Source organism: Pithys albifrons, chromosome 10 (assembly GCF_047495875.1).
Source record: "Pithys albifrons albifrons isolate INPA30051 chromosome 10, PitAlb_v1, whole genome shotgun sequence".
Taxonomy (NCBI): domain Eukaryota; kingdom Metazoa; phylum Chordata; class Aves; order Passeriformes; family Thamnophilidae; genus Pithys; species Pithys albifrons.
The window spans coordinates 17,699,612-17,836,294 of record NC_092467.1 but is presented as its reverse complement, the minus strand read 5'-3'; the positions used below and the strand labels follow the sequence as shown (position 1 = coordinate 17,836,294).

Sequence of the window (136,683 nt, the reverse complement as noted above, 5' to 3'; positions counted from 1 at the left end):
TACTGTTTTTTTGCCGAAATGCTTCACTTTAACTGCAGTAACTGCTTTTCAGCATACACCCACCCCTTCAAGCATATTTCTAGTTCTGCTTCTTTGAGCTGCACAGTTACTGCCATCTCCACACCATGGGAGATACAGGAACTGCTTGCAGAACTGCAGGGTCAAGCCAGGATAGCAATCCCACCTCCATCTGCTGCACTTCAGAGCCTTGCACAGATGTATTTAAACTCCTGACCAGGCAGCTTTTGCTGTGTGCAACAATTTCAACTGCTAGCACTAAACCCTCACATGTCAAGTGCTCTTGCATAATGCCTGAAAGGATTTAAAATACAAGCATTAGGGGGAATGTAAGTTTCAATCACTTTGAACCTTCACATAGTAGATTTAACCACTGATCTGTGGGGGCAAGCAACAGTCAAAGTCACAAGCACTTTCCACCTTTGCATTTCCCAGCTGTAACAGTACACTGAAGGTAGGGCCCTGCCCCTTCAAAGCATCCTGCCATCTCCCACGGAGAAGGCAGATGGAGGAGCTCAGAGCAAGATAGGTAACAGAAAATGTTGCAACGAAGTCAAGGCAATACATCAGACACTCAACACATGCCCTCCAAACTACCGAGCATCCCACCTCCAACACCTGCACCCAAACCTGTAATGACTGCAACCAACATCTTCAGTGGTGTAACAGGACTGTACCACCTTTGCTAATTGTTTACAGAAAAAAACCTTAAGCTGCCACATTTCAATAGTCTCTACTGGCACAAGAGGAGTAAAATGAAACCAGCAAGAAAACAGTGACAGCTCTTGACAATTGGTGCTATTAATACTGGACACACAGCCTTCCCTCTGGACAGCCTTTGGACCAGATGTGCAGCAAGCTGACCCTCAGCTGTTCATCGGGGTGGTTAAACCAAATTTGCACCTGTGACTGACACACCATGAACTCAGGAACCAGAAGACTCCCAGTTAAGTGCATTTGTTGTTTTGCACACAAAGAGACACTGTCAGGAGGCATCTAGTGTTCAAAGCTCTTAGTCTGCGGAGGGCTCAACAACTTCAGGCTTTCACTCAGCACCTGGCACATCATTTCAATGCTCACTTAGAACAAAACCACAGGCCAACCAGACTGGAGGGTGGACTGGCAGGTCAGAACATTCAACAGAAGCTTATTCTAGAAATGCTTGGTATTGTACAGAAGCAGGTAAAAAGCATCATGAAGTTACCAGGAATTCATCTAAAGTCAGTCCTCATGCTTCTCTTTAGCTGCTTTGTCATTACATCAAATTCACAGAAGAAAAGCAGAGGCATCAGGGAGACTGGGCCAAGGATGTGACTAATCCTTTTGTGACCAATGTGGAAATCCCCTGCAGCAGTTGTGCAAACCTTTGAACAGCTTTTCAGCAACTGCCTGCATTCTGGGTGCAATCATCCATACTCTGCAGCTGCCTACAAGAACACACTACAGATTAGAAGTTGTCCAGACAGTGAGCATTTTAGGAGCCTTGTGACCAAGCCTGGAAGTATGAAGCTCACTCCACCATTCCATGGACTGCATTCCAGTTCTCAGCACGTACAACAGTATGTGCATGCCAGCATTGCAGTCATACCCACAAGATGGTGTTTTTAGAAAACAGTTTATTTGGGAATTACACAGTATTTTAAATTTTCCAAAATACATCTTACTAGATCCCTACAAAAGAAATCTTAATAAGTACAACAATATGAAATTAAATTTGTTGCAACAGTCATTAAATATTTACTTCCACTAATATATACATACAAAATGCCACACAATGAGCTTGTTTACCCTTGGAATGTGTGCTGCGTTCCAGTAGTTATGCTCCATCTCCATATCCTCCAGTTCCACAACATGAAGACTCAGTATTAACACTTTGTACATCCTTTATTATAGGCAAAAATAAAGAGTTTGTTTTTGTTGGTTTGGGGTTTTTTTTAATAGAAATTAACCCTCTGCAATTTCACAGCTGGGGTAGTTTGTCTACTGGGGTATCAAACTTGAAGTCTGCTGGGAAGAGATCTGGAGCTCGAGGATAGATCAGCCTGTATGACTGTCTAATTGTAACATCAGCCACACCAGCAATATCACCAATTTCTACAAGAAAAAGAGAAGTGATTAGTTACTACATTTGCCATTTATACTGAAGAAACCAAAAAGCATAATTTATCAAGAAGCTCTGGACACTTGCTTCATTTGTAACCCTCCCAAAAGCCTGGCAGAAAAGGTTTGAACTTTGGTGATTAATACTTCACATACATAAGTCTGTCTGCTCACATACCAGAGTTCAACTTATCCTATCCATCTCAGAATAACACCAGTTTGAAAATGGCAGAGCACCAAAAGTGCAAACTCAGAAACACACTGCAAACTCTACATATGATCAGCAATATTTTAATAAATCATCATCAACATCAGGATCTTCACTTTTGTGCTTTGATTCAATATAATCAAAACAAGCAAAACACAGTCACAGACAGAAACTAATACCTGCAGCTAAACATGAAATACATTTACCTTAAAATGCATTGAGAAATAAGGCAGAGGCACAGAGCACTGTCTAACAAGCTGAGAGAACACTTGTTTGATATGCACAGAAACTTAAATTTATTTAAGATTTAATCTAATTAGAAGTGTAAACCTTGAACTGCATGAAATCCTTCTGCACTGTCTGAGGACACTGGAGGAGTATGGAGCCAGGTGTCCATGGCAGCTGTATTTTAACAATCACTGTTAAGAGATACAGTCCAATAGCTCAGGATGAGCAAGAACGAAGGCACTGCACTGCCTGGGCTCTACATCACTCATGCCCAGGAAACTGCCAGCATGATGAAAGCTCTGGGGACATAAGCAGTTACGAATGCAGAACAAAACACCACAACCTGACACATCAAGGCTATTTTTTACCTAAAAGCAACTCTCCACTATGAAATTGCTACATTTTTAACATTTCTGATCTGAACTGGACTAGACAGTTCAAAGGAGCTTCCCCAGCCAGCTGCCAGCACTTGGGGATCTATTCCTTCCATCACTTTCTAACCACTGCAGACTTAGCTCCCTTCCTTCCCTTGGCACTGCCCCCCATGTTGGTCTCATTCCCTTGAACCCCGAGGGCTGATCCATGCTGCTCAGAAGCTCAGGAACAGCCCTGAACTCCTTACTGGCTCCCCAAGGGCTCCCATACCAGCAGGGAGTCATGCCCAAGGTGACCTACAGCAAACCCTGCCATCCCATCACTTCCAGTCTTTCCCACAAGGCCACAAGAAGTCAAGCACATGTACTAACGTGGGTGATTCCCTGGCTGCTGGAATGATGAGACTCAGTGTAATCCAATGCCACAGTGCTACCTGCAACTGTCCACAAGTTTGTGTCTGGAGTATTTATTGCAGCAGGGTGTACACATGCACATATTTGCATGGGTAAACTTAAATGATGCTCATTTGAATGCACTGGTCCATAGCATGAAAGAATGCAACTCAGTGCCAGAAGAAAATCACTGAGCCAGTTACCCTATTGTGGGGACTGGAAGATGCTGGTTTGGTCCTTGCTGTGTGCAGTCAGAACGGCAGCTGATCACCACTTGCACAGACCTCATCCCTGTTTTACAGTAACACTGGATGTTCTTTCAAGCAAGAAGACATAGCAAACTAAAAGCAAAAAAACTTAAGTTTTACCTTTTTGTGTCTTTTTCTCTGAAGAAGCTTGTGATGCCATGTAAATAGCTGCAGCTGCTACAGAGATAGGGCTTCTCCCAGGAACCAAATCTAATTCCACAGCTTTACGGGCAATATGTGTTGCCGCCATTTGTACTTGTTTGGGAAGCCCCAGATTGGAACAGAATCGTGACATGAAGTCTCCAGTTGTAATCAAATCAACACTGGTTTCCAGAGCTTTCAAAATAAGTTTAAAACACCGGCCTATTTCCTTCTTTGAAATCCTGGACACTGCACATATTTCTAAAGAAAGAGGAAAAATTAAACTTGAGGCTTGACATCATTTGCTCCCCCAAAATAATCAAATTTGATTCTTAATATGTTAAGATCCACTAAGAAGGCCAATGTCACCAAGGCCACCATCACTAAATAAGCTTTGAACACTTGTCAAACAAATGTTCAAACTAATGTCAACCACATTTATCATAAGGAGCTAATTAATATAGTTCACTTAGTAAGGGAAATTTGGTACTCAGTGCTAGAGAGCTGCATCCCTGCCAGGGAAAAGTTGCCCAAATTTACTGCAGACCTGCTGGTTCGACTTCAGTTACAACAGTCCCCACCGTCCTCTGAGCAAAGTAATGCCTTGTAAGTTTCACCAACACTCAGAGTAACTTTCAAACGCTAAATTCTTTTTAATGCAGTATGACCAAAAATCCCATGCCTAAGAGCCCACTCCACAAACACAACAAATTTCCAGAGACTCTTCTACCCTCCTCCTCAAAGGTGAGCTGTAGCTGAGAACAACCAATTTGACAAAGTCCAGGAAAGGGAAAACAAACCTTCTAGAGAGACAGTAACTAGACCTTTACTTCATAACAAAATTGAATCTGTGTCACTGAAAACTTACCTTTAAATGTTCTTGGAACCCCCTCTTGCCTACAGGCTATGTAGAGACAAGCAGAAGCAATGGCATCATTACTCCTTCCCTTCAGGCTCTTTTGCTCATACACTTGCTTGAATAAATTATTTGTTCGATCCTTCAACGCAAGAAGACGAAATTTAATTAACTCTAGGCCATTTAATTAGCAGCAATATCAAAAATTCATGTGCTCATTATATTATGCTAACTAAGTCAATGCCAGACCAATTTAAGGAAAGGAGACATGAACTTACAACTATATTTCTAGGGAGGTTGATTCTGTCTGCCATGTTTGTAATTTCTTTAAAAGCGTTCATCATCGCACGATCAGAGCTGCTCATAGTCCTGCGGTTTTGGTACTTCGAATTCCCAAATTCATCAAAACTTGCTGCACCTGTGCCCTGAAAAGAAAAATTTGCATTGGCAGCAACATATGCCACTTCCTCCTCACTTGGAGAGCAAACATCTTCCTACTTTATACATTTCAATTCAAGGCATCAGTTCAAACTTAGACATCACTGAAAGTAAATCATACACTCAAGCACTGTTCACACAGCAAGTTCTACACCTGGCACTAGTCTCAAATTGTGAGTTGCTTTCTAAAGACCACAGATTATACAGGGGTTTTCCTTCCTAATGTAGCAACAGTTTAAAGAATAAAATAGTATGTAGCCAATGCATGCATCTCAGTATTCCCATCCCCAATGCTGAGGTCCAAGACGAGATTCCTTAAATCTCATGTGCCCTTTGAGCTGCATCTGCACTGAGGTGAGTCAGAGAAACAATTCCACGGCCAGCTGGAGACCAGTCTGTACAGTGATAACTATCACAGTGAAGGCATGGGCAAAGAGAACATCTCAACCAACGAGCTGTTCAAACCCAACTTGATACCAGGCCTGATGGCAGCTGCAAACCTTAATCAGAAAATGGAAACATCCACATATTCTAACTTCACTGGAAAACCATGGACCTCTCAAAAGAAAAGCTTGAGGTCTTAGAAGTAAGAGCCACAAACTCAAGCTGGCCACTTCAAAACAAGCTTCCAACATGTGTTTCATTTGTATCTTACAGCTGACAGTGCAAATTGCACACTCCTATTAAATAGGCAAATTTTCCCAACTACAGGGGGCCTAAAATGTCTGATGTTTTCAATTAGCCAGCAGTCTGAAACACATCTTTAACAAATAATCCCTTGTCAGATTAGTGATAGCTGATGACAACAACACAACCTGTGTGTTCAGAAGACCAATGTCTGTAATTTATATTGTCTTCTTACGTGTTTGCTGCCACAGTGCACAGGGGGCCATGAGTTCTCTAGAGTGGAAAATGCTTCTTTCACAACAATTCTGTCATGACTAGAAATGTGGATCCCCTGAATCTGCAAGCATTTATTCCTTGCTGACACCTTCAACCAATTTATCTGGGCAGGGACACCCAACTGTCACTGCAGACAGACTTAGTCATTTAAACAAGCCACTGCAGACACCAACTACGACACTGTCTCTTGTGCCAAGAACAGCAGGCACAAAGCAGGTTTTGATCTGTGACTGACTGATACTCTGGCTAAGCACTTGCACACAGCTCTCATGGTGAAGACTCAGCAAAGCATCAGGATGTCCAGGCTGTACAAAGAAGTGTGAGGACAAAATGAACAAGGGACACAACATGCCCTGGCATCACCTTTTTCTTCCTGACCCATTTCTTGGTAATTACCCTTCTATTTAACACAGCCTCTAATTCTATCATCTCTCTGTGGTGCACTTCTGCATCTAATACATATTCTTTGGCTGAGAGTAGAAACACTCACCCTTGACCATTTGCTTACACTGGTTCCACTTCCACTGCCCCAGGCCTCCAATCACCCCCTATTTCCAACGGCCTCAGGGGATCCCTCCACTGCTGAGACACAAATCTGTGGTGCACACACATTTTGACACTGCTGTCGCAACTGAGGACTCTGGCACAGAACCCACCCTCCTTCCCTGCCAAGTTTCCCCAGCTCCTTGAACAGACTTCTACAGCAGATTCCAAGACTCTTCTTGGTTTCCTACTCCTTCAAACATCCTTTCATATGAACCAAGCACCCAGAACTGATTCTGGCACCAACACAGCTACAAAGCAATCTTACTTCCTTGACTGGGTGAACATCTCCAATCATTCAAAGGTTGCCAGTAAGATACAAAGGTAAACAAAAAGGAAGAATCAAGCACAACAAACTTCAGGCCACAAAGAGCAACACTAGATCTTCCTTTCAAAAATTATGCCAGAACTTCCCTTGGTCCAAAAATACATAGAAGTCTTGGGTCACAAGGCTCATTCCTGGCTGTCACTCACATCCCTGTTCCCTGCACTCCTTTGCAACATCTGTGTGTATCATGGACCCCCAGACCAGCACTCTGCACAAATCCTTACAGACACTGCATGTGCTCAAACTCTTGTAGCTGCCAGAACAGTGACCACAAACAACACCAAGTCCTCAGTCCTTGTCTATTAAGCCTCATGCTAGACAATATTTTACCAGGAAATACTGCTCTGTCCTGGAGCCAGCAAGCATTCCCCTTCACCACAGTGAATTTCCCTGGTCCACTGGTTAAGGAAAACCAAAAAGCCAAAACAACAAAAACAAAACCACATCTTTTAAGTGCCGTACACTGGAACTAGACAAGGATTTCACCCTGTTGATAGGAGCACCCTCCAAGAGCCATACCCAATATACTGTTCACAACTATAAAAGGGGTGGAAAACACTCCATCTCAACTGCTTACATAAGCCACAGCAATTCTTCCTGCATTTGCTATTTAAATGCACCATCTACTTTCCTTTTGGAGCTTTAAACTCAGGGACAATGCTTTGTTGACTTCAGCCCTTGACAACCATGTCAGGAGTCCCTTTCTCTCCACGCGATAAAAACAGAAGCCACCCAGTTTTAACTGAAGTAAAACATACTTCAAGAATTGTGTTTTACTGTTGCAGACCTTGAGACATCTACTTCTGTCTTTCCCATCTCACCAAGAAAGATATCTGTCCAAGTCAGGGGTTCTACCTGTTAGGCTTTCAAACAGAACAGAAACCTCATGGATACAATCCTGGAAACAGCCTTCAAGACAGCTAAAGTGAGAAAACATACTCAAGTAAACAGTGTTAATCTCTGAAGGGGATCAGTGGTGGTTAGGCTTACAGCACTGGCAGCCAACAGCTCTGTACCCCAGCTTACCCCCCATTTTAGCAGAAAGTAAAAGTACCACCAGCATCACCCACATCACTGACGTGTGGTTAACCACAACATCAACACATGCCCCCAGATCCAACAGTCCTCTTGCCCAGTACAACCAGCTCATTATAGAGTCTGATCGATCCTTTCTTCTTTCTCAATCATCAGTCCCCGATATCTTGCCATTGCTTCTCAATATAGCACTTCTAGATTCAGGACATGCAGTTTGACAACAGCCCAGCTTCCTTTCAGCAATATCTGATCAAAGGATAGGAATTCTATGCCAAGGGATTGCATTAGTTCTTTGTTCAAACAACCTAAATTCTCTTGGAGTTGCAGTCACTACAAAAAGGAATCAATTAACTACCAAGGGTCACAAAAGACAATGTTTTCCACAAGACAGGAAATAAAACTAACAGTTTTCTTTTAGGCTCACAGGAAAGAGTTCTTTTAGAAATAACTATGACATTCTGGCAATCAAGTCACAATTAACATGAGACTTCACCATGCCTCCAATTGATCTGCATTGTAATCAGATCAACTGCAGCACACAGTATCTCATTTCAGGGTTACAGTTCTGTGCCAAAATCCTGAAGACCCGTCTGTAGAATTCAAGCCATTTCCACCACAGCCAACTACACTATTCACCCTGCTCTTCATAGACAAATTAATCTTTCTTCCAATAGAGGCTCCTGGTGCCTCAGACAGATGGTTTCCTTAAGCACTAAAACCAATTAGGAATTAATCCCTTTGCATGGGCAAAGCAGCCTGTCCTTTCCTGTGAGCAGTACAGACCACACCCTCAGCAGGAAGCAGCCTTGAGCAGCACCTTGTGGCTTCCCAGAGCAAAGAGTGACAAGCCATTCTGTGAGGCAGAACTGGTCCCCTTCCTTTACCATCTCAAGACAATAGGCAGTCACCAGAACTTTACTGTTTTAACTGGTTTAGACTCCACTTCCATTTACAGTCCCATGAGTTTCCAATCATCTCTAACATGATGTGCCACAAGAATTACTGATGTCCTTCTCTTTTGGATTTTCCACAGCAGTTTAAGGGGTTTTTTCCATTTGTTTGGGGTTTTTTTTGTTTTGTGGGGGGTGAGGAGGTGTTTCAGGGAGAGCAGGACAAGTCTGCTGTGAAGATTGTATCATCTGCAGTCCCGCCTGGCAGAAAGGAATACCGTTTCCTGTGCCATGTGAAAGGCTAAAGCAGTCTCTGACACACAAATTTGGGGCCTGCCCTGGGCCATTCTAAGAACTGTTGTTGACTGGGAAAATAACAATCTTACTTTGCTTCATTCTCTGGAATTCATGAAGGTTGTTCTGTACTCTGTCAGATACTACTTACCCTCTCATGACTACACCAATTTCACCCTTGTTCAACCACTGTGCATATCTAGGTCAATCCTCATTCCAGCCTACTGCTGGCAGGGACTTCAGAAGACTGCTTGAGAAATGTACTACTTCCTTGGGTTAGTTATTTTTGCTGCAAAATTCATGCCCTTTCTGCACTGATAGGAGATTTCTTCAGCATCTTCTGATATAAACCATGCTCCTCCTTTCAAATGACTGAAAAAAAAGCAGCCCCGATACAGAGTTCACATCCATGTGCCCCTGGTAACTGGCAGTACAAACACAGGAACTCTTGTACAGAAAACACCCTGGTTTGTCAAAGACTCCCAGTTTCCCCCAGACAATAATGCATCTCTTCTGCAATTCCTCCCCGTGCAAATAAAGTACCCACAGGTGGATTGATTGCCCCCTCTACATTCCCTGGCAGTTCCACTACTTGGCCATTTTCATTCAGTTCTCATGGGTTAAATCACAACACACCAACATTCCCACATCTTGTCTTCATTGACTGGCACTCTTGGCTACAGCAAGTTTGTTCATGAGATGTCCTGGTGAACAGCAAAACTGCCTCATCAGTTGAATGTCCATCTACAAAAATTCTTAGTTTTCATAAGACAAACTTTTCGTAGAGGTTTCTTTATGTCTTCTCTCACTAAGGCTGCCATCCCTCTTACTCTAAACTAGGATCTGAACCTCCACAGAGAAGAGTGTTAACAGCACACGTCACTATTCACCTGGATACAGAACCTAAAGAGCTCAGGCCATTATATCTACTGAATCAAACTGAGCTCTCAGAAACAAACCCTGTACACAGTCACAAAATGAGACACCATGTGAACCTGGAGCAAACACTGCATTTCTCCATCTGTCTATAAAGGTCTATTTCTGACCTTTATTAGAGCTGACCAAATCAGCAACAGAAGTCCAAGACCTCTGAACTACAATCTTTCTGATCTTATACAGGTGACATTAAAATCCCAGTGACTTCCACAGCACTGCTTCACAGAGCCACTTAGCAATGCCAGTATTTTTAATGGAGCAGTGCAGAAATTTGTTGCCTGAATGGATTCCAAAAGCCATCTAAAATCCTAAAATCTTACAAGAAACAATGCTTGGAGCTGTCCAAAACACAAGCATGTGCTCAGACAACAGCTTGAACAGAAGGTTTCTTTTTCATTAATTGTCAAAGATTAGCTGTCCATCACTACTCACTAGTCAACTTCATCTGTTTGAAAAATTCTTGGTTGAAAAGTATGTTGCACACTGCCCTATAGACAGCCACACATATTTAGGTATGTCTGCCTCTTCATCCTAGCAACATCACTGTAACAAAAACGTCTGAGAACTCTTGCTGTGCATGGACTGCAACACACAAAGCAGTAACACATTTTTCATAGTTATTTATCAGCAACTGCACCACCTTTCACAAAACATTCAAGAAATCCACAAAAATTAACTTGGATCTTCCTTAACAGAAAGTACAACAACAAAAACTTACCTGGGTCACTGCTTCATTAAAGGGAGGGCATTTGTGTGATAATCCTGCTTGTTCTCTCATGAGAAACAGCAGGATATGATTGTACTGCTAAATTTTGACCCAAATATAGACAGAATACTTTTCTCTGGGGCATTCACAACACGAAACAATTTTACATTTAGTGTTTTAACATTAACTGGAAAAACATGTACAACAAGCACATAGATCTGCAGGTCTCCAATACAAATCTGATACAGATTCTGCTACAAAAAAAATTTCAGTTCAAGCTGGCAACACTACCGAGATCTCAGAATTAAGTATCTTGTTTCAGAATCAGCTCAAATGTACTTGCTAAGATAAAGTGCTTCTTTAAAAATTGCAATATTAGCTTTCCTATTTATAGCAGCATACCAAAGGGTGGCAAGTAACCACACAGCACTGCAAACTTCTTTTGGTTTTGCAAAGGTTGGCCCTTTCCTGCTACCCCCAGGAAAGAGCCACATTTTACACACTGTTGATAAGCATGAGTTCAGTTCAGGCAAAATCTCTTTGTAAACACATATGCTGAATATTTTCCCTATGGACATACAATCATGTTCTTGATATAAAAACACTCAAACTTAGTAAAGTGTAGTTTTTTTCAGTTACCTTGCCAATCATTGTACTCAAGTCACCATCACTCAGCAAAGGATTCTGGGTGTCCCCAACTCGAGATGGATCTTTTGTTGCTTTGTCATTGCTGAAAGTTCTCCACTCTGACCCGACATCTATGACCCGGTCACCTGAGATCACAGAACAACAGTCTGCATTAACAATGTTTCATGAAATATTTCAAAACATGACATTACACATCTGAGCTCTCCATTGCAAGAAGGAATTCTGTTGACATTCCCAAACAGACCAGTAACTTGCAGGACAATGTACCAAAATGTTTAGGATTTACAGGTTAAGGCAATGGGAAAAAAAAAAAAAAAAACAAACAAAAACAACAACAAAAGCAACAAGAGCTGCACAGAAGACATAACTAACTAGAGAAAGGCATCCCAAACACAAAGAGGTACAGTTATCCAAAGAGAGATTTTCAATATGCAAAAGAAATCAAGACCTTGATTTCAAGCTGAAGGCAGGATGTTCCCAGTGCTTGGACAAATGAGTCAGTTGTTGTTAGTCAGCAAGTTCACTCACATTTGAGGTGTGTTCAAGGTGCACATGTGAATTATCTATCATACACAATCCCACTAAGCTGTAGGAAATCACTTGCATGAGTTTCATGTCCTTTGTACTCTCAACTTTGCACCTTCTATCCTACCATAATGACACTTTGCAGCTCAATTCTTGACAGTTCTGATCCTGCCCAACTGCCCTCATGTACAATGCTGGACAGTATCAACATACAATCTACATACACCTGGAAGTGTCTGTACAGATTCAGAGTAAGCAGAAAGAGCATTAAACCCACATTCTCTGAATGAAACAACTTTCCTTGCAGTCCTCTGTTCATCTCACATTCACCCAAATCTTTCCTACAGCAACTTGGCAGTTTGAGAAATAACTCTAACCAACATTCTGATGCAGGCAAAAGCCCTACAGTAATCACAACACTAGAAACTTAGGGAGGAAAAGAGGCCCAAACACAGAGGAAAACACACAAACCTCAGTCCCTAACCCACTACTGGCAGTGCAGTTCATTCTATTCAGAGATCTGATAAAAGCTGCATCTCAAGGCTGTTTCCTCTAGCACAGTACTACATAATTTTTAAGAATATGTGTACAGAAAAACACCAAAATAACACTTTTCTTAGTGTTATGCAGTACAGCAGATTACAGCTCTTCAGAATAATCATCACCCTTCTTTGCCAAACCTGAGGAAAAATTTACCACCTTTATGGGTCTTTAAGTGTGTCATGAAAAATGATTGCAAAAAAGTGTCACTGACTGCAGCAGAAATTTCCGGTATGGCAGCCTTAGCATGAAACCACAGAGGCTGATTTAACCTGGTGAAAACAAACGGGTAGAAGAAAGCACTCTGCAAACAATGGCAATTCAAGATACAAAGCTGGATAAAATACAGGAGGTATGGACAGTGCTGCAACTGCCCATTTATCTGGGGGATATAAAGGGGACCTGTTCTGACAGAGTAACTCCATTTTCAAGGTAACATTATGCAAGAAGAATGCTTCAAATTGAAAGCTGTGAATGAACCAAAAGAAACTGCCACAACCCAAAAGGCTAACTTTACGTTAGAGACATTCTCCTCAGTATCTGTAAGACATGCTCCCAGCTATGGCTCCACCTTCATTTACTGCTCTAATGAAGACTAACAGGGGTAGGAAAAAAAATCAAAAGCTATAGAGTTAAGAAATAGCAGAGTAAAAGCACTGATCCATTCTCTCTGCTACAAAGGCCTCCCCCTGGCCCTTGCAAGCTCGAATTTGCAGACAGCATGCTCCTCTGGTTCCTGCACTCTGTAAATATTTGATTCAGTAATGCTCCTTCTAAGGCCTAGCAGTAACTTTAGTTTTAGACAACCCCCCAATACTGTTTACAGCATCTAAAAAAAGCAAAATGTACTTAAAATTCTGGCATGGTATAAATAGACCCCTGAGTACAGGGCAATGATGTAATATTTTTCCACACAAGTGGGAATGACCTAAATGACTCACTCAGGGATCTGCCTCTTGTGAGTTATGAACCATTCCTCCTCTAACAACAAAGTGTTATATCACTGCCTGCTTTGGCAAGTGTATTACAAACAGAGGATTGAGACTATTTCAGAATGTGAAAAGATTAAGTAGAACAAATCACTGAATATAAAGCATTTGTGTAATTCAGAAAGAGCAGGCGAGTATCATTACTTAGCCAAGAAATCTGCTACTGCAGAAAAGAAGTTTTTCTGTATACTGTTGGTGTCACTGCAAATATACAGAGGTCCTGGGCAGCACATTCCACCTTTCAAAAGGCTTCCTTAAAAGTGTGGCACAAGCTATAGAAGGATTAACACAAATGGAACAAATAGGCCCAAAGGTTCCCATAGATGGAAAATGTATGAGGCCACAAGCATAATTAACTGAATTATCCCATTTGACAACAAACAAAAACAAAACACAGAATGTGGTATTTATTATTTTTTTAACTCTTCAAAACATTAAAAAAACCAACTTTGTAGCTGTGATATTAGTACAGATGCAATTAGCCCCACCCTAAGTTATCAAAACAAAATCTTAAAATACTAAATTCAGCCTCACAAAAAGCAGTGTAAGAAACCAGCCTCAAAAACTGATCCTGAGTTAAAATTTCAAGTCCTAAACTCAGTTTGCTGAGTCCTACACTACTGACTGGCTTTCCTGGAATATGAGCCCAACAGTCAAACACCAGAGTAAGAAAAGCTCCTAGTAAGTACATTATAACATTGTCTCTGCTTTCTCACATTATATTGGTTTTGGCAACTCTATCAAGCTGCAGGGAGGATAGGAGTGGCTGCATATTCCCTTTGCTACTTCCTTTTGATGCAGTTCTTTTGAACAAAAATAAGCTTTGCTAGATACAGTTACATTAGACACTCTTTAATGTTCCTCAAACCCATGAGTTCATCTTCTCAGCTTCCTCCCCTGAAGTACAAAAAAGTCCAACAGTTTACAGGGCCAAATCTTTGGGAAACCCATCTCCAGGCTGACATCATAAAGCATTTTTCTGAACAGATGAACTTTTCTCCATTGCTCCATTTCTTTTTGTAAACCATTCTCCCAGTATTCAGTTCCTCTTTAAAGTACAGCCTAGCAGATTAACACGCAGGCTGCAGTGCAAACACGCCCTGCAAACCTCCCTGACTCAGGCTGCCCCTCATCTGAAAGCTCCTTTAGGAAAATGCAGAACTGCTGGTCAAAACAGAAAACCACAGACCAAGGTTACTTTGCCTCCCAACTGACAAATGCAGAGAGCGTGCACTGCAGAAATGCAAGAGCAAACTCAGGTCAGACTCAAAGATTAAAATATCATTTTGAACAGTTCTTAAAAATTAGCTTAAAATATCTATACATCAAAATCTACGTATGTTTACTCCTTCCCTAAAACCAAAGTGACTTCTCAAGGGAAAATATTTTTATTCAACAAGTTCTGAATTTTCAGTTACATATTTATAAAGAAATAATACAAGCTATTTTAATGTTGCATTCACTTGCAATAACACCTAAAACGTGTATTTTCTTCTCTTTCTGCATTTTGTATTATCTGCTACACGAAGAGAACATAGCTACAAATGGAAGATATTTAACAAAAACAAGACATATGATGACATTCAAGCCTCAAGTAACGTAACCATCCATATCCAGTCTTGAAACACTTCAGAGAGGGTGTTAGGATGTTTTTTCAGAGGAGCTCTAATGTTAGCTGCACACTGCATCAAGTTCTACATATTATTAACTAATGTTTTAATCTTAACATAAATACAGTATTAGAAGTTTATTTGCACTGTGAATTCCCAAAATAGCTATTGTTAGCAGAGAATGTTTCATTCTTACAGTTAGTTAAGGAATCTGCTGCCATCTAGTGAGCACATACATTATACTTTTAATTAAAAGCAATTTACAATGCCCAATTTTAAGTGTAATCCTGTATATGTAGCTTTATTTCAGTCAACTCCTTATTAAACAGAGTGATGAAGTCCTGAGACAAACTCCAATGAAAGAGCTAAGCAGCAGACTCCAAGCTGAGGAGAATCATGAAGACATGACTGCACTGAGCCAAGCTGACTGGTCTGAGGTGAACAGGCTCAGTAGTTCTCAGCCTCTCTGAATTCCCAAATCACTTTTGCAACCTTTGCTAGACTTGCTTCAGGAAGTCTATCTCCTGGTACTGAGAAGCCCAGAGTTAGACACAGTACTCCAAGTATCTACTCCTAAACATTCTATTTATCAGCTTCCCCATGTACAGTAGTACTCAACCTTATTTTTCCCCTCTACTTTTCAGCTTTAGAGTTTCTATTTAAGACCAGATGTATTAAATGTTACTAAAGAATAAATTCATGTGAAAAAAAATTTAGTCACAACTTTTTCTACAGCATTTCCAGCCTTTTGTAAGATGGTAGTATTCCTTACAAAAGTTACCTTGTTTTCAATAAATTGTCAACACCACAAATGCATCATCACCACCAGCAACACCAGTCCATTCAAAAGACAGCAAAAATAACTACAGCAGGCTTTCAGATGCTGAGCAAAACATAAAAACTCACAGACCATTTCAACTAGTTGCCAGACATCTACAGCATCATACAAGTACCAAAAGGCAACCATGGATTGGAACAGACAGTACAGCACCACAAGAACAAAGGCTTGGTAGCTCCTGCATATCAAAACGATGATAAATCTAAAAGGATTTCCAGGCTTCCTAAGCCATTAGCTCATACAATAATTTTGCAAGAAGCAAATGAGAGTAGAAATGTTAAACAATCTGGTGGACAAGTCTAGTCAGCTGAAGTTGCACCTCTCCAGCACTTGAGGCCTTTAGAAGATTAACAGCTCAGGTAATTGTGAAGGACGCTCCAAACTACAGAAACTCAGCTGAAAATGCTGTGCCTGATCTACACTACATCACAAAAATTAGAGGCTATGGACTCTTTTCATCAGAGTTGTTCAGATAGTTTCTAGCTCTTATTTGCCCTAAATCACTCTGTCCATCTGTAAAAATCAAGCATAAAAACATTCCCTAAACAGGATGATTCAAAATGTCAGTGTTGTTCCACCAGACAACTCTAGTACTTCACCTAATGGAAGCATCAGCAGCTCAAACACCTTCGGTCTCCAGCCAAGAACCCACTAACTAGAAAGTCTTCTACACCCTCCAAGAAATTTCATGCTGAGAGGTGCTTATTACAAAGCCTGACAAGATGCCAACTTTTATCATCTAAAGTCTGTTTCCACTGTTATAAGCATTATTGCTGAACAGCCAGAACCATCACCCTTGTCTTTAAAGCTGAAAGGGGTTAGAATTAAAACAGACTATTTGAAATGCTGGCTAAAAAAGGCTAGCAAATTGCTTTCTTATTATTACAAATTTCCTGTATACAACCAAGCATCCATGAATGCTCACACAAGAGTCAACTATTCAGGATGTCTTGAAGCATCAGTACCCTTTATAATTAGCTTTCTTCTGAATGCAAAGAGTCTTTTTGCAAGGACCAACTTCTGTCAGACACTTTTTAGTGCTCTGGACACCAAGTGTGAAAACAGCAACCAGATATAAGTTGCTAACACGCATCAGTATCTAAAGATTTTTGCCTATTTTTTCAAGAAATACTTTGAATTAAGAATTCCTATTTCAGTTTTAAAAATTGATAATACTTGCAGAAAGTAGTAAACCTGAACATGCACCCAAATATTGAAGTCTTTTTCCCTATGGACACAACTGCCCTCTACTGGATCCCAGCCAGAAGCACTTAAGCACCTTTCCCACTTACAGGGCACCATCAGCAGCTGAAAAAAATGTTTGGTTTTCAGAAAACAAATCTCTGCATAGAAGCAATCTTATCCCTAATGACAGGCATCCAGAGTAATGAACTGGCCAACTGAGAGGCAATTGTGAAGCCCCTCCCTACCCGTTTATTATATTGCAGACAAAAAATAACACCTGTGGTATAGTTAAGTCTTGCCTATTCTTCATACACCACAGCTGGATTTACGATGCGACATTTAGATCACAAACCTTCCAGAACTATTAGCCAAATACACAGACAGAATTTTACAACAGCCTCAGTGCTGACCACAAGCTACTGAATATTTTCCCCCAAAATTCTGCAACTGAACACTCAGGTATACATAGAACATGGAATAAATATCTGACTATTGGTCATGACCTGATTCCAAGCTTTAACAAGTTGGCACAGGTCCAAGGACCCTCATCAGCTAAAGACAGACTTCTGCTTTTTTATTGAAAAAGGCTGCCCAAAAAAGACTCTGTACAAGAGCACTGTCCTCCTCTAAGCCCTTCCTGCCTAATGAAGCAGACAGCTAATCAGTTACAGAAAATCACTTACTACATATGCTGAAAAGAAACTCTTCACTGCTCCAACCCCTACACACTAACACTTAAAATTAATCCATACGGAAGTTTTAAGCAAAGTCTTAGATCAGAAAGGTATTTCATTAGCTGAGATGCTACACAGCAGTACATGCCACCAGAATTGTTTTCACCCTTCTCTGCAATTCTGGTCACCACCTTGCTACACCAAGAAAATACAGTGCTTTGTCTTCCACTCTGATTCTGCTTTCTTCAGCCCCTTCTGGCACATCGGCTGACTGCCAGCTTTTCTTAATGCCTAAAAGGCAGTAAGCAAAATATTTACCTGTCAAGAAACAAGATTTACTAGCATTGTTATTGAACAACATGCTTTTCCCCCACCAAGTCTGTCTGAAGAACGAGATACAGTGAACATTCTAAATCAACACAGAACTAAGTACTTCTCCAAGCCCCAAGAACGCTGTAAGCTCACACCAGCCCAATGCAGTACTTGCAATATACAGCTCTGCCTAAAATACAGAATTCAACTGAGGGAGATCAGCTCCTCTTTCTCCCAGCCTCCAGCTCCCCCAAACTTTTCCAGTGCTTTACCCCTTCAGCTGCAGACCAGTTAAAAGCAAGATCAGTCATACTAGCAATACTGATTTAATCTCATATTCCCACAAAATTGGTAACAAAACCTCAAGGTCATCTGTGCACCAGCTATTTTATCCTATGATACAGTTCTACATTTAATAAACTCACAAGAGTTTATTAGCAAGCAAGAGAAACATCAATTGCAAATTCACTTGGTTTAGTCAAAGACTCTTGGCTGTCTACAGCCACACTGCACACATACAAAGAAAAAAAATCAGCAGTCACACCACTATGTACTTTATGTACTTCACAACAGTAAAATAGAGACACTAATTCGGCATTAACCATTCTGTCCCACGTGCACCAACAGCACTCTGCAGATACTAAAATCAGAATATTTTTAAGTAAACCTGTAGCACTTCTTTGGCTACCCAGTATATTGCATTTTGTGGAGGGTTTAACTGTTCTAATTGACCCTCTTCAGTGATAAAGACCTCACTAACTTTCAGTCCATCCCAAAATATATTTTCAGTGGGTTCTCAGGGCCTATGTAAGTCTTGAAATACAAAACTTTTCTACGTAAGAACAGGAAATGAAAACACTACTCTCTTAAGGGAAACATCTGTCATGGAATCTGAAACAAATACATAAAAGTTGCATTTGGAACACAGAAAAAAAAACATCCCTACTTCACATGCATCTCCAGAAAACAGGCATAAAGAACTGGATCTGGTTTACAGCTCCTCCAGATTTCCTACAGACCAGAGGAGAAAATCCTGAATGCTCATCTTTCTCTTTGGTCATACTGATGCCTAAGAACGTGATTTAATGTAATTTTAGAAGGTTTTAGAATCACATAGTCTCTGCTAAGTTGCCCTGATCTTAAGCCTGAATACTAAGGTGCCTTTCTCACGAGCTGGCAGGCCTTGTCAAGGCCGAGCTGTTTTGAGCAGACACCTGCAAGATAACAGAAGACAACAGGAGAAGGCCTAACTGCCCCACCATGACGAAGGGGGCAGATTGGCAGGACTTTTGGGTGGGCATTAGAGAGAAATGGGAACTTCTGATTGGATGTCTGTGAGGGGTATAAAACCCTGTGACTTCCTGACCATAGGGTCAGACCTGGGGTCAAACCCCCTGGGTTTGGTCGTGGAAGGTCCTTCTAATAAAACCCTGTATCTCTCTCCACTAACTTGCCTGCAGTGTGTCTCTGTTCACAGGGGTACGCAATCTACAGGCATCAATACATTTATCAGCTATCTCCATCCTACTTAACTGGTTTTCCAAACTACCTGCTAGATACCCCAGCTAATGAACTGGACACATGCAGGTAAACTAAACAGCTGAAGGGAGAAAGAATGAGAACAATCATTTTAACACTTGTTAAAGCGTTCTGGTTACAAATCCATAGAAAGGCCTACAAAAAAACCCACTTTTTACCCTACCAGTAATGTTGGATGTAAATTGCACTAAAACCATTTCAAACACATTTCAAAAACTCATCAACGGTTTCTATTAATGTTCTAATGATTCTGCTCATTGAAAGTGCTAACAACTTGAATGAAAGAAATCACCAACGCTTTTAATTCTGACAAGCCAGAGAATAACCCTCTAAGGCAAGAATACCTTGTGACCAAGTAACAGAAAGCACATGAAGTGAGACTTCAGACAAATTCCAAGTTCCTAAAAATTACATTTATCAAGAAGAACCTCTCCCTTTTCTCCAAAAGCCGGGATTATCATAAAAGTTACAAACTGATGAATAAGGGCTATTCTAAACTTTTGTTCGACTATGGCAGCCACGGAAAGAGCTGAGCATGAACCAAACCACATTCATGCAGTAACTTAGAAGTCTATTACCATATTTCAATAGGAAATATTGCTATGGATATTTGAATTTTTAGCCAGCAAATTTATTCTGATTCATTGACCTTTACCAGAATTTATGCAATTTCAACCTGTCCTTCTTTTAACAAAGCAGTAACAACCCTTCCTCCAGCTTTTTAAAATGGTTTCATATTCTAAAGGAAACCAGCAGTCACATTGAGATATTTTAAGATTTACTTATTTAACAAGCTATGTAGAAGTTTGCTTGCGCATAAATGAAGCCCATCTGTTCTAGTCACCCAGCTAAATCAGTACTCCCTTTGCCACAAATAAACTTTCAGATTTTTATGAAAAAACTTTTATTTGATGAGCCAAAATAAAGCCACCACAGTCTGAGAGAGGGATATAAACCATTTGAAATATTTAGCACCACTGAATGAATCACCCAAACATGCACTCTTAACAAGAGTTTTCATAATGGCATGCCTAAAAAAGCTAACAGAAATCAATGCAGTTCAAAGAATTAACAAAACAAGTGTGCAAAGTTTCCCAAGCAAAAGGAATAAACACATTAAGGTGCACATAAGAGGCTCATCCTAGAAAAGCTAACCAAAAATTGCATATGCAGCAGGTTCTATGACAACTCCCTCTCTCTCACTGAAACAAAGACAATACCTAAAAGGACTTGTATTTTGAATATTCCATTATACTTAGAAATACGGTTTAGTCTGTGTCAGTTGCTGCTACACAAACCAAGTAAAAGGGCTCAGCAACACTCCAGTGGGAAAAAATGGATACTCACTTTGGATCGTCTTAACAGCTTAAGGAGAAGTAATTAACACAGATGCTGGCAATGATATAAAGATAAATCCTTCAGGGCAGAAAATAACCTCTAGCTAAGAGGAAACAGGTTAGTTGGGGTTTGGCTTTGTGTTTTGGCTGTTTTTTTGTTTTGGGTTTGTTTTTTTCTTGTAAGCAAGTAATTTCACAAGGAGCTCTAATAACACTTCTTATACTTTCCTGACTGACAACAGTCATGACTAAAGACAGAATAGCAGACTAGACACAATATTCTGAATCATATTATAATACACATTATATTTTCAGTCTTTAAAGACAGTTTGATTCTTTCCAAAGTGCAAGAAGTTACCAGAAGACAGACTATTCAGAACATTAAGCTTTCAGCAACAGATAATCACAAAAAAAAACCACCAAAAAAACCAAATCCACCACACACAGCTGGGCATCAAGGGAGAGCCTTTTAATACTTGACTTATCAAACACCACTTTTGTGGGAAAGCAAAGCTACACACAACATTTAAGTTGTATTCTAACTTTTGTATGGTAATTCAAAAAATATCAATAGCTACTTACCTACTACCAGCCCACACTCAGAACAAATCATATCACCAGCTCTGTAATCCTCCACTAAAATGGAATCTGGATGGTTTGGGCAAGTCACCCTCGGAAGTACATCCAAACTACAAAAAAAAATGGTAAGTATTATTTACTTTCAAACAAGCAGACTGCATAACTAAAAGCAGAAGAAGTCCTTGCTGACAAGAAAACTTTAATAATACTGAACTTAGAGTGATTTGACTATTTACCTGAACATCTGAGCTGCATCTTTTATTTAAATGTTGCAACGCTGTATTTAACAATCAAGGTTTCGGATCTTAAATTCCATATTTTTGTAATGTATCTTGTACCAAAACCACCTCAAATTAAAGTATCAAAATTCTAAATAACAGACTTGATCAAACGTATTTCAGCTTAACCTACACATCCCGTCTTAATTTGGATTTTTTAGATATTTATGACGAGTCAAAAATACAAAGAGACTTTAATCCACTGACTGTTCAGAAAAATACCCAAGATTGGAAACCAAAGCTGAAAAACAACTCTAGAAAGCACATGTACACACAAGATCTTCAGATGTAAATTATGTTCAAAATACTACATTAAAACTCTTTAAACTACTTTCCTTCTCACTATTCCCAGCCAGTAGTTTCATATGACAAAACTGTTGACAAAGCAGTCACGATCATCTGACATTTGGCATTACACAAAAGGCTACTGACACACTAAGCAAACGAGGAAAAAAAAATCAGAAGCCTCAAAGAATATCGACAGTGTTTTATTTAAGTCTTTACCTTCACAAAACACTGTAAAAATTAGTCTTCCTATCCCAATTTGAACTCGTATATCTAGACATATATACACTGTACTCCTTGCAACATACGGGTTCGATTTACTAAGCTGAGGGAAAATGCATGGCACGTGTGTAAAGGCCGATCTCAGCAAAGGAAGCACTTCCTAGATCCTAGGACAGGTTTAGCAGGAGTTACAGTCATTCCAGTCTGCTCCGTGAGCCACCCTTCATTCCTGACTGGAAAGAAAAACTCGATACGTCTCCAGGGGAAAAGAATTCCGAGCCTGACCTCGTTCGGTCACCGACCGGAGCCGGCAGAGATTTCGGGTGGGAGCCCCAGAGCAGCGTCCGGGCCGCGATTCGGCGAGGCCGGGCCAGGGCGGAGCCGAGCGGGGCCGGACCGGGGTGTCCGGGGGGCGCTCGGGGCCCAGCCCAGGCCTCGGGGCCCGGTCTCAGCCTCGACGCTGCCGCGAGACGCGGGCGGCCCCACAGGGGACCGGCCGGGCCGCCGCTCGCACCAAGCCGTCGCTAGCGGGAGGCCCCGCACTCAAGTCACAAATCGCCACGAAATCCCGCAAAGCGCTGGCGGCTCCTGGGAGCGCTACCCAGCACGAGCGACACGGAGACGCAAAACCGGAGAGCTCGAACCCTCCGAGGGCGCTCCGCCCGGCCCGGCCGAACAGGCGCGGGCGCCCGGAGGCCCTCCCCGGCCTCCCGCGGGCCCGGGAGCCGCGCACAGGGGACACCCGAGCCCCGAGAGAACCGCGCCGAGCCGGCGGCACCGGGGCCGGGCAGGGACGGCGATGGCCGCGGTCCGTCCCCGAGCGCTGCGGTGGCGGCGCGGCCATTTCCGTCCGTGCCAGGTACGGCAGCGCTGGCGGAGCCGCCGCCCCTCCCTCGCTCCCCGGCCCCGTACCGGCTGGTGGACGCCATCCCGCCGGTATCGCGGCGCTGCCGGAGGCTGCCCTGGCTGACTCCTGGTTATTAAATACCGGGAGCGGCGGGCGGGGCCGCCCAGCGCTCCGACGGATGCCGCGAAGGGGCGGGCGGAGGGACGGCCGGGCAGCTCCGCCCCTCGGCGGGCCGGGACAACAGGGCAGGGTCTGCACGGAGCCTGCCCGCGGCCTGCGCGCCGTGGCACTGAGGGCGGCTCCGGGAACAGTCTCGTTCAAATAAATCAAAGGATGCGGAGTGCGCTGGGGGGAACTCGCCCCTTGCGCCAGGCAGCGGCAGCAGCAGGGCCCGGGCTGCCCCCCCGGGCTGCCCCCCCGGGCCCCAGTCCGGCTCAGCTGGCCCTGTGCAAACTCCAGCACTTTAGTGAAACGCCACGGAAAACCAGTGTAACCAAAACTGCCCCAAGTCTGCATGCAAGTACCGGGGGCGCAACGCGTTCTTGGCCCTGAGAGACCAATTCCCAGAAAGGGGAGGACAAGAAAAGTTTAGTTCTTCGTCACCGGCATCGGCTGCTACAGCTGTTCTGGTTTGCCACTGGGCTGATTTTCAGAAATGTTGCAAAATTACAATAGATGATATATCATCCATTCTTTATTCCCTGTCTGCAGCAATTTTTCAAGCACTTTGTCCACAGGCAGCAGACTGAAAGTGGTTGACGTGGCAAATGGAAATACCACTTTTAACAGTCTCTGTCAACAACAGATCATTTTAATAGCTCACAGAGTTTACCTTGCTGTCCCCAGCTCTATCCATTCTTTCCCATCACTGCAGTTACAACAACAATCCTATTTTAAAACTTGCTTAATTGGTCATTCTGGAGTTTCTTAAAATTTCACACCAAGTATCTCATGCTGGCTACTGTCAGTAATAAAAATGTGTAATTGAACTGCAATTCTTACCCTGCTAATATTACCAGGGTCATTTCAACAATAATGCAATGAGATTATTTAGATGCCTTTGCAAACACAGTGAACAGTACATTAATGAAAACAAGTCACTGGTTCTTACTTGTGTCTCTAAAGGTCCTTTGTAATGGTTTGTTGATTTGCATGCAGTTCAATAGCCTGGTACAATTTCTTAGTTCCTGCAACACCAAGGCTCCCTAGTGCTATTTACATAAACAAATTTTAAATTCCTTTAAAGTAAGAGTATAGATTTCACAGAAATTTAGTGTCTAAAAAAATAGTTTCTCCTGGAATTTAATGTAGAAATTTCCAAATGAAATTCATGCTGAAATTTCAATTAAGTAATTTTAATTGCTGATTGATTTTTCTACAGAAAGATACCAGGCAACCATCTTCTGGTGAGATTTGGAGAATGGCAGTGGAAGACTATGGGAAGTCCCAGCTACTGGACTCCCAAAAGCCCAAGACCAAGAAGTATTAGTGAAAAAAAACTAGCAGCTGCTCTCACAGTCCAGTTTCTATACCTGTTTTTAGGTTCCGGCCATGGTCACGGTCTGATGGAATTCAGTTAAGATTCCAGCTGTGTAATCACAGAACGAGTGAAATATTTGCAAAAGGAGTTCCTGCACTTATTCAGGCTTTGCACCATAAGGCCTGTGTCTGGTTTAAACCCAGCTGGCAACTAAGCCCCACACAGCCTCCGAGCCTGGTGAATGGGGAGAAGAATCAAAAGTAAAACCTGTAGACTGAGATAAGAACAATTTAACAATTGACAAAAAGTAAAAAAGAAAAATAATAGTAAATAGTAGCACTGATAATAAAAAGAATAAAAGAACAAGTGATGCACAATGCAGTTGCTCACCATGCACTGAGGCCAGACCTCACCCCTAAACCCTGATCAACCTCCCCTTCCAGGTAACTGCCCAGTTTATACACTGGGCATAACATTCCATGTGTGGAATATTCCTTTGGCCAGTTTGGGTCACTTGTCCCAGCTATGCTCTCTCCCAGCTTTTTTTCCTTTTTCATACCTCCTCACTGGCAGAGCAGAAGACACAAAAAAGTGCTTGATTTAGGACAAACACAACTTAGCAACAATCAAACCATCAGTGTGTTATCAACACTATTTTCATACTGAATCCAGAACACAGCTCTGTACCAGATACTGAGAACAAAATTAACTCTATCCCAACTAAAGTCAGGTCTGCCTGGAAGAACATAGAAAAAACATGGAGAACAAAGCACACAGCCTTAAGAGGTTACCTACCTGGATTGCTTCTGCTAGTGGGAAACCATCCACAGATTAGAAGACTGCAGAGAGAACTAAAAAGGAAGCAACTAGAAAGGAATTCTCTATATTGATCTCTTTTGAAACAATCCTTTATCTACTGTGCTTGAAACAAAACCAGTTTTGCTCCATAGCACAGCATTAGGCCCACAACCATGGGCTCTCTAGATCTAGAGCTTGAAGTAAGTTTGGTGTGAAATTACCGATGTTGTGAAATGGTAAGAAAAAGAAATACAGGATTGATTATGTCACTGTGCATCTGATTGTGAAGAAGCAAAGTCTTCCATATTTTGCTTTGTAGATTCATCCACGTAATAAATACATAGGTAGACAAAAGTAAATAGAATTTCTATTCTAGATGCCACTCCTACTTTTTTTGAGGACTGAATATGTTCAAAACACCACAAATGACTACTGTGAAAAATAAAATAGCAATTATGCAACTTAGCACCTTTCACTTTATTTAAACTGATGCAATTTGTGCATAGACAAGGTAGGCAGGCAGGTATGTAGAAAGTCACTGCAATTATCTCATATGAGGCATGTCTTAATCTTCCTCTGCTGCAGGTTATTTGATTTCACAAACCATGATGTTTCTAAGACTCTCTGTTTAGTTCCTGTACTATCTCATAAAAAATATGTCCCACTTTATTCTTATAAGCTTTAAAATATCTCTATTATCTATTTATTTTACACAGAGCTCTACAATTTTTTTCTTTCAGCAAAAGAAGTGAATTCCATATATATTTTTTATTTTTAGGAAAAAAGTTAATTATTTTGAAAAGACTGAAAATGACCTCTAGTTGCATTACACATATTTCAGGTAAATCATTGTTTTAACTTCTCAGCAGGTGGCAGCAAAAAGTTTTTTCAAATGTCATATTAATTCTGAACTGTATTAAGTAATTTGTTCTTAAATTTCCAGTAAAAAAACCCTATTATTAGATAATTATACCACGTGGAAGAGTTAATAAAGAAAAATCAGCCTGTCTGTTTATTCCAGTTCTTCAGAATTGCTTCAGCTGCATCTAGTGTGCTGTCTCTCTGCAAAACAAGGAACAGTTGCACTATTACTGCAAGTATGAGTTCTTGAAGAGAGACAGTCATCATTATGTCATCCCAAAGCAGTATTTGGCAGTTTCTCTTGCATCCTGTAAATATCGTGTCAGCCAGTTTGTCATTAAGAGTTATTAGCTATAAATCTGGACTGCACAAAGAATTCAATGCTGATTCCTTGAAAATATTTATTATATATATTTAAAGGATACCATTTTCTCGGAAATCATACTATCACATTTAATGAAAGCAATACTTACATAAAGGCCTGGCATTAATGCAGTGATGTAACTTGGCAGCTCTGTTTTGGAGTCATGCTAACTTGTCTCTGTACTCCCCTAATCCCTCTGTGTGCAGTTGAGATTTTTTAATTGCCATGCAACCATGGTATGCTGTGAACTCAAACATAATCCCTCCAAACATGGGCAATCTATCCAATGGCCAGTAGGGTAGCTTGGCTACAACCTGAGTCGTACAGGTAGTCCAACTTGGAATTATTAGTGCTGCTCATTACAGGCAAGACACATTTACAACCAGCGAGTTTCATCCTGGTTTTTAGTGTCTCAGTTTATACCACAGACTTTACACCTCATCAAAAGAACTAAGCAACACAAGGGGAAACTCCCCTTCATTACTGGTTCAGGCTAAAGCTCTGATCTTTACACAGAACAGTTAAGGATTTGCACATGTTCTATTATGCTGACTGTTACAGAACAATTGGGAAACATCTTAGGGCTTTGGACTTGCCAAAGCTTACCTACCTATCCCAAAGTCCTTCAGTCTTTTCAAGAAAAGACTCAAGAAGGCAAAGAAAATGTGTAAAGCAGGTGATCACAAAATGGCAAAAATCGGCTAATTCACAAAAAAGTTTTCTTTTGCAATTTGGAGCTGGTGTGAAATCCTGTGTATTTTCAGGCAAGTGAGCTAAACTTGAAGGTGATCTCTTTACTGTTTTTGCTGTTGGACACTGAACTCATGCTGTTGGGCATGAGTCACACCACTCTGCTATACAATTATTCTCTGCTCTGAATTATAGAAATCACATTGATAGTTTACCTCTCATTAATTTTCACTGTCACTACCGGTCAGGAATGTTTTTAAAAATCAATATAGTAAGATAAAAAAGTGCTACCCATTCAGTTGTTTTCTGCCAGGTGTCCTTACTTAGCCATGCCACCCACATTCATGTTGGTTCCTCAGCAAAAGGACAGTTGAAGCTACTTTGTGCTGAATTTTACACCAAGCTAACTTGCTATTCCTAAAAACATTCAACTCAAGAGATCCTCGGAGAAATATAACAGTCAGTCTTGCAGATTTCTGTACTGCATTGATTTTCAGGACACAAATTTACCTTAATGAAGCAAAAACGTATATATTTTTCAAACTGTTTCTTTGTTTCAGGACCACAGAATGCTGAAAGAGGAATTGCTGACAGCTTCTGAAACATAAAACAGGAATATATTTGCTTATTTATATGTGTATAAAAAATCTGTTTTAAGCATGATGGTTTTCCTATTCCATTTCTGGAACTCTCCCTCCCAACACATGATGGAAAGACAAGGTTTGATTTTGTATGCACGAGCTAGACTTTTCTAAATCAAATTACTTTTCTTAGGCAAAACATTTCAAAGGTACTTTTGTACAACTATCATTTAAGCATTCTGAAAGAAAAGTGCTGGGATGTAACACAAACCTATAGCCTACATTTTCAGCATATTTTGCAATATTTTAGTCACATCTTTATCAACGTCAAATGATATTTTGAATTGAACATCTCTACTACATTATTAAATAACTAAGTTGCACTGCTCTTGTTTTCAATAGCAAAGCATTTCTAAAACAAAAGTATGACTAAGACATCTTACCTTAGATGCGATCATCCATCTGACAAATTTATAATCATAAGGTTGTTTCTCATCTACATCAGAGAGATCCACATCTGAAAAAATTAAATTATAAACAAATATATTGTAAGATTTCCTAGACTCCATTGGAAAAGCATCATTAACAGCATTCTATTATAGTTAATATGTAAGAATAAAGATGTATGCTTTTATTTTTGTACATAATTTTTAAATTATAACAATTAAAATAGGCCAATGGATTGAACCATTCTGTCCTGACCTGAGCACTTGCTTTCCATCCAAAGCAAATTCAGACATGTAGCTTGGAAGAAAGCCATACAGTACTCCAAGAAGTCCTGAAGTCTGGGTTATTGGGGGATCATGGCTGTGGAGGGTACTGAAGAGTGCATTTATTGCATGGACCACATTAATCCCTGCAACTGCAGTTTTCTCATCTGCGACACTGGAGTACCTAAAACTTTCTAACACATGGTAAAGCTGTGAGGTCCAGCTGTGTTTAAACATTTCTGTCTGAATAAAAAGTGCCATGAAGACCAGTTAGCGAAAAATTTGGAACTGAAAGATGTTTCCCTGTGAGAATTCTTCCTCCAAAGTTATCAGAACCTGAATTTCCAAAACGTTTTGTAAATCTTGATAGCATTTTACACTTCAGAGATCAGAATGCCTCAAAGAGCCTTCAGGGTATGACTTTAGACTAAAAAAAACAAATAAATAAACAAAAAAAGACCAGAAAGGGAAAAGTACAAATGGTATGAATTCAGTTCATACCATGAACTGAGGATATTAAGCCATGTGCTTGGCTCTCGAACATTTTCATAATCATAGACCTTTTGAAAATAGAAATGTTTATCCACCTCCTTTATCCTCTCTAAAAACTTGTCAAAGCCTTGCAAAACACAGACAGTAGTTACTATCACAAAGGCTTTGCTGAAGGTCATAAAATCTACCCTACAGGCTAAGGTCAAACAGAAAATTTCAGTCCCAGTTAGTACTTCTGACAATGTTATGCAAACACAAAAAGAGATACAGCTTAAAATGAGAGTTGCATTTTCAGATTAACTATATTTATTTTTTAATAAATTTTATACTAACTTAATGTAGAAACATCAACAATCATAAAATATCCTCCATCTGGAACAACAGGTTTTAGTCCAGCTCCTTTAAGTAGCTGAGCCATCCGATCCCGCTTGCCTTCCAGCTCTCGAGACAGGGAGTAAAAATAGCAGTCTGGGTCATCCATGCGGTTGTAGTCTATCCCAAATGCTTGTGCCAAAGCCTCCTGGAAACACAGTCATGTTCAAAGTACTCATGAACACTCAGTAAACTCACAGACACACACTTCCTACTGAAATCACCTGGATTTTTATTCAATCCTGGCCCTTACTAAGCAAATCAGCACACAAATTACACAAGCTACATCCAAGTCTGTAATTTGTTTGTTACCTTGTGCTGTGGCAACACCCAGAGCACCCAGTCTTTTACTAGGCACTAATCATGTACAGAAGTCACAGGGTTTACAATCCGAATTGAGGCTAAATTTAAATTATTTATAATTAAGCATCATAGAAATTAGAAACTAATACTGAGTTAATGCTCAGTGAGACAAGACCTTTTTGTAATAACTATTATTTGTATTTGCCAGGAAACCACTAAGATTGTCAGGTTTATGCAAGGAGTAGTTCATAGGTGAAAGAAGAAAAAATCTGCCAGGCTGATTTTTTTTTAAATGTCTGGTGAGCTGATCCAATTCATTTATTCTTCTTACACCCCAGAAGATATAGTTTGACAACTAAAGATTTATTGTTGTGATTATTTTTTATTACAGTGAGGCCAACAGCTTTCTTACACCAGAAAACAATCTCCTCTGCCCCATCTATACCTACCTGTAATGGAGTTGGGCAAGTGTACAGTGTATTTTGGTGAACAACTTGCAAATGTTTAATCAGGTTTTCAGGGCCAATGGACCAACCAAGCTAAGAGAGGAAAGCATGCATAATAAAATTAACAAATAATGCAAATCAGAAAACGTCTCAAGTTTTTCCATTTTAAGAATTTGTAATGAATCCATTTTGATAAGATAAAGACTAAAGAAAAGAGCTGGTATACACAAAGTTTGGTGAATGATGCCTTTAAAAAATTGTAGATTTGAGGCAACCGTTACAGTTTCTCTTATCCCTGTCTCTCATACAGTACTCAACAAGCTTTTAACTCTTTATACAACAAGGGTTAGAAATCAAACTGAGCATTTGTTAGGAATGTTATTTCTAATTGTTGAAGAATCTTTCTGTCTCTTAAGCTCCAGTGTTAAAGGCAGTTTGAGCACAAAACAAAAGCTCCCTACTGAATCATATATGCCATGGTTCAGTTTGAACACAGGTGATGAAGAATTTAGCTGCCAAAGAGGTAAACATTTTTGTTTACTTTCTGATTTCAAAGTCAAGGAAAATATTTTATAGAAATATAATCCATTCCAAAACATGCCATTGTGACAATTTGAAAGTATTACCACAAAACTGGGAAGTTAAAATATCATAATATCCAAGAATCTTGACTGGATTTGAAGAAATGATACCATAGTCGGGTTTTTTTAGGTTTTTTTCTTTGTATGAGAGCTTATCAACCGAGAGACAAGAAGATAATTAAAAGATGGGTGTTAAAGATAAGTAATTGCTCCAACTGCATTACGGTATTGTCATGTCTTGGAGACACAGAGTTTTGCCAGAAGCTTCCAAAACACAGGTCATAAAAACAGAGGCTTTTTAGTGTAATAAATGCATTCTGTTGTTTATATAACTGAAGTCTTTTATATTGAATCTTCTTACCTTCCAGCCAGTTACACTGTATGTTTTCCCAGCACTTCCTATAGTTACTGTTCTTTCCCACATACCTGGCAACGTAGCTGTATATAAAATAAAATCTTTTGGTACAGGTGCATTCACATATTCCACGTAATTTGAAGAACTGTACTGCCCCTAGCTCAGAGCTGTGTGTTCATACATCGCTGCAGCATCTCAAGCAACCAATCACAATATTCTATAATTACAGCAAGTGTAATGGGTCAATGTTTTCTAGCATGAAAGGGGAGTAGGGATTAATGAAAGTAGAAAGAAGAGGCAGAAAATAAGAGGCACAATTTTAAAACTACATGTTAGTTATCCTCAGCAAAAATGCATAATTATCCATGAGAAAGAGATGATCTAAGATTGACCTGAGGACAGCATTACTTCGGATGCCTGACAATAGCATTACACACAACATTAACTCAGGCACTGCAAACTACTTTAATGGAATTGTCCAGTTCAGTGTCACTGGCTGTCTCAGACATCAGAAAAAGAAAATAATTACTAAGACTTCTAACCCATTACCAAACAGCAGAACATCAGAAAACTAGCAGAGTGAGTAAATAAATGATGCTGTGTTCTATAATTTGAACAGGCCTGGGACTGACTGACAGTAGTAGTTAGCTAAAGACGTCTGCAAGGATTAAGGGATGGAGGCCTGTCTCTGTTTCTGCAGTTGTATCTGATGGGAGATCAAAATCCTTTGGTTCCTTTCTAAGGAGATGACAGAGGAAAGGTCTCTTCCTGTAGTTTGCATTTTTTTTCTGTATACTGCTTCTGGGAAGCTCTATTTGGACTCTAACTGAATTAATTTTCAACAGAAACAGATAAATCCAGACACAAAAGTCTGAGACACAAAGTTAGACAAGGTTGCAATTGCAGTGGTCACTAACATCCACCTTCACCTCATTTGTATACTAGAACCATTACCAATGAATCTGTAAATGGTTAAATCCCCCCTTTAGGGAGACCAACAAAGAAATATTTTCCAAATTAAACCACTGAATTTCACACTGAAGTTTTTGCAGCTGTTAGCTGAATTGGACATGGTATAAATCTTTGCAGTTGCTTGAAAACATGTGTTGCAATTTTTGAGCAAACTTGCCAAGAAGAGCAACATGAAAGAAACTGATATTCCTATTAGCCCACCCAATTCACTCAACTGCTCTGTGACCTTGAAAACAAAAAGGCAGTTTGAACAGATGCATCTTCTACCTAGCTAGACCAAGAGTACAGATCACGTCCTAAAGGCACACAAACTAGCTCTCACAGGCTGCAAAAAGAATTGGCTTTCAAAACTATTGGCCGCTGGCAAGACTGTTTTGCCACATAGGAATTCGGCCTTGGAGACAGAAAGTAACAGCATTTCAAACAGCAGCAGCACAAGGGCACAGGGGAAGATGCTTTTACAAGTTTTAAATAGAGAGAGAAGTTTCTCTGTGCCATATGGCAACCATATAGGGCATCATATGACACTATGACCAAGTCTGACTACAAATTAAAAACTAATGAAGTGCAAACTAACACATATAATAAGCCTGTTACCTGGGATGGCACTCGGCTTGTTCAGAGCTTGTTCAGAATCCTCAGTTATGAGATGCAATCTCTAAATCTGCCAGTGCAACCCTAATCATTATTCAGAGTCAGATGATGAGAAACATGATGAATGTTCTACACTACAGAAAACTGCTTCAGTTACAACACAAAGACTGTATAAATTTTATGATCTGTGGCTAGCAAGCCCTGTTAAATTGTGTTAAGGAACCACCATCAGACCCCATAAATTGATGTAACATCCATTTTGTATCTCCCACAAAAAATGCCACTGCATTGGATAGAATATGTAGAGGTTAATATGGAAACACAGGAGAGTATAAACAGTGAAATAACATACTCGGTTTTATTGTATTATTTTTTGTAGACTTAATAAGAAATTAAGCAACTCAAGTTAAAAAAGAGCAGATCTTATTCCTTTTACTGAAATAATGTTATTGTTTACAGTGTTACCTTGAAAGTTTTATAGTACTTTTAACACTAAAGATGGTATCATGGGATGTGTTAGAGAATATGTACCTAAGCCTAGTTGACTAACTTCTCAGGCTTTAACTTGCATTTTCCTTACACATTATTTTTACATTTCATGCTAATCGACAGAATGCCCTCTATTCAACTGAAAATGTTTTAGTGTGAAGCATTAAATGACAATGACTGAAGCCAATGACAATGGAGTTACAGTGTCTTAAGAATTTGCTACCTGTCCACTAAGACAAAATGTGACTGACAACATCAGTGTTTGGACCTGCAGCTGTTGCAAAGAAAAATTAATTACTTTACACTACCCACAGAGATTTTGGTTCTGAGCATGGCTATTTGCATGAAATACCTGCTAAGACCATGAAGAATTAATTTAACTGGTTTTACCTTGCAATTGGGACACACGATCAGTTACTGTGTGAACGTGTTAGGATGCAGTAACTCAGATTACTATCAAATGAATTAACCCAAAATGTTCCCCTTCTTCCATGTCTGAAGGTTTTCAAGAAGGTATCACTATTAAGGCAACCACCACAGCCATGGAATTAGGTCACTCTCAAAACAGACTAATAGCCTGTGCATGGCCAATACAATCAATGTACTGCAGCTGGATGGTCAGCAACTGTGTAGCTGAGCTAATAAGTATTGCAAGGTCATTTAGATATAATTTCCTCTTTTTATTTATAAGATTCAGTTTTTACAATTATTTAGCCCCCACTAATTGAAAGTTTCTTTTATTGCCACTCCACAAATACGGAATTGAAGCATAGAAGCAAAGTTATTCAGCATTCAAGCAGTGGCAAAGCCAGGAAAAAAACTAAACTTTTTCTTGTCTAATTTATCTTTATGTGTTTAGATTTCATTGTTTATTCCCAACTCCATGCTTCTACTGCACACAGCTGAAATGTGCCCTCATACAACAATAACTCCATCATAACAGACAGCTCATGCAAGATGCCACCATCAGAAGCAAAGCATCTGTACACGTAAGAAGGAAGTTTTGGACATCAGCCAGCTCAAATACATTAGCAGAGTCAAACCAATACCACCACACTAGAAACCTTTGCATAAATGTTTAGCTGCAGCATTATGGAAATGGAGAATGAGTTCAGTAACCTGCACTAGATTAAATTTTTCTGGGGCAGTGGGAGTGATTCCACCAGCTTCAGTAAAACTGGGATCAAGAAGTAAAACAAGAGGGACAGGGACATTACATCATATTTGGTTTTCTGGTTTGTTCTTGCAATGGTATTTACCCCTGTAGCAATACTGGTTGAAAATTTTAACATGCTTTCACACTGCACTTGCAGCAACTTACTTCACTGATTCTGATCTCCATTGTTTAACACTGTCTCTGAACTTTGGAGGGACAGTGCTCATGCACTATCTCCACATTGACCTTTATACTTTTTTTTTATTTGTATAATTACTGGAGCAAAATTTATCGTGTTCCTCACTATCCATTTCCCTCACTGATTATCCCTACAATGCTTTGAGAAGGAAGTTCTAATTCCTGTTCCTTCTTCTAGTTGTTTAGCAAAGCACAGTCCAATACACTTACAGGAACAGCAGTTATATTTGTCATGGCCCATAAAGTAACTGAATAAGGACAGGTTATTCATATGATCATAACAGACTTATGAGCTTCAGTCCCACTGGTTTTTATGCATACCTGCTCCAAAGCCACTTAAGAGCTTTGGAAATTCTATTGGGAAATTATACTTTAAAATACTTTTCAGAAAAGGGAGAAGCTCTCCTTAGACAAAGCTTGAAGTTTGAGCTCCTTCCAGCAAGCATTACCTCTGAGAGGCAAGTTTACAGGATCATTCCAAAAGCACTTCTAAGATGCCACAAAAAAATCAGTACCTATTTTAACGTGTTTATTTCCTCTATACACCAGCCACTCATACACCTCATCGCTGATGCACAGGGTATCATGTTTAATGCAGAGATCGGCTATTACTTGGAGCTCTTCTCGGGTAAACACCTGCGGTACAAAAAGTAAGGATTAACTGTAGTATTTGAGGCATTCTCTGAAGTTACAGTAGTGTTAAAGCAGGACTCTTACCTTGCCTATAGGGTTGTGTGGGGTATTCAGAATAATTGCTTTTGTTTTGGAATTAAATTTATTTGCAAGTTCAGCAGGATCTAAGACCCAATCAGCACTAGATGCAGAGTTTCCACTGTTTTTCTAAAAAAAACCAATACAAGCAATAAATTTATTTATTATTGAATACAACAGTCTGAAGAGAGATGCCCAACTTATCACACTCAGACACTTTCATAACCACACTTGACAACCTATCCACACCGTTCTGCTCTCCAATAAAGCAGTTCTAGGAACAGGGAGGGAGGCCTAAGAGCAAGGTAAATTATGATAGTGGCTGTCCTCTCCTGCTCACTGTCTGTCTTAAATCCTCTGCAGGAATTGGTTTCCAGGATCTTGTTGCACACATGCTGATTACTACAGTGGGTAATGCAAAAAGCCCAGTCACATGGCAGGAGCATTTACTGCCCTGCCAAATATAGAGCAAGTGTGTGCATGCTTGACTGGAAACACTGATCACCAATGAAGAGATTCAAGGTCTCTTCCTCCTCCTTGAACATATGAAAGTGGCCAAAGAGTTAAAAATCTGCAGCACTGAGGCTTTGGAGTTATACACTATGCAATACAAGTGTCTCTGTGGTATTACACATGGATAACAGAAGTTTGAGCCAGTTGGTATGGAAAACATGGAACACGGCCACACTAACTTCCTGATACCTACACATGACTGAGAGACAGCCAGACCAAAAACAAGGGTGTGAAACAGAAAAAACTTGAGGAACCCCATAATTCAAAACACCCCCCAGAAGGAGGGCACCCAGAGGAACAGTCTCACCTAATCCTATTGCAGCCCTAGAGGTTTTGTTACTCTGTGTTGTTCTGATCTCAGGAAGTTCATGCAACAATCCTGCCTAAATAGCCCCTTGGCCCTTCCCATGCAAAGCTGCCAGTTCCACAAGGAAATGGTAACAGGATCAACACTTGGCATCCAGAACAATCCTTGCAAGCTGCCAGGATAATGCCAGCAGTACCAACTTGACAATTAACCCCTAGCAAAAGCAGTCCTTTTGAACAATAAAGGAAACAGTAGTTCTTGTATGCATAGCAAATGTACTGTATGATCAGTCCTTATTTGACAAGCAGATTTTGGAAAAGAAATCTGCTTTGGATTATCATTGTCTCAGAATTACACTACAGCAATCGATCTCATTTTTATGTAACTGGATGCTACAGAAAACTATACAGAAAAGCATCATCTAGAAAGTGTTCATCAAACTGCATTGAGCACAGATTAGAAACTTCATATAATAAATAATTTTTTAAAAGCTACTCACACATCTCAGTGGGATAAAAACAGGCTTTGCACCCGCCATCTTTACCATTGGCTCATAACAGTCATAAAATGGCTCTATTATTATTACCTGAAATGACAATCATCAGTTATCAGAAACAGAGAGCTTAACATGCATGATACTATCATATTTCCAGATTTACTTTTGTAATATAACTTGATAATGTTTCTGGTGCTCCAGATACAATGATACAACATTGCAGAATATTCCTCCCTTTAGAGCATCACACAACAGTGCCCTCAGGCTAAGTATGATATGCACTACTCCTTTTTGGCAACACACACAGGCTGTTGGTCTGTAGGTACACATTACAGGTATTAAGGTATAATAGTAGGAATGTTTGAGTTCTACACACAGATTTGAAGGTGCAAGGCAAACATGCAAATATGGGAGATAGCAACACCAAAATGTTGAACCACTGCACAGCTGCACTAATTCTGTCCATGAAATTCCAGGATTTCCAAGTACCTAGAAATCTCAGAACAGCTTAAGTCCTCAGACTTTATCAGAAGAAAATTTGCAGGTAGAAAAAGAGGACAAATTCAAGAAAAACTGCATAGAGGCTAGATAATAGGAAAACAAAACAAACAAAAAACACTTCACCAAAAGCAAAGGCTAATAGATCTACTCCAAACAAAAGAGAAGTGACTATCAGAGCAACAGAAAAGGAAGATACAGACGACAATACAATATACAAGCAAAACACTGAAAGCAAAATACATGACAACACAAAAAGGTATTGTCCACTATGGATAGAAATATTCCCATAAAATGACTTTTAATATCTTTGTCAAAAAGATGGGCATCAGTAATGAAGGGATGAGTCATCACAGCTAGTACAGTAAAGTAACAATCCTTTCTTTGAAGGACTTCTCTGCTTTTCTGCTACCATGCAATGGTCCAAAACAGAACACCACACACAACCATTATTCAAACATCAACAATTCTTTCAACTGATCCATGGTCATCTGCTGCAGACAACAGCCCACACACTTTCTCAAGTAAGCAATCAGTGTTTATTGTGTCACCCAACAGTAACACTGATAAAGAAACTGCTGCAGGGACATAAGTATGAAAGAAAGGTGTTGGTAAGTTGGTGAATGATAGGAAGACATCCAAAGGATAGTCTCCTAATCACAGCTTCTGGAACCATAAGGCAGATGTACAACTGTAACAAATCAAACTAATGGAAACAGAAAGAAGCCCCAACATTAACTTATATTTAAAAGTGGACATACAAGAAAACAGGAGAATTCTCATTTCTGCAAGAACGTGTGAATATTTCCAACAAAAACTTACTTCATCTCCCTCTTCAATTAATGCCTGTATTGTACTAAAGAGAGATCCATAAGCCCCCACGGTTACCAGGATATCTGTGAGAGGATCAATCTTTCTTCCACAAACTCTCTCATACACTTGAGACAAGGCTTTCACCAGCGATGGATGTCCCTGTTCAAAGCAAACAAAGGCAACTGATTGGTGTGTTCCTGACAATGTACAAAGCCTGTGTTTGGGCTTTTTTCCACACACATCAAAATACTACATTTTGAAATAGAAAAATATGACATGAGCCCTCAGTGTTAATGGCTGTTGACAAGTAAATTGGTTTAAACTTTTTGCACATCAAGCAAGAAGAGTGGTTTCAATTTATTTGTATCTGCTATGAAATTCTTTTTATATCTGGTGCTTTTTAATTTCTATCTTATTAGCACATTTTAGAGTAGCTATGCCAGAGCTAGAACAAGAGACAGGAGGAAAGAAGGGAATGCCCTGATACCAATTCACCTTCACCACCTTTTGAGTGTCTTTCAGCTCCTTCTGTTTCCTTTCTTATCTTGCAACTGAAAAGTATTTGATGCAAGGGAATTCTTTTTATTCTGTTTATATACTGCTGATAAACAGCACTTGTGATCAGAATAATGATTCGTATAGTCACATGTCAAATCTCAGGGCACTGTTCACCATTTGTGTCCCCTCCAGGGGCATGGCAGCTAACATAACTCTTCTCAAAATGTGCAAAGAACAGTAAGATAAATAGGCAACAAAGATCATATACAACATGGAAATAAAAAGGCACAATTCTGTTTACTTAGGAAAACTGCAGGATTCCTGCTGTAAAAATCTTTTTTCTTTTGTGATACTTGGTAGAAATAGAAAACAGCTCCTTGAGAAAATGCAACAATGTAACAAAAATCCCCTAAAATATTGAACACTATACCTCTATAGACAAGGCATTAAATCATGAACCTTTCTGTAAACAAAAACATTATCATAATTTAAGGCTTACAAGTCACTGGTGATTCAAGTGACAGCCATCTCTTGCCATGAGCATGTCACAGCAAGACAGGAATGCTACAGCATTGGGCCACTCTGAGGGCCTCAGCCCTGTAGTCCCTGAGAGCTCCAAGTGCCATTGAGACAATGGCTCCGTTGGCAGATGGATGGCCACCACTCATTCTCACCCTCTCAACTCTACTACCACAAACACTTGTGCTAAAAAACCTTAGAAGTGCAGACGTTTGCAGAGAAATACAAAGGCTGAAGATGGGCATATTGGTAAAAATTTCTCTTTAATTACTATCTACAGTGTAATATATCTGCCAACATTCATAATTATCTTGGGAATTAACAAACCATTTGGAGATAAAGAACAAAGCGACAGAAGAACATATTGAATAATTGCATGTATTAGGAAAATTGTATTTATGCTCAATTTCCAAACAGTTTTAGAAAATCAGTCTGTGAGTATTTGTCATAAGGTAGACTTGACCTGCTTTCAGCTGAGATAGAGTTAATTCTCTTCTTAGTAGCTGGTAAAGTGTACAGCAAAAACTACAGCAGCTGGACAAGACTACAGCCTATGCTCTCTGTAACCTTTTCCCCTGTGCCAAGGCTCCTCCAAAACCCTGTCTGGCTGGTGAGCAAAGACTTTTCAGGTACTTCATTGTGGGTGATGAACCTACTCAAGCTTAGCCCAGATCCAGACATCTCTTTTGTGTATCTGACGTAAAATAATTGTGTTACACCTTCAAGCCTATATAATTTTTTTATTATGTGTGTGTATACATATGTGTGTGTATCTTGTTCTTACAGATCTCTTTGTACATAGCTAATGATGATTAAACAAAATGGCCCAAAGAGGGGTAGAATGAGACTACAGTCACTGGGGATTTTTTTTCCCTTCTGTTCGTGCCAGGGCCCTGAGTGCCCGAGTAAGATTTAGTGGCCCTGACCCATTGTGTGCCCCTGGTCCAGGGGTTCCATTTAGGTGCTGTGCACGAGGGTTGCTGTTTTGCAATTCAGTTACAGCCATACTGTATCTGGCCACTGAACTTGGCCCCTATTGATTTTGTGGCTTGACCACAGACCTGCTGTGTCACTCTGCACCTGCCCAGTGATCACTGGGCTATGTCCATCTGTGGTTAGCATTGCTGGATCTGAGCTGTGCAGTGACTTCCTGCCTTGGTCTCAGGTCCACCTCACCACCACAAGCTTGTCTGGTGACCTGCACTGACCTCAGCCACCATCTCTGGGCCTGCTTTGCTCTGGTACCACGGGACTGGGCCCTGGCTGGTGAGACCTGCACCCTGCTCACTGTGATGGCTTGTCCTCCAGGGATCTGCTGGTCATTGCTGCTCCCTGTCAGTTCTAAAGCAGGCAGAGTCTCAGAGAACAGGCAAAAGGTTATGTTGAAATATAGACACAGTGATGCCATGACTACCAACACAATTTCTAGCCTACCACTCTATACAATACTTCTCTATCACTGTTGCATAACATGGCCATCCAGAAAAATATTAGACAGACTTCTCAGGCTCTTGTAACAATCCTGAACACACGATTCCCAATTGGGTAATATAGTTTGTCTTTACCACAAAATAAGAGACAGACAAACCAAATAAGGAAGTGGTCACAGTAAACCAGTAATAGTCCACTGGAATATCCTGCCTCGGACACACACTCACATCCAGCTCAAGACATAAACTCTACAAGCCAACTTACAGAATGGGTAGTTACTATCTTCCAGGGGCAAAAACTTACTGTTTTCATCCCTTTCTACTCTCCACTGAAATGCTATGGGTGAAATGCTATGGGTGAATCTTTTCTTCATCGCAGAGGCTCTGTCTCTAGTGGGATTTTCTCATTCTACCATTATACTGTCTGGTTCATGTTTACACTGACCAAAATCAGAGGTAAATGTATAATCTACATGCTTTTAAACTGAATTCACTCTTCAGAGACAGTCTATCCCAGATGTGCTCTACCATTTTGCTCCAGCTGAAGGATTTGCCTTGAGGCAGCCTACACAGAGGAAGTTCATTAGTAAGAGAAAAGGCTAATAGATAACTTAGTTTGGGACATAACAGTATGATCGGCGGGTAAAACCAATTTAAAGTCAGGGGGTTTTCCCCTATGGCATGTTTTCCACTGAACTTGGGTCCTTTAGTCCCACAATACTCACAAAGCCTCGCGTGTACTGGTTCAGTCTGTCAACTGCTGCTGCCTTCGCCAGCTCCTCTTTAACATAACTGGGAGGGGATATGTCAGGAAGGCCTTGACCAAGATTAACAATAGAGGGATCTGCTGCCACTTTTGTAAATTCAACCCTAAAGCAAAAAGCATCTTAAAGTTAACATACCAGATAAAATATCTTTTCACTCATTAGGATTAGAAGGCAAAAAAAGTATTTCACTTTGACAATTCACAGCAGTGGAAACAGGTTTAAGTAGAGTGTTCACATGGAGAGCTGAGGGCTGGGACAATGGTAAGTAACCACAGGAGTCAGAGAGCACCCAAGAAAATTTTGGATTTTCTGCATCCACAGAATAACTTTTCTGCCAGCAGAACTGTGTTCAGATATGCACATGTACAAACACATAGTTCTCTGGATATAAGGAAAAATGGAACACCAGAGAAATTAAATTATTTGAAGGCTAAATTCTGTCACGTGAAACTGTCATTTAAACTACCCAGAGAGTGCTATATTTTTTTAAATTCAGACTGTTACAGTTTTTGTTTTTTTAATTTTAGGCAACAGACTGTTTCAGGCTGCTCATTAACTGTTCCTAGTAGCCTCCCAGATATGAATGTTAGGATTCTTGAACAATTTTTTATTCCTGCCTTCACAGGTCAGCTTCATATTTTTCTTTTTCCTCCTACTAAAATGTTAACGAGAATTTTAAAAAAACCCAACAACTCAACTAGCATCACAGTCCTGTCAAAAATGAATACAGATTGATAAAAATTAGCTTGAGGATGAATGATCAATACACCTAAACATACAACTAATATCAGCCCATAACAGTGTTTTCACCACCTAAGAAAATTCCATATTTATTAGTGAGGGCAATATTGTTTAAGATGAATTTAATACCTAGAAATACAAGTATTAAAATAATGAACTAAATTATAAAGACAAGTATAAAGGCCTTAAAGTGCAATCTGACTAATTTGGTAAACACAAAACAAGTGTAATAGAAATACATTACTCAACAGAAATACCCAATAGAATTAGCATCTAAATTTGAAAGTCAGCTAAACTACCATGCCCAAGAGTTATACTTGTCTTATGTGGTTTACTAGATGAAGGGAAGTCTAAGCCTAATATTTAAAGCTCTAAAATAACAATCGCAGCTTTAACTGAATTTCATTCACTGCTTCTAAAGAGGCACCACATATTCCTGCAGAGATAGCAACTGCCATGTACCTTACCATTGGCAATAATTATCAATTTGGAAAGAAAATTATCAGCCAAAGACATTTTCTGAAATTTGCAGATATTTTCCTTATCCTTACCACACATTGCTGTCAAGGCCTTCAATCCGCCGTGTGTTTTTGTGTCTGAAGGCCATTGTCTGCAAGATACAGACAGAAGGGGGTTGTTAAGAAAGATGAAGTATGATCTTGTTGGATTCTGCATGACAAACCCTCCTTCCTCCTTTCTCAAATATACCACTGCCAGCTGAATTTAGTAGTTACACAAAATTATAGACATGTTCTTTCATTAAAGCTTCTGTAACAGCTTGAATTTACCCTAACAAGAAAATACATTAAAATGTCCTAAATTCTTATTCATCATTCATTATCTAAAGCCACTAAACTTTCAGCAAGATAGAGGAGGGCCATAATTTAGCTCAACAGCTTTAAAAGATGACCTAAAAAGAAAAAAAATTGTAGACATACTTTATTTTTCTTTTCTATTATATGCTAACAACTAAGAGACTGTGCTATTTCCAGCCCAATTCCTGCACAATACAGTTTGGAAAGAAGGATTTTCAACGTAATTTTATTTGTTAAATTGACAGGTAAGAGGAAAGTAGCAAAGACATTTCCTATTTTTGTTCAGATTCTTAAAACTAAATTATCTACTTAAAGAACAAAGAAACCACATTAGAACATGCTTTTCCTGTAAATTCAGACCTTAAATTAAAGTATTGGAAAAGCAGTAGAATAGGCTTTCCATGAGTATTCTGCATAGAGGCAGAGAAAAAAACTACTGATAGTTGTGTTATTTTTAAGCTAAAAAGAAAAAAGAAAATCAGATTTATTTCTATATGCAAACAAAAATGTGCAAACTCCTATCTATCTTTGTAAACTAGCTTGATAACAGAAAACAATTACACAGGAATTACGTAGTCCCTCAGTACTCCAGACACTCTTGTTTCTTTGTATCAAACAACTGCGTTTTGGTGACTTGTACCAATGCCAGCTATCGTTATTGTCTGAAAGATTCAAAAACCATATTCTGGCCATCACACTCTGAGAAGAAAATGTCTGCATTACCATTACACTCCAAGTTTCAACTTGGAATCAATGGAAATGACTCACAGAAGAGACATTATGCAGCAGGTACATGTTTGTACTCAATCTGCTTATAGTAATTAATACACCATACAAGTTGTGATTTGAAGAATGGGAAGCTATAAAACTTAAGAGATACTTTTCTGCTCATGTCTTCTCTACAGATCTGATTCTGATCTCATCTATACAACACGAACAGCAGAGGAATCCGACACAGAACACATTTTATTTGTCCTCAGGAAGAAAACTGTAAAGATAACTAGACATACTACTTAACACAGAACAACAGGGATTAGGCACTCTGTACTGCATCTATTTAGAAGCACACATATGGTTTAGAAGATTAATCCAACTTTACAGTTTATGTTTTTTTAAATAAGATTAATGTTTGGCTGCCCTTTACAAATAACACAGGTACTACTTAGACTGAGCCACATACGTCTTTTTTACCTGCTGATTTACATGATGCAAAATGAGTGCAACTAAAATATTGCAAGAAATAGTTTTCTCTATGAAGCTGGTGCAATACTTACAGCAGAGGCTGAATGTTTGATGGATCTGGAAAGCAAATCTGTTCGTAGCTGGCATGGTCTAATGCCACGGCAACAGACGCTTCGTGAAGCAAAAAACATCTCTGCATAATAAATAAGTCACCTGAAAAACCTTATAGATTCCAGGAATGAGTTTCTACACATCACTAAGCAACTTTAAAAGATTCCCCTTCTCTTCCCTCCAGTGATTTTGTTTCAATTAAGGAAACTGTAGTGAATTATTACCTTATCACAGTTGTAACCCTATAGGATGAAACTTTCTAACTGACAGGGCTACAAAATGTTTCGGAATGTCATCTCAAAGGAAGATTTCTTCATTTGACAGCACTGGCCTTCTTTTCTCTGAATAATAATTAGGACAAAATGCAATTCAAGCTTCTGTTAGAATTGTCATGAAAGTGTGTTTGTGTAAGAAAAATTGCTATTACAATTGTCAGTATAGACAAAATCGAAAAAGAGCCCAATTTTTAAAAAGTTTCACATCTTTCAAACTGGTCTCCACTTTCAACTGTTTCAAATCAGGTATGCTGAAACCAGGATAATTAAGATCACCAGTCACACTAGTGAGGCAGGCCTACACACACTTCATGTAACTATACTGAATTTTGCCACAGTGACTTGGCAAACATCAAATATCTTCCATGGCAAAACAGAGAGCTAGAAAAGGTATTCTGTGTGGAGTAACAGATCATTCCCTGACTGATGAAAATCTGTCCTGTTAATAACTATAAAAAAGAAGTAAGAGCTGATACTTCAAGCAACTACTTCCAGAATGTATTTTTAAATATATATATATTTGTTGACATTGTCAAAATGACTGGAATGTGTTAGAGAGAAGCATGTAACCCACAGATCTACATCAGAAACACAGTAGCCATGGCAGTATAATGAATAACTCTATTTTCCGTAGTTTACTCATTAAAGAATGGATAACTCCTGCTCCCCCCAGGCTTTTTTACCTGAAAAGGGGAAGACAACAAAAGAAGAAGAAAATTATACTACCGTATTAGAAGCAAAGGAATGCCACTGCCTCTTAAAACAATACCATGCAAGCAGAAGTAGAAAAGGTCATTCAATATCAAAGTCAAATACGTTTTCATTAAGAAGGATTGAATTAGTTAAGTTTTTAAAGTATGCTGATTTCGTCTTTCTCTTATTCCAGTGCTACAAACTCGGTCTCAATTCTGAAATTAGGGTCTTTCTCACACAGCAGAGTTGTAGCTAACTCAATCAGACCTTAAAAATGTCCATGTAATCTCATTGCATTTAGCAAACTGCAAGTAAACAACTGAAGTCCCTTTACAAAAAGAAACTCTGCTGGCCTGAAGCAAACAGCAACTAAATCTCTGCCACTAGTCCGGAGATACTCTGAAAGATACAAAAGAAATATGCCTATTTTGAAGAGACCTGTAATTTCCTTTTAAGTTACTTCCAATAACACCACTTAGCATATTCACCACAATCTTTGACAATGTGAAATCAAAAAGATTGTGAAGGTCTCTATTTCTCTGGTTGTGTAAACTTACAAAAACTCCTTGTGTAACCTCCCGATACAATCTTACCCCGTGCCCGTGACAATGGCGCTGTTGCCCAGGGTCAGCCCGCGGGCAGGATCCCTCTCGCAGCTCGCTGCGAATGCTCGCAGCAGTGAGTCAGCACCGAGCGACAAACATGCAAATCTTTGTTTCATTTTGTATTGAGAAAAAATAAAAAACCTGCGAGTCTTACATGCAAAAGTAACTTGCAAGTATTGTAAGAAAAACTACCAACAGTTGTAAATATTTCCAGCATTAGCGCCAGGCTGCACTGACAGATGGTATTTGTGAACCATTATTCAGCACAAGGCAATCATGCAAAACCATAACATTGCCTGAGCAGCAGCAGACCTGTATCGCTGTGGCGTGGCCAGTCTCTGCAAGTACCTAAAATACCTGAAGTAAAGAAAGATATCCATCTTTAACACCACGGACATGTAGGAACTGTAAAACTTTATGAGGAAACAACACTTTGCTGAACAGCCTCAGAAAAGGCACTGGCATATAACATTTCTCCCACTGTGCTTCAATCTTTGTGGCAATTTTGTAGCAAATGCTGAACACCATTTGTTCAGGCTCAAGAGCACTCGGAGACAACTACTGGCCATTAGATGAAAAAGCCTCATAGAAAACACTTTTACGAATTTTTATTTTTAAAAATACCTCTTCCCTCATCTGCAACTCTAAATAATTTCACTGTAAGTACTCTAGGAAGTAAAGGGAAAGGCCTCCTTAGTATAACCAGATACTCTTCCAAACTAATCTCAAAAAAAGAAAAAAAAAAAAAAGAAAGCAAAGCCTACCCTTTTTTTAACAAACACACGCATTCCCACTTTAATTGTATATGACATATTAAAACATAGGCTCAAAAGAATTATTTACTGGTAGTTCTAGAATGAGTGCACTCTTAATTATTACTGCTGTATGTGTCCCACAAAAACCAAGTATGTATAAGGCACATTAATCAGATGGTTTATAATGTCCTAAGCTAAGTTTTTCTCATCAAGATGCAAAGTTTCTTTGAGCTCAGGAAAGTTATACAGTGTCAGGCAGCTACAGCAGTAATGCAAACCCCTTTCAACACTCTGCAAAATTGATAAGGTTCTTCAAACACAGAAAATGCACAGATCTTTGTGGGGGAATGAAAGGTACTATTTCTTTCTTTCTTAGTTTTATTAGTGTTTCATTTTCAATCTTGGAGCCAGGCACCAGCTTTTTTGGCCATATCTGTTAAACTCAGAAATTTACAATAAGGAATACTTTCCATCCCATTCTAATTTTCAGTGCTCTGAAGCATTCCTGCTTTAACTCAGCAGTCAGTCCTGCTGCAATTCAGGCTTGCATACCCATAGAGAAACCAGGAAAATAAACACATTAGGGGAAAAAGAATAACAAATGACTACTGCAGCTTTCTACATTTTTAGGGGAGTGAGAAGCAAGGAAGACTACCAGAAAGGTCAATGCAGTAAATATTTTTAATGGGACTGGGAGGAAGACATTCTGGATGCTAACCTGCTTTAAACTCAGGTTTGATTTGAACTAAACTGGAAGATACAGTTAAAGCTTGTCATGAGAACTATATGAATACATCTGTGTACTAACAATCATTTAGCTCATGCTGTGGTTTGTAACTGCTCCAGCACAGATACAACCTCTGAGTTGTAAGCTCTTCCCTTCCCTGCACAGCTGCCCAACCTCAGGGCATACAGTACCCTGACCTCAGATGCTGCTGAACCAAGAGAGCATTTTACAGAAAGTAAAAATTTTGTAATTAATGAGCACCTCACCATTTTGTAATTAAATTATTCTTCTCCTTTGAAGCTAAAGGCCAAATGCTGCTGTTCCTTCATCTTTGAGCTTCAGTTATACCATGTTTACAAAAACCATGTCATAGAGCTTGAATGACTTTTGGTCAGACCCCTTAAACTGCCAATTTTTTTCAGGTAACAGTCTCATTTTACTATGTAGTCTCAGTGACAAACATTACTAGAAACACTGAAAGCCTGTCAGCCACCACAGTAATGTCATAAAGTAAATATAATCCCTGTTATATTTGCCTTGTGCTAAATATTTGTTGGATATGGAAACCTGGAAAATGTTACATCTCAGCCAAATGCTGTCAAGCCTTTGAAGGACTTTGTATTGTCTAGAGGATGAAAGCTTTAGACACAGAAAAGGTGCCCTCTTACCAGGGGAGGCCTCTCAAGAACCTTTTTCCCCCACCATCTACAAGTGATAAATGAGTTATCGAGCCAAAAAAACTGCTGCCAAACTCAGCGTACTTGGGGAAGCTGGCTAAGTGCACTGAACTCAAAACCTGATGTATCTGAAGGATTTGTTGTGGTAGTCAACATTTTGTCCTTTCTTCTCCCATAATCTACAAGGAACAGAGAAAACTGCCTGCAGAGAAATTAAGTTTACGGCATGGATTGAGAAGTATGAGGTTGTGCGGGTTTTTTCGTACTGTCTTTTCCCCTCGCAGAGCAGCTTCACCATTTGGCCCTTCTATCCCGCCCGTCGGCTCTCCCCACTCCTATTTCCAGCCTGCAGCCTCCGCGTGTGCAGCCCCGAGCTGGGACAGCGGCACTGCCCGCCCGCACCGACAGGCCCAACAGGCGTGGCGCTCCGGGCCGGGCAGCGGCAGCTCTGCGGGGCAGCGGCGGCGGCCCCGCTCGGGCCGGTGCCGGAGCCGGGGCCGGGACCGGAACCGGCCAGGCCTGGGGGGGCCCAGGCAGCGCCTCCGCCCCAGCCGACGCTCCAACACTCACTCACCCACTCACGGCCCACCCCGGCGCCGCCTCCAGCGCCCACTCACTCACCCCCCGACACCGCCTCCAGCACTGAGCCACTCACCGCCCCGACGCCGCCTCCAGCACTCACCCACTCACCGCCCGATGCCGCCTCCAGCGCCCACTCACCGCCCGATGCCGCCTCCAGCGCCCGCTCACCGCCCCGACACCGCCTCCAGCATTCACTCACTCCCCGCCCCGACACCGCCTCCAGCATTCACTCACTCCCCGCCCCGACACCGCCTCCAGCATTCACTCACTCCCCGCCCCGACACCACCTCCAGCGCCCACTCACCGCCCGTCACTCACCCACTCACCGCCCGACACCGCCTACAGCACTCGCTCCCCTCCCCGCCGCCGCCTCCGCCGCGCTCGCTGCCGTTGCCGGAGCCGGGGCCGCGGCCCGGGGGTAAGAGAGCGCCTTCCCTCCCGTGCTGCCGGAGCGCCCTGGGCAGGGCCAGGTGTGCTCGCACTGGGGCACAGCTGCTGAAAGAAGAACGAAGAACGAAGCTGAAATGTCTTCCCCTTGCCAAGTTATGGTGGACTTTGGTTTTTATCTTTGGTCATAATTTGAATTACGATGTTTCTGATGTCTCCGTGCTCAGCTGCATCCAGATGCGGAGCTACACACACACACATGTACGTAGCATCTCCCAGGCAACATAAAAAGTGCCGCTCGGTGTCCGGTAGGCATCAGGGACAGCATCTCCAGCCAGTCGAGGGACGGGATTGTCCCGCTCTGCTCTGCACTGGGGCGGCCTCACCTGCAGTATTGGGAGCAGTTTGGGGTGCCACAATATAAAAAAGACATTAAGCCATTAGAGTCCGAAGGAGGGCAACGAAAATGGTGACAGTTCTGGAGGGGAAGCTCTGAGAGGACGCTGAGGGCACTTGGTGTGTTCAGCCTGGAGAGGAGGAGACTGAGGGGAGATCTCACTACAAATTCGTCGTGGGGGGAAGAGGAGGGGCAGGCTCTGATCTCCTCACTCCTGTGACTAGTGACAGGACTCGAGGAAATGGCCTGAAGGGGAGTCAGGGGACGTTTAGTTTGGGTATTAGGAAAGGTCTTTCATCCAGAGGTCACAGTCCCATGCCTGTCTGAGATCAAGGAGTGTTTACACAATGCTCTCAGGCACATGGTGTGACTCTTGGGGTGTCCTGCACAGGGCCTGGAGCTGGACTCGATGATCCTGATGGATCCCTTCCAACTCAGCATATTCTATGATTCTGTGAAACTGGGTTAACTGGTTACCTTCCTTGGGCTGTCTTTCTGGAGGGAATAAAGTGTCAGAATCGTTAACAATCTTCGTGTACCTAAGTTGACCCCTCATCAGGAAAAGAGTGCAGTTTTACAGATTCCACAAACTCACAGGATTTGCATTTCTAAGGTCTCCCTTCACAACCAGGACAAAGACTTACTCTATTTGTAAATGAAAAAGTTGCCTTTAATCAGCACTTCATCATCACTAAATTTGATGATTCAGTTAGAAATATATATATATAAGTGAAGTATCTTTGCAACCTGCATTTCCTTCTTTATAAATCAAAACTGGTTTGCCTTAATATCAACATCACTGCACAGAAGTCTAAGAGAAAGATTGGGCAACTCCAATTGATTTAGTGTGATAAGTCACATGGTGATTCTGCAGAGCTGAAAGAACCCATCAATCAGATTTTACAAGGGCCTGGCATGACATTATGTGTCAAATGCATTTCTTGTTCAAAAATATTCCGTAATACAGATAAGTATTTTTGAAAGACCTGTATAAGCCAATGAGGAAACTCCATAGCAAATCTTCACTGGATTTTTTTCATGTGGATACTAGAAAGAGGTCTGATGTGTCAGTAATAATCACAAAGAGGATTAGCAGGCAGAATACAGATATCAAACATGATAGATACACTCCTTGCATATCATTACTGTGTATAGTGTGTTGTGCATATAATCATTGTGTATATTCATAGAAAATGAAAGAGTGAGAGCTGATCGAAGAGAACCACTGTCTTAGAACAGACTATAACACCTCCACTTGGATGTAGAAATACTATGACAAAGCCAGCACAAAACAGCAAAATTAAGAAAAAAGTCCCATAAATTACTTTAGAATCTAAGTAAGACACACAACCCCCCTAACATTTTATTCTTTTTTATTGTCATGCTTTTTGAGAATTCTTGTGGTCTCAAACACAGTGCTAATGCTGGCAGACAGGCCCTCTGCAAGCACACACCGGGAAGCAGCAGATCCCAACCTGTGCTGTGTCACAAGGTGCTTCAAAGAGGGAAAAAAAGGGAAAAAAAAGCCTAGTGATGGCTGTTTGTTCCAGTGATGCTCATATTTTTCACAGGCTATTGTGTACACAGTAAATGCCATGGGAAAATCCATGCAGTGTTATATTTTCCAGGCTTCTGCATCACCCCCGTACTCCAGGTTCGTGATACATATAGCTGAAGGGATGTTGTTAAGATACGGCTGATTCATCCTTGGATGACAAAACAAGCACTCCAAGTTCTTACCCATTCAGCGATGCTCAGTGTTTACCAGATCAGCAGAGACAGTAAAGAATAGAGGGTGTTTAAAATCATCTGCCCAAACAATTTTGGTCTAAATTTCAACCGAAATAATATGAAAACATACAAGAGGTCCAACTTTTGCAGTAATCAAACTCTGCTGAAATAATGAACCACTATGAAAATTCTGGTTGTTAGCTATCCCTCAGTAGCAATTTTTCAAGTTCTTCCCTCCAAAATGACAATTTAGGGTTTTTTTTAATGTAATGACATTTTATATTTCAAGCAGGAAAGACTCGTTTTGCATATCAGTCAGAAGGTCGTAAAGGAGGCCTGTCTGGCTCTCAGGTGCCAATGCTGCAGTGCCATAAACAATATAAAAGCACCCTAACCATAACTATAACCCTAACCTACCCCTACCCCTACCCCTAACCCTAACCCTAACCCTAGCCCTAACCCTAACCCTAACCTGAATTGCAAGAGGGGAAAAGGGTGGGGGTCCAGCAAAAGAAAAAACTATAGGCCAGCCCTTTGTGTCCTGGCACATTTTTCCTGGGAGGAATCTTCGTCCGTCTTCAATTCTTGGCTGAAAAATGGCAATTTCCCAGACCCACTGGTGCCAAGGAAGGACTGAGCTTTGTGCCAAGAGTAAAGGTGGCAGCCTTGGGCTCTCAGGTGCCAATGATGCAGCACCATAAACAATATAAAAGGACTCTAACCATAACCCTAACCCAAACCCTGACCCTAACCCTAATCCTAAACTAACCCTAGGAAACTGGGGGAGCAGTTCATCCTCCCCACACCCTGAGCAGTGTGAAGAGAGAAAACTTCTGTTTCAAAGATAATAACTAGCTTAAAAGAATTTTCAGACTTCTGGCACAGCAGGGGAAACAGGAACACTGAGCCTAATGATTAAATACATTGTCTTGTGAATGCAGCAGTAATGATTTTCATAAAATTAAATCGGTCTTGCATCCCAGGACTCAGCTAAAGTAATAAATTTAGGTGTGGTGAAGTATTTGCCTTTTCAGATTTATCTTTCATACTTAGAAATAATATTTATTTCTATATTTAGCAAGTAATTTTACTAGCACCTGGATTAAACTTTTCTGGACTATTTTAAGTACTCCTAGTATCTCATGCTGACTTTCAATTTAGAAGCCTCACACCCATTTTGTAAGTACACAATAATGCATCCTCAATTTTTTGATAAAATCTTACATGACTGGTCTAACTTCTCAACTAATTCATTAGAATTAAGAATCAGTCCATTTTTAGGCTAATTTCTTTTCATATAGTCAAGTTCCCTCTTTTTTGAGAAGTAGGAATGCTGGTCAGGAGTTTCTACACTTCAAAACAGATTAGTGAGGCAGTTCAAATGAAGAGGAGAAAATTACTTGGCAGAACTTGGATGCCCAAGCACACTATTAACGGTCCATAGAAAATCAGCTGACTTCAGCTCTGCTTTGTCCATTGGAGTTTTCTACCCTGGCTACAGTAGATAAGACTCTAATAAACCTGCATGTAGGTCAAATCAAAGTAGAGATTAAAAAAGTAAAATTTACATCAGCTTTCCCTTGGGATGTAGCCAGTACTTTCCAAAGTGGCATTATACAAGTCACAAAAATAAAACCTTACAGGTGGCAGTTCCAAAAGACACTCATGGGTTGTAGGTTCCTTTTTGTATAAATTTAGGGCCCCAAAGATTTTTTTTTCAAAAGGAAAAGATGTTTAATTACGGATGGGACGTATAAGTCTTTGTCACAGTCCTGTTTACTAACAAGAAGTGGACAAAAGCCTATTTTTCTCATCACAAAAGCAACTGGACAGCAGATGAGATAATCTCTTTGCTCACAATCCCCCTTCTTAGTATCTTTCTCTATTCCTTTTCTCCCTCAACTGCATAACTATGCTTTTCAAATTTTGCTTTTGAAGCAAAACCAGAGAAGGACATGCTGATGTCTGCAGCAGTTCAGTGTCCAGTCCTGTATACTCATGTGTGCAATAGGTGAGGCCAGACACCCACACACCTCTTAGTCATGGATAACTTGGTGTCTGTCAGTGGGAGGGACTGTCCCTACCCCCAGCCCATATTGTCATGCTGCCACTTCACAGTCTGCTGTGTTGTGGCTGTAAGCCCTATTCAAGAAAAAGAGTATGAATTTTGTCTTTTACAAATCTTTATTGAAGAGATGTTCTGAGAAATCAGTGTGCCATCTTAAATAGAAGGTATTATAACACAGATGAAGAAATACAGCCCAAATATCTTTCAGGCCTAAGTTATTCCTAAAGGCTGAGTCCAGCCAGCATCTGGATCAGGGAAGAGGATGTGGCTATCTGACTGCTCCCACTCTGCATGACTAACACTGGATTTTATAAGGAGAGTCTAGGAAGCTGGAAATACTTCAGTGAGAATTTCCTATATTACTCACAGTATGGAGTATTAAATGCATAAGAGTTTTCAGTCATTTGGGGTGAATTGTATGACTCATGTCTAAATACATTCTTTTATGATTAAACATTCCAAATATGTGCCAAGCAACTCCCCATAGCACTCAGTGCTGTAAGCATTTATTTTTATTCTCATTCAAAAATAATGAGTTTTCCTTCTCTTTGCCTGGTAGGCTGCACTGTAACAATTTGCTTATCAGATAGGAGCTACTGCATATGCTTGGCACTATTTTTAAAAAGGCATCATAGCCAATTAATGTGATACTGGAGTTCAGATTATACTAGTTTTATTGCCTCTAAAGATCTAATCTTAGCAGGTGTGGAGAGCACTCCAATTTTAAATGACCTCATCTCAAAGAAAATGGAATGTAACTGCAGAGTATAGCGGGTGTTGGATAAGTGTAGGACTTCTTAGCAATATCCATAAACAAATTAATGTTCATTTATTTGGATATTGTTTGTACTGCCAATGCTGATTTTAAATTGTGCTTATGTATCTTCGACTTTATAAAATTATATATTTTTATGTTGTCAAGGTTTGTGAACAAAATCAGTTGTTTTCCCCCTGTGGAATCAAGCTATTAATTATGAAAGAAGATATGACAACGGAAGTATTTTCTGACAGATTCCAGAGATGCCTTCTTTATATTTGAATTTGGATAGAGATATTTTGGTATAACAGAGCTTTTTGTCTTATTTTTCCATATTCTCTATAAAACAGAAGGCAAGGTTCTACTTGAGATGTAGTAGAGACGTTTCTTATTATGGGGTCCTCAAGTTACCAGAAAGTTATTCCATGACTTTTTTTTTCTGGCAGGGAGTACAAATAGTACAGAACTGATGTTTGCACTGTCTGGAGGGATATTGAGAATAAATTTTTCAGATAAGTCACTGGCCAACCTCAAAGTACACATTAGGAAAAAAGACAGAGAATGAGAGGAAACAGTCCAGAATGAATGTGCACCAAAAGATAAATAACTTGCCTTTAATCTTTTGATGTAACAGCTTCCAGAAGGATCTGAGTTTGCAAGGTGCAGAGCAGATCCTGCTTTTTTGTAAGGGCAAGTTAAATAGGAAAGAGCTTTTAGTGGTTGATCCCAAACTGGGTGTTTCAAAATGATGCAGAAAGAAAGCCTTAACCAAAAATATTTAAACTGATCTAGTTAGTTTTGGTAGCACTAAACTGGGGAGCAACACCACACATACACCAGACTGCAGTTCTGAGGGAAATTCTAGTAAAAAATTAGCTGGGGACTATAATCAGCAATAAGGGGTAATTTGAAGGGGGTGACCCTCTTGGGCTGTCTCAGTTGAAATCAGGGCTGCATGTCTGCGGCTTCACAAGGAAAGCAACAGTGATTACATAAAACAACAAAGCAGGCAGTTCCCTACTGGAAGACTTCTGACTTCTGACAAGCATAAAGTTGTCTCCAGACAAATGCTGAATTGACTAGAAATTTAAGACTTTTCAAGAGTGCTGAGCAAACAGAAGCTGGCATTAATGAAATATTTATTAGGTGTAAAATCCTTTCCCCTCTGTGCAAGGTGAATGAAATGTAAAAAACAAGATAGCATAAGCAAAAGAAAGGCCTAAGTGAGAAAAACCAGGATCTGCATAAGAATGCACTGAAGTGTATTTCCTGTGTTTTCTGCAGAAAATTATGTGATGCTGGTTTCTTAATTGCTTTTTTATGACTTGTATTTGTAATACCAGAACTGTAGAGTGGAGTCAAAGCATTTGTGAACAATAGGAGTGAATGGTCTTGGAATCCCAAAGCACTAATTTATTTTTTTTTTATTATTTGTTAGTAGCATTCTAGCAGAAAAACATCAATTATTAGTAATGCAGTATTAAGTGTCAAATGTGAGCTGGTAATGCCTGTAGGGCTACTAGAGTCAACAAGCATTTATTTTGTGTTGAAAGCTCTTGGAAGACAAATACTCATCTTTAGTTGCTCTGTCTACTTAGATTCCACCTTATAAGTTCTCCCAGAAAGTCTCAGAGACTTTACAATTAGTCAACAAGATGTAAGGATCACTGGAAGCCAGAATGCAATACCATCAAAATGAAGCAGAGAGTAATCCTTATTCTTCAGCATTTAAAAGCCAGCCGATGACAGGAAGACATTCTTCTTAGAAAAACATTGCTTATGCCACTTCATGCTCTTGGTTTTTGGTTTTCATTTCCTTTCCCTATTGTTGTTATGCAGGATGTCTCCTTGATACTGACATTCTGGTTTCTTTATTCAAGCCCTTTATTTCTTTCCCAAAATTTTTGAAAACATTTCTTTTCATGTGAAATATATCTCAAATGCTGTTTTCTAACTAGAACTTCTGTGTGCTTAACAGAGACTTTGTTTTGAATGCAGATCAAGAACCACCTACTGCATAATCCCCTGTTTCCTGTCTTGTAATGAATGTTTATTCCAGTTAACCTCAGTATGGCTTTCAGCACTCTTACCTGTTCTACCTTTCAGCATTGAGTACCACCTTGATCCAACCTTTTGACAGTTTTTCTGTAGAACAGAAAAGCTCTCTGTCTCTCTGTCTGCCTTTTCAAAGTAAATTTCACTGATGGGGAATACTGTTTTAGGATTATATGTGTATTTTCTACTCCCCTTCTATCATCACTTTATCCGTCATCTTCCTGTGTTTTGAAGTCCGCCAAAAGCCTTTATTCAGCAGCGTGTGTGAATAGAGTCTTTGTTCGGCAAAATGCTTAATTATATTTTTCAGTTATGTTTGTAGAAGTGAGTTAGGAGCATGTGTAGTCTTGCACTGAGGCCAGTTCCTGTCCCTGTGAAGGGCAAGAATTAAGCACAGCTGTTATTGCTCGCAGTTTGGAATAGCTGCCTAGGTAGGAAGTGTAGCACTCAATTAAAATTCACTGTAGCACTATTCTTGGCTTCCATTAGAGTCACAAAAAGTGCAGACAATGTTTCTTTAAAAAAATTGGTCTTTTTTCCTGTAGTGCCCTATATGCACACTACAAAGAATTGCCTGCTGATCTGGGTAAAAGCTGTTTTTAAATATTGTTCTAATTTCATCTGGCATAAAGCAGTAAGAATTTTGGAGTGAATATGAAATGTCACAGCGTAAGACTCCCAATTTTAGCAATATTTATGACTTTGAGATGTTTCTGTCTTGAACAGAAACTAAATTGATGTTTCTGTCCCGTTGATACTGGATTAAACTTTTATGACTATCATATTCATCCGATAAATTAATAAGACTTTGCTAGTTTCATACTGTTCAGCTCACCCTGGGAGTAGCAGGGTGTTGTCGGAGCCGGGGGCAGAGGGTGTGTGCGGGTCCCTCCGGCGCAGGCAGAGCTGTGACTGCCCAGAGATCCGGCAGAGGGAAGTGTTGTTCTAAAATATCCACCCCTGCAGGAAGTGCCTTTGTTGGGAACTGCAAGTCACATTATTGCACTGGGAAATCAGTGATCTGGAGCGTATGTAACTTGTGATTTATAAACTGTCAGTAGAAGACAAAGAAGCTTTAGCAAATGCCAAAAAGAGTAAGCAAGATAATGATCAGGATGTGCCAGGGATTGAAATTAAATTATACGAACTATGAAGCTTATATGTTTCTTATTCTCTTTAGGAGACTAAATGCTGGTATGGAATTTTAGAGGTTAAAGAGTTGGGATCTGCTGGTTCATATTTCAGCTAACTATGAAGCTGTAGCCTTTCATATCAAAAGATGGGATCTTGAGAAACAGACGGTCAGAAACGCACTTGGTGATCACAAGGCAAGTTGTCATAGGATGCTTTATTGACAGGACTGGCTCAGCTTCACATGCTGCTGCCAGCACGATTGCCAATCAACATGCTGTTGCTCCTGCAAATATACCAAATATTTTAAAATGAAATTTTTCCTATATTGCCCTCTTAAATATACAGCCCTCTGCTATATAACTTTCCCTTTCTAATTACATGAGATTTCCCCAAATTGTATGAGTGAAGGAGTTGAAACACATGCTCTGGACACTCATTAGTCACACTGAGCATAACATTTGAAATCTTTTATATATATATTCAAAGCTGGTTTTGTAACATCTAAATATTAAGTTAAAAAAGACATGGCAAGATGTGTGAAAGGAGACTGTCCCTGGATTGTCAAGCTGTTGTTTTTCAGTACCTTATAAATGGCTATCAAAAACAAATAGAAAGGGTGTTAGAGCTTGAAGAACATTTTCCAGATAATGTTCTTTGAAAAAGACTGGAAGAAATTAATCCTAAACTAACTGGTACTAAGCTAACCTTAAAGAAGAACTTGATCTGTTAGTTGTACAGTCAGGAGCTGCACTGCTAAAACAGCGTTGTTTTTGAGTAGGTGGTTAACAAAATATTTCCTTTGCTGAGATTCCACTGCTCAGAGATTGGTGGAGTGTGACTAATGGGTTGAGTCCTCCCCTGTGCTTCCCCAGGAGCTACTCAGTATCTGAGTAAAGAAAAAACAAACCTAGATAATTGTGCTGCAATTTTTACTCAAGCCATTACAAACCTTATGATCATTAACTTCAGTGTTCTGGCTTAATTCAATACTTTCATTTTTAGCACAAACAGTTCTTGGTTTTACAGTTTAGTAAACATTAATTTGTCTTCCTAGCATATTACTGACAAAAAGAACACGTGATGGTCCCGGAGACAGACTTTTCATTTTTCAGTTAGTAGAAAGCAAAATTATAGAGTGAGATGCACTTTTATTTATTTTGATCACAGATAGGGGAAATTTTCCCAGCAAAATAGATTAAATAATTCCTCAGGGAACCCTTAATAGAGCAGAAAATTTGTCTCGATGATGGAAATTGAGATACAGCCAGCTAAGAAGGAGCCAGGTCATGAGACAAAGGGGAATTGGTCTCCTGCGAAGAGAGTGGCCTGCTCTCTGCTGTTTACCAGACCTCATCAAAGACTCTTGAAGCGTTAATTGCAGACAATGCCACGATGCTGACATCTTTGTGATGGCAATAGTGGCTTCTCTGAGGTTAGATTACTATCAAAGTACATCACCTTAAGTAGAAACTATCAGCCTAAAATAAATACATTCTCGGCTAGGCTACTACTGTGACTGCAAGCTAGGAAAACAATCATCCCTTGGGTTTTTTTCAACACACGTTTGCATTAGTATTTTTACGTGTTCGGACTGAGAAGTGAGCTTCACTTTTGTTTTAATTCATTTTTTTTTGCTCAACTGCAACAATTGTGCTTCCACAAAAGTATGCCATATTTTAATCTCTCTTTTAAGTTGAAACTAATACTAGTAGCTACATGTGTACCAAATAAAACTTGAAAATTGTTAACTTTGGCAAAATTTAGTGTCTGTGCTGTTTAAGATGAAGGTGGGTTTTGTACAGCTGTGAAGAAAAGGATTTTGGTGTTTCATGGAGTAAAAGCAGTATTTTGAAAATAGTCCCCTTTTCCATAAAATTGAGGACTGGGCAAAGAATAAACATTACTATGGCAGGATGAGTGTAGGGAGTATAATTATACTGCATAACTGTCGAGTTTTGACTAGGTCCTTGCAATGGATTACTAATAATGAAAATATGTCAGGACAATTACTTGACTAGATTGAGCTGTTTGTGAGACTAAGAGGAGGCAGACAGAGCCCATTTGTCCCAGATCTTTGCAGAAATCTAGGTAGGGATCAAAATTTTTCTTCAGGCTTTCATGCCTTTATCCAGCAGAATCGGCCTCTTCAGACATCTGGAGGAGGGAGCTGCACTGTCTGCAGACGAAATAAGAAAGTCAAATGAACCTACTGTTGAGCTTTTTTAAAACATTGTGTTTATTTGTGAACTTTATTATATTGCTATCAGGTTTTCGGGGGAACTGAAGAGCCATAGAAGGGTCCTGCCGTACGGACTTTTGCCTGCTGCTGTCAGACAGGATGGTGGACAGCGGGTGTCCCCGGCTGCGGTGAGGAGCGTCCCGCTGCCGCCGGACAGGGGCGGCGGGGATGGCCCGGAGGGGATGCTCCGGCGGGGATGTGCCGGTGCCGCTTTCCAGAGTGGAACCACGCGGTAACAGCCCCCCGCCGTCCCCGGCCCCGCTCCTTCCGCTCGCACCCAGCTGAGGCCTCCGAGGGTTTAAATCGCCTCTTTGCGAGTGTCACGTTCCCTGTTTTTATTTTCTAACGGTTGGCGATGCGATCGTTTTGCCACTTCCTCCTCCCGCTCTGCGGCGGCACGAGCTGTTTAAATGCCGGCCCCGCGGGGGCGGCGGCGCCGCGCCGAGGCGCTCTGTGCGGGGCGGGCACAGCGGCGGTGCCGGCGGGCACGGCGGGGCCCAGGTGTGCCCAGGTGTGCCGGGCCGGGCCGGGCCGGGCCGGGGCGTGGCGCTTTGTGCGGCTCTGCCCCTCACCGGGCCCTGCCGCGGCTCCGCTGGGCGCGCGCCATTGGCTGCGCGGGCGGTCACGTGACCCGTCGGCGGGCGGGGCCGCGCCCAGACGCGCCGGTTGGAGCCGGTGCCGGTTCCTCGCGCTGCGCCGCGGCTGCCGCGGGGACAGAGCGGGGTGCGGAGCGCCGGCCCCGCCGCGACGGGCGGGCGGGGAGGGACAGGCGGCAGCAGCGACGGCGGCAGCGGCAGGTAAGGGATGGGCGCCGGTAAGGGACTGGCGGCCGCAGGTGACAGGTGCCCCGTGCCCCCGGCGCGGGAGGGGCGCAGGAACGGAAGGAGAGGAAGCATTGCGGAGCGGGTCTTTCCGAGCGCAGCGCGTCGCTGGCTCTCGTCGCCCCCGGTCCTGCCGGGGCTGCCTCTCCGCCAGCGAAGCAGGATGGCGCTGCCGTCCCGCGGGGCGCCCGGCGCGCTCCCGGCAGCGCGGTGAGCCTGCGCGGCGGCCGCCCCTGCCCGGCGAGGGGGCCGCCTCACCTGCCGGGGGGCCGCTCACCTGCCTGGCGGTGGGGCTGCTCACCTGCCGCGCCGCGCGGGGCTCACAGCGGGGCTCTGCCTGCCCCGGGGCCGCGGGCGGGGCGCGGCACAGAACCGTTCTCTGGTTTGCGTAACCGGTGTCTGCGTGTCCTCGGCTGACCCGGGCGCTACAGGTCGCCCGGGCAGCTGCCACCCTTCGGCCCCGGGCGAGGCACCTGCCCGCGAGGAAGGGGCCAAGTCCCAGCCGATCCGGAAGGGACGAAGCAGTTAAGTCGGTGTTGAGGCCTGATAGTCTGAGTGTCGAACAAGAACCGTCCTTTTTGCTCTCTCTTCCTTTCCTCTGTCCGGCCCATGCGTTTCTCATCCGCAGCAGGTCAGTGATCTCGCAGCGGCCCTTGCGTGGTACCTTCTCCTGGCGCCCGGACCGAGCTGTCCTGGTGACACCAGGCTTACTGCGGGCTCAGTGGTGACACTGAGGCACCTTCCTGACTTCGGTTCAGAACGGAGTTTACCCGTGGTGAATGCTGCAGTGGACCAGATTCCATAGGAGTGATTAAAGCAGACTTCCCTAAACCTTCATTTTATATTAGGATTATAATTAATTATGCTGATAAGGTAAGCTGTGTTCGAAGTGGCCCCTAGTGTGGTCATTTAAAACTATACCTTTCAGGTAGTCCAAGAATAAGTTAAGTAGCTGTGGGGTCACTTGTGGCTTCAAGTATTTAAGCTGTATATTCCAAGGTCTCCCAGCTTTCCTTGTCTGTTTGCTGAAGGAATAACGTAAGGCATCAATTATTTCTAATGCCTCAGCTTATTGATCTGCCTGGTTTGATTTCAACTTACAAGAGGGGTGTGAAGGCAGAGCCCATGATATTTAAAGTAGTGAAATATTACGGTACTTGTAGAACTTAGCAAGTGTTGTCTAACTATATTGTGTGTGTTTTCTTTACTCTGTGTAGCACAGCTGGCTGGCTGGGGAATAGAAGAGTTCTCCTCAGTAACTTTTCTTCAGTATCTGTGGTGCTGAGCAGGGCAAAGGACATGAAATGAAAGCGGAAAGGAGAATGGCCACAGCAGGGAACCAGTAGTTAGTTTTTTTAAGGGTTTTCCCCAGTGTTTAAGACATTCTGTTGTAGCTAGATAACAAAATGTTTATCACACAGTATGACATTAGCATATGTTATTACATTCTTCTGAGTTTTATGTTAGCATAATGTAACTGAGCTTCAGCTTCAGTAGGATTCATGTAACTTTTAGAAATTTGACTCTTAACATGCTTGTTCCCTTACACTTTTGAGAGAAGGGAGTTGCTGCTCAGACCTGTATTTTTTTTCTTTTTTCAGGAAAATGGTATTTTCATGGGGAGAAAAAGAAAATTGCTTTTTGCTTATCGCAAGTTACCAATTTAGCTGTTTAAAGTTAACGAAACCATGCTGAACAATTTTTAGAGATCGATCAACAATGTTAAAGAAACATCCATCAGTATTTCAGCATTGTAAAATGAACTTTGTAGAGCAGTATGTCACTGTCAAATAAATGTTTTTCCAAGGGGTTTCTGAAGGCTGGTGGAGGGGGAAGTCTTATGTTCTGTAGCTGCTGCTGTGCCTGCTCTGCCTGACATGCCACAGGTAGCAAAGGAGGCTGTGGTACTGAAATGCTGCTTCAGCTTACAATACCTACTGCTAAAGCCATAAAGCTTTACTTAGCTAGGATTAGAAATGGATGTTTCATGTGACTAAAGGGATGTGTGGTTTATATGGGTCTCTCTGCTGCCTATCTGGATGTTTCACACTGATGGCTGTATTCTGTGCACTAACCTGTGGGCTGTATTTATACTTTCCGTAGGCATCCTTATAGCAGCTGTTCAGGTGTTGCCTTGCAAACAGTGCTACTCTGCTAGTTGTTCTTGCAGTTACTCTTCCTAAAGTTAAGTTAGCAGTCTGTGCTATAGTCATGAAGCTATTTTGTTCAGATGCCATGGCTAGCCATGTAGAAAGGCAGGGAATCTAAAGTGGAATTAATATTCTAATGTTTAAACAAGCTGTCTTTTTAATGTTTAAATGATATAGGTTATATAATTCCAATTAGGGTTTTACCAGACTTGGTAGGTGGGCTTCAGTTTGTTATAGTTATGCTTGGGTTTGGGGATTCTTTACCCCAAGAGTTGTTAGTGTGGTACGAATGAGTTCTGGATTTATTTTTTAACTGGTTGAGATCTAATTGTAATTCAATATTGAACTCGTGTCATTTATGGTTTCCCCAGACATTTGATTTAAACTTACCGATATGAAAAGGCTGGTCTTTAAGGAAGGCAGATAATGCAGCTCTCAATAAAGCTGTTTCAGATGCAGTTTGAGCTATAGTGCTGACATACCCTCCTCTGGTGTACACCTGAGGGGGTTCTGGGGTCTTTAAACAATCAGAAGTGAATTGTGGAGAAAACTTGTAAAGGAGTATCTTCAATTTTGTTCTCATTTGTGCCATTATCTTTCAAAATAATGTATTTGCACACGCTGAAATAAATTATGTGAGTGCATTTCCATCATAAGGGCTCAGCTTCTAAATGTGTTCCAGCTAGAATGCAATTTATTATGCTGAAATTGAGAATTTAGTTGACTGTGAGAAACTGAAGGGATTAAAAATGCCAATAAGAATAGGGTAGTAACACAATCTGGTTGCTGCTAATTGTTAGTAGACTTAAGACATGGCTACAAACACTTTGGGTTTTGGGTGATAATGGTTTGTGTTGTGATTTTAGTTTAAGGGAAGCACCGTTCAGTTTTGTGGCACAGCAGCTATAAATCTATGGTCATGTAGTTTATTCAGGCTTAATTAAAGTGTCATTGATTTTAGACCTCTTACTTCAAACCCCTGAAAATGTAACCCCTTATTTCCCAGACATTATTGCCTTCGTTTTCTGGGGACAGTATCTATAGTCTGTGAGTAGTTCAGGTTGTGAAATATTTATTTAGCTATTTTTTTGGTAGCTGAAGTTCATCTACATCCAAATTTAAAGGTCTAGCAAGCTGAAATTTAAGAATTGCACATATAGATTTTAGTGCTAAGTATTCATCTTTTAAACTAGTTTTACATCTGAATGAAAACAAAATCTTGATGTGCATTTGTTGTGTAATCCAAAATATTTGAAGAAGGGAAGGAATTTGAAAATTTTTAACTAAAAACTGTCTGTTTCTAGGCATTGTTTAAATTATTTACTAGATAAACTATCATTTCAAACCCATGCCAATCCAAGTGTGAAAATGATTATTATTTACCCAGTGCCTTTGCAGTACAGGAAAACTGCTTTCCAAGTAAATACTTTTTATTAAACATTAACATTGTTTAAATACTGTGGTGACACTGACTCAAAGTTGGGAAAGCACCAAAACATTGCTTAATTGAGGTGAGGTGGGATATGTCAATACTCAAGTGCCGTAACTGAACAGGAGTTAAAAGTAGTGTCTGCTTTGCTTCAAAGTATTACTCAGTTTCTTACAAGACTGGGGTTAGAGGTCTTTTACTTCAAAGTTCTTAATTGCTTCAGTTCATTATAAAACTCTGGCTCTTGTTTTTGAAGTTATCAAACTTGGCTTCACACCAAAAAGTGTGTTTCTTGTAGTACTGCCCTCTGAAAAACCTTACAGGTTTAGGTCTCCTCAGACAGCCTACTGAAAAAAGGAAATTTTGTGCCATAGAAGGCTGTTGAACAGCATGCTTGGTCTTGATGGAAGTACAAAGGGTGAACATGGGTCCTAAACTAACTTGGTGTTTGTTCAGGAGACAAAACTTACCTGCAGACTCCTCTTATGATCTGGCCAAATTAATCCTGTGGACAAAAGATCTGCACAGCATCGGTTTGAACCTGTTAACTACGGAGGGGATCACTAACACCTCAGTGTGCCATGGTCTCCAGTCAGAACCACTGCAGTTTGTTGTACTGTTTTCTTTTTAAAACCTTATGGAACTCTTTCCAATAACTTTTTATCTGTTAGTGAGGTTTGCCACGTTTCTTTAGGAATTTCCAAGGAGACTCATGCTAGCAGAGCTGTTTTTCAGTGGGAGTTTTGGCAGTCTTCTTATAATTTCCTCTTTAAAGTGAAATATGTGAAATGTACAACTGCTTGAAGAAATGTAAATTAATGGAGCAAATAAAGAGTGCTAGAGTTTCCACTGAGAACACAAATAATTAAATTGTTAGTTAAATACTAGGGTGAAACAAGATAATGTTTCTATTGTATGACCAATACAAAGCACTCTCTTCTAAACAGGTGCTTGTGTTACTGTAGTCAGTGTTTTAGATGCTAATAGGTCTCTTAAGTTAAAATCTTTTTTTAATGCCTCTTTGAGTTTGAATACTGTGCTGCTTTAGTGTCTCAGTACTAACTATTGCTTGCTAGAAATGTTTAGATTTGATTCAGAGCTGGATTCAGCTTGGTTTGGGGATCTGAGCAAGCACTGTGGCTGTAAATGCAGTGATACACTCTGGGCAAGTACATGGCTTGCTCTCAGAGAGATCAGTTGGTGCAATTATGTGCCAAACAAAGCTGGTTTACCTTTCATTTTACTGTAGTTTTTTTACCATTAGATGGCTTATCTGTTTGACTCTGAAATATACTTGTTCAGAAACTCAGGTTTGTACCTGCTTGTCCATTTTTCTACATTTTGGTTTGCAGGGGTTTTTGTGTAAACTATTTCTTACCTACTGTCTATTTGGTTGTAAACTTGGGTTTAAACTGAATCTTTTTCTTGCCAGTACCTGCCTTTCTAGGAGCATAGGTTCTGACCTCTTTCAGCTAGAGCACAATCCTTAGCACCTTGGACTTAACTTGAAGAGAGGGCTGGAGAAAGTGCTTGTACTAGTCAAAGTATTTATGTGTGAATTTGTATTTAAAATTGCTCTACAGAATAGACTAGTATTAAATAAAAAACACATTTAACATAACTTTTAAATACATATGTTACAATACAACTTTATTACAGAGTTTAATGTTCAAAGTAGTTGATTGTTTTTCCCTCTCCCATCTGCTGTTTAGAGTTAAGCTCAAGTAACTTCCCGCACTTCGGCAGATCTGACATGATTCGTTACCGTGGGTCCTGCAGGTGTGTAATTTTAACTACCCAGGCAACCAAAATGTCTGAAGATGATCCATCTCTCCAGTGGGTATTTGACCAGTGACATATTTTACAACCAAAGTTTACTTCTTTACTGGCCTTCCTTGAATAGAGAAAAGGCTCAGTACTTGGTTATCAATGATATTTAATGAGAATTTAACTTAATATGGCTCAAGGAAGACAGTGCTTTTCTGGAGTGCTGCAGGCATAGGATGGAGATGCGTAATGTTACGTATCTAATCCTGCACAGTCAGATTTCAAGAGTAAGTCTTGTGCTTGTAAAGCAAATTGAATTGGAATAAAGCATATTTTCAATTTGGATTATACTGCAGAATAAAGTATTTTTCATGCATTAAGTGTACCAGAGAGAGAAAGGAAGTAATCGAATAAACTTGTGTGTTCTGAATTTAGGTGAAGCTGCCTTTAAGTTGGGTTTTTTTTCACCTAAGGCCTTTTGTGTTGAACCTGGGAATGTTCCAGCTTTAGGTAGTTGAGGAAAATGAAATACACTTGCCATGTTGGACTCCTATTTCTCTCTGCTTCTTGAAGGTATGGTAGTGTTAGGGATGGGTAGTAAGTTGCTTGATTTTTGCAAGATTTTTTTATCAGTGCGTGTGCTGTGTAGTTGACTCTGAAGCAGTAGCAGACAAGACCAAGGCTTGTAAAGCAAAAATAAGGAAGTAAGAGTAGACTAACTTACTAAATTTTAAACTATGCTTGCACATTTTTTCTCCAGAAGTTATTCGGCTGTATATTCTTACGTAAGCCTTCTCCAGAGAGCAAGGACTGCTGCTTAAACAGTGTAAGACTTCACTGTTACTGTTCTATACATCATGTTCAGCTGTCCCGAGAGCAGGAGGGTTTAAGAAAGGGCTGGGGTCAGTCCAGGTACAGATGGTTGAGTTGTAGTTGCAATGACAGTCTCTGGGCATTTGGGGGGACTTCAGGTCTTGATTATTTGAGAGGTTGATATGGCAAATTTGTAGTAGTGTTAGTGTAGTCTTGAACATCAGTGCTTGAGGAATATGCTGGTTATTGTAGAGTGTGAGAATGTCTTTGAGTTTATTTTAAATACAAGAGGATAATCACTTACACATGTTTAATTATCACCTGTGACCTTCTTCAGAAGGAACTGGAAAGCAGCTTTCTCTAGTCCCGTGTGTATGTTCTGCATTCAGTGGAATACAGATTCAAAACCAATCCCCATCAAAAAGGTCCTGCAACTGAATCCGCCTGTGCACAGAGGTGACCAAAGCACAGGTTCTGAAAGACCATATATCAAATGCAGTGTTTGAATTGAGTAGTCTGCTGCTTAAAGAAGGGGGAGGCAGTCACCTGAATGCTTTTGCTAAGTGGAAGTCTGATGGTGTCATTCTTTATGAAGCCAGACTTGCACCAGAACTCTTTCAGTACCTGACTTGTTCAGAAAATGCTTGAGAAAGGAAACAGTAGCATGCCAAAAGATCTATTGGGTAATGAGTGTGTGTATGGGTAGACCTTGTTTATTTTTTGCCTTTGGGAATTTTCATGAGGGTTTGTTTGCAAACAGAGGCTCAGGCTGTGCAGGTGGAACCGTAAGCAGGTACTAGGAAGTCTCAAAGGTGCCTAGGAAGCAAAACCGATGGGTGTGTTTAGTTTATTATTGGACTTAATTTTCCATGCAAAACTTTGGAAACTAGCAAGAGGCTAAGTTGGTACTGTAGTTCAGGAATCACTTTTGATAAAAAATTAGTGAAACAGACACATTTACTAAGAATGTCAACATTTCCTTGTGTAAGTTGAGAAGCAGCTACTTGAGCTTAAAGAGATTGTCTGAAAACTTTGTGGCTGTATTTCTTCAAGGGAGAAGGGAAAAGAGCACAATGGAGGGACCACAGGAATACCTGTCAGAATGTGCTTTAGTTGTACAAATTTATTTTGATTAATGTGTCAGAAAGACCAGTTGAATACCCTGTGGGGAGGATAAGCAAGGCAGTTACCTTGCTGCAGAGCCATCCCCAAATAAATGTGCCTAAAATTGTGTAGGCAATGACCAAATGACAGAGAAATTAAATGTTAAGTAACCTTTTGGCAGCTAGGGCTGGTGGGGGGTGTTTGATGGTTATAGATAATGTTTTTCAAAATGAGAGCCTTTTATTCACATTCTGGGTATATTTCTATTGATTACAGTTAATAACTCTTGAAGTAAGTAAAAATTGCCTAGATATTAGTGATCTTTATTACTTTATTTTTCTGGCCTTTGTCTCTGTGCTGGTCTGGAGTAACTCTCCTGAAGTCACTTTGCCTGGGGCTAAACTTCACTCTCTCATCTTCTAAGAAAGATTGCCAATTGAATTAGGCCACTTTGAAAAGCTTTCATGGCTTTGATATGGGTTGAAAGCTGCTGGAGATGAGGTTTATCAAACCCATTACAGTTCAGCATTATTCCATTTGATTGATTAGTCACTCTTGGCATACAGACAGGGTTTGAGGAAAAAAAAGTCTTTGGCAAAATTATCATTAATAATGCACGGGTTGATATTACACTCCTATATATCGTGTATTCCTCCAGTGGGAAGCTTTATTTCATGTACCTAGAGTTGTAATGGATATACATGCTTCATTAAAAGGCTTTAAAACATAGCCATTCACTAGACCAGAGTCTGAATATTTAAATACTTGGTATTGTGATACGTTCTGCTAGAAAGTCTTGTAAAACCAAGGGATCTGTGATAGGCACTAACAGCTTTCCATTGCAAGACAGAGTTGACAAAAAAAGCATTTTATAGAAACAGACCTCACAAAATTACACGGGTCAGTCTGACTTTGAGTTCTCAATCTGTAAAAATACAAACTTCTGGTTTTTTAGGAGTATGTCATTGCTTGAAGCAGCTGTATTGGGTGATGCATGTTCTCAAGTATACCAATATGTTTTTCACAGAATTGGCTAGAGTTTCATTTTCTGTTTCCCTTTTTGTAACTTTCAGGGTAAATACTTGATCAAAGAGTGTTAACTGTGTTATTGTTCTCTGAGTTCTGTCCTTTATACGGAACACGTATGCCTTATTCTCCCAGAAACCTCCAATAAGCATTTAGTTATGTAAAATATCTTCTTCAAACATTAGTATCTGTGCCAGTCCCTGATGAGGTTTACATAATTGTCAGGATAAGAATTGTTCCCATCCTTTCACCCTATTTTAAGCTTTCAGCCAGTTCCGTGGTAATTTTGACTTTTCAAATATTTTTGTTAAGAATTTGCTGGGTTTTCCTTTCGTTGTTTTGTTGTTGCATTATTCAATATATTCCCCTTTTTACAAGTTTAACAGAGGTCCCAAGTCTTTCATTTTTATAGCAAAGGTCAAGTAAGTAAGAAGAGTTGACTGGTTATAATTTGAGGTTGGAAATGAAAAGAAATCCTTTTGATTTACTTTTTTTATTTCTGTCTACATTCAAATCAGGCATGTTTGGCTTGAGTCAAGACATGATTCAGATACTCTTTGCAGACTGAAAGCCTTATTTTGAATGGGTTTAATATCTTTTGTGCTTTTATACCTAGAAATTTATATTCAAACCCCAAGAATTACACCAAAAGAACTTATTTTAAAGGCATTTACAAAATGTGCTTTTGGATGTTGAGTGACTGAAGAAATTGCAGTTTCTGAGCTATGGTTATTGCATCTCAGCTGCAGGACTTGTAACTTTATGTAAATGCAAATACTGTTGAGCTTAAATGGCTTTTTAGCACTTAGAAAGGGGACAATAGAGAGGCCATTGCTTTACTTTGCGAAAAGCAACTTTCAGATGGTGACCAATTAAATAATTTGATGGGGATGGCATCTTGTACATCATTAGATCTTTTGCTTGTTGCGTGTTGGATTTTAATATGCTACTGTGGAAGGAGTAATGAGCTGCTGTTCTATACTCACAGTTTTCGGAGTCCAAGTATTTAATGATTTGATGACAATTTATTTTCTCTCCAGGAGTGTATTGGAACCATCCAGTCTTCCTCAGCTGCTTTCCCTTGAGTGGGCCTGGTAAGTTTTTACATTCTATTAAAAACAGCTTTGTCAATGCAAGAAGGGTTAACTTTCAGTCATCCCGCCCCTTTCAAATGTGAATGTGGAGTTAGACTAAGGTTCTACCTTAGTTCAGCTATTGTTTGACTTTCTATGACAATCTGTCAGCTCTGTTTGGAATTGGAAGGTACAGTACTGGTATATCATGAACATGAGCTGTCAGTGTGCCCAGGTGGCCAGGAAGGCCAGTGGCCCCCTGGCTTGCATTGCCAACAGTGTGAACAGCAGGACCAGGGCAGTGAGCATCCCTCTGTGCTCAGCACTGGCGGGGCCACAAATCCTGTGTCCAGTTCTGGGCCCCTCAGTACAGGGAAGACACTGAGGTGCTGGAGCGAGTCCAGAGAAGGGCAGTGTAGCTGGAGAAGGGTCTGAAGCACAAGTCCTGTGAGGAGCAGCCAGGGGAGCAGGAGGGCTCAGTCTGGAGAAGGGAGGGCTCAGAGGGGCCTTGTCACTCTCTAAAATTTCCTGAAAGAGGTTGTAGCCAGGTGGGACTCAGTCTCAGAAGTAACAAGTTCACAGTTACTTGGGAAAAAAACCCAAATTCCTGTTTGGAAGAGAGCAGGCTGTAGGCCGTTTGCTTGGGGGGTTTTTATGTGTTGATTTGACTGCAAAACTTTTGACTTCATTTTCTGCATGATCACATATGAGTATGTACGTACTGTTCCATTTTATGTAGCTGTAGCAATGCAGAGCTTAATGGATCCACAATGAGGCAGCAGTTCTAGTGAAAGCTGAAATGTTTGCTCTCTTTAGGTTAAGCCACTAAAATAAGTATATTAAATTGTTTTCTCCATTCAGAATGAAGACAAATGTAAAGATGGCATGTCCAAGGAATTTTAAAAGGTGTAGACCTCCTGACTGAGCAGTGCTATGTAATTTATTCTCTTTAATTAGTAAAGTAAGTCTGAATCAAATCTATACTTCTTGGGGTTAAGTTTACATATATATATGACAATATTAAACAATAATAAATTGTGCTAGCTTAGTTTTCATTCTGTCAATATTCTAAATTCTCTTGATGGGAGAAGAATTATATAAGAGTATGTAATGCAAAATATTTTTTTTTAATTGGGAAGAATTATTTAATCTGGTAGAAAATTCTAGATTACAAGAGCCATCATGTTAATGTATCACTCTGATTTTGGAATTTTTCACAAATAAGAAATCACTTCTGTTATCTAAGTAGGATGGCAGTTGAAGACGGCTAGTAATATGTCAGCCACTTCTTTAACTTATGCCTGCTTGTTGCTTCTAATTGAACAGTACCCAAATGTTTGGTCAAAAAACACTTTCTCCAAATCTCTGACAATAATTTCACTGTTTATTTTTGTTGTATTCCAAGTACCTTTCCTTAAAATCAGTCCGTGAGATGATGGCTAGGGTCAGGTGTCAGGAGTTCTTGGATCCTTTAGCTAAGCCCTGGAGGCTCGGCCAAATGTTACACATATTTAAAACTCTGAAAATAGTAATAAGCTTCAAGTATTTAATGGTGAGATAAATTGTTTTTAACAATTCTCTGACTAAGTCTTTTCTTTTTTTTTCCCTCTGCCAGCTGCTGTTCTCTCACAGGTGAAAGTCATGATCACGCTAACAGAACTCAAATGCTTAGCAGATGCCCAGTCATCCTACCACATACTAAAACCATGGTGGGATGTCTTCTGGTATTACCTCACCATGATAATGCTGCTAGTTGCTGTGCTCGCTGGGGCTCTCCAGATTACTCAAACCAGAGTATTGTGTTGTCTTCCTTGCAAGCTAGAATTTGACAATCATTGTGCTGTGCCTTGGGATTTAGTTAAAGCCAACCTTAACATGTCAGCTAGCTCTCCAGCACCGATAATCATCCCGCTTAAAATCCAGAATTACCTCCATCGGCAGCAGTATTCCTACATTGATGCAGTGTGTTATGAGAGACAGCTTCACTGGTTTGCCAAATTTTTCCCATACTTAGTGCTTTTGCATACCTTTATTTTTGCAGCTTGCAGTAATTTCTGGCTTTACTATCCTAGTACAAGTTCGAGGCTTGAGCACTTCGTAGCTGTTCTTCAGAAGTGCTTTGATTCCCCGTGGACAACGCGCGCCCTCTCAGAAACAGTCGCTGAGCAGTCTGCGAGGAAGTTGCCAATAGCCAAATCAAAAACAGTGATTTCATCACCCGGGTGTTCAGGAGACATAGGGGCCAGCAGACAGTCCCTGCCATATTCACAACATGGCTTGGAAACAACTGGAAGAGAAAATTCAAGTGTTCTTGACAAAAAAGAAGGGGAACAAGCTAAAGCTATATTTGAAAAAGTGAAGAAATTCAGAGTACATGCCGAAGAAAAGGATGTCGTATATACAGTGTATATGAAACAGATTATAGTGAAAGTCTTCGTAGTTGTCATAATAGTAATTTATGTCCCCTACTATTTATCATTTATTACACTTGAAATTGATTGTGTAGTTAATGTTCAAGCCTTTACAGGCTACAAAAGGTACCAGTGTGTTTATTCACTAGCAGAAATTTTTAAAGTTTTGGCTTCATTTTATGTTGTTTTAGTGATCTTCTATGGATTAACTTGTACTTACAGTTTGTGGTGGATGTTAAGAAGTTCACTTAAGCAATATTCTTTTGAGAAGTTGAGAGAAAAAAGTAATTACACTGATATACCTGATGTAAAGAATGATTTTGCATTTATTCTCCACTTGGCAGATCAGTATGATCCTCTTTATTCCCAACGATTCTCAATATTCCTGTCTGATTTGAGTGAAAATGAACTGAAACAGATAAATCTTAACAATGAATGGTCAGTGGAAAAACTGAAAAATAAACTAGTAAGAAATTCCCAAGACAAGACTGAACTTCACCTTTTCATGTTAAATGGTCTTCCAGACAGTGTCTTTGAACTGGCAGAAATAGAAGTCTTAAGCCTGGAACTAATTCCTGAAGCCAAACTTCCTTCAGCTGTGACTCAGCTTGTCAATCTCAGAGAACTCAATGTTTATTATTCGTCACTTACAATGGATTATCCAGCAGTCACCTTTTTAGAGGAAAATCTGAAAACATTGCGCTTGAAATCTAGCGAGATGGGAAGAATTCCCTTTTGGGTCTTTTATCTAAAAAACCTACAAGAATTGTGCTTAACAGGACATTTCATGCTAGATCATCACAACTCCATATACAATGAAGGCTTTCAGGGGCTAAAAAATCTGAGATCAATTCACTTAAAAAACAACCTTTCCCGTATACCCCAAGTGGTTACAGATCTTCTGCCTTCCTTACAACACTTGTCTGTCAACAATGAGGGAAATAAACTGCTAGTGCTAAATAACCTGAAGAAGCTGGTAAACCTGAGAACCTTGGAGTTAATCTGCTGTGATTTAGAGCGCATTCCTCATTCCATTTTTACCCTAAACAATTTGCATGAAATTGACTTAAAAGAAAATAATCTCAGAACAGTGGAAGAAATAATTAGTTTTCAACATCTTAAGAATCTTTCTTGCTTAAAATTGTGGCACAACAGTATTTCATATGTCCCAGTGCAGATTGGTGCATTATCAAACCTGGAACAATTGTATCTAAATTATAATAATATTAAAAATGTTCCATTGCAGCTGTTTCTTTGTAAAAAATTACACTATTTGGATCTTAGCTATAATAAGCTAACCTCCATCCCTGAAGAAATCGGTTTTCTGACCAATCTGCAGTACTTGGCTTTGACAAAGAACCACGTAAGTAGAACTTTGAATTACTACTCAAAGAAAACCCACATCCAAAACTTAACCTGCTATTTCATCTGGAACACCTCTGGCTCAAAATGATTTTGTGGTCTTCATGATTAAAGTAAACCCAGAAAGCTGAAGAAAAGGGGTGGTTCTTGTTTAATTACTCAAACATATCAGCAAAGCTCACATAATACTGAATAAGCACTATCCTGGTCTGTAACAGCTTAAGAGCTTGATGCAGAGATAGCATGTCACGGTGAGTGTGGCTGCAGAAACATATCTTCCTTTTCCCTGCAGCTGTGTATCTGAAGTGGTATTTTAATGGAAGTGAACAATGTTAATTTTTACCTTAAAATGTGAAACTGAAGAATGTAGTGAATCAACAGCTAGTTGATGAGCAGCTCAGCTGTCTAGTTGGGAAGAGGAAAATAATTATGGTTAGTAACCTCATCAGCAGTGCTAACCTGTCTTGCTTACTTGTGTGGGACTCGGGCTTGTGACTTCAGACTTCTTTTGAAGCTTATGATTGTTTTCAGTGATGAGGGTGGGTGTGGAAGTTACATGTCAGTAGTGTGGACCAGGACTACTGTACTGCACAGATAACTGCTTGTACAGGTTTCACAGCACAGAGGCTGCTAGTGTCTCTCCACAGTCTGTGTTTGTCCTTCATTAAGTGATTCTTAGGAGACAGCAGCCTCTTTATCTCCCCTGCCACCTGCACACCTTTGCATGCCCTTCTGCGCATGCACACGCGGATGTGCTCCCCCTCCACGCTTGGCCTGACTCCTGCCAGTAGCTGAGCAGCTTTGTAACAAAATATGTATGATAAACTATTGTAGTGCTCTCAAGCACTTGATCACATAACAATAGAAGCATTGCAGTCTGCCTTTTTCTTATCCGTTCATGAACTAAGAGGGGTTTTTAAACTAAAATGGGCAATACCAAAACATGCAGCTGTGCGTGGGCTGACAGCTTCTAACATACTTTATTTTTGTTCTTCTCTTCCTTTTTCTAGATTGAAATGCTGCCTGATGGATTGTTTCAGTGCAAAAAGCTGCAATTTCTTCTTCTGGGAAATAACAGTCTGATGAATTTGTCCCCTTTTGTGGGTCAGCTACTGAATCTTGTTCACTTAGAGCTCATTGGAAACTATCTTGAATCACTTCCTGCTGAACTGGAAGAATGTCAGTTCTTAAAGCGAAATAGTCTTATTGTAGAAGAAAGGTTGTTAAAAACACTTCCACTTCGTGTAAGAGAGCGTTTGCAGACATGCTCAGATAAGTCTCAAGTTTAAAATGAAACTGCATCATTGCATTTTACAACTCTTTGTTTAATATCTCTTAAAGATCTGTATAGGTAGAGAGAAACAAAGGAGAGAGAACAATTTACAAGTCAGTCTTAAATGCATTGAACTGAGTTGATTGTATTGGAAAAGAAAAAATTATTTAGATTCAAAAATGCAGGCTTTTACAGGTAAACATGTTTGAAAAAACTGAAACATATTTGGTTAGGTTCTACTGCTTGTAATAATTCAGTTAAATGTTTATGGTACTATTGAAATGGAAGAGGTGATTGCCTGGCTATTGTGAAAGTGTGTGTACTTTTTTCCTATGAGAATTTTTTCTGTTGATAGTGATGATTTTAAACAGTTTCATCTCCTGCCATATGAAGTCTAAGAACAGTCTGGAATTAGTTTCTAAGTATGACCTCTTCACTAACTTAGAATGTATTAATTAAGATTTTAAACCATTTGAGCAGTTTAATTGCATGGGATATACTGAGAGTAATTTTGCAACATAATTTTTGAAGCTTTTGACAAGTACTAAGCATTAATTCAGTAATTGTGGGAGATGCCATTTGAATCTTGCTATTAAATACTTAGAACCAGCTTCAGCATTTAGTCTTAAAAATAGTAAACACAAAATAAACTGTTGCCTTGAAATTGGGAGGAATCAGAAGAATCTGTTGTACTTGTGTACCAGACACCCAATCTTACATTACTGATCTCCAGAGACAACGGTGGCAAACCACACAAAGCAGTTGCAAAGTTGTCTTCTGTATGTTGTGAGCATCCCAGGTGTTAGTGTAGTGTATGTTGCTGATGAATATTTTTATAATTTCTCCTTATTGACTCCCTCAGTGCTGCTTCTCCACACCCAGTTACAGGGGAGCAGATGAAGGAGGCTTGTATTACACAGGGACAGAAAGACACAGGTGAAAGAAACTTAAATAATCACACAGCTTATAAGCACTTGGGAGGAAAAGACAGGAAGCATTATAAGCTTTGCCTCTTCTAGGGATGTAATAATTTCATAAATTATAGTGGTGGGATAAACTCTTATACCATCCTTAATACATGCAAAACTGGATGGAAATAAAATGGTTCCTGACTTCATTCTTCTGCTGTGTGCTGTTTTATTGTATTTGAAGTCTTAATTTTCATGATGTTTGTCATGTCCACTATAAATGTAAGTTACACCCCTGGGGAAAAAAATTGCATACTTTCCAAAAACATATTTGAAAACATTCTGTATTATTTTAAAGTTTCAAAAACAATCTCAATTATGGGTTAAACAGATGATGTAAACTGTGCTCTTAATGATTTTGTCTTCATGAGTGGGCTAACTATGCATTCCAGTTTGAAATAACAAATCATCACAGATAAAACCAGTTTTAGTACTAGACTACTTTTAGTCATCTCTTGTTCCCATTCCACTTCCAGTTTTGTGGAGTGTAAGGTTTATTTTGAATGAAAATGCCCAAACAAGTCTGATCAACATGGAAGTAGGAGATGTCTCTGCAGTAGCAGTGCAAGAGGTGAATGTTTATTCACTGTACTGATGGCATTCCAAAGACCTTTGTAGTTAAGCACTTTTCTTCTCAGGGAACCAAAATGTGGTAAAATTACTGCTTTCTGTGTAGTTTTAGAAATGTTTGGTGTAAACTGGTTAGTTGTGTTTGTTCCAGCAGCACTGGTCTGCACATAATCTTTCATAGTGTCTGTATATAACTCCAAACTCTGTCAACTAATTTTGAGTTGCATAATAGTCCCATAGGAATTGACATGCTTCACCAACAGAGCTGGTTGTGGTAGATGTGATTAAACCAGAGTGCATTGATTTACAGCCCTGTGGCAAGACTTGTGTTAATAATTGCAATAGGCCTGTCTGGACTTTATAACTTAATATTTAAGAACACTTTATGCCAGAATTTGACACACAAGACTTGCAGTCTAGTAATTTTTAAAAGATTAATCAAGCATTTTCATTAAACCTTTTTTTCTCAATTGGAAAGCTGTGTTGAAAAAGTTAAACAAGCAAGTAACTGACTTGGCCAATAGCTTCAACTTTTTAGCAGTGCATCTGTCCTTTCCCATAATCAGCCAAACTGATGAAGGTGAATAATGATCTTAAACATGCATTTTACACTAGTTCTGTCAGGAGTGAAATAACAGAAATAACTTGCAGAAAGGTACTTTATTTCTAAAATGTGTAACCTCAAAGGAAATGCGTAAGAATAGTAATATTGCTTTATAGGTTAAATGGGTTACATTTTTTGCAGACTTTAATATTGGTTCATTCTGTGCCCCCTCAAGAGGGTTAGCTTATTTTCGCTGCAAGTTTGAGTGTTTGTAGAACACCCAGACAAAATGCAGAGAGTGTAAAGGCTATAATCTCCAGCCTTGCTTTCAAACCACAGTGTGCCTTTACTATCCATTTTGTATTGAGAAACCCAATCCAAGTGCTTAGAATTGAGGGTGGAGACAAATGTAACTCTGAATTTCTTGAATCCACTTCAGGCATTACCTTAATATTCAATATTTCCTCAAAATGAGAAAATTTTCAGGGAATTCAGTATATAAATCCACTGTCAAACTTTGTACAATAAGTATTGTTGGCATCTGGTCTTTGTATTAAAAATCACTTCCAATCAAAAAGGCTTTTCAACTTGCTTGTGTTGTACTGTGTTTATGAACTTTGTATTGTGACCTTCAGTATCATGAACATTTTGTTTAAAAATTAAATTTTTTTTGCATTACAATTCTATGAACTGTTCTTTATTTTACATGAGATATGTTGCATTTGATGCAAAGCTCAGAAGTCTGCTGCCAGCTCTCTGTACCTATGTGCAAGCAGGACTATCAACCACAGGAACGTGTGAAGATGGTGAACAGCAGTGGGAAATGAACACTGTGCTCCATGTCAAAACAGTTTTCATATTCTGGACTAGGAGAGAAGTTCCCGTGTTGATTTAGAACTAAGCTTCCATCTTAACTGCTGTTACAGAACCTTTTCCAAGTCTCCCACTCCAATTTTTGTGAGCTGGGTAAGTATCAAATGCAGCCTGGAATTGTACTGGGAGAAGTGGGTCAGCAGTAATGCTCATCCCAGCTTGGCACATACAGCTGTTGTGTGGCTAAACTGCCATAAATAATGCTGCTTGTAGTAAACCAGTAAATCATGAATGTATACAGGAGCAAATCCTGAAAGCAGGAGGCAGTGCATGTCATCCTATGGATTGTTTCTACTAAGGATTTTGCAGAACTGGAGTTATTTCTGGAGATGAGGACTTGATGAATCTCTCATGCTTTATTTGGCCTCGTTGAGTGGGCACATCCCTCAAATGTGCAAGCATGGTACTGCATTTCCCAGAGGGAGAGCAGAGACTGTGCCATTCACTTGCTGTCATGATGGAGCTGGCAGCTGAAATAGGCTGTGGCAATAGAGGGGCAATACTAGTTAATTGATAGGAAGAAGCAAGCAGTGCTACTACAGTCCTGTATGCTTGCAGAATACATTAATATCTCAGGAATTCCTGTGTTTGGAGAAGTCTCCATCCTGGTAGTGCATGAAGAGTTTATCCCAGCCCTCCATTGCTAGGGCACTCAGGTGATGGAGGGGAGAGGAGCAACCCACTCTGGGGCTGCACTGACATCTGAATGGGTTTAGGCATTAACTCCATCTAGTGTGTTTAGTAAATGAACCGTTACATCTGTTCTTGTTGCTGCTTTATGTTACTCCATTTATGTGAATATCCATCCTCTTGTTGTTCAGCTTCCAATAATTTATAATCTGTTGTTACTATTTTGTACAAGTGTGCTCCCCACTTGTCAGGAGCTGGCTAAAAGACTCTTGGGTGGTATAGATATGCAAGCCATATGTATTTAACACTTGGAGAGGTGGAAAATAGAGCATGAAAATGGGTCCACCTGCAGAGAGAGGGGAAAGGAAGAATTGCTCAAAGTACCAGTAGAGATCTAAGGGATCATTATCACTACTTAACCCAACGAGTCTGTGGGAAAGTATTACTTGCTAGTAAGCAGCTATGACAGCATGGTGCTTAACACAGAGAGGCATTAGTCTGTAATGCTTGTAGGCCTGCTGCTAAACAGGTACATTTATTACTTGCTTTTTCCTGTTGTAGAAATGCTATTTCTAAATTTATTGCTACTGTTTACACACCTTACTTTTAGAACACTGAACAAAAGCCTTCTCTTTCCCCCTCTTACTTGCATATGTATGTGTTGGAGAACCAATACTCTTGTCAAAAGACATTGCAAAACAACTAATGTGATTAGTATTTGAAAAGCCTGAAAGGATGAAAACCATAGCAGGAGGTGTGTAGAAAAGCCGGTCACTGTAATCTCACTGGCAATGCGACGTGAAAATCTCTCTGGTCAGGGTTCAGGTGTTGTATATGGATGGGAAGGGAAAAAGGAGGAATGGAGCTCACTTCTCTTCACTGAAAACATAGCAAACCTGCAAATAAATGGTGAGTTGACAGATCATTTTAAATTGGCCTTTCCCAGTAGCAGAAATGCATAAAATTGTGCATGAAACAGATTGGTGGAGTTTTTTTGAATGACATTGTTCATTATAGCTGAAGGTGTTCATCATCGTGGGGGAGGTCCCAATCCTCTGACCCCTATGCCTTGGCCCCCTGGTCTAACTATTTTGGCTTTTGCTGGACCTTATGCTGAGCTGATTCAATGCAAAAGTCTGGCAAAACACTAGCGGGCTAGTTTACTGCTGGTTTAACATGCTGAATTAGTTTGATAGACTCTGGCAAGTACTGAAGTCAGTAGGAGAATGGGACAAATAGCAGTCCCTCTCCTAATGATGACTGCTTAGGGTGTAACTTTGTATTAGCTTGCAAAGTAATTTTCCTTGGCTGCCTCTCTGGTTTTGGTTGTTTGGGTTTTTTCTTTTATTATAGTACGTTATTACAACCAAATGGCCATGACTTCTTCACATGAGTTATTAATATATATCTGTATAGCTACAAATATGCATGTACATACGTACTGAATCCAGATCTGCTATGAAACACATACTAAATATATTTATCTAAAATAAGTGGGAAGTGTAAGGATAGAAAGACCTAAAAAAATCTCTTCAAGCGTTCATAAATAGCATGTCTTGAACTGTTGTTAATAGATATGCTCAGTTGCTGTGGCTGCAATGGTTGCTTGGAAATTTAGCAATAGAAGGGAAACCCATGATAACTGGGGACTATGTGGGCTCATTAGTCCCTAACATGGTCAGCTTTCCTCAGGTTGCCTATGTTTTATCCAAATTTGTGCTCTATTATGGAGCAGTGATAGCAGTTTCTGTACTCCATAGAATTTTCTGCTGCTTAGGGATGACTCATGTTCTCGAGCAGCAGCTGCTGAACTGTTGTATTTCAGTGCGTGTTATTAAGGCAGCCCAGAGTTGGCACTGCTTTTTATGAGGTAGACAAAGTTAAGTGGCTGTGTCAAAGCTACAGAGCCACTCCTGTAGTGCAGATGAAAAACTGATGAGGGTAGAAAAGCTAGAGCAGGAGCTTGTCCAACTGTTGTAGGACAAGCTGTTTTCACTCCTGAATCAGTTCCTTAGTCTGGCTTACGAGAGATACTGCTAGTTTTCCCTTCAAAGTAGTTTGTCTCGTTAAAGAGAACCGGTGAAGTAACCTGAGGGTTGTGCAGGGACTGATTCTGAGAGGTGCTGAGTTTTCGAGCAACTGCTTAGTGAATGTGCTTCACTCCCATCACAAACCCATGAGAGTTCACGGCATTCATACCATTCCAAATGACCCTTTTTATTCTTAAAGATGTCTTCATAAAAGGATCTTGTAAAACAAAGATTTGTTTTCTTTCTGTTCAGTGGATATAAATTATATGCATGAAAAGGTAATAGGTAAGCTTTCTGTTTTAAAAAATGGCTAGAAACAAGCAATAATGTCAGAGGCAAGTAAACATGAATTTTATTTGATTTAAATCTATTTTTATGCCAAGTGTCTGTGGTTTTGCTAGCTCAAGAAATAAATCCACTAAATAGTCTGAACTGATAACATATTCTTACCTACATTTTTTCAGAGACAACTGATAAACTTCAGGTACTAAGTTTTAAATTTACTGAATCTTTCTTTTAGCTATAGCTGCCTGTTGTTCTGCATTTAAAAGTGCTAGCAGCTTATAAAGAAGGATTGATTTTCATTGCCATAGGTTTGTACAGATCCATCAAGAGTATAAACAGAGCCTAATACTCCATAGCAAAGGAGACTGAAATTCTACATAAGGTTTCTGGTTGCAGTAGGCTACCATACATAGTTACATTATTTATTATGTTAAAATGGAGTATTTTAATAAGTTAAGCTCACAGATAAAGATTAATAGTCGATAGAGTGGTACTTCTGATTCCTTGATGAAAAGCACTGCGTGTTTTATGCTGCTCTGCACTTAGTTCTTAATATATCAAAGATGTTTGTGCTGTAAATGCCCAACTGTCAGAGGGAAGCTGGAGCAGTGGGCAAATGGGAAAGCAGAATATGTACACGAGCTGAATGTTCTCGAGTCAGCAGTGAAGTAGCAAATAGTGCATGACAACTTGTCTTTTAAGACTTCAGCCTTAATCAGTTCAGATCTCAGTCATTTGCTTCCCTTGGAGTGTTGCTGCATGACCCTGCAGACTGAAAACAAAACCGGAGCAGAGTACAAGTTGAGGTTGGGGGATTTTTTTACCTGAAAAAAGCTGATGTTTTGTTTTGTTTTTTTAAGGAAAAAAAAAAAAAGCTGTGCTGCAGAAGTCTACTGTGGTTAATAAGGCTTTGAGCTCCATTAAGTTGCAAAATTCCAAATTTTTCAAATTTTTTTCTCTTAACTGTGTGCTGGTTGATTTCAGCTCTGCCTTTTCCCATTAATAGCCTATTAAGTGAGTTTTAATGGTAGTAATAATTCCATAGGGCAGAGGAGTCTCCTAAAGCATTTAGATACAGTGAAAATTATCTCCTGTGTGTCTAGGTAAATATTCCTTCTGTTTATGTATTGAGGTCAGGGAGATGCTAAATCCCTGTGGTTGCTGCCTCTCCCTCAGGGCCCAGCTGATGATAAAATTACAGCCAGGTATGTAGGAGAATTCAGGCTTGTGCTGGCATGAGAGGAGGACCTGGGAGGGGCACAATAGGGCTGATTATTTCAGTGGCTGAGCCAGTTTTGATCATTCTTAGATAGAAATGTGACCTAAATAGTAGCCATAGCCAACTGTAGAGCATGGAGTAAGAAACACACAGACTGGGAGGCAAGCTCGGTAATTCCAGAGGCTGCCCTTGCTATACGTTGAAAGAATTGAGCTGGCAAAGAGTACTGGAAAAATACTATTTGGAAGGGAAAGCTTTAGTTGTAGATCTGTGTCTTCCCTTATCAACGTTTCTGTTTGCATCCTTAGTGTTTATTTAACTAACAGCTGTATTTTTCCCATCTTCATAGACTTAAGTCAGTGGCTTTTTTGACAGTTACGTATATCCATAAGTCAGGGTGGAGGGAGCGGCATTTACCTGAATTTTTTCTCAGCCAAAGTAATATGCTAAAAATTCAGGTTTTTTAATATGAGCTGAATATACTGAGAAGGAATCAGATTGCTTGTGAAGCATGGAAAATGCATCCTATGCAGATGGGACCTGCCACATTTGGATATGCCTGATCATGTCTTTTGCCTTTCCTTCCCCAAATACTAACATGTCCTGAGACCATCTCCAGGTGAGAGAGAGAGAATATATGCTGAGCAATTACTGCAGTCATTTACGAATAGTTACACAAATATAAAAGGTATGTGTGTATGATAATTAATGATTCAAACTTGGGGTACTAAGTGTTCAGAAATAATCAGGAGCCTAAAGTGAACATTTGTGAAGCTCTGCAGTCTTTTGGTTTTAATTTGTTCTGTTTTTTTAATCTCCTATTGAGATGCCAATTTTTTTTCAGCTTTTAAATGCTCCAAGACCTTGCACAAGGCATTTCTAGTTCCTTCTACTGGTGCTTTCCGCCGCCCCAGGCAATGGTACTCTCCATCTCCCCCTGACGGTGCTATTGCCTGACTCGGGGGTGCCCTGACAGGATTCCAGGTGCGCACATTTTGCAAAGACGGTTTTTAAAAAAATGTTTAAATGAATTAAATAAAACTCTTCAAGGTTTGACTGTAAACACGCCCTTGAGTTCCAGTCTGCAGTATCCAGCAGTGCTCTGGAAACCGGGAATGGAAAGCTTACGGGGAGCAGCAGTACCACGGTATCTTTGCTGTGTACAAAGCAAATGCACTACCCAAAAAAGCAAAACTCTACGTGAATTCCCTAATTTATGTATTTGAATGTAAAATATGCATTTTCAGCTTACTTTTTGCTGCCAGGGTGTCTGCCCAGTTTGGATGCTAATCAGTCCACGCTGAGAAATAAGGTGGGCTATTAAGATGGATGTTACTATTACAAAAGTGGTATTAAGTGGTAAAAGCCTTAGGAGAGGAGAAAAGTCCTCTTCCATTGAGAAACAGCTACCATTGCTTAGTTCTGGAGGGAACAGAAGTTCTGCTCATTTTTTTCCCCACTTCCAGTCCACATCAGAACAGTTACCTGGAAACATGCTCTGCTCACCTCACCTCGCTCTGGCTGGTTCTCTGTGTGGCGTGTTGTAGTCACTGTATTGCTTGGGCTGTGTCACTAGATTGGAATTTACTCTCCTTCATTTTTGTTGTTTAACCTTTTCTTGAATATCTGTTATTTTCTTCTGGTGCCTTGAATGGCTATGCTGTAAAGAGTTTTTTCTTCATTTCTTTTGAATAAGTGGAAAAATAAAACACTTGTTACTTTGAATCTGTGGAGATAAGTTCTGGGTAACTTTCTAAGGCATCATGTATTGTCTTCTGGTTTTATTCTATGAATGTGCAATATAATATATTCTACATGATTTTCAAACATAATTGAAGAAATTATTTCATTGTGTGGAATGAAATTTAAAAATCAAATGCATAACTTACTGATGGCAAGCATTTAAATATCTAACAGTATTTTCCATTACTAATAATCTGGCAAAATGTTGTGTCTATTGGCCTATGTCAGCAAAGAAATAGACTGTAGGTTGCTTGGGATGTTCCTCTGCTGTATTGCTTATTTGCAATGAATCACAATTGTCTCCTCTTGCTTCATTTCTGTGTTTTGAGAAATCTATTTAATTCATTGCCTCCAGCTCAGGTCCTTCCCAGGCTCCTCACCCTCTGATTTTCTCCTGGATTATACCATGATGTCTGTAGACCTCCATGGCTGCTTTGTCCAGTCCTCTCTGTCTGGGTGCATTTTCAGTCATCCTATATTTAAATCTCTCTGCATGCATAATTTAGCCTTGTGGGGGTCTTTGTTTCAGCTGAGTGTTTCTGTTCCATGAAAGGGACGTATATCTACAGACCTCCAAGAGGAGGGTGACTGTTCCCAAGTGGCATCTTCAGTGAAATTTTTGGCTGGCTGCTCACAGAAATGTTCCACTGTGATCATGCCACCAGGTATCCCCAGACTAGTCACTAGAGGTCAACATCATCTTCCACTGGAGCACTACCACATAATTATAGTCTCTTGCTTATAGCAGACCATTACTGCAATGGCTTTGAATGTCCATGATTGGATGTTACTGATCCTGCCACTGTCCAAGGTTAGGAAAACAAAAGATGAAAGACAGGAGTTAGTAGTTTTTCCATGTGGGCTTTTTAAAGATACCAGGGGCAAGAAAATAATTACCTTCCTGTAACTGAGGCACTGTTCCTTGGGGAACAGTGGCAAAGCCAAGAGCATAGAGCAATAAAGCTTTCCTGGAGCTATTGCCCTGTGTCAACATTGTAGGCTTCCAGCTAATGTGTGTAGCCAGGGACTCCTGTCAGTACAACTTGCTCCTCATCGGCATCATAACTCTTGGGGTTCCCCAGGGTTTTCAAGATACACAGGTGTTACCTTTACATTCCTACCCGGAGATTATTTTTACTGCTTCTAGCTTGGACAAGCATGCAGTCCATCTGAAGGCTCTGCCAAACTGTTTCATAACTGGAAGTTGAGACAACTGACATCAGGGAAGAAAAGCCTAACGCTGCAACATTTCATAAGGAGCTGAAGGAATGAAGCCTGGCCTACACATCAGTGTCCCTGGAGATTTCCTCATACTTTGGGTATTTAAAAGTGACCTCCCTTTTACAGATTTTCTGGTGTTTTAGCTTAATCTTTGAGGCTTTCTCTTGGCTGGAACACTTGCCAATCACTATCTTCTTTCCCTAAGTAGCCAGTTACCTCTTTCTATGCAACTTGAAGGAAATCTGTTTATCTGAAACTTCTATTCTTTTGTTACATTTGTTTGAAATCAACCAGCATATTCAGTATTTACTACAGAAATGACAGATTGCACCATTACTGTAATGCTTATTGTTTACCTAATTTCCTGTGAGACTATGATGTAAGTAGTCTTCATCCTAAGCAATCTGCAGAAACTCTTATTTGCTACTAGGAATACAGTATCTTCTGGGCAAATTCATTCATTCCACATTTAATGAACTTTGAAAGAGGTGAAGAAAGCCAAACTTCTGGTGAGTGCATGGATCAGTTTCAAGTGTGCATCTATACATACACCAAATCTTTCAGCTTTTATCTGCTAGGTCTAATAGGAACATTGAAAATGGGAGAGAGGAAGGGAAGATGGACCTATGCAAAGGCACAGAACAAGATTGCCTGGGTGATCCTGATGTAATTATCAAGGCTTTCACTAATCTGGGTTTTTATTGTTGCTGTTGCTTCTGTTGGAAAGTTCCTCATAATTTCCTGTCTTTCTAGTTTTTCATAATGCATAGTGTTCCCGTCAAATTCATAGTATTTGAGTCCGTAGTATTGTTTTACTAGTTAGACTGGAAGAAAAACTGAAACAGTAATTTACAATGTATTTTTTTTCTTCCCCTCTCGCTGTAGAAATTCACTTCTCAATTGCTGTCAAGATACTTGTCAGGAGAGGGAATGCAGACTGCAGTCTGTTCTCATTGGGCTGCTGTGCGCTGCTGTCTCCTTTTCAGCTCATGCAGCTTCAATGCTTCTGGGCTATAAGCTCAGGCCTGTGGGCTGTGCCAAGCAGCTCTCCCAGCTCCTCTGGACTGGCTCAGGATCTCTCACAGTGGTGCTTTGTGTGGGGGAGCCATACTGCCATGCAGACAGTAAAGCCCACCACTGACATGCTGCAGAGGTCATGGCAAAATATAGGTGCTGGGCAAAAAAAATCTATTCTTATGTCCTGTTCAAAGCTGCTGTATCACTTCTGGTAGGCTGACACTGCTGCCTGCTTTCCCAGTGTAAGCCTGGAGAAGGGCTATCTCTCTGGAATACAGCGCTGTTGTTAGCTGAAATTCCATGAATAGCGTGAGCTGGCACAGGCTGATGGAACTGCTGAGGGAGATGGCTGTGCTGCCTTCTCCTCCCTCCTTCCCTCTTCGTATGTGCCAATATTTCTGCAGCTGTGCAGAAAATGCCTGCAGGGTCAGCTGAGCAGGCCTTGGGCGGAGGCCGGGGCAGGAGCCTGCTCTCCATGGATACTGCACGTTGGGGTGGATCTGTGGCACAGCTCGGGGCAGGCAGCATCTTCCTGCAGTGCTCTGGGTGGCACAGGCCACTGACTGTTCCCAGCTGGCAGCTTGGACTGGCTCTGTTGGTGGCAATAAGGGAGTTCAGCTGTATGGATACAGGCTGTTCTTTGCAATAAGTAGATATAAAAAGTAACTACAGTATCACATCATTGTTCTTCAAACTTTGGTAAGCTGACTGTGTCTAGTTTCTTATCTTTGGATGCGTGTAAGTGTGTTTTTCCTATTTCTGCTCCTCTCTCTTTGCTGGACCAAAACATACCAGATTTTGCACCTCTAAGAATGCACTGATTTCTAAGTAAGGCTTCCTCCAGCATGTTGGAGCAGAGGATCTATGAAAGAAAAGAGCAGAAGGCTCTCCCGGAAGGATGGTTTTCATTACATTCAGAGGTCAAACTTTAGCACGTTATGTAGTAGTTTTCTTTGAAAGTGCTCTGCTTAACCTCTGCTCCAGGGTAGGTTCTAGTCAGCAAAACTGATTTCTTAATGCACATGAATAGTCAGGGGTTTTTTTCTTTTAAACTCCCAAATACACTGCTCTCCTTTCCCCTCAGAACTGCAGAGTTCACCTCTTTCTGTATAATTACTGCCTTTTACCTAGTCATTCTTTATTCTTGCTAGATGGAAGTATAGACATAGAGCTCTTAACCTCTCCATTGGCACTGCATTCAAGTTAAAAGTGGACTTGGCTTCATAAGATAAAATCATGGAGAGTTTATTTTATGCTGAGATAATTTGGTACTGCTTTGTTTCAGGGTTTGCTCTTGACATGTAGGCTTCCTGTTAGCCTAGCAAAGGTCTTACACCATGTCTTGTTTTCTTCATTCTTCTTTTCACAAACTAAAATAGCCTAGTGGTGCCCAAACTGTCAGCATTACCTTTGTTCCTTCTTTACACTTGTATAATCTCCGGGAAACAATCCTATTCCTGGAAATTCATCACATTCCATGCAGTTGTGTGGCCTCACTGATGGTGTTCTTCAACTGCTTCAAGTGATTCAGTGGAACTTCCATTTGTGTTTGGGATTCCTGGAAGGTTTGTCATATACAGTGCTCTAAAAATGCAATAGAGCAGATGAAACCAGGCATAGAAAAATGCACATTTCTCTTAAATTATTATTAGCCAGTCTAAAGGGGAAGTTTTCTACTGCATCGTTTGAGTCTTAAATGTCTCAAGTGTAAGCAAGAGTCTTTAGCCTCTTGCTGAACAAAGAGTCAGTGTACTACATACAGTTGAACCAACAGCTAGGCCAAACAGCTTGTTTCATCCCCTCAGGTCTTGCTATAGTGAACAATCCTCTCTCATCTCAGCTGCATGCAGGCATGTTTTACTATGTCAGCATGTGTATGTATATGGAAATACATGCAGCCCGAATTCTAAAAACTTTAGCCTGTAGTTGTTCATATTGATAGAAAGTTCTGGCAATACAGCCTGGAATGCTTGGACAACTCCACATATCACAGCCACCAGAAACACCTACAGCTGTGAGAAGGGAAGATTAGAGTCCTCAGACTACCATCTTTTACCTGTGTGAAGGGCTCACAAACAGAGCTTGGAGGATACAAAAGCACTTCTAGAAGTAATGAGAGAGACTTTTAATATGGAATCACTGACCTAGCTGAATTTAATGTGTGGTTGGAGAGCAACCACTGACAACCTAGGAAAGGGGAAAGTAAAAATGAAAATACAAGATGCGTGCTATGTGTATGATGCCTGAATAGTTGGACTGGGCCACAGATTGCTGTAATTTATGCCCCCTCATCACAAAGTCTGTTCCAAGCAGTCCTCCCAGACACTGCAGTGAGATACATGGTCTTTTGGGCTGTTCCCCCACTGAAGATGTGCACAGTAGCCAGACTTGAAATTGTAACCTCTTCCTAAGTTTTTTTTGGTGGGATGTTTTTTCAGTAGTTGGATTCAAACTGACTCCTAGTGAAGTGCAAGGTGTGAACACATGACTGAGAAACAACAGAGGAAAAAAACCCTTTTATTGGCATGAACTGAAATGGGAGCAAGTCTGAACACGGCAGACATGGTAGCAGTGGGGTCAGACACATTGCAGGTCAGGCAGATGCCGAACCAGCACACCCACTGCCACAGTCGGAAGGGAAGTTGGCCTGGACCTGTGTCATGTGTAAGCAGCAAAACATGTACCCACTCACCCTCTGCGTGGGACCTGTGTAATGACACACGGAGCTGTCGGGAGCTGCCTCCTGCCACTGGTCTAAAGAACTGCACCAGTACCAAACCAGAATGATAATGGGACATTCATTTCATCATACCTGCACTGATGGCAGTGGTACAGCCTATGCACTGCACCCTCACACTGGGCAGGAAAACTTACACCAGTACATGCTTAGCACTATAAATCCAAAAATATTATTACTTTTAACTGACCAGATTCTTCTGTGTTACGAGTCCCACAACTCTTAAAGCTACTGAGCTCATAGAGAAGCCACCAAAGAATACTTCACATTTTGCTCCTTATCAGCTATGTCTGTATCAGATCATTGCCTTTGCAGGTACGTTATGGACTAGCTTGTCCCTAGTTCCCTGAGGCTTCCTCTGTCCTGCCAAGCAGCACATTTCAGAGAATCATTTAGATGTGTGAGATTTTTTCAGTGTTGATCTGCTCCAGCAATTAGCACAAAACACTGTTTAAGTTTAGGCAGCCAAGACTGCTGCTGTATTTTAGTTCTTTCTAATTTTGAGAATCTATTCTAATCTATTCCTGACCCTTTGCAAGCTAACAAGCATACCATATGTCTGATTACTGAGGTTCCCAAGCAAAATAGGAAATTAAAAATTCCAGATGATTAACAAACATTTCTTTTTGTTTATTTTGAGATGACTGTTTTAAAATACCATAAAAAATGTAGGGAGCACTTTCTCAAACATTTACTTTATCTTTAGATGTGTAAAAGGATATTTTCATTAAGAATGTGCTGTTTGTACTTTTTAGAATGTTATTTATGGACAAGGGTTTGCTAGCAGTAAAAGATCTGCAACTAACTGTTCAAAGACACAGGACAAAAAGGTGGGCAATTCAATGGTGGAATTTCATGGGGGAGGAACTAGGGAAAAACATTCCAAGCTGAGGTTTTATGATGATGAAAGACTTGAATCCTCTTTGAAACATCCAAGCCCAAAGTGTGATGCAAAGTGGACCACCAGCGACAGTCTGTTGTCTCTTAGCAGGATGGCAGCCAGGGGAGCATGCCATGTTACCAGTGACTCCAGCACAGCATTGTAGCCAGGATACTGCTCAGGATAGATCAGTCCTCTGGCAAGTAAAGACTTCCCTAAAAGTAGAGCTTCTTTATATTAATGTAGCAATTCTGTGCATGAATTTGGTTGTGAGCAGACTACCTTGGCGAGAGGCAGAAAGCTGTTGAGAAAACCAAGTATGACAGAAAACCAAACGCTTGAATTAAGCCATCTCTCTCTGAGGGCTTGAATAAGGCTAAGAGATGGTGCCCAAGTAGAAGAAATCCTGTCTGTATTTCAGACCAGCTACAGCATTTCAGTAGAGAACATCAGCGGGAGAAGGCTGGGTGGCAGGACTGGGGCAACCTCAGCTACCTCCGGAGGACAGCAAGCCTGCTGATTGTCCTAATATCCTCCCCCAGAAGTGTTTGTCCTTGCTACAGCTTGTTTACCCAATCACACCTATAAATGTGCATTGGTTGTGATAAAACTCTCTGTTATTTTGAAAGTAGCATTTACTAATTACACAGTGCTTGCTCTGAGCTCGAGCTGCTGGGCTCCATCCCTCCGGCCTTGTGTGAGCTCCCCCCACTCATTGCATCACATCTAAAATTAGATAAGATGCCGTATCCTGTGAAGCGCACGGCTCAGTGGCTCCGAGCTGAACAGCCACACCAAGCACAGCTGCACAGCTCCTCAGTTAGGAAAATGTTTTCAGACAGGTCACTGAAGAACACCTAACGATGATCAGAAGTGCAACAGAGGAAAAGCATCCGTCAAATCCAGGAGCTCCAGTTCAGCCAAAGGTCAGAGAAATGGGAGCTAGCCCTGTTTCTATTGGTATGTCTTTAGCGCTCTGTTTTCTCATCAATAGCTGTCAATAGCTTCTCTAGAGAGAACTATTTGGCCCAAATTCTTCCCTTATGTAATTGCATTGCTTTCACTGTAAGCATCCCAGAAACAACAAAAGAGTTCATGAGATCAAAAAACCTTTCAGTGTTTTCCTTCTGATTAAAGCAAGTTTTAGTACTTAGAAAATGCTGCAGGCTTTAAGAAATGACCACATTCTTCACCCCTTCACCCTGCTCTGAAGTTTTGCTTCTTCCCAGAGTCAGCTAATAGCATCCATGTAATCTATTTTAAAAGTCGGTATTTCCAGTGCACTGCTATTATTTAAACATTTTGTGCACTTAAAATTCATATTTCGAAAACAGTAATCCGGGGGGATAGGGGCTAAAATGTAAAACTAGGGAAAAGCAAACAAGGGAAAAAGATAAATTCTGACAGAAACTTCAAGTGGATAAGAACTAGAGCTGTCAAATCATGCATTTTGGATTTGAGCTGAAGCAAATCACAGAAGCAGTTTTTCAGTGCTTCATCTGAAAGCAATTTAGCTTTTCTGTGTTAGCAGATTATGCTGTTTTCAACAGTTGTTGGAGAGATGACTGATGAAAAGCATTTTCATTGTGGGTGTGTTTCCAAGTACAGACAGAGCTCTAGCACTGAAACCCCGGGTTTGTTGCCCTGATCTTTCCTGAAGCTGAGGGGAAGTGGTCTGTCAAGCTTTGTGCAGCACCATCCCCTCAGACCCAGCTTCAAAGCCACTCTTGGGACCTCTGACTTCAGGGTTTGGGGATGGTTTTCAGGGTGCAGAGAGAGGGGGGAAAAAAAGAAAAGAAACAAAACTCTGATCAGGAATCAGTAGAAGGTGGGGGCTGTATCCTGGCAGATGGTATGTTGGTTCTGAGTAAGGACTTCAGCATTAGGCATCCTGAACCTGGATCACATTTGAGAATCAGCCCACGGCTACACGAGCAGAGGATAACTGCAACAGAAGCACTGACGGTGCAATGTGTCTCTGTGTCCAACTGAGTTTGGAGGCTGGTCTGTGACAGTTCTAACTCAGGCTAAACCCTGCTCTTGGTTCTGTTGTAGTGTAAGTACTGCAAGGCAGCACTCACTAGCAGCAACAACACTTGTAGCATTTTTAAGTTTTGAATTGCAAATTAGGCCAATTGACAGTAAAGGCAAATGTACTAAGTTTGTAGTGATGATATTTCTTATGTGACCTGACCCACCTTCTTCTGGAGTCAATGAAAAAGGGGCAACCATGAAATCAAAGGATGTCAAAAACTTGCAGTCATACAGGTTGTTGAATCCAGTTACTGTTGTCTGCCATTTTACTAAAATAAACACTCCCAAATTACTTGAGATTTCACCTGCCTAGATGGTCTTAAAGAAAATAATGCAGAAATTCACAAATAAATTACAGTTTTCTGCAGAGAGCAGAATTTTTCCACTGGAACAAAGGTATTTGGAGCCCCAATTGTGTGTTTACTATCAAACATGTATTTTTGGGCCTTCTCCCACCAGAAGCTCACATACTAGAACTGCACTAAGCCTCCATCCCCAAACCCACCAGCTATAATTATACTTGGACCATGTTTTCTACTGCAGTATCAGTGACCTTGCCTGTAATTATTCTTCACAGGGGAAACTTAGCTCAGTCCTCCAACTCCTGCAGCAACTTTGAACAAAAATAACGCAGAAGTCCACAACAGGAAATGTTAACAATGGCAGGATTACTGGCCACCATGTCACAGTAAAAGAAATGAGCATCTGAGAGGGAGTTCAGGGAAAAGCAGCACCATGATTAGGTAATGGGAGGAACTGACTTATGAGAAAAGATTAAATGAGCTAAGCGATGACGAAAGGGTGAACAGAGCAACTGCCTGCAAATGTTTGAAAGAAGAAACCATCCAGGACAGGGAGGAATTTTTTAAGCTGCTGCCAGGAGTTACGAGTAATGGAAAGAAACCAATAAAATGAACACAGCAGTCACCATAACTATTTCTTTAGCTCAATAAAAAGAAACCCAGTTCTTGTGTCCATGTGGAAACCTTGCTCATTTGTCCTGTTTTATTCCTCAGGCAAATTCCACAAAGCATGGGGCTAACGCTTGAAATTACATAATGTTGCAATATTGCTGAAATCTTTTAGGTTGGCAGCTTGGAAGGACTATGAGGGAGCTATGCTGACAACCTCTTCCAGCTCCTGTCTGACTCAGACACTCATTTCTTGAGGTGCCTCAGAAAGCCTTGAGGCTTCAGCTGAGAAAAGCAGATCTGCACAGCAAAGCAGTTAAGCAAATACTTAGGCAAAGGATGAGCTGAACTCCCAGAGCTATAAATCATATCCACAATTCCCAAATGAGGAACCTGAGTCTGCCCTCAGCAGTCCCTGAAGCAGATGGGTCAGAAAGTACATGAACTCAGAATTATCCACAGCTATCCCTGGCAGACCTTTGGTTCACATCCCAGCTCAGTTAATGCTTTTGCAGCAACACAGCTGTGATGCCTCATATTGTGTTTGTTTTCATTAACTCCTCCCCAGTGGGCTTATGTATTTGTATTTCCTTGTTTACATACTTGTACTGTCCCTAAGGGGATACACAGGTTACCCCTAAGATTAGGGGCAAGTACCTCCCTCTGATGCAGAATTTGTCCCATTTCTTCGTTCTGCCAGAGATGTAAATCTTTCTGGAAAATGTTGGACAGAAGGCCCTTTAAACATGTGGTTTCTTTCAGCAGCGGTTTTCAGACTGTGCTTTTTGAATTGCTGGGCCAGAAGTTTGTGTTTCCAATTGTCACTCTCTGAGACGCTTTTTCATTGTTAATGCAATCCCAGGCGCTTTACAGCCTGGTCTCTTTATAGCTGTTCCACGGCCGTGTGTGCTGAGGTCGAGATCTTTCCATCACAATTGCTGCTGCCACCCTTCCGACGCGGCGCGAGGACGGCACCCCGCGGCTCCCTCCGCTGCCTCCCGCGGGAGCTCCGCCCGCCCGGCCCGCAGGCAGCGGGAGCGGCGCCCCCGGGAGCGGGAGCAGGCGGGGCGCGGGGGCTGCGGGAGTGCCCGGCACGGCCCCTCCGGCGCCCCTCGGCAGCCGCCGCGTGCGTCACACCGGAGACGTGGCCCCGCGGCGGCGGGGGCGGAGCGCGGCGGGCGGAGCGCGGCTGCGGGCGGGCTGCCTCCCCTGCCCGCCCCGCCCGGCCCTGCCCGGCCCTGCCCGCCGCGCTCGCTCAGCCCCGCACGGCGCCGCGGGATGTTCGCGCTCCCGCCCGGCCGTCGCCGCCGCCGCCGCCCGTGACCCCGCGCCCCCCGCCCGGACCGCACCAGGTAAGCGCTGCCGCTCCCGCCCGCCCCTCCAGGGGCGCTCCGCTGCCCGCGCCACGGACGAAGCATCGCTGTGGGGAGGGGGCCCGGGGACCATGCGGGGACGGAGCCGCCCCGCGGGGCCCGGCGCTGCGCCACCGCGGGGAGAAGGGACCCTGCCCGCCGCTGCCGGGGCGCCGCTTCGCCCGCGGCGGCATCCGCGGTGCCGCCCCCAGCCCTGGGCAGCGCCGCGGGAGCCAAACTTTATCTGGGATCCTCGCCGTCTCCTCCCTCGCGGAGGGGCTCCGGGAAGCGGCCGCGACAGCTCCCCACGCCCCATCCCATCCATCGCACTCCATCCCTGCTGGGCAGGGCCGCTCCCCGCCGGCGGCACCGGGGGGCGGTGGCCGGGGCCGAGCGGGGTTCCCGGGAGCGGGGCCGGAGAGGGGCCAGTGGCGAGGGGAAACAGTCGCCATGGAGACGGGCGGCTCGGGGAAAGCCCTTGGCGGTATTTTCCCCGGAAAAAAGAAAAAGCCCCAGCCCAAGCGGCATGACGGGGAGGATGCGAGCAGCGCGGGGAGGAGACGGCCCGGCCGCGGGCACGGAGGAGCCTCCGCAGCATCGCCGGGGCAGAGTGTCCTGGAGGGGCCGGGAGGGGAGCGCAGCCCCGGCGGCACTACCAGGCTCCGGCGTCCATGGCTCTGGTTTTGAAGAGATTGAAAAAAAAGAGGAAAAAAACCCCAAGTCATGATTTTAATTCGGTTTAAAACCAGCTCTGCCTTGACGCCGAGTGATGGGCAGATTTATTCATTATTCACGAAATGCGGTTTGTCCAGTTCACTGGAAAGAGTTGACCAAGCAAAATCAGAGGCTTATGAAAGATCTCTCAGTGTATCTTACTAGAATTTCAAGAGGATGAAAATGTTTAAAAATGAGGAACCTTGTTGCTCAGGTAAGTATGTTAGTTATGGCTTGGCTTTCTAAATTTTCTTTTACTTTTGGAATAAGTACTTCCAGTTAGGAAAGACTTAGTATTCTAAGCACCACTGTTTAAAGACATCCATGTACATGTTTGCTCCCACAAAGCACTGTAGGCTTGAATGATGCTGTAAAAGATTGGACTGGCAGAAAGGTGCATTGCAAGGTAATGGAGGAAAACATGGCAATATTGGAAATAAAAAAAATTCCCTTCCCAGTTCAACCAAATATGAATATTTCCTCTCTTCCCCCCACCCTTCCCCCTGGGTATATTAGACCTAATTTTACTTTTCTTTTTGGGCATGATGAAAGCAGTCAGGAGAGTACCCCCACACTCCTGGACTCACTCTTCTCCTGGAAAAACCTGTTTTCCCCTGTGGTGTGGATCAGCATGGAGAGCTGGGCTGAGCACAGCTCCGAGTTGATCCCTAATTTGAACCTGGCCTTGGATTCCTGCTGTCTCACAAGTGCCTGTGTCCCAGGACTGCCAGCAAGGCACAGCAGTCTGGTGCTGAGCACCTGTGGTTTCTGAATCATTTCCTTTTCCAGTTGCTTTAGGAGTTTGCTAAATTTGTGGCAGTCATGATGCTGTTTTCTTCCACTCTGAATACTAACAGGCTCCACTAGAGGTTTTACCATCATATAACTTTGTGTGCTTTGTTATTATTTACCCTTGTAAGCATTTTTAGAAAGAAGCTTTTTGATGGAAAGCCTAAAAATCTAATTGCTTTGTATGCCCCATATTGGAAAAGGCTAGTGCTGGTTTCTAGCGAAAAATAAAAGCAGAGACAGCTGAATTCTTCTCACAAGTTCCTTGCCTCAGTGCTTGGTGCTATCTTGCGATCAGTTCCTGCACCAATTCAAGTTGATTTCCTGAGGCAGCCTCATCCCACCTCGGTCTCTGGCTTTTGAGGCCCAGAAGAAGGAGCTCCGACCAGGATGGGGGAGACATCCGGCCTGGGCAGTGTGGAGGGTTAAACAATACTCAGGTGGCCTTAGCGAGAGAGTCACAACACTGAGACCCAAAATAACCAACTGGGTCAGAGTGCTGGGAGGAGCAGTTCCCCTCATTGTCCATTGACCTCAGTTGCAACTGGTTGAAGTGGCCCTTATTCACCATTAGAAAGGCACTTACTTCCCAGCCCGAGGCTTTTCGAGTATTGCGGGAAGTAAAAAAAAAATAAAAATTCTATTACCGTCCAAACAATTCATAATAACAGGAGGTAGAGTTTAATCTTGTAGTTTTTTCCTCTTGGAGAAAATTTAGTGAAAAGATGTTATCCTCATTGTCACAGAGTTGTGAAGGGCAGGGTAGGGGCTATATAGTAAAGAAAACACTGAAAATGAAACAACTGACCTCAGGGGAAAAACCCCCTCAAAATACTTTAAAATTCTACTTAGTAAAGCAAAGGAGTCATTCTCCTACAAAAATAATTTGTCAGAAGAATGTTAGCAGGTGTTGGATTTCACATGCTCAACATAATGGAAACTTCACTCTCTTCTTCATCCTCTAGTTTTTGTGCAACAAAACTCTGATGCAAATTCAAGCTATAGTGCACTGACTTTTATTGGGATTTGTGTTTCTGTGATATCTTTTCCACTAGGAAGATACTAGGTTTGACTGAGCCTCTTGGCCATGTGTGAGTATGCCACTTTTCCTTTTGCTTTCATTCATAACACAGGGCAGGCATTGCTGCCTTCCCATCCCCAGGCAGGCAAAGTGTCTTAGAGCTATCTTTAAACCTGGCAGACCCTGTGTCAGCTTTCCTACACTGTATTCATTTTACATCTTAGTGCTTGACACAGGCAGCTAATCAGACACAGCATAAACTTTAGAAATATGCCATCCAGAGAGTCGTAGGTTTGGACCGGGATGAAGTTTTTTTCAGCATTTTTTTCCAGTGTGGAGGTTCAGCACACCGTCTCCTCCTGTGAAGGACTGATTTACATGCTAGTGTTTGATCTGGTCAGATCTTTAAAAGATAGGATGATGCCGTGTTTGTGCTTTGCATATTTTCCATTCGTTGAGAGAATCCTGCCTTAAGATACAGTGTATGTTTTTTCTTAGTTTTAAGGCAAAACAAAGTCTTCCCCAGAGGTGCAGGATTGCATCGTTCTCCATGGAAAGTTGCCAACACTGCTGTTACAGCAAGTGTATAAAGTTCCGGTGAATTCGAACGGGAATGTGTAAAAACATTTGGACCTGTACAGTAGTATTAAAAATCCATTTCACTCTGTCCAGGTAAACTTTAACTTTTCCATTGACTTCCAGGTGAGCAGAATCCAGCCTTTTATATCAACTTCAAATCCTGGCTTAACCTATGATGTCCTGAAAATGGAGGTAGCTGGCTCACATCTCCCCGCAGTGGCAATAGTACACAGTGATTTTGTATTGATGGGGATCCTAAATTTAACAAGCCAGCAATAAGACTGCTGAACTGCTGAGAACATTTCCAATTTTATTTGCTCATTGCTGAAAGGAAGGTGGGAGTTTGGAGTAATTGCTTGCTCTAGAGCATATGGTGAAGCAGAGCACAGGCAAAGCCCTGCCCTGAGCATGCAGCAGTGTAAGATCCTGATACACGTGTGATTTACAACAAAATGCAACAGCTCAGAAACGCAGGTTGCTGTCAGCAGATGTGGTGCTCTGAGCAAGGACTGTTAGAGATCTCATTTTCCAGTTGATGTGAATGTTTGATGAGCCGTCTCAGAGGCAGGTAGTTTTCAGCAGTGTTCACAGACAGTATTCTCGGAAAAGCCCCTTGTTAAGTGTAATGTGATTAAAAAGTAATTTCAAAGACGTACACACCTGCTGTAGTGTTGTCAGAATACCCCCCCAGCAACTGCTTTGATCTCGCAAAGTTTAGGCTTGATGGAAACAGCCTTTCTTCCTGTTTTATTATGCAGCAACAGACTCTCTGGTGGAATGAGGTTAGGGCTAATCCCTCTTCGGTGGTCCATGGCTGGACACTGTCCTGAAAAAGTCCAATACAGACTTCAGTCAGGTAGTTCTGGTCTTGATATTTAAAAGTCATCTTATGTGAATTGCAGTTCTGATTCTGTAGCTATTAGTGTTTATCTTTGAGTATGTGTAGGTCACATCCAGTTTATTTGCTTGAATTGATCTATGCTAGTCTTTCTTATTCTTTCATGAGTATGGGTGAGACCATTAGCTTTATTTTTATCATCAGGGATTTTTGTCATGAAGGATGGTTTTGGGGGAAGAGAATCCATCAACTGTTGCAGGCTGAGAATACCTGCATGTTTATCCAGATGTTTTGGGAGAGAGAAGTGCCTTATAAGACTACCGTGAAGTTTAGAAAGCTCTTTTGTGCTGCATGCAAGTGGGAGCAGAAAAGATTATTTATATGAAAAAGTCTCATCAGTCATGAAAACAGGCATTTCTTTAATGTTTTTGGCTCAATCACTGCATAAAATGTTTTTATCTAACTTGTTAGATGGTTGAGCTGCTTAAGAGTCAGAATGGAGCTTTTGTGCTTCCTGTCCCAATTAGGAATTAATTTTTAATTATATCAGCTGAACATTTTTTAATATGAGCACTTGTATTAGCCTGAGGCGCCTGACTATTCCTGTGGTGATGAATGGCACTGATTTGTGTAATATTGTCTGTTCTGTGACATTTTACTGCATTGTTTCTGTCTTCATTATCTAAGTATGTTAAATTGTGTTTGTGGAAAACCTGGTATAAAACTTCGATGAAGCTTGATGTGATTTTACTTTTCTCAGTCATTTAGACATATTTCAGAAGTACTAAAATATCATTACTGGATATTTTCTTGCTCAGTGCTTTGGTTTGCTGTTAGAGATATTCACTCACATTAAGACCATTTTGCATCTCTGGAAAGAGGGCTGGCAGCTTGAGTGATAGCCCTGATAAACTAAGAATGTTACTCTCAGAGATGAAAACTGGTAAGTGTTGCCTTTGAAGTGGTCTTTGACGTGGAAATGCATGGAGTGTACTTTCTTTAGTTTTGGACGAATAGCTCAGCAAAGCCAAATCTCCACACAGGCCCGTGTGCTTGGTACGGAAATAATTCCTCTTGATTTCACTGAGACTTTATCTGCCAGAATCTAGCCCTGAATACTTTTTTGTCTTCATTCCAACCAAGTTGAAGTCAAAAGAGCTGCTGACAATAGGAAGTCTTTTTAGTGTGTAATGCATGAAAAAGTGCTATGACTCAATTGGAACAAACAAGAAGGTTATTGTCTGGGATCCATTGCCAAAGCAGCACTTACTGTGTATGTAGGTGGAAATTGCAGCATATATTTTGAAATGCTGTTGATTAAGGCTACTTCCCCTCTCTATGTCCCTTATGTCTCCTCTGAGTTCTAGATTCAAGTCTTTGAGCTTCTAAAGCAAATGGTATCAAGAGCAGAGCAGGGGGTTTCACTGCTGCCTCCAAATCCAAGAGTGGACTGGGTATTCAGCAAGTTTCTGGAAGCTACACCCTTTCCACTTTTCTCAACACTCAATCCCTGGTGATTCGTCTTGCCCACAGTTGTGGTCCTGTGGAGCTGGGAAAGCTTGGCTGTGGCAGTTGGCATAATGGAGGGCAGCTTTCCAGTAGCTGGGTTGTGATTGTACTGGAGTTCAGATGCACCTGGAAATGAAACCCCGTTGCTATGCTGAGCGATGTCACTCAGGGCACAGGCCAGCCATGGCCAGCCTGCTTTCATCATCATTAGTGCATGTGCAGCCCTTGGGAACACTGCACAAGTTGTGCTCATTTTGCTGGACCACCAAAATGTGGGTACTGGAATAATGTCTTCTGTAAGCTAATTGTATTTGGCCTGTCCCCAGATTGTAAACTAATACCACCTGCGACACATAGTTTTGGTAATGTGTAGTATGAAATCAAATTAACTTCAGTCCCTTCACAGGGAAGTTTTGAGATGCTATCAATTTAGACTCAGCCACTGTAGGAAACTGGAAAAAAAGCAATATATTAGGATTTTGTAGTACTATTAGTTCATATTTCCCACCAGAGGTATTGAAGAAAGTAGATACCTTTCTGTTTTGCAGCTGGTTGATGTGGCGTGCACAGGCTGTCCACAGCCATGTCCCAGTGGGGACTCCTGACTCATGCTCTGTTGTTCCTCCGGGTCACATTTCCTCACCAGCTTCAGCCACAAGGAGATGAATTTGTTTGAACATACAGTAAACACATAGACTTTTAAAAATAACTGTTTGGATGCAAATGGTTTGTTTTTAATGTCTTTCCAGTTCCTTAACATGGGATTTATGTTTAAGCAACAGAATCATTTGTTTATATTTCTTACTTCAGAATGATGGTGTTTCTTCCTATGAAAATCTTGGTTGCAGTCAACAGAACAAAAAGTAAGCCATCATGTTTGAAACAGAGGCAACATGAGCCAGCATTCAAAGCAGTTTTTCCAGCCAAAAATATTACCTTTTTTAAAATTATTTTTTAAATTAGATTTTCTGTTACAGGAACCATCCATGGCAATAAAACCTAGCAGGGAAACTGTCTCCTGAAATGCCTCAAATATAGGGAGAAATCAGTAGCAGAGGTATTCTTGTATGTCACATGGGAACTGACCAAGCACTCACACTTATCAGACTGCTGGGCATTTTGGCCAGTGCAAACATATAGCAATATGATTGTCAAAACTGAATGTCAGAGTAGTTCAGACATTATTTCACTGCATGTACAATGTGTGTGAGAATACACAGATAAGGATGGAACATCAACCTCTTGGGAATTAGGAGTTACTAATTCCAGCCCTTATCATCGTATTTCCCCCTTAGTCTAATCTCAGTTTCCCAGACCTGGTGTCTTGTCTCTGGGTCCACTTTTAGTCCTCTCCTGGTTAGGTGATGAAGTGAAGCAGGTTTGTTATCTGTCATCTGTGGTGCCAGCATGGGCAGTGCCAGGAGCTGTGAGGGACTCCTGGCCACATGCTGAGGATGAAGTGTTCAGATCAAAGGACACATGCAAACCCATAGTTTGCAAAGGTTTGTAAATTATCCAGCTGTAGGCAGCTGTTCACACTGCAGTAAAAACTGCATTCCCTGTACAAAGGCCAAATTTTGGGACATGGGGGGTCTGGAAAGTTTAAAGTAAAAAGACCATGAGTTTTGTAGTGTGCACGTCCAGTGTTGTTTCCCTAATCTTGTTTCAAAAATAGTTTATACACTGGCTAGATCTTGGTTCAGATTTTGTTTAAAATTACACAGATTTTTCCTTATGGTAATTTTGGGGACCCAGTCACACCTATAAATATGAATTTGGCAAAGATATAGTCAATAGAATATATGACTGATGATAGTAGCACCAAGCCATTTTCGTGCCAGGCTGTGCCTGTCAGCTCTGACTAGAGGAGGCTGGGGCCCTAAGCTGTGGGGCTCTGCATAGGCCAGTGATTTTGTTTAAATAGGCCTATTTGAGAATACATCACCATGAACCTGACTGCAAAACTCCCTCCCCCTGCCTCTTTACCTGTGTCAGTGTGCAGTTCCAAGTCAGGTGAAACAGGAATGCAAAATTCTGCTTTTCAGTGCAGCCTCAGGCCCTGTGCTGAGAAGCCCTCTGGCTTAATTTCACCTCCTGGCCCACAGTGGCTGAGGCCAGACAGCATGAAACACTTGAAAAGCAACTTTATGGTATTTGTGTAGAGTAACAAACCTTTACAGCCCAGGACAGTGGGCTGTGCTGTTCAGGGTGTGCAGTGCCATGTCCTGTGTAAAACAAAACTCACTGGCATGCAGCCCCTGCATGTGTGGCTGCAGTGCTCGGGCTCTGCTGAGTCCCTGCTGCCAGGGCACAAGTTAGTTCTGTGTTAAATATGTGCTGTGCTGTGTTCCTGTAATGAAGATGAATATGCAATAAATCATGTATGGGAACCAACCCAGAGACCTTGTTGCAGCGCTGTTCCCAAAAGGCATTTCATAATTTATCTTAACATATGCAGTATGTTTAAAAGAGCCAGGAGCACAGGGTTTGCCTAGCCCTTAATTCTTTCTGTAGATTTCTGATGTGAAAGACCAAGCAGCGCAGTCTGAATTGGATGTTGAGAACATTTCAGCCTTGACCCTTTCTGTCGTACTCAGCTGGGCTGTGGTTGTGGTCCTGCAGCCACCAGCTCAAAGCTCCTCATGCCAGGGGGGTCAGCTCCTTCTCCAGTGGGGGCCAGGGCTGTGCCCATGCCATCTGGGCTCGACTGGACTCTGTGCACCCCTTGGGAGATCGTGGTGCTGATCCTGCATCTGAGGAGAATTGATGGGATGTCAGGGAAATGTGGTTAAATGTCAAATGGCTAATAATTTAGACATCTTTTCCAGTCAGCTTAAGAAATCTCAACAACTTTCTGTACTTCCCAGTTTAAGCATCACTATTTCTCTCACCTCCATCTATATACTTCCTCATTTTCCCCTCTGATGTGTACTTGATACCCTGCCCCTGCCAAACCAGTACCTTCTGGATGTTAATTGCCTATCTGACATTCAGGGGCCCTGATTCTGGTGCACAGCTGTGGTCGTTGCCCTAAAGCAAACAATGGATGACACTGATTGCTTCAATACATGGTGATGTGATTAAGGAACCACTACTGGAAGAACAAAATAGCAGAGGACTTGACTTCGGGTGAAAATACCTGTAGCTTGGCAAATGCAGCTCTGGCAAGTCCTGGTCTCCTGCCTGAGCACATGAAGCAGCAGTGACTGTGCTTCTCTGTCACATGAGAATCAGAAAGGCACAGAGAGAGGCCCTTGGGCTTTGCTGGGCAAGGAGGCCATAGCCAGGCTGGCTGCTGTCCACGGGTAACACCAAGCATTGCCTGTGGAAGGGCTCAGAGCAGTCCAGCTCTCCTGGCAGCACGATGCAGGGAGCCTGACGGCCAGCTTGCCATGGTAGGGAGTGGTGGTGGGAGCTGCTGGGAGTCTGCTTCAGTGAGGAATGCGCTCTATCATTCTTGCTGCAGGTGAGATAAAGGCAGAGCCTTCCAGTTACTCCCTTCCATTTTGCTCAGCGTCTTTTTTTAATGCGATGTGTCTGCAGGCTGTGCCTTGAGAGCCAAGGTGGGGCTGCGTGGGAGAGGTGCAGTGCTGTGCACCAGTGACAGAGCACTCCCCAGCACCATGAACCAACCCTCTAATTCTGCTGGGGGCTGGTGCCAGGCCACATGGCTCCATAAAATGAATGAAGTTACTCTGTGAGTATCTGCTTAAAAATAGCAGCCATCACCTAGCAATAGCTCAAGCCTGGGGCCTGGAAGGTGCTAGAAGCCAAAAGTGTTTTGTTCAGAGTTGTACCAGAGAGGCACTTCTGTGAGCATTAATGTTTGATGAGAGGGTGTATCAACTTCCATGTCCCCACGTGTTTGCCCACCTGCCACGGTGGACCGTGTCTGTGACTGGGGTCCCTTGTGCACTGCTGCAAGGCAGGGCACAGAACCTCAGTGTACACGAAGCTGTGGCAAGCAGCTCACAGTTTCTACCTGTGAAGCATTCTGCCAAAGGCAGGGTTTGTCCTCAGCGGTGTGCTGGCTTTGCTGTGGCACTGAGCTGTACCATGGCTGTGCCGAGCTGGTCCCGTGGGTGGCTGTTGCTGTGGCAGTGATCTGTGCTGTGGCAGTGATCTGTGCCATGGCTGGGCTGAGCTGGTCTCATGGGTGGCTTGTGCTGTGGCACTGAGCAGTGCCATGGCTGGGCTGGTCCCGTGGGTGGCTGTGGCTGTGGCTGTGGGGCTGCTGTGCTGGGCTGGTCCCATGGGTGGCTGTGGCTATGGGGCTGAGCTGTGCCATAGCTGGGCTGGGCTGGTCCCGTGGTTGGCTGTGCGGCTGTTGGTACAGAGGCACTGCTGACAGCGCTGGCCCCAGCTCTATGCCCCTGGCACCAGTGCTGCACAGGCAGTCTCTGCCCAGAAACCGCCCTGGCTGGCCAGCTGAGCGCCCTCTGGGCTCCCAGTGGGCATGAAGTTTATGAATTGGTTTCCTTTGTGCTCTGCAGTGCCCATCATGTGGGTTGCCTGGTGCCTCGTTTTTCTCTGTAGCCGCGCTGGCAAGCACAGTCATTACTTCTGAACTGTCCCCACTGCTTTCCCTTTATTCTCTCTGATGTAAACCAATTGCTGAGAAGCTGGTCTGCTCCACAGTGCAGCCGTTTCACAATCATCCTTTGAGTCAATCTCTTGATTTATTAGGTCTAATTTTTTTTCCAATACTTTTCTCTTTGACTTGTATCTATTTATTCTCCTTAGCTCTTTTAGGCTACATTAATTTGTTATGTCTCGCTGTTAATCACCCATGCATTAACTGATTCCTACAGGGAAGGTTTTCAGGTGGAATAGGTATCACACTTGTGTCTGGATTTAAGTATTTCATCTAATTGTGACATTCATTTTCACTCACCAAGTTTTCTACATTTCATAGAAATTTTGAAATTACATTGAAAACCCCTACTAATTTCTCTCACGTTTTTTTCTTTGGGTTTTTTGTTGTTAGTTTTTTTCTGGAGTTTTTTGGTTTTGTTTTGTGGGGTTTTTTGTTTGGTTGGGGTTTTGTGGGTTTTTTGTTTCAGTGGGTTTTTTATCTGATAAACCTACAGCTCATTTCTGAAGCAGTGCTTAGCAGCCAGTACAATTGATTTTTAATCCAAGTTCCTTTTTTATTTCCTTTTGGTAGCTGAATACCAGATGATTTATCTCATGTATGGTTTTCTTTCCTCTAGAGACTGAGAATTATTAGACATACAAGAGATCAAAAAAAACAAGTTCTGATTTTAATTGTAAAAGAATGCAATATTTAGAACTGTAGTATTTCCTAAAGTAGGTTAGAATAATATTTAACAATAAAGTCCACATTTCAGCTATGATGTACCGTGCAATTAAATAACATTTTGAAAGTGACTGAACTGAAATTAGTAATGGTGTTTTAGTTTTCACCAGCTGAAATGTTGAACTCCTTCTCTTTTATCTCCTTGTTACAAGAAGAGATAAGAAACTTCAGTGGATGATGTGCTGTCCCAGAGATTGTTGTGACTTGGACTGCTTTGTGACTTTTTAGCATCCCTGTTTTGATTTGCTGAAATTGATGATTGAGTGAATCACTTTATTTCATGGAAACCTGGTTTGTGCGTGATTCCAAATGAGTCTGGCAGTGATGCAGCTTTGGGTGTAGCAGTGAGGAAGAGCCGCACTCTGGACATGGGCAGGGGGTGTTTCAGGATTGCTCTGAGTTATGTGGACCTGGTGTGTCATTTCTGAGGCCTCAGAGACACTGCTAGTAGATGTTCTTTCAGTCACTGGACAGGCCAGAATGGAAAAGAAAGTAGAGGGAAGTGGAAGACAAATGAAAAGTGATTTGGTGACATTTTGTTCTGCATGCTGAAGCCAGCAGTGCTGGTAAGCCTGGGCTGCTCTGTGCTTCTTTCCAGCATTTTCTCTTGACTGTTAGTGCAGCAAGAGGAGAAGAAATAGGGTTCCTTCAGTGAGTGTTGGAAAATGGTTGTCCTCCTTCTCACATCCAGTCTATATTTAAAGCTTCTTGTGAATGACTTTTTTCCCCCAAAGCTAAAAAAATATTGTCTGTCATTAGACACTGTTGGTTTATTTACTTTTATTTGCTGTGCAGTACTGTTGCCATCATTCAGTAACGTTTTCTTTTTTTAACAATAAAGCAAACCATTAGTGACAGATGGGTTTTGATGTCTGGTGTTGGACTGCAAACCTTCCACCCTCAGAGATGGCTTTTCCAGGATGGATGCAACTCTCCCTCTGCTTGGCCCATTAATCAGGGTAACAGCATGTGCACTCTACTAATGAGGAGTCACACTATGCAAAAAACAGGCTCTGAGGCGAACAAGGGTTCAGGGCATCATGTGTTTGTGCTACCAGAAACTATCTGCCTTCATCTAAATTCCCCACATATCACTTAGAAGAAATAATAAAGCAAATAGATAATACAATCAAGACTCCTAAAAGTACATAGTGAAACCTATAAAAAACAACAGCCAAATTAATTTTTGGTCTTGAAAGCTGTCCCTGCATGGTAATTTGCAAGATAGTTTCCAGTCTCATCTGTTGTCAGACGCTGCCTCGTTTTCAGGTGTGCTGACTTTCCTGATGCTGTGGCTCAGATCTACAATTGCTTAGATGTCCGACCAGCAAGGCCTGGCTCTCCACATGTTTTGGTGCATGTGAGCTCTTGTGTTTCCTCAAGAGTCTCCACTCTGGGAAACATAATTCTGCCTTTATCTCACACTCAAATTGTCTATACTTTTGAAAAAGATCTTACAAATAGGCTCTCTAGAGGCTGTGGCACCAGAATACAAGAAAGTATTGGTAAGCCATTATTTGAGGGTGGGAAGAAAGTGTTGTGATTTTGAAGGAATTTGTTGATAGGTATTCTGGAGTGTACTGATGGCATTCCAGTCAGCCTGCTGGCCTCAAAACCTGAGCCAACAGTGGTATTTTTGTTACAAAAATTTGTGCAGGACTGTTGCATGGCAACTGCTTAGCTAATACTTGTGTTAGTGTATTCCTTTGTCAATTTTCTAAGCTTTTCAATACTTAATAGAAAAAAAATTAAAGCCTATCAGCAGCTATTGTCACCTGCATTTTATGTGGAAATGAAAAAGAGAAGGGTAATTCCTCACCAATGGCCCTGAAATGCATACAGGAATGGAAGAAAGATCATGCGTGATGGTCTTCAGCTCATGTGACACTGGGAGCTGCCAGCAGAGGTACAGCTGAAGGGAGTGCTGGCCATATACTTAAAGCTACATGGGGCACCTCTAATTTATGACGTCCATTTTTTTCAACTAGTATTTCTGAAAGAAAAATGAAAGACAAAAAAGATTTGTCCCAGCAGCTACCTCAGCTTTTCTCTGCTGTAGAGGTATATCTTCCCTAACATGTCTGCTAAGGTTTGCGAGACAAGCATAGAAAAAGCAGAACTCCTGGCTGCCTGCCATGTGATAACTAATGCTGCGTTCCTCTGCCAGCACTGCAGCAATTCAGGCCTGTTGGTATGGATGCTGCCAAGCCCCTGACCTGGGTGTGTGAAGTCAGGCCTCGCTGATTAATTTGGAAGTGCTGTGGGGGACAGCCTGCTTTCCTCTTGGGAATCGCCAGTCATGCAAGAGGTGTGTGCAATTTCATCTGGCATTGTAGCATGCATCCTGGGAAGAGCTTTTAGAAGGACAAGAGGCTGAGAGAGATGTTCCTCTCTGGCCAAGCAGTGCTTAAAGCAACGCAGGAGGGTTGCAGGAGGAGAGGTGGGCAAGGGTCAAAGGTTAAGTTTTTATGATACTCAGCTGCTAAACCCCAGCCTAGCTACTACCCCACATTCATTTACAGACATCACCTTATGCCTTTGGGGATCAGCTGGGCAAGAAGAGACAGCAGTCCCTGAGGGGGTGCCAAAGTGAGCATCCTTCCACATCAGTATGGCCAGTGTAGTGGGATCAGTTATTAATTCTTAGGATGGCTGTACTCTTGCGATGAATTGCAGCCATTAGGGCTTGAATCCTTCCCTGCACAATCCCTGGCTCTGAATGAACTGAATCCCCTCTGGTCCTGGGCAGCCTGTCAGTAAGTGTGTGCTTATCCCTGGGCATGTGCACACATGGATGTACCAAACCGCCACTGATGGGCCCCAGTGTGCAGCTGAATCAGACTTCCAATATTACTGTGGCAGGAAGTGATTATGGTGTGCATTTATGATGTTAGTTAATGGACAAATCTTGTAAATTGCCCTTGGGAGTATTTTTGTTACATTTCCATGCGAATTTATCTTTCCATTGTAACTTACTAGTGAGTTTCAGTATTGGTTTGATCTCAGGGATTCAGTTACACAATGTGCTGTAGACTTTAAAATCAGTTTCTTTGCCTGTACATGTTCATGTGTTGGCTGATTTTTCGGAGGAGGTGATGATGTAAGCCTAGACATCTGAGATGAAGATAAAGCCCTTGATCTGCCTGTAGTTTTGGTTACCTAAAGCACTTTAGCAACTTGTGCTCAAAACACAGTAGATTTAAAATTGCAGTGAGTATTCACAAAAGTATTCCAAAGCTTCTCTGAAACCACTGTGAATGAAATGGAACTGATTGAAACATAATAGCTAAAATGGCCGGTGAAATTTGAGCGCAGGGCAAACATTTTAGCCAGACCTTTCAGATCAAGGCTAGCGTGTACAAAGCTGAACATCTCTATCTACAGAACTGGCTGATTTTCAGGGATGCAGAAGGTCTCACTGACCCATCAGAGATGGCTGGAGTCAATGCAGAGAGGGCTTGCCTGCCTGCATGGAGAGGAGGAGCCCAGTCCTGCTTTCCTTTCCTCATCGGAGCTGCATAGGCAGCATGAGCTCTTCTGAGGTGGGGTGTCAGGAGCAGTGCTTGGGCAGCAGCTGGAAACTTTTGTGCCACTTCCTGGGAGTTTCATTTACAGAGGGTTTTTTTCCAAACCTCAGAGAGTACGTGCTGTCACAGAGCTGCAGGAGACTGAGCACTGGCCTTACTCTTTTGCAGGACGATGATTCCTGTGACCGAGTTCCGGCAGTTCTCGGAGCAGCAGCCGGCGTTCCGGGTGCTGAAGCCCTGGTGGGATGTGTTCACCGACTATCTCTCTGTCGCCATGCTGATGATCGGTGTGTTTGGGTGCACGTTACAGGTAAATCAACTGGCACAGGGATGTGGCGGGTGCTCTCAGGGGTGGTGGAAAACACAAATGAGGAAGGTTCTTGGCAGGATGGTGTTCCATCTTGTTTTGTGTCTTGGGCTTGTCATGAACAAAGCAAAAATTTGCTGGTCCCAAGATTAAAGCTGTTTAGATAGCAACTTCAAATAACACAGACCAGCCTTTTAGCAGCTGTAAATCAGCAGCATTGCACTAGAGTCAGTGCCAGCTAAGATAAGAACTGTTGGTTTGGCTGGTGCCTGGATCATTATTTCACCATAATCTGGTATAACAAAACAGATGATCAACTTAAGTTCTTATTTTTTACCATGTTGCTGTTTGAAAAATGTAATTTTGTATTTTCTGTTTTTATTTGGCAATTGCTAATAGTCTTTCTGTCCTTATGCTTTGAAGCATAAGATTTGAAATGAATGTACTTACTTTGTTAACGCCACCCACAGCTAATATTGTGTCTCTTCCATTCGAAAACGTCCCTAAGGATGCTTACAAGTAAACAATTGGCATTACTGTCAATCACTTTTAGTAACATTTTGCTAAAGAGCCAAAACCAGAAAAGAAATGAAAAGTACTGTTTAGGATGACTCCAAATAAATATAAAGTTACAGTACTAGGTCAAACATGGATCTAACATTTCCTGGCATGACTTTGAATTGGAACTGGAGACACTGACAGAGCTCTTATTTCAGAGGAATTTGCTCACTTACATGGCCCAGGATTTAGATATACTCTGTCTCGAATTTCACATGAAATCAAGTGTAGTTTTGTCTGTGTTTTTCATTCTCAGGTATTTTCAGTTGAAAAACACAATGTTCACATTTAAGTTCTCTTTATATAGGGCTGAATTTTGCATTAGTAGCTACATGTTTGCTTAACCATGCCAAGTAAATCATCTATTATTTTTTTAATTTACCTGGTTGATTGGATAAAGCACACTGGAAAATAGTGGTGTAAGTAAGGGTATATATCACAATAGTATTTACAGACAAAGATTAACTACAAGAGTTTCTGATGTGTCAGCAGTTACAGCACTAATATTGTCTAAAACACATGTGGTCTTATCTCAGCATCTCTCTGCACCAGTGTGGTTCATCAAGGAGAATCTGATTTTGGTAGCTCTTGTTGCATACCCTATATTTAGTGCTTTCAACAACCGTGATGTCAAAGAATACATCTACACTACATACACATTCTTAGTTTGGGCCAGTCCCAGTTAGTCAAGTAACACAGCAACTTGGTTTATCAATGGATTCAGACCTATAGGGAGCCTTGGATTGAACTCAGAACTGTTACCCCAAATTAAACCAAGGGTGATTGATCCCTAAGGCACTCTGACCTCAGTTTGTCAACATGGATTACCAGCCCAAATTAAGAAAATTGCCCTTTCTTTTGTTTATTTATAGACAGACTCAAGGACAGAACTACATTTTTTCCCCCAGGTGTGTAGTCCATCCCACAAAATTTCCCCATAGAAAAGGACTTTTTACAAGGGCTTATAGTGGGCAGTAATGGCTTTTAACTGAAAGAGGGTTGGTTTAGATTAGGTATTAGGAAGAACTTCTTCACTGTGAGGGTGTTGAGGCACTGGAACAGGTTGCAGTTCCCAGAGAAGCTGTGGATGCCCCATCTCTGGAAGTGTCCAAGGCCACATTAAATAGGGCTTTGAGCAACCTGATCTAGTGAAAAGTGTCCATGCCCATGGCAGCAGGGTTGGAATTAGATGATCTTTAAGGTCCCTTCCAACCCAGATCACTGTATGATTCTGAGGACTCAATATATATGTATGAGAAATTGAATAAAATTTATGTCTATCCACACACAAATGCCATCAAAGAATTATCCCTATCTGTCCTTATTAAGACTCAAGATAATAATTTTCTAGCATAGATATGCCCACATTAGCCCTCTGTCAGCCATTTTTGGTGTGATAAGATATCACAGTGTGAGAGTACAGCCACATGAATGCAGTTGTGCTGCTTTCAAGCCTAAGCTACCTCAGAGCATTGTGTAGCCAAGGTTAATACACCTGGCAACAACAATCTGTCTCTGGGGAGAGCAATGCAGGACATCTCTGGTCTTTTCTGGAATCATTACTCACACTTGTCCTTATTCTGGGTTGTCTGAATGCCCTCTTATTCAAATTATGGAAATCTAACCATAGATAAAAAGGGGTGACCTAGTTCTTGGCGTATAGAACAAGTGTCTTGTTGGGAATAATAATAGTACAGCCTGTGGGGCCAAGTAGCAGACTGTGGAGAGGAATGCCTGTCAGCTGGAAGAACTCCAGGGACAGCTACCCATTGGTGCTGCCACCATTGTTTGTACATCAGTTCAAAAGATACCTTTTTGTGTGTTTCAGGTCATGCAAGACAAGATAATATGCCTTCCAAAACGCCTGCAACCTTGCCAGAACCAATCTAACAGTTCAAATGTGTATAACACAATTCCAGATACGACGTCCCTTCCACCACCAAAGCCATCCACCCCTCCAGCTACAGTTGAAATGAAGGGGCTGAAGACTGATTTGGACCTTCAGCAGTACAGCTTTATCAATCAGGTGTGCTATGAACGGGCTCTACACTGGTATGCCAAGTACTTCCCTTACCTTGTCCTTATACACACACTGGTCTTCATGCTGTGTAGTAACTTTTGGTTCAAATTCCCTGGATCAAGCTCCAAAATCGAACACTTCATTTCAATACTTGGGAAATGTTTTGATTCTCCCTGGACAACAAGAGCTTTATCTGAAGTGTCAGGGGAAGACTCTGAAGAGAAAGATAACAGGAAGAACAACATAAACAAGTCTAATACTGTTCAGCCAAGCACTGAAGGCACTTTGGTCAAGACACAGTCTTTAAAATCAATCCCTGAGAAGTTAGTTGTGGATAAGGGAACACCTGGGGCATTAGATAAGAAAGAAGGTGAACAGGCCAAAGCACTGTTTGAAAAGGTGAAGAAATTTAGACTGCATGTTGAGGAGGGCGATATACTCTACGTCATGTACGTTCGCCAGACTGTACTTAAGGTAATTAAATTCCTTATTATTATTGCTTACAACACAGCGCTTGTCTCAGAAGTTAATTTTACAGTAGTCTGTAACGTTGATATTGAAGACATGACAGGATACAAGAATTTTTGCTGTAATCACACAATGGCACATCTGTTCTCTAAACTTTCTTACTGCTACCTGTGCTTTGTGAGCATCTACGGCCTCACATGTCTTTATACACTGTACTGGTTATTCTACCGTTCACTGAAAGAATATTCTTTTGAATATGTTCGACAAGAGACAGGAATTGATGATATCCCAGATGTCAAGAATGACTTTGCTTTTATGCTTCATATGATTGATCAGTATGATCCTCTCTACTCCAAGCGGTTTGCTGTCTTCCTGTCTGAAGTCAGTGAAAATAAGCTGAAACAGCTGAACCTGAACAATGAGTGGACTGCAGATAAACTGCGACAGAGGCTACAGACAAACTCCCATAGCCATTTGGAGCTACAGCTTTTCATGCTTTCTGGATTACCAGACACAGTTTTTGAAATCACTGAGCTGCAATCATTAAAACTTGAAATAATTAATAATGTAATGATACCAGCAACCATTGCACAGCTGGACAATCTCCAGGAGCTGTCACTGCACCAGTGTTCTGTGAAGATCCACAGTGCTGCCTTGGCTTTTCTAAAGGAGAATCTCAAGATCTTGAGTGTTAAGTTTGATGACATCAGAGAACTTCCACACTGGATGTATGGCCTCAGAAATTTGGAAGAGCTCTATTTAATTGGCTCCCTGAGTCATGATATTTCCAAAAACATTACACTGGAGTCTTTTCGGGAGCTTAAAAGTCTAAAAGTTCTTTACATAAAAAGTAATTTGTCCAAAATCCCACAGTCTGCAGTCGATGTTTCAAGTCACCTGCAAAAATTGTGCATCCATAATGATGGCACAAAGTTAGTGATGCTCAACAACTTGAAGAAGATGGTCAACCTGACACAGCTCGAATTGGTTCATTGTGATTTAGAGCGCATACCTCATGCAGTCTTCAGCCTTCTCAGTCTTCAGGAATTGGATCTGAAGGAAAACAACCTCAAATCCATTGAAGAAATAGTAAGTTTTCAACATCTGCGAAAACTGACAATTCTGAAACTGTGGTACAACAGTATAACATACATCCCAGAGCATATAAAGAAACTCACCAGCCTAGAGCGGCTTTCCTTCAGCCATAACAAAATAGAAGTTCTTCCGTCCCACCTATTCCTATGCAACAAAATCAGATATTTGGATTTGTCTTACAATGACATTCGCTTTATCCCACCTGAAATAGGAGTTCTTCAGAGTTTACAATACTTTTCCATTACTTGCAACAAAGTGGAGAGTGTGCCAGATGAACTATACTTTTGCAAAAAACTTAAGACTCTGAAAATTGGGAAAAATAACTTGTCAGTCCTTTCACCTAAAATTGGTAATTTGGTGTTCCTCTCATACTTGGATATTAAAGGCAATCACTTTGAAATCCTCCCACCTGAGCTCGGGGAGTGCAGAGCTCTGAAGCGGACTGGTTTCACTGTAGAGGATACCTTGTTTGAAACATTGCCTTCTGATGTCAGGGAGCAAATGAAAGCTGAGTAACTTCTTGCTCAGTTTTACAGAAATAACACTTCTACCAAATCTGCTCTAGAGATTGCATACTCTGAATATGCATTTAATTTGTCATTATTTTTTCTTTTTCAAATCCTTTCTGTACAAAAAGTAAGGAGTACATATATTTTTAAATAAATTTGTCTCATATTTTTTCACTGTTTAAGATATTCTTAAGTTTGTTTTGCCCTGAGAACGAGGGCATCTCTAACTTAATTTTTAATGATAAAAGTAAATGGTTTTATCTGCTGGGGTTTTTTTTCCTTTTCCTAATCCCACCAGGCAAACTGTGTTTAAAATGTATGCTTTGGATTGCATAGTTTGTAATCAAAGATTATATTGTCTTCCTGGTTATTGTTAATCCCTTAGGACATGGTCTTCAACAGGTGGTGCTGCAGGTGTTGAATGCCTTGTTTCCTCTTTTCTTCAGTGGCAGTAAGAAGGTGTTCAGCTTCTAACAAGATGAAATCTGGGTTGACAATCCTTTTTTTATTATGACATGATTTTCTCAGATGGTCAATGCAAGTAGAAAAGGTTCTTTATATATTTGCATAGGTGTGAGGGAGCCTGCGGAATTCCTTCAGGGCCTTTTGGCAAGTTCAGTCTAGCTGTCCATTCACACACTGCACTGAGCTGGAGGCACTGATTGCTATTTCCTCTGTGGTGCAGGAAGAGTAAGGTCACAGTTCACAGAGGAATCAGGACCCAAGTGACTCAGGCCAAAGGTTTTCCAAACAGTGCAAGGGATGTGGCTGCCCATTTCCTAATAAATTGAATGGAAGGGGTGCAATGAACTCACTGTGTTGGAAATATCAAGCCAGCGAGATGAAATATTATCTTGAGAAACCCCATCCTCCCCTAAACCCTCAGTTCTGCAAGAGAGAAAGTGCCCTCTGCCCCCCTCAATTCACTCACCCACCAGGTTGCTTGGCACCTTGCAGGAATGGGATCCAGAAAAAGTGCAATCACGTTTAATTTGTAAAGCTTCTGACAAGGAAATAGTATCTAATATGCTCTCTAATTGGACCTGGGTATCAGAAACCCAAGCTCAGCACAGGAATATTTACAGTTTTGCAAAAATGAGATGAAATGAATACATTAACTTCTCACAAGTCTCAGCCTACCCCAGGACAGTGATGAAGGCTATGTTTTCATCTTCTAGATAGTAATTAAATTGGAAATCATACAGTTGCAAGTCTGCTTTTTAAAATAACATAATAATCTCTGATGATTATGCATCAAGTTGAGAACTTTATCCTTTGAAGCCATGTTCAGCTGTTTTTTTAATCCAGCCATTTGTTTTCTTTTAGTCAGGTTTGACAGGGATGTGCTGCTCGCCAGCTAATTTAAGGTAACCAAAATAACCGTATGATAGTGAAATATTTTGATGGGAGGAGATCTTTTCACACTATGCAACAACACGAGTCAGATGCAGGCACTGCATAAATGTTTCTCAATTAATCTAAGAATAAGTACCTATTTCTTTAGGAGGCAATGCTGTTCATAAATCGCAGAGGTTGAGTTATAGATTGTTTAAAGTTTTGTAAAATACTTCTCTGACAATTGTCAGATTGGTTGCTCTCTAATGTTTTCTAACTGCCATTGCGTGTCTTGAGCTACAGTTAATCTGAGTTCTTGAGCTTGGCACAAAAGCATACTGTTGTTTTAACAGTCTGACTTAGAAAGGTGGGGAGACAAACCACAGTGAGGATTTCCTTATGAGTCCAGGGTGTGCTGTGCAGTGTGTTATATGGGCTTGCCACAGTACCAAGTCAGAGTTACTTTTCGTGTTTGGCTGTGTTCTGGAGAAAATCCATGTGATTAATCAAAATGGGTCATGCATGAAGGAATCAAATGAAGCTTTTTTAAAAGGGTTGGATTTAGTTCTATTGAAGACCTGTAAGGGGTGTAGCTATTGCAAGAGCTACTCTTACTCATATGTGGAATGCACTTAATGGAACAACTTGGCAGTATATATATTCTAAATGTATTTCACTTTGATGTAATAGGAGGGAGAGAAACGTTTCATTGCTCATATTAACCTAATCATGTAAACCAAAGTGCTGTTGTCCCTGATGAATGTAAACTGTTTAAAATGTCCAAGTAATTGGTGGAGCTGTATAGTTGTCTTACTTAGATTTGAAATATGGGATTACATTTAAAGTTTTTTAAAAAGTCTTTATATTCCTAGATGTAGCATTTTAAATCCCTAATTTATTTTGTGTCTAATGTTGTTTCATGTCTAGTTTGTGGTCTGTTTTCTGAATGGAAGTTATGCACACCTCATAACTGAAAGTTCAATACTTGTTCTACAACATTGTTGTAAGTACATTGCTTAGGGGATATGGGGGTTTCCTTTGTTACTGATTATATTTATACCAGTGCAACCCCTCATGTGGACACAGTTACATGAGTATAAAGTGCCTTGTGCTGGCATATCTTTATTCACTTTGATAGGAATAAACTATACCGGTCTAAGCACTTTCATGGCAATAACTGTATCTTCTCCCAGGGTTTGGTCTGCTGAGACAGCTTGGTCAGTCTAACAGCTCACTGCCACAAAAAAGGGGCAGTTCCCTCCTCCTCCCATGCTCCCTATTCCTGCCAACACATTCCTGCTGCTTCTCTTGTACCTTTACAGGTCTGGTGCTGCTCTGATCCCTCCATAGGACAAATCAACTTTTTAAACCAGCAGAAAACTATGCCAGTTTTAAAAAGGGACTAATTTTCTGCTGGATCAGCTCTCCAAAGGATTGGATGGACACTAGGGTGGGAGTAACACGGAGACAGGACTCTGCAGCTGGATCTGAGTAAGGAGAAGGTGAGATGAGTCACTTTGGAGGTGCTAGGTCAGGTCATCATCTTGCTGAGCCACATACTTGGAGAACTGAGCTGTTTTTTTCTATAGCAGCATTAGGCAGCTTGGCTTTTGTGGGTAGACAGCACTCAGGCTCACAGTGAATGATAAAATATTACTGTTGATTTCTTAATGAAACAAACTCAGGTAGCTGCATTATTGACTTTTCTAGACTTCTTACTGTCTAATCTGGGGTGTATTTTTCAAACCCATATAACAGTATTTTAGAAATGCATCAGTTGAGAGAAGATTGTTTCCTAATTCTGTATGACATCCAGGAAAATATGTAAAAGTGCCATATTTACTCAGTGAATCATATACTGCTCATATGTGTATTCACATGCAATTCATACTAGACTTTTCTGTGACTGGTAGTATTTGACTTAGAATGGATGGACAATTTGTGGATAATACTTTAGGCATGGTTTGTATATATATACAAGGAGTTCATATAACTACTTACTTTAATAAGGTGCCTAACACGTATGACAATTCCAGAATTTAAGCAAAGTGTTTTTTTCATTATTGCTTAAAAATAATAAAATTCTTCCTTGGTAACAGAAGCAGAGTTGGCAAAGATTGCATCGAAAGAAGGCAACCTTAATAGTACATTAAGCCTGAAAAGCAAATCTGTTTGGTGAGATGTGCATCTCCCCCTTTGTCAAAATTAGGATGGATGTTTGTGCTGACCTCATGCATCCAGCCAGCCCAACAACTTATGCAAATTTGGATTGGAAAGCACCTGTTCCAAGTCTCATATTTCTGGCACTTCAGTAATTCATGTGCTTAAGCGGTGACAAATCCTGTAAGAATGCCAAGGAAAAACTTTGAAATTTGACCAAATGGACAAACTTCTTAATTCTGTAGCAAGGATCTTAGTGTGATAATAGACCTGCATAATGTTACATTGCAATATAGTACACCCAGGAAAAAATGGAAATAAAATGCTCTTTTGTAATACTGACCATTGTCAGACTGCAATGTGATTATTTGTTTGGGAAGCATTTTGTTTCTGGGTTACCTGAAGATCAGACTTTGGGTTTGGTCCCTTGGGAGGGAAATCAGGAAAGTATGTTTGAAAAAACATCGTTATACTTGACAGGATTTACAGTTGCACGATCTCGCTTCCTGTGCACCTCCTTCCATGCCTTCACTCTGACAGCCAGCAAAACGGCCAGGAAAGAAGCCATCCCTGCTGGAGCAGCTCCCCCGCTTCAGTCCCTGTGCTCTGCCAGGGCTTGGGGGAGATGGAGCCCTGCCAGCCTGCAGCCAGGGATGTGAGGGCTCCTTCCTCCCCCCACTGCATGCCTGCTCTGCCAAGGGAAATAAGGCTGTTGGTCCTTGCATCTGACATACTCCCCTGCAAATCTCCTGATGAGACTTGGAGGTCGCTCCAAAGGCAATTGAGATGCCTGCATTTGGTATGGGACATACTCCTCATTTCTCTCTTTAAATTGTGAGCAATCGTGTTTCAATTTTCAGTTTTTATACTGAGACAGCACTGTCCTGCCAAGTTACGGAGCAAGAAATAACCCTCTCTGGTCCTTGTGGTCCCAGTGGAGGGAGGGGAGCGGTAAGCACAGCAGCCTGGCTCAGTTTTCCCTTTGGATAAGCTCTGGCAGGGCAGCTCAGCACAGCAGCTCTCTGCAGGTCCACCTCTATGCATGCGTGCTTGTGCACACCAGGCTTAGCTCCCAGTTTCCCATCACACGGCCTGCCCATTATCATGCTCTTGTCTGTAACACTGGGTGCAGAGGACCTGATGGAGAAATGCGGCCTGGACCTGCCCTGTTCCCTCTGGGATCAGAAGGGTGGGCGTGTCAGGGACATGAGGTTGGCAGATATGCAGTTGATGGCAACAGTCCCAGAGCTTCCACATAAGGAAGTCCAGACCAGCATGAGGACCTCACTTCCAGGCACACATTTGAAGGAGCTTGTGGTGTCAGAGAAGTTGTTTTTATCACTGTCTTGATACAAATGAGGCTGTGCAGTGACTATGATGTGGCTGATGGCTTTGGCTGGGGCATGTAAACTGTGAGGCTGCTCATGGTGGTTGGTGGGGCCACGTTGGGTCCTCACACTTGGGCTGTCTGCAGGTGGACAGGCCTGAAATGGAGCTGGTTTTCAGAGCAGGGCTTCCCCCACCCCTCCCAGGCCAGAGAAAGACTGAGTGTGTCCAGAGAGCATCCCTCAAAGAGAGAACAGTCATAGGTGGTGGGGTTTGGTGGCTTTTGTCCAGGGCCAGATTCCCAGGTACCACCATGGGCATCACTGGCAAGTGTGATCCCAGGGTGTAGAGTAAAACACCTACATTGCAGACAAACTTGAACCATTCCACTACCAAGCATGATTTTATCAGCCCATCCTCTCCCCTGCTGCCAAAGGCTATAAAGATGCACCTAAAGCAGGGGGTATGGGGACCATATCCATAAGCATCCTTTATGTAGCACAGCAGCAGTAACATGGATGTTGAGGGTGGTAATGGCAAGATGGTGCTTCCTTCAAAACCTGTGTCAATGCACCAAATGAGACATATCTGACCATGTCCCTTTACAGTGCTGCAACATACTAAAGTATATATACTAAATTATAGTTTATACTAAAGGCAGCTACTTCAGGAACTAGACAGAGGTGGCTAGGGAATTTGGGACTTCCAGATGCACAAAGAGCCCCAGAGCATGCAGGGATTTCAGCAAATAGTCACTTGCTGTGCATGTGTTGCTGCCAGCCCAATGTGATACTCCAGAACATGGGCTGGAGCACAACTTGATTTGTTGTGCTTTTGCATTGCTGGAGTAAGAGGGCTATTAATCTGCCTGTCAGAGGAATTTTGTCACATGAATTTTATGGACTGGTAAATAAGTGTTGATATTTTGCTGAATTAAAATTGAATTTAAATGTAGCCCTTGTCTCTTGCCAGCTAGGGTCATGCGGCACTGTTGGACTGGCTTGTGGAGACTGCCTGCAGTTCTATTTATTTAGTAAAATATTTTGGCAAAGCTCTGGCATCCTGTTTCCTTGCTGTGAGTACAGAAAAGAAAGTAGTTAAAGCAGCACAGAACTTCAGCACAGTCACAAGGTTACCCTCAGGAGCAAGTTGTCGACCACAGCAAGGAGCTAGATGAGATTTTTAGAAGTTCAGAACAAGTTGCAAACAAAACCAGAGAGAGGAGTAATACCCTCAGCAACGAGTAACTTTGGGAAGCTGCAGTGGAGGAGCAAATACAGGCAACATCATTGCTGGGAAGGTCTGCAACATCATTTCCCCGTGTTTGTCCCTCTCCCAAGGCATGTGATGCTCTGCAGTGCAGGGGTGGAGAGGGAGAGGGACAGGCTTACTGCACTTGGGTGCAAAACTGCTGGAAATAGCAGAGCTGCACCTCTCACCTGTGTTTTGAAGGTGATGCTACCCATGAGGCAGTTTATTTGCCCATTTGACTGCAGCATCTCTGTGTTGCATGTGCTGAGTAAAAGACTTGCCAGCCTCAAAGCAACAAAATTTATTATTTTCTTTAAATATAAGAAATCTATTGCTACATCCTCACTGCGAGGTTTCAGTGTGCAACCTGTGCCATTTTGGGAACACTGACCCTTCTCAGTGTCGCCACCAGTTCATCAAAACCTGTATGTGGACTTTGAGCAGGGTAAGACATGGTAAAAACCATTACAGTTGTTCTCCCACCTGGTGGCTTCTTGAAAACAGCCTAATCTTTGGGGGGTTTTACCCTCAATGAGCAGAAAAGTTTCTACAAAGCTAAGGACCTGGACATTCTTTTCAAACTGGGAAGCTTATCAGGGGCATGAGGGAGTAGAATAGAAGAGAAAAGTAAATTTGTGAGCTGGTGGAAATGGCTCTGCAAGGTCTGGCACTTGCCCAGTGGAAGAGCAATCAAGTGGTCCTGCCAGTTCAGGGCTGGATTGGCCAAGCAGGTCGTTCTGGTTCCTCCTGCCCAAGCAGCCCTTCCCAGGAGCTTGGCATGGATGCCCCGATAAACTGTCAGAGCAACTGCTGAGCACTTGCTTTGCCTTTGCCAGCAAGTATTTCTGCTGAGGTTGTGCAAGCAGGGAGGTACTGGTTCCAAACTGCTGATGGTGCCCAATATCAGAAACCAGCTGCAAAAGGGGCACATCCCAGCCAACACCAGCATCCAAGCACCTTGGACATCAGTGGTCCAGCTCTGCCACAGTACTTGTGCCATTCACAGCTCCTCCAGAGCTGTGGCACTCTTTTCTTAGCACAGTAACCCACACTCTCCTGGGAGCATCCAAGTACTCGTGAGTGTTTTCTTCTGGGAAATGAGTCTGGGACTTTGTGAATGACCAATTTGTGCATCAACAGGAGCTGGAGCTTGCACCTGCTGCAAGTGGAAGTTTGCCATAAGTCTCACAAAGAATAAATTTTTTTGTGGGAAACCTGTGAAAAGGACCTGAAAGGAAAAGTCGGTGCTTATCAAGCCTCTGTGGGGGGCAAATATAAGTTTGCAGGCCTGGAAAAAAGTGAGGTGATGGGGCAAAGGGCCGCTGCATCCTGTGGAGTGTGATGATACCCAGGGCAGGGAGGGGTGCTGGGGTGCTGCTGGCCCTGGGGCTGCAATGGCTATGGGGTTATGTTGCTTTTTCAAGAACAGGGCTGCAGAGGGAAGGCAAACTTTGTAGAAGAGCAAAGGTTTTAACAGTTATTGCAGAGAGGGCTGTGGCCTGGGAAGTGAGGGGCCAGAGAAAAGGTGTTTTGTTGGGACTTGGGTTTCTCCTGGGCTTGTGTTGACGCCGGCAGGGCCGGTGCTCTCCCTTGGCAGGGAACGCGGAAATGGAGGAAGCAGATGTGTTGCTATGGCAATGCAGGGAGCAGCCGCCATCCGCACAAGCCTCCTTTTCTGCCGCATTCCAGCCCGGCGAGGGACCGCCTGCCACCCACGACCACGCTGTGACCCCGCTGGCCCCGGACAAGGGCTGGGACAGGGTGGCTGCAGCACCCACTCCAGCAGCCAAGCTTCCACTGCCGCCCACTAGCACCACGTTTGCCACTAGGACACTTGGGGCTTTCATTAAAAATAAAAAAGCCTTTGTTTACTTAAATGTCGTTCTTTTCCCCAGCTTCGCTGCTCCAGTTCCCAGTAGGTAGGGCTTCAAGAGTCCTCATTCATAAAGGGACAGGAGGTAAATCACACTGTCTGCAGGAAGTTACACCTAAATATGAAAAACGTGGCTGCCCAAAACTTGTAGATTCCAGATCTGATTGTCTCTGTGTCCCATGTCTTGCAAAATATTTATTGACTTTTTTTTTCAGAAAAAAAAATCCTTTAGGGGGCCAGTAGATGACTGAAGCTGTGAGTTTCCTAAAGCTGGTCTTTCCCTCATGCTCCTGGAACCCCAAGACTGGAGTACAGGACACCAAGGGTCCCCATGCATCATCTCAGCAGAGAGAGCAACAACCCCTAAAATATCTGGAAGGAGGACATGTGGCAGATGGCAGGTAGGGCCAGTTGATGTGCTCCCATGTCACTGATAGCTCTCCTCTCCATGCTGCAGGTGTTCTCAGTTTTGCCAGGGACCACAGAATCAGAATATTCCAAATTGGAAGGGACCCACAAGGATCACTGAGTCCAACTCTTAAGAGAATGGCTGATACAAGGGATTGAACCTGTGATCCTGCCTGTCTTAGTCTTTGGCCCAGGATATTTTAAACAGGGATTAGAGGAAGAGGAATAATTTCTGGCTAAACTGATCAGTAGGCTCCAGGGGTAGGATGTTGAGTGGGACAATTAGATCCCTCTGCCTCAGGCCCTTCATGTGGCACACAGGCTGCTTCCTCCTCCTTTAGCTCCTTTCTGCATGCTTTGGCTGGAGGTGGAACATGACCAGTAACAACCATGTGATGCTCAGTCCCAAGCAGCTAAAAGGAGGTGAGAAGATCCCTATCCAAATGACTTACCATCAGGTACCACCATCTCTGGGTGTTCAAGGGTGCTTGATCCCAGCAGTTGAGTGTAACCCTCTATACATCACAGGCCAGCTGACAAATTGTTGCCAGCATTTTGGTATGTGCTGAGACACTGTGCAAACAGAAGTCAGTCATTAATAATGTGTGTGTGGATGTTTTCCCTCGACAGCAGCACAGTCGAGCCTTAGCCTTATCTAAATCTCATTTAACCAGCTTTCCCAGGAAGTTTTAAAAAGTGGCTGGAAACTGCATCGAATTCCATCCATTTGAGCTTTAGTTTCATCCAGTACTTGTTTAGAAGTTATGCCTGAGAGCTCTGCCTAATGTATGTTCATGTTTTCCTTATATGTTGCCTGCCTTGACATTTTTCTACTGGAGATCACTCAGCTGTTGGGGATCTGTGATAATGATGATTTAGAAACAAGACCAGCAAGGAATTCAGACAGAGTACAAACAAACGGCCCAAAGCTGCCTCCACCCCAAATGTATTTCCATTTTTCACACCCATGTTCTCTACAGCATAGAAGGCCCCAAACACTCTGTAAGTACATGTTTACAGTCACGGCAGGCCTCCAAGGGCATCATGCAAGAAAACATCTCTCATTATATAAAAAATGTTTCAAGTTTAGGAGCCTTTAAAGTGATTCCATTAGTGTTGTGCTTCTACTGTGCCTGCAGCTCTCTCAGTGGGTTTTGATCCTATCTTTATATGTGCCTTGGATGCTTTGGTTGCCTTCCAAGATAACAAGACTGATTCCCTGTTTTTCAGTTACATGGTGTCCCTAAGCACTTAGTTTTCAGGTCTTTAATGTATTTTTTGCCATGGATGCACAGATAATGCAATAGATGCCAGATTTATTACGTCTTGTGGAGATTCTGTGAATTTTTTCCCCATTGCAATCTTCATGAAGAAGTTTGTTTATTCTACAAAACTTCAAAGCATTGAAATTTAAACATTTTGCTTTCCCTTTTATGGCTGTGAGCAAGAGAGGTGAGACCTCAGGGTGTGGGCCTCTTCCAGTGTCACTGACAAGCAGCAGATACTACAGAGGCCAGCAGAAACTGGGAACACACCAAACAACATCTTATAAGGATGGAGGGCAGAGGTTGAGGCAAGGAGCACACTGAGCAGTGCTGCTGTTGGAGCTAGCAGGGGCTGAGAGGCCTCAGTGCTAACGCAGCACTGACTTCTGTGGCAGGGAACAGGTGATGGCCCCTCACCAGATTAGGACCCTTTCTGCAGGAAAAAAGTAGCATTCACTAGAGATTCTGCTGGGGGCAGAAGTGAGGAGCTTCTCTCTTTCCCTTGCTAATTAACTCACTAGGCACACACTGAGCATCAGGCCAGCAATGCCCCAGGAGAGAGGCTGTCTGGTCCCAAGTGTGGAACACCCATCCTGGGAGGGCTTGGCCGGACATCCCCTGCCAGAGCTCGAGCCATGCATGGAAGTCAAAGCCTGGTACCCAGCCTCTCGCTTGCTGCCCTGCAAACATCCACGTTGTGACTGTCTGCCATCTCCATCTCATCTTTGGCATGGGTGCAGCATTTAAACGAGTTTGTCAAGCTGATAAGAGGTGATGTAAAATACTCTAAGATCCAGGTGAAATCCACTGATAAAATAGCCTGTTATTGCTCTGCATCTCAGCAAACTTCCCTGGAAATCTTTCTGACAGCTCTCTGTGAATCACTCAGGGGTGTGTGTATGCAGCCAGAAGTGTTTGTAAGGGGGTTTTCCACTTTCCAGGTGAAGCAGATGCAGATTTGGTGCAGCTGACAGTTTTGTATTCACCAGATAGTAATTATTCTGACACACAATGTCTCTCCAGTGGGGTTGCAGCTGAGTGAAGTTTCTGATCAGTGAAGTAGAGCCAATAAATGACACAGCACTTCAGGAGCCCTTGGCAGTGTATATGCACCCTTTGTCAGCAATACACCAGTTGGGTTTGCTGACTTTTGGACGTGCCTATTCTCCCCTCCTCTTCTGCTACTGCAATCGTGTCTGTGTCCAGCTCTTCACTACCCCATGGAGCTTGTGGTGTTGTGGGTGGTCCTGTGGGGTAGGAAGGCAGCAGCTGGTGGGGTCAGGGAAAGCAGAGCAGGGCACTGAATGGGTTCAAGACAGCAGGGCTGTGCGATTTTCTGGGGGCAGGGAGCCCAGGTCCTACCCCTTAGGGTGTCCCTGCCTGGCTGCAGGGATTACAGCAACCTTAGCCCTGAGGCGTGCATCAGGGAGGGCTACAGGGACACAGTGGCAAATGACAGTGCTGAAAGCCTGGATAGAAGAGGAGGTTTTCCAGCTGTCTTGGTTTCTGTTCTTTCTTTGGAACTCAAATCTGATCTCTATCTAGAGGAAGCTCTTATCCTTGATATTGTTCCTCTTAAATCTTTCTCTTTCTCCCCTCCATTTGCTTTGAAAGTTTTTTTTGTTCCCTTGCCTGTTTCCCAAATCTTTTCCCTTTCTTTGTTTCCCTATCGAGGGGAAAAAAATTTCCAAACCAACAACAACAAACTAAATAAATAACCCAGAGTTACAGGAAAAGCTCGTCTATTTTTGAACTTCCTCTGCCTAACTTTATTTCTGACTCCTTCATTGCCCAGTGTTCTCTGCCACCCACCTCTGGGCTTGGGCATGTTTGCAAGCAAAGCTGGAGGGGTGCAGAGTGGGAGCCTGCTGGGACCCTCCCAGGGCATGCTAACCTTGCTACTGCCAGTCAAGGTACTTCCCCCAGGGAGTAGGGAAAGGGAGGCTTTTGCTGTTTTCAAAAAGCAAAGGAAGTACCTCAGCTAGCCAGGAAATTATCTTATAAGCAGGGTACATAAGCAGTAGCTCAAATTCTCAAGAAATTGAGTACCCGAAAAACTATGCCATAAAAGCAGCCTTATATCACACCACCCTAACAGGAATTCTGTATTCATGGGTTGATAACATAAAAATGAGCAACATGTGAAATGTGGAAATACTGTTTCTCTGACTGTTTCTAAGTGCTTGCCTACATAGTTCTTTTTCCTGCTTTTGGCTTTCTATTTTCTGCAAAACCAGTTTTTTAGGCAGGATTATCACAGCTCATTCGGTGAATGCCTCACTTCGGGTTTCCTTTTGCGACTTTTTCACATTTGGATCCTCTGTTAATAAACAGTCTCTACTGTTTACCTCCCTGGGGGACTATAAGAGAGCCTACAGTCAAAGGGGATTGAAAGTATCATTTTTCCTCTGCCACTGAGCTGGAAAGAAAAGCCTCCCGCTGCAAAGCCTGTGGGACATAGTGTTTGTAGAAATCTCATCTCAGATGAGGCCAGAAATAGCGCAGGGATGAAATGATGCATAGAGGGCCCATGGACAAAGGTGGCTGCTAGAGGAGGGGTTGGCAGAGGGATGGCTTCTCCTCCAAAAGCTGCTGGAATATACCATGCAACTCTCCTTCATGCACAGAGAGGGAGAAGTCTCTCTCAGCTGCCACAAGTGACTCATGTAGAAGGAAGAAGGTGGACCTAAAAAACAAACTGTAAATCAGAACTAAAGGATTGTACCTTCCTCCTCTGCTTCTACACAGAACAACATCAGAATTGAAAGGCAGATTATTTTTTGTGAAACAAATTGCAAACAACTGGAGGGCTTCAAGTGCCTGATCTATTTATAATAAAACCAGTGGGAGGTTTAATTTGCTTATTTTCCTAACCCTTAATAAAATATCTGGCAAAGAGAAGTGATAAAACCACTTATGTTAAAAATTCTGAGTTTTCACTTCTTCAACAAGCCTTTGACTATAGGCTCTGCTCACCCTGGGAGACTATCAAGGGAGACTGGAAATTTGTAAAGCTGAAAAATAAACAGACAAGCTAAAAGTCTGTGAACAAATATTTCATGACTTATTTCTTGTCATTAAAAGCCAATACCCCCAGTTCTTCCAATATAATTTGACTTCAGTTTAACAAAGATTCAAAGAAATAAAGAAAAGGAGAGGTCTTTAAAAAGTACAAACCCTCTTCCACTGCAGTCAGCTGAGCTGCTCCCAGTGGAGCTGTTCACTGTGGGAGTTTCTATGAGGAAGCCCTGAAACAAGCTGAAACTCTGCTTGGTGAAGGTGACATTTTTGATGAACATCTACATTCACAGAAGCCTACAAACCATTTCACAGTGCCTTTGAACAAGGCTGGGAAGGGGATGACATAGAGCAGGTGTAGACAGTGTGTTCCTCTTGACGTTTATTCTCCAAGTCCTTCTATAATAATTAAAAAAATGCAGTTGAGCATATCTGAGAAGTCCAGGCAGGCTGATGGCCTGGCAGTGCAGGACAGGGGTTTGGTTTGCAGGCAGCAGTAGGCAGGGTGGCTGTCACCACTTGCTTGACCTTGGCAGTCCCGAGTTCCCCTTCAGGCAGCACAAAGACAACACTAAGGGAGCTGAGCCCACCTGGGCACTTGCTGCAGTACACAGCTCAGGGAAATGGCACCTGGGAGGAAAATACATGCATTTATTTATTTGCATGTATTTTAAATGTATGTAGGACCTTGAGCCTTAGAAGCAAGAAAGTAGATGAAAAGATTCAAGGACCTGTGTTTCTACCATGCGTGTGATTTGTGCACACATTTTCCTTCCTGTATATTTTACAATAAGGCTTATAAAGGATGAAGGACTTTCCACTGAAGGTGCTAAGGGTCATAGTGTTGCTTACATGAGTGGGCTGTAGGACCAGCTGTGTTGGTGCATGTTAAATCAGCAAGCCAAAGGCAGGTGTAGGGCATTGGCCTAGGATCAGTTCTGTGCTCAAACGGCTTCCCTGAAGGTGGGTCCCAAGATGTTTGTCCTGAATGGCACATGAAGTCTGTGCAAACAGGATCCTTTGGGCCTGATGAGTGTTCTTGTTGAGGATGTAGCTGTGCTCTCAGGATAATCTCTGGGACTCCACCCTACTATGGAGTAATGTGTTTTATATTCCTGCTGCTGGGCATTCTCTTCTCCCACCTGTGGATCCCATCTCCCGCTCACAGGCTCCTTCCAACAGGCTTGCATTACTCCCTGCAGCTCCTGAGTCCCTACCAGTGGCTGTCTTCAGTATAAGGGCTTTGACGTTTGTTTGACTTTCCATAGGAAGCTAGAGCAGAAAATGGAGGATATAGTTACAAGCTTGTGGTGATGCTGATGGGGAGAGTTAAAGTCTCCTGGGCACTGAATGCTCTGTCCCTGTGTGCTGCAGTGCTGGTAGCCCCTAACTAATGCAGGTGCATGTAACTGAGAATGAGCAGCCTCAAGGATGGGCAGGGTATCCTACTGAGGAGGTGAAGGGAGACTGATTGTGTGTGTGGGGGTTGGTTATTTTTTCTGTTGTTCCTATGCTGTTAGGATTGTCTTTTCTGCTGATCTGCTTTCAACCATTGGTTCTCACAGTATTCAACATTTTTCTAATGCAAATGAACCCCTTCTCAATGTCTTCTTTGAACTGCACAATACTTGGGAAGTTCAGAGAAACTTTGATGCCCTGAGGACAGGGAATTTTCAAAACTCCTATGTAAGTAGCTGATGATCCAATCCTTGCAAGTTGTTTGTCTGTATCTTGATTTCTCTCATTCACCTGCCATTTACCCACACTCCCTGTCGGTGTGGCAGTGGCTGAAAGAGGCATCTGGTCTGTGTCAGCTTTTATCTGCCTTTTTTCTAGCTACTGTGCCTCATTACATATGCTCACTAATTCAATTCAGATTTGAAAGGAAATATATGAGAAATTAATGGGCAAGACATCAGCAACTACAGGAACTCCATGGGAGAAGTAATCCATGAACTAATGGACTTAGTGGCAATACAAAACCTAGACATGACTGCAAATTACTTCAGCACATGAGTCTGAAAACAGAGAGAGGATCCAAGAAACTGGAAGGGAGTGGGGAGAAAAGTATCTGTCAAGTGGCATTTTTCTTGGCCCTCTCAAGGCTGTGGCTGGGCTCAGCACAGCAAGGCATCTTGCAGACTAGGCACAGGCAGGACAACACAGCAGGCACAATACTCAGTACTGCAATGGCAAAGCACATCAGACTCACTCATGGTGAAATGTGAGCTGCCACCAGGACCCAAGCCATGGTGCCAGCAATGTCCCCAATCCCTGAGAGCACCTGAGCCTGCATCCTGGGTGCCTGCATTCCCCACCTGCCTGTGCTGCAAGGAGGTTGCCATGGCCGTCCTTCGCTTGGCACCCGTGGGGTAGTTGGGTCTGAGTAACTACACACTTTGAGCAGCCTTACTACAGATATAGAGACAGCTCCAAAAAACCACTCTGCCTAATTACAGATTTGAGTGGTTGATGTCAGGAATCATAGCATAGCTGCTTCCCCTGGAAGATCTGTGATGCCACCCAGTTTGTAAGAGTCCACCCCAGCCCTGGAACAATAGGGTGTTGTGTTGCAGCTGAGGGTTCCCACTACCTTTCTTATTTTCTTTCTTTTTTTTTCCTTACTTTTTTTTATTTTAATTTTCCTTTTGTTTTGTTTTATTTTTGAGACAAGAGACATAAATATTCCCCAGGACTCGGGAGCTACATTTGCTTCTCTAAGACTAGACTTCTGTTACCTTAACGTTTAGGGAAGTTTCCTAAGAGAGCTGTGCTTACACAGCCCTGCCTCTTGCTGGTAGCTGGTGCAATCAGCTGGGACTCCCAGACTGCCCTCAAGCCAGGGGATGGACTGAGGACATGCCACAGTGGGATTCCAGCCCAAGTGACAACAACCAGCACACAGAAAGCTCATTTAAGGTTACAGGTTCTGTGCTGCTGCTCTGACAGTAATGGGGAGAACACTTCAGCTGGGAGAAATGCTGCTCTCTTCTACTGAGGTTTGTGTTTGGCCAAAATGGAAAAACCAGGTACCCACAGGCTATCAGGATGTGGTTCCACTGTCCAGAACCACTGTACAAAATGCTGACAGAATGAAATAAAGAGACTTAATAATAATTTGGCCGAAAAGTAGCCCTAAATCAGCAATTCTTACAGTAGCCTTGTGATGTAAGGCTTCTGTGAATTGTTCTTTTTATCTTGCTGATTATAATGGCAACAGCAAAGTTTTTCTTGGTGTGTTGTGTTTGGATTTGTTTCTTAGGAAAAAAAAAGATGGACCAGTATACTGCAGGCACTGTGCAGATAAGCAAGTGTCCTTGGCCACAAAATGAAATCTCTTCTGTTTTCTTTCTAGTTCTTTTTCCTGGGGCACTTGGGAGGTTCAGCATGATGAACTTCTGTGTGTTAGGAGGAGAAGTAGTGAGGGCTGAGCATGGGGAAGCTTATTTCCTGAGCAACTCTTCCTGACTGACATACTGAAACAGGAGTCCTGAAATGGGAGCTATTGTGGCATGAGGATGACAGCTCCTGGAAACCAGCTGGCCTCCTCAACTGGGCTGTAGAGTCACAGGGCATTCCTGTGGTGTGCTGTGGTGTGGTGTGGTCCAGGACAGCCCTGCTGTTCCCTCCTCTCCCTGCAGGTTCGTGACAAGTGCCCTGGGGCAATGGCAAACACAGAGGCAGGTGGGGCTCAGCCACGGGCTCTTTAATTGACCCAATCATCCCGGGCAATTCCAGAACCTAACAGCAGCTCTGTCTCATGCTGGGAACCAGAACACAAGAAGCTGCAAAGGTTCTTAGACCTATATCGCTATCCTCACCCTTCCATTCACCTGAGGCACTGGATTTCCTCATGGCACAGTGAAGGGATTGCTAGCATTGCCAGCACTGTGCAGTTATCTTTAGAATTGGTCAAATGCCTTGAATGTGATTAAAGAACAGAGGTCACACCTACTTTGCAGTGACTTTGGACTATCCAGAGAGAGACTTGAATTCTAGGCATCAATAAGGGAATACAGATAATGCAGCAGGAGCAGAAGAGCTGTCCATGAGTCTTTAAAGAATAGAAAAAGGAATTTAAAGCAGACTTCTTGTAATGTAACTTGAAGAACAGTCAAGTAGAAAAAATTTAGAAAAGAAAACAAATGCAAATAATTTCTGGTTTCCAGTTCTTTAAAAATGATAATGGTTCAGGTGTGTGATGAGCAGCTACTTTCTCTAAAAAGCAGGCAAAATATTAAATCAAAGAAAAAGCAGAGTGTATGCACATATGTATGCACTTTGAAAGCTTCCTGCTGAATTATAAATACCTTCAAATCATAAAATATAGAGCCTGTCAGTGGTTTCTATAGAAGTTTGAACATGCAGTTTCACTTGTTCACAGTGCAGCCTGTGTGTGCTATCACATTAAAACCAGAGAGAAGTAAGAAATACACAGAAACATCCTGTAGGTAAAAAAGAATAACAACCCACAAACCTGAGTGAGTAATTATTAATGGCAATCTCTGCATGGATAGGCATGTGAAGCAGATTTCTCTAGGAACTGGCTTTTATCATGCAGCAGTCAATAGGTGAATTGGCAGAGGTAAGGTTCTTCCTCGCCTTGGGAATGTGGGGAGGTTAGAAATGAGAAGGTTCCACTGTAACAGCAGCAGCTGCCCTGTTACAGCACAGAGGCTGCAATGGGACACTGCTGGGCAGACAGAGGCAGTGGCTTGTAAGGCTTTGCCATGGGCACCACCAAAAGGAGGACCGCTGGGAATACTTGGAACTGCTGTGGGGTGGAGGGCCTGACCCTGAAGAACAGCATGTTAGAGACTGACAAAGCACCCAAAAAGCTGTAGGTTTGGGAGTAGGCAACCCTTCCAGTATTTCCTCCATGTTGTGTGCCTGGGACACTTCCTGTAGCTGGAGAAAGGATGTGTCAGGATGGGCTGTCACAGCTGTGGAGTTGGGGAGGTCTGTGGAATGAAAGATGCGGGCCTTGCAAGCAGCCAGGTAACCACTGGTAGGAGGACAAGTGGCTGCAGGTGCCATGACACTGGTAGAATAGAGTTAGGCTCATACCAGGCAGGGATTTGGCAGCAGCAGGCTCTGCCCATCCTGGGCAGTCAGTCCTTGATGAAGCCAGTGAGACAGGACCAGCAGTGGACAAGACTGGATGTGGCTCCACCTGCAGTGGCAGTGCCTGTTGTTACTTTAGGGATCTAGGAAGGGTGCCTTCTTGTCATAGTGAAGGATGCAGGATGGGGAGTGGCCTCACTGGTCTACAAAGCCTTCACTTGTCACAGTGATAGCCTAGCTGTGGGGTGATGTCCTGGCCCACTCCCATTCCCAAAAAAGGTGACTGATGACAGGGGCTGGGGCTGTCCTTCGTGTCTCCTGGTGTGCCCTGCTTGCTGGCTGGGGTGATGGGATGGGTCCTGCTCGCTGGGTCCTTCTCTGTTGCCCTAAAGTGCTCAAATGGCTCCCACCTCCCAGTGACCTGAAGTGCCATGGAAAATACAGTCTTATGAACTTCAGGCAGCAAAGAAAAATTTCTACCAGGAGTTGTCAGGCCATGACTGTTGTCTGAAATTCAGGGAGGAAAGCCGTGACAGGAGTTGGAGACAGGGTGCACAGAGCAGGAGGGAGGTACTGCATTTGCAGGGACAGCCTGAGGAGCACAGTGATCTGCCCAGGAAGGAAGAACTGTGAGCAGCTCAGTGAAGGTGGAGAAGGAAGCAGTTCTGACGGAAATAGTGACCTGGGTTCCCAGATCATTGAATTGCAGGAAGGCTTTGAGTCTAATCGAGCAGCCAGGGAAAAAAACCCCAAAACAATGAAAAAACCTCACACCCTTGCAAATTGCAGCCTGCTCAGCAGCCCTGTATGATGAGTACCTTCCTGCCCTCTCCTGGCTCACTGCTAACCTGACTTTAATAGCATGGAGTAGCACCAAGTTTTCTCTGTCACTTTAGGAGAGATCCTAAAGAGAGAAAACAGAGGATGTAGGAGCTGTAGCTCACTAGGAGTGAATGACTTGCTCGTGCATGTTTCCTTTCCTTCCTGATGCATCTCTGAATTAGCATCTTTTGTTCTGCACTTCCACCTCTGACTGCAGGTCTCCAGCATATCCTTAAATTCCCCTCTGCTCTCCAGCTGCTGCTTCTACATGGACCAGTCTCCAGAGGCTCTACGCTGTGTCTGGCAGCTCTGTGCAATCTAAGGTACCTTGGGGTGTCTAAAGAGGTGGGTAGGCAAATTGTGCCCTGGTTATCTGCCCTACTGCCAGTCCCTCCCCCATTTCCTGTGGGCCCTTCTAGCTCGGCCTCAGTGTCATACCAAGAAGTTGTAAATGATCTCCAAAAACTCAAGCATTTTGCTAGAGTTGTGAGTGCTGACAGAGTCCACGTTAAAGCCACAGCTACTGCAGCACTGAAGCAAGCAGAGATTGCTGATGGTGCTGGGGCTGAGAGCAGCACAACTCACGGTGACACTGGGAGAGCATTTCCTTCCTCTCCTTGAAAGGAAAGAGCTGGAAGTAAAATGATCAACTAAAAAAGTGTGTTCATGGGATAATGAATCTCATGTGTTTGTGGGTTCAGATGCCCAGCACAAGCAGTATTCATTGGCCCCGGCAGGTACAGCTAGCGTCACTTCTTTGCTTCTGCTGGTTATGCAGCCCCACCAGGTAAGCGAGGCCAGGTATCTAAATAGGGTAGGGCTAATAGAAGATCTCCCATGAGAGTAGGGCTTGTGTCAGCTGAGAAGTCCCTGCAATTTCCTTCATCCTTAATTTTATGATAAATTAATTAACTGTATTCAGGTTTTGTTTGTTTGCTTCCTTGCTTGTTTTTTCCCTGCATTTTTCTTTTTCCCTTCTCTCCCTGCTAGTCTCTTTAAATATTCAGGTGTGTAATGTTTTCCTGACCACAAACATAATTCAGAAAGGAAACAGAAGTTAAAAACCTGACGTCACTCTGAAGTTCGTTGATGGGATTGGTCTAAACCAGACCCAGCTTTAACAACACAGCAGTCCCTGCAATTTCCTTCATCCTTAAGGTTGCCTCTCTAACTGGTATGGAAACATCACAAAATTATCTTTTTCTAGAGCATCATCATGATCCCTGTGAGTAGCAGAGATGGTCCTGGAGTGCAGTGCCAGGCTGATCTTCGAAGGTGTAAGCTTGCCTGCCCGTGAAGAAAGGGGGCTGCACTGTGCCCCGTGCCGATAGCAGGGCCCAACGCGAGGGTGAAGCCCGAGCTCTGTGCCGTGAGCCGGCCCGGGCAGGGCGGCCGCGCCCGCGGGCAGGGTGGAACGCCAGCACTGCCCGTTCCCGGTGCGCGCCGCTCGCACGGCCCCCGGCTGCCTCCTGCCGACGGGCCGCTCCCGGGGCCCTTCCCGCGGGGTCCGGCCCCAGCGCGACCCGGTGGCCGTGTCCTCCCGCCGGCCGCTCGGGCCGTGCCCCGCGGGGGCACCTGTGGTCGGGGCCGGGCATCGCCGCTTGCCAGCGAGCGGGGACCGGCTGTGGCGCTCGACCGATCGATCACCCGCGGGTGGGGTTTCGGCGGGATCGAGAACCTTATGCCTTCGTTCCAGCAGCGCTCTACCTGTCTGGGGACCTGGTCCGCTAAGCCGAAGCACAGGTGTGTGCAGAAACACCTCCCCACGGGCCAAGCGGGCGGCTGTGCAGCGCTCTGCGGGGCTCTGCATGGAGCCCTGACCCGGGTCAGAAAACAGCTGGAGCTCGAGGAGAGTTTACTTCCAAAGCCTGATCATCTTCAAAGTGTCTTTGCAGTAATAGAAAGGAAACATCTCTCAGTTTTTACTTATTCCACTCATGCTGCAAGAGTGACCTCACGAGAAAAAGAATACTTTCTTAGGGCTAGATATAGTAGTCATGTTATAACAAGTGTTGGAAGATACCAATGAAAGGCTGCAGTTGTCTCTGATGGATTTCAGAGCTTGGTTTCCTTTGTTCTTCCAGATAAGTTATTCCTAACCCTGGCTCCCATGGCAGGTCCTGAGCCCACTTAGGCCAGGCTGCTCCCTGTAGCGGTGGCCAGCCCCAGCTGTTGTGTTACCATGAGACCATGACTGCATTGTTTATAATTTTGCTTTTGTCTTCCTTTGCAGAGCTGTTAAAACCAGCAGACAGTCAATCGAGCAGAACAAGACTGGGAATGCTAAACGTGACACACTCAAAACCATACAAGCAAAGCAGCAAAGTGCTTGTTTACCCTCACACCCTGGGAGCAGCCTACTAGCACAGATGATGGATGATAAAGGATGGGGTGCAGGTCCTGGAGCTTACTGGAGAGTCAGGGAAGGACCAAGGATCCCCGACTGGATGAGCTCCCTGCCTTTTGGGTGCTGCAGAGGGTGGCCTCCTTCATTCCCCATTTCCTGCTAGAGAAGGTGGGATGCTTGGTAAAGATGTAAGAGGGGGGAAGGAGCATGTTAGTGGGCATCTTCCAAGGACATATTTCATTTGCTTTGAAGATCTCTCTTCTCTTTTCTGTTAAGGCATATGGAAATTGACTGTATTGTGGCCGCAGTCATGTGGATATTGGTTTTTCTGTTATGACTAAGGATTCAATACTGTGTAGCACCCTGTAATGTGGTCTGATAGACAATCTTCAGTTTGCCACTGTAGACAAGTTTCTTTGATTCCTTTGTGACTGTTGCAATTGGAAACATATTCCAAACACAATGATGGGAAGAAAGGGAGGCTTATATTTCCCTTCAGTGGTCTCCATGTGATCTATCTGGATCGTGTAGCCATGCAGTTTTCTGTGAGTCTTTTGCATACAGCTACCCCCAAGCGAAGTAAATCTCTGCTTTCTTGACATAAAAGGAGCTATTCCTTCAAGGCATAGGGTTTTCCAGGTTAGTAATAGAAATATCATGGTGTTTCTTAAAGGTAGAACTTCTTCAAGTGCAGTTCATAAACAACAGTGTCATGGGACATTTTCAGAGCAGCAAAAGGTCTGCTCCACTTCCACAGACATCATGAAAGTCTTGCTGTTGACAGTATCTACTTCACTTCCAGTTGTTTTTCCAGCAGAATAGGTGCCTCTGGTGGTCCTATGTCCAGCCCTTTGGGTTGATCCCTGTCCTTTGTGAAGCTGTGCCAGGAACTGATTCATCAGCAATGAATTCCTAAAGACAAAAAACTAATTCATAAGCTTCACTTTGCAGGGGTCACCACATAAACCTGCCTGCATAGGTGGGCAAGTTCAGTCCTCTCTGGTTGCATTCAGTGTTTTCAAAGACCTGCATCAGCGTTTTTCAAGCCTGTACACACTTGAATTGGAACAGGAAGAAAACATCCACAAACTCCAGTGAATGAACTGGTGAACAAATCTTGAAAGACCAAAGTGGAGATGCAGCAAATGTGTGTGCCTGATCCATTCTGGCCTTTCCATACACTACTGATACCAAGTTCTAAAAACTTTTGTACCATGTTGAACAAAGACAGCTGTGGTGTTCAAACCAGGTGAGATCTGGCAGGTTGGCATCCTAGGGGTCTATGTACTACACCACTGCAACGTGGACTGTACTTAAAAGGCAGATTTTATATTAGCTTTGAGACAAATGGCAAATTATAATACAGCCATGAATTTGCTCCTGAGAACACAAGGTTGTCCATGGGTTTAGTGACTTGTAGCTCTTTTCCAAATGATTCAGCTCTGGGAAAGAAAGCGGAAGGGTCTTGTACTGATACAAGCTCAGTGATTTGGGGATTTTGCTGTACTTATTGACTCTGCTACTTGAGCGGAAAGGCCACCTCCCCTCTGCTTCTGCTTCTCCTCTTCTTTCTAGGACCAAAAAGGAGGAGGTGAGGACACAGCCCACCTCCTGCATGCAGGGCAGAAGAACACCCTATTTTGCTTATGTCTGCCACAGCCTGGACACCAGCAGTGTGGAGCTCACCCTGTCCTTCCCACTCTCCAAACTCAGCTAACCAGGCAATATTTCTGAGACACAACGTGCTCACCTAGATTTAGAAAATCCACACAGGAATAAGTAACACAAAACGAGCACAATGGATCTGAATTTAAGGAATCTTCGGCTTCCTCCATTCCCAATTTGCCAAGCTGAGACTTCATCCCAGTTCATTACATGCTTAAAGCAGAGACCAGCTCTTCCTTCCTGTTCATGTAGCTCTGGGAAAACTGGTTGTACTTTGTTCAGAGAAGAATAAACAGCAACCACTGACATGGTCAGCTTGTTTCTACCATCATCACTGATCTTGATCTCTCAACTGCTTTTGCTGCTTATTTGTTGGCAAAGACACTCAAACCAAAGTTCCTTTGGGAGATGCAAAGACAATAGAAGGAAACATTTGCCTGATGTCTGATGTTACCGTAAAGAGCTGGCCAGTGCATGTAAAAATATCGGACTTATGATGGAAAATTTAATGGGAAAATTTCAGGAGTAGAACCTGTGCTTCTCAGGGCCCACCTTCTTCCTGGCATATGCTCCAATTCTGGCTGAAAGCAGCCCATTTCAGCACAGTCTTACCCCCAGAGCTGAAAGGCTTTGAGGCTCAGGTGGGCCTGGGTAACAAGTCACAGCACCTCCCCTAGTCATTCCCTGTTTTCTATTCCAAATCCCATTGTGTCATACAGACTTCCAAAAATAGGCAGTTCCCATTTGAGTAGTCCTGGTGTGGAGCACAGCTTAAACCCAAGACACCGACCATTCAATCCTTCCTGGAGTTCTTCCTTAGGTACATTTTGGCTCTTTCTTCTTGCTTCAGAAACACCCTAGTTCAGACACAAGCTACAACGCTTTTGTGCACCTGCTGCTTGTTATCAAAAGAGTTCCTGTCTATGTGTGAAATGGAACCTAGTTATAAAAGAAGAGAAAAATCCAAGCATTGAGTTATGTAATTTGAAAGTGTGGGTACCTGTCTCTTTGTTGAACTAAATTGAATGTTTTGCAGTGGAACTCATACAGAAAAGATATGTGTGGCTTTTTTGAACTGGAAAGACAAAAGAACTTGATAGCACAATGATAAAGGAACAAACACGCTAGAAAGGGTGGGCAAGAACTGTTTAAAGACAGCTTCGACAACAGGTATTCAGATGGGATGAAGAAATTTGGCAATTAGCACAAGTAAGACATGCTGGTCTATATAGGGAAAAATAAAAAAAGAAAAAAGAGGGATGGGGGGAGTTGAGGGTAGCAGCACAGAGACAGGGGTTTTTTTTCCAGAGGTTTGGAATTAAAGGAGAGAAATCTGATATAGAGAAAACCAAGAATATAGAGCTGCCAGTCTTCTCCAGGCCAATGTTGCTGCAAAATGGCATTAGGAAAATAGATAGTTATAAGAAGCTTTCTCAAATACTGGGAGTCAAGACAGAGATGGTCACAGCGCTAACTTCAAATGTATCCAGGAGGCTGTTAAAATATACAGGACGTTACAGAGCTGGAAATTTGGAGTCCAACTATATGGAAAGCAGGACAACACAGTGCACAAAAAGCACCTAAAAGAACACTGCAAACAAGCTTTAAAAAGACTTGGTAATATACTGATCTTGGGGTCCAGAGGTGTCACTAGAAAATAACGAAGCATCATCTCACTTT

The 136,683-nt window shown here is 42.1% G+C and overlaps 4 protein-coding genes across 22 annotated transcripts; 2 read left to right on the top strand and 2 right to left on the bottom strand.

Annotated features, from left to right (window-relative positions):
- Positions 1 to 1,731: 1,731 nt before the first annotated feature.
- On the bottom strand, positions 1,732 to 23,249 carry GTF2B (general transcription factor IIB). The gene is made up of 7 exons (XM_071564654.1): positions 23,113 to 23,249; positions 21,419 to 21,525; positions 11,279 to 11,412; positions 4,845 to 4,991; positions 4,579 to 4,708; positions 3,690 to 3,971; positions 1,732 to 2,112 (listed from the first exon to the last, which is right to left on the bottom strand). The coding sequence occupies exons 1-7, from the start codon at positions 23,127 to 23,129 to the stop codon at positions 1,979 to 1,981; spliced, it is 951 nt and encodes a 316-aa protein (XP_071420755.1). The 5' UTR covers positions 23,130 to 23,249; the 3' UTR covers positions 1,732 to 1,978.
- KYAT3 (kynurenine aminotransferase 3) lies at positions 21,452 to 48,432 on the bottom strand. 15 transcript variants are annotated; one of them, XM_071564638.1, is made up of 15 exons: positions 48,343 to 48,429; positions 43,872 to 43,972; positions 42,334 to 42,392; positions 41,000 to 41,144; positions 37,837 to 37,986; positions 36,520 to 36,606; positions 35,207 to 35,329; positions 35,005 to 35,125; positions 31,087 to 31,163; positions 30,148 to 30,237; positions 29,357 to 29,543; positions 28,265 to 28,338; positions 27,751 to 27,837; positions 24,580 to 26,387; positions 21,459 to 21,525 (listed from the first exon to the last, which is right to left on the bottom strand). In XM_071564638.1, exons 2-14 carry the CDS (start codon positions 43,968 to 43,970, stop codon positions 26,325 to 26,327), a joined length of 1,362 nt encoding a protein of 453 aa, XP_071420739.1. In that variant the 5' UTR covers positions 43,971 to 43,972; positions 48,343 to 48,429; the 3' UTR covers positions 21,459 to 21,525; positions 24,580 to 26,324. The 15 variants fall into 15 exon arrangements, with proteins under 15 accessions (XP_071420752.1, XP_071420754.1, XP_071420739.1 ...); XM_071564637.1 differs by having other exon boundaries at positions 48,313 to 48,403; XM_071564640.1 differs by having other exon boundaries at positions 48,305 to 48,393.
- Positions 48,433 to 59,651: 11,219 nt separating this feature from the next.
- Positions 59,652 to 75,318, top strand: LRRC8B (leucine rich repeat containing 8 VRAC subunit B). 3 transcript variants are annotated; one of them, XM_071564959.1, is made up of 5 exons: positions 59,652 to 59,769; positions 69,123 to 69,176; positions 70,017 to 70,116; positions 70,771 to 72,929; positions 73,939 to 75,318. In XM_071564959.1, the coding sequence occupies exons 4-5, from the start codon at positions 70,797 to 70,799 to the stop codon at positions 74,215 to 74,217; spliced, it is 2,412 nt and encodes an 803-aa protein (XP_071421060.1). In that variant the 5' UTR covers positions 59,652 to 59,769; positions 69,123 to 69,176; positions 70,017 to 70,116; positions 70,771 to 70,796; the 3' UTR covers positions 74,218 to 75,318. The 3 variants fall into 3 exon arrangements, with proteins under 3 accessions (XP_071421060.1, XP_071421061.1, XP_071421064.1); XM_071564960.1 differs by lacking the exon at positions 59,652 to 59,769 and adding an exon at positions 60,279 to 60,424; XM_071564963.1 differs by lacking the exon at positions 59,652 to 59,769 and adding an exon at positions 60,474 to 60,666.
- Positions 75,319 to 89,749: 14,431 nt separating this feature from the next.
- Positions 89,750 to 116,307, top strand: LRRC8C (leucine rich repeat containing 8 VRAC subunit C). Of its 3 annotated transcripts, none has more exons than XM_071565107.1 (3): positions 89,750 to 89,844; positions 107,681 to 107,822; positions 110,206 to 116,307. In XM_071565107.1, the coding sequence occupies exons 2-3, from the start codon at positions 107,685 to 107,687 to the stop codon at positions 112,474 to 112,476; spliced, it is 2,409 nt and encodes an 802-aa protein (XP_071421208.1). In that variant the 5' UTR covers positions 89,750 to 89,844; positions 107,681 to 107,684; the 3' UTR covers positions 112,477 to 116,307. The 3 variants fall into 3 exon arrangements, with proteins under 3 accessions (XP_071421208.1, XP_071421206.1, XP_071421207.1); XM_071565105.1 differs by lacking the exon at positions 89,750 to 89,844 and adding an exon at positions 93,100 to 93,215; XM_071565106.1 differs by lacking the exon at positions 89,750 to 89,844 and adding an exon at positions 106,215 to 106,293.
- The last annotated feature ends 20,376 nt before the right edge of the window (positions 116,308 to 136,683 follow it).

Excerpts from the sequence above, each read along its gene's own strand:
- GTF2B (XM_071564654.1), bottom strand. Across the intron at positions 11,413-21,418 it reads TGAGTGTGGGCTGGTAGTAG|GTGACCGGGTCATAGATGTC; the intron begins GTAAGTAGCTAT and ends CTGTGATCTCAG. Across the intron at positions 3,972-4,578 it reads GGTTCCAAGAACATTTAAAG|AAATATGTGCAGTGTCCAGG; the intron begins GTAAGTTTTCAG and ends CTCTTTCTTTAG.
- KYAT3 (XM_071564638.1), bottom strand. The coding sequence starts at position 43,970 with ATGTTTTTTGCTTCACGAAGCGTCTGTTGCCGTGGCATTAGACCATGC. Across the intron at positions 36,607-37,836 it reads TAATTGAAGAGGGAGATGAA|GTAATAATAATAGAGCCATT; the intron begins GTAAGTTTTTGT and ends TTGTCATTTCAG. Across the intron at positions 31,164-35,004 it reads AAATAAACACGTTAAAATAG|CTACGTTGCCAGGTATGTGG; the intron begins GTACTGATTTTT and ends TTTTATATACAG.
- LRRC8B (XM_071564959.1), top strand. The coding sequence starts at position 70,797 with ATGATCACGCTAACAGAACTCAAATGCTTAGCAGATGCCCAGTCATCC. Across the intron at positions 72,930-73,938 it reads TGGCTTTGACAAAGAACCAC|ATTGAAATGCTGCCTGATGG; the intron begins GTAAGTAGAACT and ends TCCTTTTTCTAG.
- LRRC8C (XM_071565107.1), top strand. The coding sequence starts at position 107,685 with ATGATTCCTGTGACCGAGTTCCGGCAGTTCTCGGAGCAGCAGCCGGCG. Across the intron at positions 107,823-110,205 it reads TGTTTGGGTGCACGTTACAG|GTCATGCAAGACAAGATAAT; the intron begins GTAAATCAACTG and ends TGTGTGTTTCAG.